Source organism: Melanerpes formicivorus, unplaced genomic scaffold (assembly GCF_026170545.1).
Source record: "Melanerpes formicivorus ecotype bairdi unplaced genomic scaffold, bMelFor1.0.p_v2 SCAF_45, whole genome shotgun sequence".
NCBI lineage: Eukaryota > Metazoa > Chordata > Aves > Piciformes > Picidae > Melanerpes > Melanerpes formicivorus.
The window spans coordinates 315,903-445,450 of NW_027142397.1; the positions used below are offsets into that span (position 1 = coordinate 315,903).

At 58.6% G+C, this 129,548-nt stretch overlaps 12 protein-coding genes and 4 non-coding genes across 37 annotated transcripts in view; 14 read left to right on the plus strand and 2 right to left on the minus strand.

Moving 5' to 3' along the window:
• The first annotated feature begins 6,267 nt into the window (after positions 1–6,267).
• On the plus strand, positions 6,268–29,903 carry TRNAU1AP (tRNA selenocysteine 1 associated protein 1). Of its 9 annotated transcripts, none has more exons than XM_068158984.1 (15): positions 6,270–6,437; positions 9,462–9,544; positions 9,650–9,747; positions 10,576–10,675; positions 13,452–13,504; positions 14,698–14,829; positions 17,857–17,976; positions 19,269–19,431; positions 19,884–19,917; positions 20,347–21,830; positions 23,151–27,455; positions 27,871–27,930; positions 28,497–28,555; positions 28,895–29,028; positions 29,574–29,903. In XM_068158984.1, exons 3-10 carry the CDS (start codon positions 9,662–9,664, stop codon positions 20,481–20,483), a joined length of 825 nt encoding a protein of 274 aa, XP_068015085.1. In that variant the 5' UTR covers positions 6,270–6,437; positions 9,462–9,544; positions 9,650–9,661; the 3' UTR covers positions 20,484–21,830; positions 23,151–27,455; positions 27,871–27,930; positions 28,497–28,555; positions 28,895–29,028; positions 29,574–29,903. The 9 variants fall into 9 exon arrangements, with proteins under 9 accessions (XP_068015087.1, XP_068015086.1, XP_068015085.1 ...); XM_068158980.1 differs by lacking the exon at positions 9,462–9,544 and having other exon boundaries at positions 23,151–27,279; positions 27,359–27,455; XM_068158983.1 differs by having other exon boundaries at positions 6,271–6,437; positions 9,462–9,538.
• LOC137451704 (small nucleolar RNA SNORA16B/SNORA16A family) lies at positions 27,537–27,681 on the plus strand. Its single transcript, XR_010989877.1, has one exon. It is a non-coding gene; the product is annotated as a small nucleolar RNA SNORA16B/SNORA16A family (small nucleolar RNA).
• LOC137451705 (small nucleolar RNA SNORA44) lies at positions 28,254–28,387 on the plus strand. The gene has a single exon (XR_010989878.1). It is a non-coding gene; the product is annotated as a small nucleolar RNA SNORA44 (small nucleolar RNA).
• On the plus strand, positions 29,387–29,458 carry LOC137451703 (small nucleolar RNA SNORD99). The gene has a single exon (XR_010989876.1). It is a non-coding gene; the product is annotated as a small nucleolar RNA SNORD99 (small nucleolar RNA).
• Positions 29,904–30,735: 832 nt separating the features above from the next.
• LOC137451461 (ras-related protein Rab-42-like) lies at positions 30,736–32,571 on the plus strand. Its single transcript, XM_068158919.1, has 2 exons — positions 30,736–31,276; positions 31,976–32,571. The coding sequence occupies exons 1-2, from the start codon at positions 31,017–31,019 to the stop codon at positions 32,391–32,393; spliced, it is 678 nt and encodes a 225-aa protein (XP_068015020.1). The 5' UTR covers positions 30,736–31,016; the 3' UTR covers positions 32,394–32,571.
• A 362-nt stretch (positions 32,572–32,933) lies between these two features.
• On the plus strand, positions 32,934–34,560 carry LOC137451462 (ras-related protein Rab-39B-like). Its single transcript, XM_068158920.1, has 2 exons — positions 32,934–33,190; positions 34,033–34,560. The coding sequence occupies exons 1-2, from the start codon at positions 32,976–32,978 to the stop codon at positions 34,463–34,465; spliced, it is 648 nt and encodes a 215-aa protein (XP_068015021.1). The 5' UTR covers positions 32,934–32,975; the 3' UTR covers positions 34,466–34,560.
• Positions 34,561–35,405: 845 nt separating this feature from the next.
• Positions 35,406–41,210, minus strand: TAF12 (TATA-box binding protein associated factor 12). Of its 2 annotated transcripts, none has more exons than XM_068158987.1 (7): positions 41,167–41,210; positions 39,657–39,801; positions 38,031–38,282; positions 37,607–37,684; positions 37,194–37,332; positions 36,483–36,571; positions 35,406–35,856 (listed from the first exon to the last, which is right to left on the minus strand). In XM_068158987.1, the coding sequence occupies exons 1-7, from the start codon at positions 41,172–41,174 to the stop codon at positions 35,821–35,823; spliced, it is 747 nt and encodes a 248-aa protein (XP_068015088.1). In that variant the 5' UTR covers positions 41,175–41,210; the 3' UTR covers positions 35,406–35,820. The 2 variants fall into 2 exon arrangements, with proteins under 2 accessions (XP_068015088.1, XP_068015090.1); XM_068158989.1 differs by having other exon boundaries at positions 37,194–37,308; positions 41,167–41,203.
• A 387-nt stretch (positions 41,211–41,597) lies between these two features.
• LOC137451702 (U11 spliceosomal RNA) lies at positions 41,598–41,727 on the plus strand. Its single transcript, XR_010989875.1, has one exon. It is a non-coding gene; the product is annotated as a U11 spliceosomal RNA (small nuclear RNA).
• A 282-nt stretch (positions 41,728–42,009) lies between these two features.
• LOC137451487 (discoidin, CUB and LCCL domain-containing protein 1-like) lies at positions 42,010–51,267 on the minus strand. 3 transcript variants are annotated; one of them, XM_068158992.1, is made up of 15 exons: positions 51,134–51,267; positions 48,177–48,398; positions 46,509–46,646; positions 46,135–46,186; positions 45,837–45,909; positions 45,529–45,662; positions 45,354–45,391; positions 45,036–45,230; positions 44,214–44,332; positions 43,955–44,123; positions 43,765–43,857; positions 43,478–43,568; positions 43,256–43,293; positions 42,968–43,090; positions 42,046–42,528 (listed from the first exon to the last, which is right to left on the minus strand). In XM_068158992.1, exons 1-15 carry the CDS (start codon positions 51,237–51,239, stop codon positions 42,137–42,139), a joined length of 1,983 nt encoding a protein of 660 aa, XP_068015093.1. In that variant the 5' UTR covers positions 51,240–51,267; the 3' UTR covers positions 42,046–42,136. The 3 variants fall into 3 exon arrangements, with proteins under 3 accessions (XP_068015091.1, XP_068015093.1, XP_068015092.1); XM_068158990.1 differs by lacking the exon at positions 51,134–51,267 and having other exon boundaries at positions 42,010–42,528; positions 48,177–49,803; XM_068158991.1 differs by lacking the exons at positions 43,256–43,293; positions 51,134–51,267 and having other exon boundaries at positions 42,400–42,528; positions 43,765–43,876; positions 48,177–49,808.
• A 992-nt stretch (positions 51,268–52,259) lies between these two features.
• Positions 52,260–64,652, plus strand: GMEB1 (glucocorticoid modulatory element binding protein 1). 4 transcript variants are annotated; one of them, XM_068158995.1, is made up of 10 exons: positions 52,260–52,324; positions 53,824–53,988; positions 55,584–55,666; positions 56,586–56,710; positions 57,615–57,718; positions 58,096–58,250; positions 59,740–59,868; positions 60,019–60,156; positions 61,332–61,454; positions 62,643–64,652. In XM_068158995.1, the coding sequence occupies exons 2-10, from the start codon at positions 53,861–53,863 to the stop codon at positions 63,347–63,349; spliced, it is 1,692 nt and encodes a 563-aa protein (XP_068015096.1). In that variant the 5' UTR covers positions 52,260–52,324; positions 53,824–53,860; the 3' UTR covers positions 63,350–64,652. The 4 variants fall into 4 exon arrangements, with proteins under 4 accessions (XP_068015096.1, XP_068015095.1, XP_068015097.1 ...); XM_068158994.1 differs by having other exon boundaries at positions 52,282–52,324; positions 53,775–53,988; XM_068158996.1 differs by lacking the exon at positions 52,260–52,324 and adding an exon at positions 52,858–53,032.
• Positions 64,653–65,542: 890 nt separating this feature from the next.
• YTHDF2 (YTH N6-methyladenosine RNA binding protein F2) lies at positions 65,543–79,251 on the plus strand. Of its 2 annotated transcripts, XM_068158997.1 has the most exons (5): positions 65,684–65,782; positions 66,105–66,129; positions 66,507–66,586; positions 70,501–72,072; positions 78,333–79,251. In XM_068158997.1, exons 1-5 carry the CDS (start codon positions 65,756–65,758, stop codon positions 78,354–78,356), a joined length of 1,728 nt encoding a protein of 575 aa, XP_068015098.1. In that variant the 5' UTR covers positions 65,684–65,755; the 3' UTR covers positions 78,357–79,251. The 2 variants fall into 2 exon arrangements, with proteins under 2 accessions (XP_068015100.1, XP_068015098.1); XM_068158999.1 differs by lacking the exon at positions 66,105–66,129 and having other exon boundaries at positions 65,543–65,782.
• Positions 79,252–80,705: 1,454 nt separating this feature from the next.
• On the plus strand, positions 80,706–82,817 carry LOC137451463 (peptide methionine sulfoxide reductase MsrA-like). 2 transcript variants are annotated; one of them, XM_068158922.1, is made up of 6 exons: positions 80,706–80,848; positions 81,192–81,260; positions 81,351–81,470; positions 81,916–82,020; positions 82,304–82,410; positions 82,525–82,817. In XM_068158922.1, the coding sequence occupies exons 1-6, from the start codon at positions 80,776–80,778 to the stop codon at positions 82,681–82,683; spliced, it is 633 nt and encodes a 210-aa protein (XP_068015023.1). In that variant the 5' UTR covers positions 80,706–80,775; the 3' UTR covers positions 82,684–82,817. The 2 variants fall into 2 exon arrangements, with proteins under 2 accessions (XP_068015023.1, XP_068015022.1); XM_068158921.1 differs by lacking the exon at positions 81,192–81,260.
• An 8,294-nt stretch (positions 82,818–91,111) lies between these two features.
• Positions 91,112–92,755, plus strand: ID3 (inhibitor of DNA binding 3). Its single transcript, XM_068159000.1, has 3 exons — positions 91,112–91,595; positions 91,797–91,868; positions 92,217–92,755. The coding sequence occupies exons 1-2, from the start codon at positions 91,272–91,274 to the stop codon at positions 91,851–91,853; spliced, it is 381 nt and encodes a 126-aa protein (XP_068015101.1). The 5' UTR covers positions 91,112–91,271; the 3' UTR covers positions 91,854–91,868; positions 92,217–92,755.
• Positions 92,756–98,087: 5,332 nt separating this feature from the next.
• LOC137451491 (transcription factor E2F2-like) lies at positions 98,088–106,901 on the plus strand. The gene is given in 7 exon segments (XM_068159001.1): positions 98,088–98,709; positions 104,200–104,287; positions 104,719–104,938; positions 105,038–105,196; positions 105,389–105,503; positions 105,793–106,134; positions 106,136–106,901. Coding segments are annotated over 7 exon segments (1,350 nt in total). The 5' UTR covers positions 98,088–98,424; the 3' UTR covers positions 106,277–106,901.
• Positions 106,902–108,478: 1,577 nt separating this feature from the next.
• Positions 108,479–126,299, plus strand: ASAP3 (ArfGAP with SH3 domain, ankyrin repeat and PH domain 3). 4 transcript variants are annotated; one of them, XM_068159025.1, is made up of 26 exons: positions 108,479–108,736; positions 112,291–112,363; positions 112,738–112,883; positions 114,484–114,558; positions 114,924–114,973; positions 115,207–115,318; positions 116,779–116,864; positions 117,625–117,700; positions 117,783–117,885; positions 118,171–118,285; positions 119,058–119,127; positions 120,107–120,194; positions 120,553–120,601; positions 120,686–120,855; positions 121,307–121,440; positions 121,856–121,950; positions 122,237–122,417; positions 122,613–122,698; positions 122,790–122,905; positions 122,991–123,058; positions 123,193–123,300; positions 123,388–123,631; positions 124,034–124,307; positions 124,737–124,878; positions 125,076–125,198; positions 125,398–126,299. In XM_068159025.1, exons 1-26 carry the CDS (start codon positions 108,614–108,616, stop codon positions 125,470–125,472), a joined length of 2,982 nt encoding a protein of 993 aa, XP_068015126.1. In that variant the 5' UTR covers positions 108,479–108,613; the 3' UTR covers positions 125,473–126,299. The 4 variants fall into 4 exon arrangements, with proteins under 4 accessions (XP_068015126.1, XP_068015127.1, XP_068015128.1 ...); XM_068159026.1 differs by having other exon boundaries at positions 124,740–124,878; XM_068159027.1 differs by having other exon boundaries at positions 117,799–117,885; positions 118,176–118,285; positions 125,398–126,298.
• Positions 126,300–127,162: 863 nt separating this feature from the next.
• The window catches only part of TCEA3 (transcription elongation factor A3), a 7,361-nt gene continuing 4,975 nt past the window's right edge, over positions 127,163–129,548 (plus strand). For all 3 annotated transcript variants that reach the window (XM_068159003.1, XM_068159004.1, XM_068159002.1), the window contains exons 1-4: positions 127,163–127,417; positions 128,958–129,020; positions 129,141–129,246; positions 129,546–129,548. The exon at positions 129,546–129,548 is cut by the window's right edge and continues 154 nt beyond it. In XM_068159003.1, the coding sequence (XP_068015104.1) occupies positions 127,349–127,417; positions 128,958–129,020; positions 129,141–129,246; positions 129,546–129,548 (241 nt within the window). In that variant the 5' untranslated portion in view covers positions 127,163–127,348. The remainder of the gene's footprint in view (positions 127,418–128,957; positions 129,021–129,140; positions 129,247–129,545) is intronic.

Below are 129,548 nucleotides of genomic sequence, written 5' to 3' on the forward strand. Positions count from 1 at the left end.
AACTGAGGCCTCACCAGAGCAGAGGGGCAGAATCTCCTCTCCTCAGCAGACAAACTTCTGAAGCTCAGCCCCTTTTCAATTAGATGGCCACACCTGGACTCAGGAATCTGGGCAATTGGGTGTGGGAAGAAGCAGGTTTGAAGCACATGCTGGTAAAAGTCCATCCTCAAGCAGCAAAGCCCTTCAGGTGTTGTGGAAGTGTTCTTTAATTACTGCAGGCAGTTTGTGAGGCTGAATTATTTCCTCAGCCCCATTTTATAGCTGGGAAAAGCCTAGGTCCAAATGAGGCAGCACATTTCCCAAGGCTACATAGTGTGCTAGTGCCCGAGCCAGAAAGAAACCCTACTGCTTCTGACTCCCAGATTCCTCCTCTAATTACCAGAAAATTCCTCTCCTTTATGGTACAACCAACTGATTCCAATAATAAATCCAAGCTGTTGCAAAGATCAAGTCCCCTTTTTTATTTTTTTTTTTCCCAGTACTTAACCCAAAAAAACATTTCATTTTCAGAACACAGGTTTGGCTTTTCACCAGAGGAAAGGATTTGGTTTTCATTATTCTTCTGGGTTTGGATGGGGGTTTTTTCCTCTCTCTTTTGAGAAGCCAAACATTAAATAACCCTGTTCAATACTGCAGTCCTAGGCTGGGAGCACTGCAGCTCTGGGTACTCCTGAATCTCCATCACCCTTGCTATAAATACACTTCTGTATTCAGTTTGTTGTTTTGATGACTGAACATGGCACCTTGAGCAAACCTCAGAATGCTTTCCAAACTAAAGAACTCTGAATCAAATCCTGTTGTCCTTACTGCAGAAAAGCAACACTCCTCAAAAATCCTAACATTCCTTGGTATGCATCACAAGCACTGATGTTAACCTGTGGCTTTTCAGCACCACTTTAATTATGCCAGGCTATGGTGGTAAAGAGAATCCTGCTCTACTCAGGTGCAGTCTGGGTGCTACAGCAGGACTTTGTGTTACCTATTCCTCTGTGGGAACAAGCCAAAACAGGATTAAATAGATATAGTTTTAAACTCTGCCCATTCTAGGTGGGGCAGAGCAAAGGCTTCTGCAACACAGGAGCATTTGCATCATTGGCTGAACTGCTTTTGGAGTTACACAGGTGCTGCTGTATGGCTCAGGCTGTGATCACAGCAATGAAGAGAAAATGCAAGCAGAGTATAGAGGGAGAGCCCAGACCAGGAGACCAAGACCAAGAGACCAAAGACTCCCCTCAAGCAACTCAGGTTCTGGACCAAAAGGCAGTATCTCCACTGCTCTCAGCTACACTGGGCTCCATCCCAGTGGCTCACCTGCCTCACCCAGGCAGGTGTCAAAGTTCTGGACCAAAGCTACACTGGGCTCACCTCACTTCCTGGATCACACCGGGGTCACCCTTTGTTGCTGTATGGTTCATGGTGCAACCACAGCAACAAAGATAAAATGCAAGCAGAGTATAGAGGAAGAGGCCAGACCAGGAGACCAAAGGCTCCCCTCGGGCAACTCGTATTTGTATCTCTGCTCTTAGTGTGGCTGCATGGGACTGGTTAACGAGGCTTTCCTTAAGACTCTTACTGGCTAGTGATACTCATTAAGCTAGTACAGCTGACTCCTATCTCATCTACTACTCATTAAACTAGCACAGGTGGTTCCTATCTTGTCTCACAGTATCTCACCCTTAAACATCCAGCCCAGGGGGCTTCCCAGATTCTCATGGGAACAGAGATTCATCACAGACCCCCCCACATAGGTACCCATTTATTTATTTCACCTTAAAACATCATTGGCATAACATGCCACAGCTGGCTTTGTGTGGACCAGAGCCACCCTGGCAGACACCCCCAAAGCTACTCTCAATCAAATCTGCAAGCCCAGGATTAAGCCTGTCCTGTGGGATCCTTGTGGAGGATGTAAGCAAAGGAGCCCTGCCAGCCGGTGAATGATTGCTGAGAACATCTGGAACCCTCTGGGGTGACCTACTCATATTTTCCTCAGTTCTCTGAGGGTGAATTCCTTGGAGTATGAAGGAAAAAAATACGAAACAGGCTGCTTCTTTTTTGACCCCATCCCTGGAAAATGACATCCACAAGCCGAGATGGCCCTTGGTGAATCCTGGCTTGGTGAGTCACAGCAGTCTGTTATTATTTGATCTCTGTGAGGATAGCTGAGGCCTCTAAAGAAATTCCCTCAGAGAGGTGAGTAAGGACATCCTTCAATGAAGATATGAAAGTGGATAAAAACTGCAGAGAAACAGGGACCAGTAGATGGTGTGGGAATAGGAGAGCAAAGCCAGCACAGGGAGCATGTGTGTTCACAGACAGGAAAGCTGACAAGCACTGGGAACAAATCCCTGCAGTCCTGCCGGCTCAGTGATGTGCGTGGGTATCCTCCACGCTGAACTCTGGATGTTATTCCTCACAGTCATTCAGCTCAGAAGCCACTCAAGCTTGAAAGATAGTCCTTTGAAGGAACGGGAGTGGAATGTCCTTGACCTGTTGGATCCTGGCATTGTCAAGGAATCTTACAAACCCCACAGTACCAAAGAAATACCAACTTGGGACTGAGCACTGTTGCCTCTTCGTCAATACAAGGCATCAGGGCTCTCCCACTGTTCTGTGCTGATTTACAGCAAACTAGGTCTGGATAAGAAAGCAGTGGGCACAGACTACTGATAACAGACTGTTATCGCCACTGCCTTAAAAAATATCACAGATTAGAAACTGATTTCACTTGCTGCAAGACCAAGATCAGAATGGCAAACCTCAATAAATAAATGGGAATGTCAAGCTTAGAATCATTTGTAAACATGACATGGAAAAAGATCCCAGATCTCTACATCACTTTAAGCTGTGTTATCTCCATCACACAAGAAATGGTTCTGATTGCATTTTAAGATGCCCTCTTGTTCAGTAGTAGAAAGCAGATTCCAGCATCTGTTTCCCCCTGGATTATTTCAATTGCTTTCAGAATCTCAGAAGTAATTCCAAGTTCAAAATTTTGCTTTTTATATATATATCCTTATTTTATTTGTTATTTCAATTATCCCTGGCCAAATTCAGCCCTGATCTCAGTCCATTGGCTACAGTTGGCTAAGACAGAGGATGGGCTGACACCAAAAATGGGGAAGGCTCCAGCCCAGCAACACACAGTACTGAAGGCAGAAAATCTCTTGGACTCAGTTTTAAGCTCAAGTTAAAAATAGCAAATTCCAATTAAATTCTCCCAGGCCAGATTTTCATGCTCAAACCCATTAATTTTCAAAGCTAAGACCACTCAGGGCCCCCTCCTGGGAGGTATTGAGTGACCTTTAGCTCTAGTGAAAGTTCCTACGAGTTGCAAGAGCTCATGGGATCAGGCTGAGCTCCTAGCAACCAGCTAAGGGACAGCCTGCCAGCACCACCCAGTCCTGCAAGGGGCTTGGGGCTCAGGGATCACCCCTCCAGTAGCTTCAGGTAAATGCCAAATGGAATTTACTCAGCAGTTTTCAGGATCAAGATCCCAAACCAAGAAATCACTCCTGCCTCAGCAGAGGTGACAAGATGTTCTGGCTACAGACGCAGACACCCAGGACAGAGAAATCCCCACATCTTCCTGCTGCCTCTTTGCCAGCTCACAAATGTTTAAGGGGGAATAATCAGTTTTTCAGGTACTAATGTTCCTCTGGCAGTGTTTTTGCTCTGTCATAAGGTTAGGTGCATAAACAGCAGTCACCTCAGATACAGCACTGAGTATAGCACTTAGAGTCTCCTGGCCCAGCACAGCCACATAATCTTGGCTTCCTTTTGCATTGTCAGTGCCCAACATCCATCTCTATGGATTATCCCAGGAAAAGCAAGTTCTTCATAGCTCAGCTGGAAGGAAGAGTAGAAGAGAGTTATGAAAGATGGTGGGACTCACTTTATTCAGATGACAAAGAACAAAGTGCTGGCTTTGGGTAGTTGCAAGGTAGCAACAGAATGAGGGACATCTTTGAGGGCTCAGCAAACAGATCTCAGTGCTGTTAGTGGAGGAGCTACCATGCTACAAAATAAACCCCCTGCCTGAAAGCTGCCATCTGCAAGGAGTCTCAGCAGAGACTTCAAAGAGGGTGAATTTGCAAAAGACCAGGTTGCCAGTGAAAGTGAGGCAATGCCATCCAACATGACCCTGTGTACTCTGCCCTGGTGAGGCCATATCTGGAATACTGCGTATAGTTCTGGGCTCCCTGGTTCAAGAAGGGGAGGGACTTGCTGAAGAGGATAAAGCAAAGGGCTACGAAGATGCTGAGGGGATTGGAACATCTCTGTGATGAGGAAAGGCTGAGAGAATTGGGTTGTTTAGTCTGGAGAAGAGCAACCTGCGGGGGAATCTGATCAGTGCTGATCAATACTTAAAGGGTGGATGTCAGGAGGATGGGACCAGGTTTTTTTCAGTAGTACCGAGCAACAGGACAAGGGGTGATAGACACAAACTGAAACACCAGAAGTTCCATCTAAACATGAGGAGGAACTTCTTTAATTTAAGGGTGCTGAAGCACTGAAGCAGGCCGCCCAGAGAAGTGGTGGAGTCTCCATCTCTGGAGACTTTCCAAACCCACCAAGCCATGTGATCCTGTGTGACCTTCTGTAGGTGACTCTGCCTTGGCAGGGGGGTTGGACTCAATGATCTCCAGAGGTCCCTTCCAACCCCTGCTGTTCTGCGAGTCTGTGAAAAGCGCTGCTTGACAAGGGAATGTCTTTATTGAAGAGTTACCAGCCTTGGGTCGTGCTGGCTGTATGGATTTCACGAGAGATTTTGCCATGTTGTAACAGCAAATGGCTTGAAGGTACCCTAGGGACTCAGAGACAAGAAAACAAATAAACTGTAAACATGTTATTACTCTTGGGATTCTTGCACGTCCATGGTTGCGGAGAATGAGAGTGACAGACACGGAGCCTGTCCAGGATGAATAGGAAGGATGCCCAGGATGAAGAGGAGCATTCCCAGTCCTCTGCAGAAAGGGTCCACGTTCATTACACTTTTCAACGGCAGGGAAAAGCAGAGTAAGCAACTTCCCCTTGTCCTGCTCGGTTTCGCACTATAGTCGCTGCAGTAAGGGTGCTCCGGAGCAAGACTCGGGTGAGCATTCACCAGCTGCTGCAGGAGGATCGGCTCCGTCCCTGGCGCTGCTCCCAGCGCCCTCTCCCCCTGCCCCATTTCAGCACCCGAACCACACAGCCCAGTGCTGCCCTCTCGCGGGCTGCGATCGGCAGAGCAGCAGCGCCTCTGCTCACCCAGCCCCAGCAGCCAGTGCGGAAGGTTTGGAGCGTCCCTGTTCTCATCGGCGGGATTTATGGCGTGCTGTAGCAACTGCACAACCACAGCCAGGCGCTGCTACGTGCCTGTGTTTCCACAAGTGGACAAAGGGCTCCTGCCCCCAAATCCCATCCCCTCATGCCTTCACCCAGGCTTGACTTGCCTTTCTCACCTGGCTAATCATAGCGTCATAGATCGGTTTGGGTGGGAAGGGACACTTAAAAGCTCACCCAGTCCAACCCACTGCAGTCAGCAGGAGCATCCCCAGCTAGAGCAGGTTTCTCAGAGCCCCAAACAACCTGATCTGGAATGGTTCCAGGCATGGAGTATCTCCTGCCTCTCTAGGCAACCTGGGACAGGCTCTCCCCACCTTCAGTGTCAAATATTTCTCCCTTCTCTCCAGTCTAAATCTTCCTCTTCCAGTTCAAACCATCCCCCCCTAGTCCTGTCATAACAGGCCCTGCTCCGAACTCTGTCCTCAGCTTTCTGATCGGTCCCTTGATGTCCTGACAGGCCACCAGGTCTCCCTGGAGCCTTCTCCAGACTGGACAACCCCAACTCTCTCTAATGGAGAGCTGAGAAGCAGAGATTTCCATGTGAAATTTCAGCATCCCCATCCAGCTTCTCACAACTGCAAGATCAACTGGACGCTTATTCTTGCCCCATCCATCCATCCATCCATCCACCCATCCACTCCTTCATCCCTTCATCTCCCTGGATCACTCAACTTATTGACCTCTACTCACACTTTCCCCTCCTCCCTCGGCCACACCCGCCACCCTCCCACCTCTCTCTGCTGCCCAAACCATCTCCTAGCATTCCAAAAACCTCCTCAAGAAGCCCTCGAAGCCCTCTTCCCCCCGCTTACACCCGCCTCCATCGCTGCGCGCCCCCGAGCCGCTGGTGCTCCTCCCGCCGGTAGGGGGCGCTGCCGCGGCGATGGGTGCCGGTGGCGGTGGCGTTCTGTCCGCCCGCCGGGCGCCGCGGAGGAGGCGGTGGCGGCGCAGCGCGGAGCGGGCCGCGGGCTCGGCGTGAGGCGGCGCCGGCCGCGGCGGCGGGGCCGAGCGCAGCCCAGCCGAGCCCGGGAGGTGAAAGTCTTGGTCCCGGCTGAACTCGCTCCGGGGCCTGCGGGAGCAGTATGGCCGCCAGCCTGTGGATGGGGGACGTGAGTGTCCGGCCGGGACTCGCGCGGGGCTTTGTGAGGCGGGCGGCGGGGCGGCCGCGCCGGAGGGAGGGTAGGGGGCAGCGGTGGGGCGCCCGGCCCCGGGGCCACCGCGGGCTGGCGAGTGTTGACTGACTGACTGACACCCTTGTACTGACGGCCTGACTGGCACCCCCGCTCCGACACACTACCACCCTCACACCAGCTGCTGCCTGACACCCTCCCCCCCGGGCACTGTCACGGCCTCAGGGCCCCTCGCGTGCTCTGACACCGAGAGGAGCTCCCGCTCGGGTGGGCGCACTCCTGCACGCTCCTGTGCACGCTGGCAGGCTCACCCTGTGTGTCTGATACACCCTGCACAGGCTGACACACAAACACATGCTCAGATGCTAACCCCAGCCCCTCAGGCACGTGTGTGAGGAGCTACACGCTCACTGACAGACACGCCCCCCCAGGGTCACCCTCACTGCCTGCCCAGTGTTCACGCACACACACTGGTGGCACTTAAAGCAGTGTCCTGAGCTGCCCACGCTCTTGCACGCTTGCAGGCACTGGCACTTCCATGCTCGTGCTGTTAGGCACTTACACACTCACATGCTCACAAGCCTGCACACTCCCAGGGTTTATTTGCTGGGTGATGTGCCCACATGCTCAGAGCTGTATTCTCTAAGGGACTTATGCTGCTGCTGCTAGGCTCACACTTGTGCTCACTTGCAGGCACTCATGCTTGTATGCCCCTTACCCCTCTCTCCCCTGCCCACACAAACCCACTACTCCTACCGGGATTTGCAGTCTCCTACATGCACACACACACACACTCCTAAGCACTTACACACTCCAGTGTTTCCCTCATTCCTGCATATGCAACCGGCAGCACACTCACAGCTGCTTCTTCACCCTCAGGTGTCTCTCACTGCTGTGGGCACACTCACAGTGACACACATCCCTTGCCTACCTTTCATACACCCCTCCCACTCATGCACCTCAGTCCCTCACTGCTTGCCCCTGTACACACACTCACTCACGTGGGTACTCACACCCAGTGTGGTGTATTGCTCTGCCACCCCCATGCCTGTGGCTCTGCTCGCATGGTGCTGTGGTGCTTCACTGCCTGCCAGTTGGACACCACCACAGATGCAGTCCCACTGCTCTGTCGCAGTGTCCTTGCCTCCACCACACACTCACACACATCTGCACCTACAGAGTGGGGCCTCTCACTACATGGACATTGAGGGCTGGGGCAGGCCCAGAGAAGCCAACAAAGCTGGGGAAGAGTCTGGAGAACAGGGCTGGGAAGGAGCAGCTGAGGGACCTGGGGATGTTCAGCCTGTAGTAAAGGAGGCTGAGAGGTGACCTCATTGCTCTCTATAGCTCCTTGAGAGGAGGCTGGAGCCAGGTAGGGGTTGGGCTCTTCTCCCAAGGAACAAGTGACTGGATGAGAGGAAATAGCCTCAAGTTTCCCCAGTGGAGGTTTAGGTTGGACATTAGGAACAATTTCTGTCCTGCAAGAGTGGCCAGGCATTGGAACAGGCTGCCCAGGGAGGTGGTGCAGTCACCATCCCTGGAGATGTTCAAGAAACTTGGGCACGTGGTTTAATGGCCACGGTAGCATTGGGTTGATGGTTGGACTTGAGTGCTCATGGAGGCTTTTCTCCCTTAGTCTCTCAGGTGTGTGTGTGCCAATGGTCCCACTGGGTGCCCCTCACTCACACACATGAGTTTGCTGTTCCATTGCATATATCCAGACACATCAGGGTGCCTGACACTTGTTCAGGCAGACCCCACAGACCCTGCTGTGGTTTTCGTTTACCCGCACAAAGGGTTATCTACCACCTCTCCACCATAAAACCGTCTTCTTTTTCAAACACCTCTCTCACAAGCAGGCCACACACCCACACACACCCGAGCAGCAGCCACCTGTTGCCTCCAGGAGCTTGGCTTCCCTCTGCACCCCCTGGCTCACCTTCTATGTGCTGCCAGTTCAGGGCAGTGCTGCCTCCTGCTTCTGGCAGCCTAACAGAGATTGTTTCTGCTCTGCATCATGCCTCCACGAGGCATCTGTCACCTTTTGCACATGGAAGTGCAATACGGTCAGCCACTGCAGGAGTCTGCACCTTCTGTCACACACACGAGTGGCAGAGCTGACTGGTACCTGACACACCAACGCACGGGAGGGTGACACTCAGCTCAGGCCACCTGGCTCACTCACACAGGTGTGTGTATACAGGGAGCTATTTATGCTTCCCCCACACCTTAGAACCATGCTAATTGCTACACAGAATCATAGAACACCAGAGGTTGGACTGGACCTCTGGAGCTCGCCCAGTCCAACCCCCTGCTCCAGCAGGGCACCCACAGCAGCTTGCCCAGGATCACGATGGCCAGGAGCGGTTGGAAGCTCTCCACAGCATCTCTGGCCAGCCTGTTCCAGGGCACCAGCACCCTCCCACAAAAAAAGTTTCTCCCCCTGTTGAGCTGGAACTTGCTGTGTTGCAGTCTCCAGGTGCAGCCCTCCCCAGCACTGTGCACTGCACGAAGCCTTCACTTCAGCGAGTGCCCTCCTGCGCTCTGCATACACAGACATCAGATACCTGCCTGCAGCTTCAGCCCCGTCTGATGCTTTTCACTCCCTCACACGGCACAGCAGCGTCCACCCAGACGGCGCCCAGCACCCCCTGACTCACCCAGGACATGGACGCAGTCGGTGCCCCGTGTGCGGTGCCGGTCCCAGCCCTCCCGTGGGGCGCGCTCAGGGCTGCCCCCTCCCGCGGCGGCTGGAGGTGGGGGCGGCACCGCAGTCCCCGGGCGTGGCTGGCCGGGGGCCGTCTTGCCTGGCGCGAGTTCGCCGCGGAGCCCCCCGTGCCTCTGTGCCCCGTGGCGTGCAGAGCAGGGTTCTGCCCCTGCTCCTCCCCTGCTCCCCGTAGCGAGCGCTGCCGTTTGTTGCTGTATGTTTCTGAGTGGCTTTTGTCCTTCTGTGAAGCTCCCTGTTCTCTCAATTCATGCTGTCTCTTGGGTTCCACTTTGCAGACTGTTGAGCCTGGTTCATGCATGCCTGCTGGTTTTGAGTGGCATCGACCCTCTTAAATGAGTCTTCTTTTTGAAGTGTAAGGGTAAAATACTTCTCAATAATGTTTTAACTGCTTAGGGTGACATTGACACTTATATGCTCCTTTTTGTAAATGCCCTGATCTAACGTTTTTGTTTTGCTTTTGTAGCTGGAGCCATATATGGACGAAAACTTTGTTTCAAGAGCCTTTGCCACCATGGGAGAGCTTGTTCTGAGCGTAAAAATCATTCGAAACAGGTTGACAGGGTAACTGTTTCTGCTTGTTCTCAGTTTGTGCTACCAGCACCCTAGGATTGACCCCTTTGCCCTCTGCATGGCCTTGCTCTGCTCCTGCCGACCTCCGGGGGAGCTTACCCTTCGGCCTTTCCCCCTTGCTGCCAACAGCAGGAGCGTACTGATGGCAGCAGTGGAGAGGACAGTTGCTGCCTCTTTGAGCTCCCATCAACAGCCCAAGGGCCGGCCCTCACCCTGCAGTGCTTCAGCGCGCGCCCAGAGTGGCACAGGGGTGCCGTGCAGCCCCAAACGTGTCTCACACCGCAGCGTATGGGTGGTGTACAGATGCCACAGAGTCCCTCTGGGAATGGCATTCTCTGGTCTCTGGGCTTTGGTGACTAGTCTGTGTTACTTGTTGCACTGCCGGCAGGGGTGGGCAGCCTGACTTAGAGCAGTATGAGAGCCTCTGGAGTTGAGAGGAGTGGGAGGGACTGTAGGCAGCTGCAGAGCAGTTTGGTGTTCCCGTAAATGTTTCATTTCAGTTTGTAATTGTTTAAACTTGGGTGGGAATGTTTCTGGTCCATGAGAGTAGGAAGTAAACTAATAACTAACTGTGAGCAAAGCTGTTCTCTGTGTGCTCATGTTGACTTACTGGTAAGTAGGGGCTATCACTTTGCTAGAGATCCGAGGTTCCTTTGTGGCTTCTTTGTGCTAACTCACGTTTGTACTTTGAAAAACAAATTGTTCTGAGTCTTGCAACTCTAGCAGATTTCCTACCAGTTGTCTGAAAGTGTAATATCCCCTCCTCCAACGTGTTTTAAACCTGGAATCTTTCTCTCCTCTCCTGTGTCGTGTGTTCAGAATTCCAGCAGGCTATTGCTTTGTAGAATTTGCAGATCTAGCTACTGCAGAGAAATGTTTACACAAAATCAATGGGAAACCACTTCCTGGTGCGACACCGGTGAGTAAATGAAAACAACCAGCTGGGGACCAGAACTGGGAAGGAAAAGATGGTGTAGAATCTATACTTTCAGTGCTTACAGACCAATTCTGCAGTTAGCAAAGTGAGGTTTATCTCTCTTTAAAGGCATGAGCATAAGACTGTTAATGTTGTTGCTCAGAAAATTGTTGGGAACCCCCTGATGTCTCTGCGAGTATCTGGATAAAGTCCAGGTGCAGAAATGCTGTGGAGTGAGTTTTATTCCTGAGCCTATTTCCAAAGTTGGACTATTGAGAAAGCAGAGAACAGCACGGAGAAAGTGACCATGTTTTCTCCTGCGCTCCTGTCCCTCTCCATATCTGCTCTGTATTAATTCATTACAAGGTGTGTGTTGTTACAGATGTACAGGGTGACCCTGCAGGTTCACACCGAGCTCTGGGTAACTTGAATTTGCAAGAGAAACAGAGTTGGAAGCCTTGCATATGCTGGCCCTTAGCACACAGAAGTCACTCGAAGCTATTTACAGTGGAGAAGGAGCTAACAACTGTGTAGTTGCAATACACAGCAAACACCTCGGGTATCTCAAGGTGAGGTAGGTAGGAAGAAGAGGAGGAGTAGTCCTGGAGGCTAATTTTAGGCTGTTAACTCGAGTGTGTAGTGGATTAAAAGCGAGTCGGCTAACAGCTGTCGGTGTACCCCAGAAGCTGGCTGCAGCAGCTGTGGTGACCTGGTTCACAAAGCAGCTCCAGAATCACCTCTGTTGCAGTCAGATGAATCAATGCCTGTTTTAGTGTCCTTAATGCCCCGAGGAGGAAGCTGGGAAATTTCGGCTGAACTGCTGGAGTCCAGAGGAGGCCACTAAGATGCTTTGAGGGCTGGAGACCCTCCCTTATGGGGCCAGGATGAGAGTTGGGGCTGTTCAGCCTGGAGAAGAGAAGGCTTCAGGGAGGCCTTAGAGCAGCCTTCCAGTACCTGAAAGGGGCTACAAGAAAGCTCAGGAGGGTCTTTTGACAAGGACAGGATGAGAGGGAGTGGATTGAAACCTGAGGGGAAATTGAAAGTGGAGATTAGGAACAAATTATTGACAGTGAGGGTGGGGAGACACTGGAGCAGGTTGCCCAGGGAGGCTGTGGATGCCCCCTCCCTGGAGGTGCTCAATGCCAGGTTGGATGAGGCCTTGAGCAACCTGGGCTGGTGGGAGGTATCCCTGTCCATGGCAGGGGGTTGGAACTGGATGATCTTTAAGGTCCCTTCCAACCCAACCCATTCTATGAATCTATGAACTCTTTGGTCAATCTTATTAAAAGGGTCATGTCCCCCGTCAAAAGGGATAGGTGAGAGGCCTGGAGGTGCCTGTTTCACCTGTCCTCTTTAATATGCAAATCAGAACCCGTGGTTAAGAGAAGCTCATCTTCTTAGATGCTTTCTACAGTCACTAAAGAGACAAGAGCAGCTCCTGCAAGGAGGGATGGAATGATTTGAGTTTGGTTTGGGGATCACCCATCCTTACAGCTCAGCTCAGAAGAGGGTGTTGTGCTGAGGGGATATTTACAGAGCACATGGAGAGAATTACACGTCAAACAGCTCCAGCATAGGCAGCCTAAATCAGTGCACTCAGAAGGCAACTGTTCAGCTCTTCTCTTGCATTTAGAGACTTTTTCTCTTGTTTACAGCAAAGTGAGTGTGGCTCACCCTTCTCTTTATTTTTAAATGCTGAATCAGCCACAGGGACAGCAGCCACAGTGCTGTGCTGTCTCTGTTACAGAACCAGTGTCCCCAGCTCCCATCTGAGTGGAAGCCCTTGCAGGTCTCATTGCCTTTAAATCCAAGTTAGTGCAATGAAGAGCAAATGATAAAAGTCTTCAAAGTGGAATCTAAATGTTTGGTTAACTTGTAAGTAGTCCACAGAGAGATTTGTTTCCCCTGTGCACCTGTGAGTGCAAGTGTGCAAGCAACAAGACCATAGCCTGGAGTGAAGCCTTTGCTCTGTTTCCCAGTGAAACACCTCAGCAGGTACAGGAGCACACTGGGCTCTCCACTACACTGCCAGATGTCCTGATCTGTAGGTTAGGAGCTCAGCATAGGCTGCTAGTTTTGCCCAAATTCCCCTTGGATTCTCTCTGCCCCTGTGGAGTGCAGAGTGAGATCTGCTGTGGAAGCCTGTTGGGAGATTATTTTTCATCCCCTCTGGCTGAGAAGGGGACCTCCAGCATTGTCTGGAGCATTGTCTGGAGCTGGGTGAGTTAGGACACTAGTGTTCTGGTGAAGGAGTGCAACCCTGTGCTTGCTCCTCTGACAGACATGTTTCAGAAAGAAACAGCACTGCAGCAAGCCTGCTTGGGTCATTCCGTGCCAGGCATTGTGTAGGAATGCCTCTGGGATCGAGACCCTTGGGGCTGGGAGGCAGAAGGTCAGCTGCCACTTACATCTTGGCCTGGACTTAGGTGTGAGTTGGGCACAAGTCACTGAATGCTGATAGGATGGACGTGAAGGGAGGGAGAGGAGGAAGGCTGTGCTTGGCTGAGGTAGTCTGAAAGAGATAAAACCTGAAGTTGTTTGTGCAGTCAAAAACCTTTCCATGAAATTGGCAGCAGCAGCCACTCGCCTTGGGCCAGCTTCTCCCTGCAAGAGTAAGGGAAGGAAACAGAAATTTGTTGACTGCTTGTTGAAGGTGATTATCCAGTTTCCAAAACAGCACTGGGTGTCTGTCAGTATTGAGAAGCTTGTGTGAAATCAGCTTATTGTCTTTTCTTCACAAAAACATTTGATATTTGGATTCATTTTTGCCTCGTTTCAGGCAAAGCGATTTAAGTTGAATTATGCAACGTACGGGAAGCAGCCAGACAACAGGTAAATGCTCCTGAGCCACAGAGCAGCTTTGCTGCTTCAGCTCCTGATCAACTGCCCTGCAAAGAGCGTTCAAAACACATAAAGCCACAAGCTGAGCAGTGCCCGTTGTTAGCAGAGAGGAGGATAACTGTCAGCTTTGTGCTTTGCCTTTTGTGGGACAGAGTGGGTTTGTCAGGAGTGGCTTCGTAAGGGATTTAAACTTCACGGCTTCCCAGCACCTCATCTTGCAGTGTAAGTTAAGTTCAAAGCACTGAAAATGCCAAATCTATAAATAAGGCATCAACATTTTCTTGCCATGTTAGAAATCTGGAGATATCCTACAAGATCTGAGGGGATCTTAGAGCTGCATTTCAGTGCCTGAAGGGGGCTACAGGAAAGCTGGGGAGGGGCTGTTCAGAAGGACCTGTGGGGATAGGATGAGGGGCAGTCGTTTGAAACTGGAGCAGGGCAGATTTAGGCTGGACATCAGGAGGAGGTTCTGCACAGTGAGGGTGGAGAGACACTAGAACAGGCTGCCCCTGAGCGGAGGTGGTTGAGGCCCTGACCCTGAGACATTTCAAGACCAGACTTGATGTAGCCCTGGGTGGTCTGCTCTAGATGGAGATGTCCCTGCCACCTGCAGGGAGGTTGGACAAGATGACCTTGGAGGATCCTTTCCAACCCAATGCAGTCTGTGAATCTGTGAACTAAGCAATGAAATGATCTTGAATAAAATGTTTAATTCAAGAGTAGTGTCAAGCAAGTTGTGCTGCTGGACTAACTTGGAGGAGAGTGTCACTGAAAATTTGTCATCTACACAACTGGTGACATTTTAAAGTATCCATGAAATGCTCTTTTAAAGTCACTCCTCTGAAACCAAACATCACAGTCTCAAGCTGCGCCAGGGGAGGTTTAGACTCGAGGTGAGGAGAAAGTTCTTCACCGAGAGAGTCGTTCATCATTGGAATGAGCTGCCCAGGGAGGTGGTGGAGTCACCATCCCTGGAGGCGTTCAAGAGGGGATTGGATGTGGCACTTGGTGCCATGGTCTAGTCATGGGGTCTGTGTTGATAGGTTGGACTCGATGATCCTCGAGGTCTCTTCCAACCGTGGTTATACTGTGATACTGTGATTTAGGCTGAATGTTACCTGTCACTCAGCATGCCTCTTGGGTTGTGTGTTTGTGCTTAAAGAGTTTTCTTCTGATTTCTTCAGCCCAGAATATTCTCTCTTCGTGGGAGACCTGACCCCTGATGTGGATGATGGCATGTTGTACGAATTCTTTGTCAAAGTTTATCCATCCTGCAGAGGTGGAAAAGTTGTTTTGGACCAGGCAGGAGTATCCAAGTAAGTCATCTCTTTCACATTCTTTTCTTTCCCTTCAAGTGTTAGTGTACTTCTGAAATGCTGAAAAAGCTCTAAGGAATCTATAAACTGCATTTTGCAAGACTCTCAGGTGAGTTTGGGCTCTTGCACTCGTGAGGATGCTGAGTCTATTTTCCTGTGTTTTGTTTCGGATAGGGTAGGGCAAACAATACAGTGAGTCACTGGCAGGTGCTTAGTAGCCACCTTCTTCATCTTTACTGCAGAAGTTTTGTCAAAAAAGATGTCCAAAAGTTGAATTTGTTGATGTTATTGAAACATCTTCTGGGCAGAAAATGAAACTCTTTGCCTAGAAGAGGGACCCCCTGGTGAGCATCTTTGTGTTCTAAACAGAGCATGGCTTCAGCGAGAGGCAGTATTCTGATGGAACACCTATGAGAATGTTGGGATAAGACTTTAAAGGTGGCTGTAGATCTCCCCTCTTTCTCACATAAGATTTCTCAGCCTTAGACTTGCTGTTTTGAAGGAACCTCTGGAAGTCTTCAAGTCCAGCTTCCCTCTGAGCAGGACTACTGCTGCACTAGGTCCAGTCAGCCATGAGTTGTGTAGCCTGGAAAAGCTCCCCAGGATGGAGATGATTCAACCTGTCTAGGTAGCCTGTTCCCGAGCTGCACTACCTCCCTGGTGATGAAGTTCTTCATGTGCCACCTCAGCCTCTTGCAGAGCTGCTCAGTGAGCCTCTGGCTGTTAAGGACTCACGCTGTAGCTGCCACCTCACCTGGGACTGGCACTGCTGAGGTGGGCTCTGGGTGCAGTGCCAGGCTGTTGCTGCCAGGGATTTTGTTGTGACTTGTGCAGTTACTCAAAAGCTGAGGCAACTGCAAGTGTTGGTGTGAAGTGAGAGAGGAACCTGGGGCTTGTGGATGTGCCTGGTGAAGGCTTGGCCCTTCCAGCTAGGGCTGGCAGATCAGGAAAGCTTCCTCCTCCCACCACCTCTTGTTCAGGCTAGAGAGGAGCTGGAACTCTGATGCCATAGTGCTATGCCTGCTGCTTTCCTTTCTGCTAAGGGTGCAGGCTTGGGGGCTTATGGCTGCAGCGCCAGGACAGAATTCTGCTGGGGAGGTGCTGACCATGGAAAAATGATTTCTTGGTTTGAAACAACGAAGCACCTTGAAAAGTCAGGAGCACTCCTGTCTGCATCTCTTCCTGTACATCTCATCCAAATCTTAGCTGTCCACCTCTGGTTTGGAGCCACCAATATTCCTGAAAGGCTGCTCCCATTTGGAAGGCTGCAAACACCTAAAACTGAATTAAACCCACTTAAAATTTGACTTAGAACCATAGAATCATTTTGGTTGGAAGAGGCCTTTAAGATCATCAAGTCCAAGATCATCAGGTCAGGACTGGGAATGGTTTCATTTGCCGTGGTCTTTTCACAAACCTCATTGTGTCCCCATACAGAGTTTTGGGTTTGATTGCTTATAAATAAGGCCCAGCTTTGATTTTACCTTTGGTGTGAAGCAGATGTTTGGGTTTGGATGCAAAGCTCCTTGTGCCAGGCGCTGGGTCTTATGGGGCAGCACTGCTCTGGAACAGGCTCCAGTGTGGCCCTATTACAAGAACTAAGTGATGCCACTTTCCAGCATGTGTGTGACTTGGCGCTTAGAAGTTCCCACAGAGCAGCTGATGTGCTGTGAATTGACACCCCTTGCTTAGGGCTGGTTCTTGTCCCCAGGTGGACAAGCTGTTACCCTACCAGATCCTTTCCTCCACCCTGATGGGTTCTTCCTTAACCTTCCACACCGAAGTCTTTGATCTTTCTGTTGCATGAGGCAGCCTGTCCCATCATGGGCTCTTGGCACTGGCCTCCTGGATGTTGTTGCATGGCTTCACTACAGCATCAGAATCCCACGCAGAGGACTGCTGGGGCTGGAGGGGAGTCCATGGTTGCTGTCTGGCTGTTGTCCAGTGCTGCCAGCAGCACAGCAGAGGATTGCTGCAGAGCCCAGGGGGGGCTGCTTCGTGCTTGCCCTCTTCCAGTTGTGCTGTCAGGGCAAGTTTTAGCACCTTGAAGTTAAGAGCTTGATTTCAGGCCCACTGTTGAGGATGCTGCTGGGCTGGTCCCTTTTTAGGAGTGGCAGAAAGCCTGGCTGAATATTTTCCTCTCAAGAATAGGACTCGATGGGAAGGTGCACCCCAGGCACTCCTACAGCAGAGCGATGCTGTCCTTCAGAGGGGGGCAGTGCCCACAGCCTGCCAGTCCTGTGCTGACTCACAACTGATTGGATTATCTGCAGTGCACCCTCAGCAAGTTTGCAGATGGCATCAAGCTGAGTGGGGTGGTTGGCGTGCCTGAGGCACAGGATCTTCCAGAGGGACCTGGACAAGCACAAGAAATGGGCTCATGTGGACCTCATGAGGTTCAACAAGGACGAGGACAAGGTGGTGGACATGGGTTGGGGCAACCCCCAGTACACTCCAGTCTGGGGGATGAAGGGCTGGAAAGCGGCCCTCTGGAGAAGGAGTTGGGGTGCTGGTGGGTGAAAAATCGGACATGAGCTGTCACCGAGCGCTGCCAGCCCAGCCCCAGCCTATCCTGGGCTGATCCCCAGCAGTGTGGGCAGCAGGGGCAGGGAGGAGATTCTGCCCCTCTGCTGTGCTCTGCTGAGACCCCCCCCTGCCGTGCTGGGGCAGCTCTGGAGTCCTCAGTGCAGACAGGGACTTGTTGGATCAGGGCCAGAGGAAGCCACAGCAATGCTGGCAGGGCTGGAAGCCCTCTGCTGTGAGGCCAGGCTGAGAGAGTTGGGGTTGTTCAGCCTGGAGAAGAGAAGGTTCCAGGGACACCTTCTGGTGGCCTTGCAGTGCTTCAAGGATGAGCAGAAAGCTGGGGACAGAATTTGCTGTCACTAGATCTCTGCTCAGAGCAGGGCCAGCCCCAGCCAAAGTATTGGCGGGGGTCAGAACAAGTTCTGCCTTCACCATAGATATTTGAACAGTGGAGTGGAGGTGCTCTTCTGTGTGTTTGATGTGAGCTCTTCTGTATCTCCACAGAGGTTACGGGTTTGTGAAATTCACAGATGAACTGGAACAGAAAAGAGCCCTGACAGAGTGCCAGGGAGCTGTGGGCTTGGGCTCCAAGCCTGTGCGCTTGAGTGTGGCTATACCCAAAGCGTGAGTATGAGAGCAGCCAGGTGGGAGATCAGCTCTGCTTTCAGATGTCTCTTAGTGCTTTGGTACATCTGGATGTTTCCATCACAAATTGGAGGAATGTAGTACGTAGATGGAGTAGCAGAATGCAAAGGGAATCCAAAGGGTTCTAAGACTGGATCAAGAGAGAGCGTTGAATTGTTGTCGACAGCCAGAGGCCCCACGCTGGCTTTAGACAGAATTCTTTTTGATGTCTGTGTTTGTTGCATTGAAATGAAATGGTCTGAATCTGCTTATTGATTTCTGGATGGCAAAGCACAATTACCTTGCTAATTCTGTTGTGATGTCTACTAAATCTGAGTCTTTTGGGGCAGGGATTAACTTTTTTTTCTGTGTTTGTTCAGAACCTGATACAGTGAGATCCTGGTCTGACTTGGGGCTCGTAGCACTAGGGTAATATGAATCATAGTAATTGCTCCCTGTTTGAATACTATTGAGATTTTCAGTGACCTCAAAAGTCTTGGGGGGATAAGGAAGAGAAAAGCAGCCCAAGGGGGGAGTGCCATGGTGAGAAGACTGACGTTTCCCTCTCCCCCCTATTTCCATCACTGGCCGCAGCTTTATGTGTGACATTTTCATTGTCAAACAATATTTGTCATCTCATTAATTCAAACCTCAGTGAGCAGGTGGGGTTCCTAGTTCCTTGGCAAAGGGAGCTGTAGTCAGCTTACAGGGTACTGAACTTTATTTTTGTATTGCTTGTTGTCCTCATTAGTCCACAGGCTCTTCCAGCTCTGCGCGGCTCAGCGGGCGCGGGGGCAGCAAGCTCAGGCTTTGTGACAGTGACGGAAGGGAGAGGGGTTTGTCAGTCTTAGCGATAAAACCCCAGTTTCTTTACAAGGCTTCAAGTCTTGAACTCCTCATGTAAAGCACAACTCAGTATCTTGTCTCAGGAAGCTTCCCATTTTTCAGAAGGAAAAAGACACCTGAGAATCTGGATCATGGTTCAGGATTGTTTTAAACTTGAGGGTCATAGTCCTGAACTTTTCCCCTCCCAAAGCCAGGAGGTGAGACTGAATTAACCCCGGAATGACAGCAATGTTAATTAGTGAAGATCACTATGAGTGCAGGAGAGGCTGTTTCATTTCGACCACTTCTTTCTCTCTGTGAGTGTATGCAAATGATAAACCCTGCTGCAGGAAACAGCCTGGTTTGAAAGACTGCAGTTTGCATGCTGCACCTTAAGCTGTCTCAGTGCTTGCTTTCCCACTTGTTCTGCACTGTTTCAGACTTACTCCTGCTCTGTTCTTTTCAAGCAATCGTGTGAAGTCACTGGAGTACAGCCAGCTGTACAGCTACAGCTACAACCAGTACTACCAGCAGTACCACAGCTACTACGCGCAGTGGGGATACGACCAGAACACCGGCAGCTACAGCTACAGCTACCCGCAGTACGGCTACACGCAGAGCACCATGCAGGTAGGCAGCAGCGTGGAGACTGTGGCCTGCTGACAGGCATGGGGGGCTGCCAGCTCTGGAGCCCCTGGCCCAGGTGGTCCAGAGAGGTGGGAAATGCCCCATCCCGGGAACTTTTCCAGGTCAGGTTGTTTGGGGCTCTGAGCAGCCTGCTCTAGTTGCAGATGTCCCTGCTGACTGCAGAGGGTTCAGACTGGAAAGGCCCCTTCCCACCCAAACTATTCCATGATTCTATGGAGACATTGCCTCCTGCGATCAGCACAGCCACCCAGCTTCACCACAGGAGATTCAGAAGCTTAGTGTGGGATCTCTCCTGTGGAGTCTGCTGGGCGTGGAACACAGGGCTCACGTGTGTAGAGTTCTGTAGTCTGTCTGGGACAGCAGGAGTCCAAGGTGTTGCTTGTAAAAGGCCAGATCAATATCTGCTGTCCTAAGGGCTTTGTTTTTCCTTGCAGACATATGAAGAGGTTGGTGAGGATGCACTGGAAGGTAGGTTTCTCATGCTCTGCTGAAGCTGTCTGTTATGCACTGATTAGAGAGTGTCTCTCAAGCTGGCCCTTCATTTCCATGTGTGACACCCCCTTTATCTGTCAGTATATGAGTTCTGAGAGGAGCTATTGGTCACTGTCACCTAACACAGCTGCAGCCCTATTTTACCATTGCTGTTTCTGCTCTGAACCTTGTCAAGACTGAAACTGACTCTAGCAGCAGTGAGATTTTCATCTTCTTTTAAGACCAGGCTGGATGAGGCTCTGAGCAACCTGAGCTAGTGGGAGGTGACCCTGCCCGTGGCAGGAGGTTGGAAGTGGATGATATTCAAGGTTCCTTCTAACCCAAACCATTCTGTGATTTATGGGCTGTGGGGTTTTTCCTAACACCTTTGGTGTGCAACCTCTTTGTCTGTCTTTCCCCCTGTAGATCCCACACCTCAGTTAGACGTCCACGAAGCAAATAAGCAGTTTATGGAGCAGAGTGAAGAGCTCTATGATGCCTTGATGGACTGTCATTGGCAGCCTTTGGACACTGTCTCCTCAGAGATCCCAGCCGTGCTATAGCCTCGTGGCTGAGGCGCTGTGTCTGTCTGAGGAGCCTGCAGCACGCTCCGGACTCTGCCGCTGCACCCAGATCCTGCAGTGGTCAGGGGTGGCCCTTTCTCCACCCAGATCTGGTACTCGAGGTACAGGAGGGCTGTGGCCTTCCCTGTACGGAATGAGTATCATAGGAGCATCATGGTAACCTTTATTCATGGTGAAAAACTAGAACTGCAACAGTTTTAGTCCCTTTGTCTTGAAATGAACTCTTACTACTTGTTGGGAATTGTAATTTATAAACTTCCAACCAGCTGGCACAGGGCAAAGACTCTGCTCCAACATACAATAAAGAAGTTGGTCTTTTCAGTAAAATGACCCTTGGCATTCTGGTTCCTGCCCAGTTTTCTGCTTTGCTGCCCATTCACTGTCTTCAGTCCTTCAATCCAACTCTCATGAACCTCAGCTTCTAAGAAAATCACTGTTGGATGCCACTAAAGCGTCTCAAAAGCTTTCTAGTGACTGTGTGAGGTTGACCTGAGCCTGGGGAAGAGCTATGTAGATGGAAGCTGATGTTCTCTTTAAGATAAGCTGTGATCATGATCTAGCAAGCTGATAGCTCTGTGTTCTTCAGCAGTCTATCTAAAGAGCATTTTGGAGAGTAAAGACAAAAAGGAGCATTGTAAAACTGCTGCAGACTGATGCCTTCTGCCTGGTGATCTCCACCTGTGAGGAAATAATTCCCCATCAGTTCAGATTATCATTATCATGCCTTTCTTCTCATCATGGACACACACTGCTGCTTTTAACATCTCATTGGGATGTTAAGATTTCATAGCATCTTCCACTGTCCTGTCAGTGACTGTAGTGGAGCTGAAGATGTGGCAGCAGAACCAGGACAGAGTGATCTAGTTGAGATAATGGTGCAACAAATCGCTGCTGCCCTGGCAGTTTCCTGTGGATGGACAAGCAATACAATTAAGCTGATATTATGTTGTGTTAGAGGTGAAAGCAAAAATAATAGCACTTCTGTACCTGTTCTGAGCCCTTCTCAGGCTTTTGTGCCTTAAACTCTTGGAGAAAGAGCAGATAAAAACTACCTGTTACAAATGTCTATCCAAGGAGTAGTTTGGGAACTGAAGCTGCTGCTGCTAAGCATTTCCTTGCCTCCCTGCCCATGCAGATGCGGACATTCGCCACAAGATTGAAATACTTTCATAAAGCCTTCTGTTACACCTCTGTGTCCCTAATTACAGCCTCTGACAGTCTGTGGTGTTCCACCAACTGCAACAGGAAGCGCTCCATCGGCCTGAGGGGAGTGGTGGCATATCCTGGACTTAGTGTTGGCTCTGTGTGGTCTAGAGCACAGCTCTGGTGAGGAGGGGCTGAGGAAACTGGGCTTTTTCCAGCCTGGAGAAGAGGAGGCTGAGGAGAGATCTTCTGTCTCTCTACAACTCCCTGAAAAGAGGCTGGAGCCAGGTTGGAGTGAGGTCTCTTCTCCCAAGGAACAAATGATAGGACAAGAAGAAACAGCCCCAAGTTGCCCCAAGGGAGGTTTAGGTTGAGCACAAAGAACAATTTCTTTCTCCAAAGGGTTGTCAAGCCCTAGTCCAGGCTGCCCAGGGCAGTGGTGGAATCCCCATTCCCTACTGGGGTTTCAAAGCCATGGAGAGGTGGTGCTGAGGGCCATTCTTTGGTGGTGCCCTGGCAGTGCTGGGTTAAATGTTGAACTTGGTGGTCTTGGAGGTCTTTTCCAACCCTAAGGATTCTGTGAGACTGTTCTCTGGTTCTGTGATTTCTGAATGAGTGGATCTAGGGGACTGCTGGGCCTCTGCATTCCTGTCTGTGATTTTCTCCCTCCTGCTGTGCACCTGTCTGTGCTGTGGGCTGGTAGCAGTCTCCTAACCCTCAGTTACTCTGAATTTAAGGAAATGAGAGCCTTGGGCCCTTAGTGGGGAGGAATTTGAGGGCATGAAGGCCAGCAAAGTTTCCCCACCAAACTCAGTTCATGGGTGCCAAGCCTGTTTCCTGGGGCCAAACTTCAGGAAGGTAAAGCTGAGAGGTAAAGTCCTAGGGGATAGCTGGTATGTTGTTACCCTCATAAGGAGGGGAGAAGTCCAGGAGCTGCTTTGAAAGTACAAACTGTGGTTTCTTGAGTGATGTGAGAGATTGTTTAACTTCAGCCTAGACCGGTGAGGTATCCTGCAAGGAGGTTGGAGTGAGGTGGGGTGGTCTCTTCTCCCTAGTATCAGGTGATAGGAGGAGAGGAAGTGGCCTGAAATTGTGACGGGGGGGCTAGGTTGAAGATTAGGGAAGATGTCTTTGCTGGAGGAGTGGTCAGGGATTGGAACAGGCTGCCCAGGGAGTCCCCATTCCTGGAGGTGTTCAAGAAACCTGTGGCCATGGCACTTGGGTCCATGGTTTAGTGGCCATGGTGGTGTTGGGCTGATGGTTGGACTCAGTGGTGTTGGAGGGCTTGTCCAGCCAAACAGTTCCCTGAATTCTTTACTGGTGCTGCAGGGCTCAAAATGCCCACACGTTGCCTTTTAGGAGAGAGGTAGGTGTGAGGCTTTGGGCCACGTCCCCTCAATGTGTGAGCCACTGTTCTGGGGTTGTCTGTGAGAATCTGAACCAATGTTCTTTGGAGCTGTTAGTCCCTGTCTGTCACTTACTCATCTTCGTGTTTGTTTTCAGCTCCTGGCCAGTATTGCAGCACCTGAAGCAGAGAGGAGACTTTCATGTGGAGCTACAAAACAGCTGTCCCCTGGATTGTACAGGGCTTGTGTTTTGGAATCCAAGTTAAACAAAGTGTGGGATCCTTTTTCTCATGGACAGCTACAGGAATAACCCTGCTTAATTACCATGTAAGAGAAGATGAAAGCTGAGGACTCCACCTGGCAAGGTTAAATCTGCTTTTCTCTTCAGGTGCTGAAGGCAAGAGGCCCAAGACAGGCGGTACCGCAGCTCGCCAGCCTGGCCTAAGCCTGGAAAATTGCAGCCAGCTCCACAGCTTCCTGGTTCTGAGTCTACTGTGTTTGTGGTACCTGCAGAAATTATTCCAGCGTCCTTCCTGTGAGGGTGAAGATGTGGTGATGGTCCAGCTTGGGTTACTCTGAACTGCAGGGACTCTGGGATTGTTGTTTGTGTCACAGAGACTGAAAAAGCTTTGCCAGCTGGAGAGCTGGAAGGACATGGGTGCTGGGCATGAATTGGTGGTTTCCACAGCCTAAGCTGGTGGCCCCTTGCCATTAATGGGTGGTTAATTAAAAGCTTGACAGTAAGCATGGGGGTGGCCAAGGAGAAACTCCAGCTGGCTCCCAGCAGGATGGAGAGGCCAAAACCTTTCCTCTAGCAGATGTGGGGCAATAGCAGAGTCAAGGGACATGACAATGATGTTTTCTGTGTGTTAAATTCCTGTTACTTGGGCTGATTTCAGCAGACAGGTTTCTGTGCTGCACACCAAGAGGTACCAAAACCCCTGAGGTATTTCCCTGAATCCCTTTGAGGAACAGAGATGTTTGCCTCTGATCTTGCATCTCTGGTTACCTGCTTCCTAATCCCCAGCTTATGCTGAACAAGATCTGAGAGGAGTTTTTACTCTCCAGCTTTGCTATCTCCCAGCACATCTTCCGAAGCTTTCTGGATACACCAGTTCCTGGGTTTCACTTGGGATTTGCTTAGCCATGAAGTGAATTCGGTGGCAGGAGAGGGTTTGAATGCTGAGTGTGACAGCTCTAGGTAGAGATGGGCAGAGCCAGCTCAGGACATGGCACTTGACACAGCTTGCTTTCACTTTGGGCTTGGCTGGAGTATTTCCTCAGGAAATCCCTTTTGCTTTTCCAGTTATTCTGCTCTTCTTCCTTCCCAGTTACTCCCAGGCACAGTGCTTTTGCTGAATGCAGTGAGAAGGGTTTGGGGGTGCTGCTTGAAACACGCTCCTGTTTCCTCAGCCAATAGAAGAGGAGACTGGGGAAGGATCTCATTAATTCTTTAATTACATTAATTACTATTAATGCTTAAAGGGCAGGTGTCAGGAGGATGGAGACAGACTCCTCTCAGTAGTATCCAGTAACAGGACAAGGGGCAATGGACACAAACTGGAGCCCAGTAGTTTCCATCTGAATAGAAGAAACTTCTTTGGTGTGAGGGTGCTGGAGCCCTGGAGTAGGCTGCCTGGAGAGGCTGTGGAGTCTCCTTCTCTGGAGGCATTCCAAACCCACCTGAACATGTTTTTGTGTGACTCTAGGTGATACTGCTCTAGCAGAGGGGTTGGACTCAATGATCCTCAGAGGTTCCTTCCAACCCTCACCATGCTGGGATTCTGCTGCTCCTACTGGAGAATTTCCAGGACTAAAACCATGGTAGACAGCTCAGTTAGGTGGTGGAGAGCTGTATGTGGCCCAGGCTGCTTGTGTCCCCTCAGCAGACAGGGTCCCTGAGGAGCCACTGGCACAGCAACTTGTCTGGATCCCCGGTCCCTGCCTGCTTTCCCTCACTGGTAGTGAGCTTTTCCCTGGGCACTTCCCTGTGGATTGTCTGCTCCTGCCTGTCTGGTGGTGACAACTGCAGCCTCTTCCAGCACTAGCTCCTATTCCCTCTGCTGGCTCCCCACCCTGTGCTACAGAGGAGGTTATGTGAGGCCCCCAGCTGTGCCAGGAAGTTTCCTCAGAGCTTCAGGGACCTTGTGGTCAAGTACCACAGACATGCAGTGGGATTTTCCCTGCTTCTCTGTGGATCTCCATCCATCTTCTTGTCTCCTGAGCATCCGTTGTTTTGCTGTCTGGGATTCTTCCCTTTTAGCAGTTGGAAGATTCTCATCCCAAAAACTTGGTCTTTACAAAGGGTTGAATTTTTGGGGTGTTGTTTGTTTTGGGGGGGCTTGCTACAGTGAGCTGCTAGTTTCTGTCCTGCCCTCAGAGCAGGCAGGGAGGTCTCTAGGTTCGCTCTGCATACATGGCTGTGCCAGGGAGCACTCCGGCTGCCCAGGGAATGCCTTGTGACTCAGCAGAGCAGCTACAAGAGACGTGGAGGAGGTAGAGGACAGGTCCAGCCTCCTGTAAACTGTCCCCGCCAGCTTTGACAGGAGCTGTTTTTAGAAGAGCTTTGGTCACACAAGGTTTGGGGCTCACTTCCAGACTTTCTTCTGCTTGTAATGGGGTATCAGGCTTGTTTTGTTGGTCATCTGGCATGTTTGTGATGAGGCTACCAGCTTGAAAGGATGAGTCAGAGCATCACAGAATCATCTAGGTTGGGAAAGATCTTTGAGATCATCGAGCCTAAACACTAACACAGCACTGTGGTTTTTTTATCTGTGAGGAGAGGAGAGGAGAGGAACACAGCAGAGACAGGAACAGAAATGCATAAGGGGAATATCCAGATATCTTGGGGGGCAGTCGTGGCTCAGTTGGTAGCACATCAGACCCTTAATGGGAAGGTCGTGAGTTCAAGCCTGCAGTGGGCAGTAGTGTCCTCCCTACTCTAATCGTGAGGTCTGTGGTGACAGGTTGGACTTGATGATCTTTGAGGTCTCTTCCAACCTTAGTGATACTGAATACTGAGTTTTGCTCAGAACAGATTGTAAAGTCACTACTGTTCTCCCTCATCCTTTTGCACTTTCACCAGGGCAGGAAGCAGTCTCATGCTTTTCAACCTGATGTCTCATGGTGACTTCACCATCAGTACCCCCAGAACTGTCAGTAATCCCTCCTGCTGCTTCTGGGTGACAGAGCCTGACAGAGGAGTAGTTTTGGCAGAGTGACTTCTGTTTCCAAGAAACTTCCCTTCCATTCCCTGAGGGTGGGGTGTTCCCTCCTCTGCCTTCCAAATGGCAGAACAGAGGGGGAGCACTGTGGTTGGAAGAGCAACCCTGATTTTGTGGGGAGGAAGAGAGAGAAATTGTCTTTATGCCACCAGACTGGAGAGTGGTGGAGGCAGGGCTGGGAGCGCAGCTCACCCGCAGTGCAAGTCAGGGGGTTGTTGATGGTGGTCTTGCTGCTTGAGGGGTCAGATTGCCCTGGCCTCCCCCATGGCTGACAAAGGAGCAGGGTGTGTTTATCTTGTGGGCAGTGCAAGGCGTGGAATGCAGTGGCATGAGAAGGTATGGTGTCGACTGGGGTGGCACAGCACAGATGTGGCACAGCGTGGGGTGGGGGTGGCACAACCCAACAAGGCCATGGCATTGAGGACTGGTTGTTGATCAGCAGCAGCTGAATATGAGCCAGCAGTGTGCCCAGGTGGACAGGAAGGCCAGTGGTATCCTGGCTTGGATCAGGAATAGTGTGACAATCAGGGCCAGGGCAAGGATTGTTTCCCTGTACTGGGCACTGGTGAAGCCACACCTTGAATACTGGGTTCAGTTTTGGGGCCCTGACTCCAAGAAGGGCATTGAAGGCTGGAGCAGGTCCAGAGAAGGGCAACAAAGCTGGGGAAGGGTCTGGAGAATGGGGCTGGGGAAAAGCAGCTGAGGGAGCTGGGGGTGTTGAGGCTGTAGAAAAGGAAGCTCTCTACAAGGAACAAGCAACAGGACAAAAGGAAATGGCCTCAAGCCTTGGTAGAGTTAGATAATGGTTGGACTGGAGCATCCTAAAGTGCTTTTCCAACCAAAAGGATTCAGTGGTTCCTTGAAGTGGGCTGGCGGGGCCGTGGGGATTCGCGGGCGTTGCGGGCTGGGCGGGGCTGGGCGCACTACACCTCCCAGGAGGCTCCGCGGCAGGGCCCGGCCCCACAGCCAATCAACACCCGCGCTGTCCTGTATAAAGGGCGAACGCGGGCGGTGCTCCTCCTTTTTCCGTGATGGCGGCTGTGGTGGTAGTGGTCTTGCGGGGTAAGGACAATCCGCTGCCATCCTCCCTGCCTGGGGCTCTGCCGCCGCTCGGCCCCACTGCATCGTTCTTTTTGTCCAGGCTCTGCTCTGCGGGCCGCTCCCATGAGCCGAAAAGGGCTGCGCGGCTGCGGCAGCGCCTTCCTCCCTCTGTCCCTCCGTAACCGGGCCTGGCACGGGTGAGTGACGGTCTCCGCCGTGGGCTGAGCCAAAACCCACCCAGGAAAGGCGGCTGTCGGGCTGGGGAGCCCCGCAAGTCTGCCCGGCCCTATCGAAGCTGCGTCTGCCTCGGTGCTGTGGCTGATGCAGTCAAACAGGAGCCGAGAGCGAAGAGATTTTCCTCGACGGTCGCCGCTCAGTTTGAACTTTCGTAACTGTCCGGCAACATCTCGGGAAAATACAAAACTCGGGGAGCGAGAGGCTGGGGGGGGGGACCCTGGCTGGGGGTCGAGGTGGTGTCTGGGGAGGGAAGCACTACCCCAAGTCCCCAAGTTCCTGCTTCTGGGGTCCGGACTGGTGTGGGGAGAGGCGGGAGGATTGTTCAAGATACTTTGTCATGTCCCCGAGGCTCAAGACTCTCTTCTTCCCCAGCAGCATCGCAGCATGGAGGCAACCCCGGGGTGTGGTGGCAGCCACGTCGGCAGCGTTGGGCAGGTGAGACCTGTGGTCCGGGCTGTGCAATCTCCCTGCCCGCTGGGGATTTGGTTGCCTTCGTGGCTGGAGCAGCAGATCCTGGTTCTCTGCTCGCAGATCCTTTCAGTGTGGTGTTTATCCAGGGCGCTGTGGCTCCTCTGTGGATTAGAGGAACTTTAAAAGCCCTCTACGGGCTCCCCCTTATGTCTTGTTCTGTCGAGGTCATGTATGGGTGGGACAGGTGGACTTCCACTGCTGGCCAATGGCAGAGCTGGGAATCTGATCTGATCCAGAGCTGCCCAAGCACCATCCGAAGCTGTAAGAGCCACTGCTGGGCGAGCTCCAGGCACGTTAATCCAAGAGCTGCAGCTCCGTGCAGTAGCTCCAGCTCTCCAATGACGTGCAAGAGCAACGGGAAGGTCTTTGACTGCTGCTGGGCCTCTTCTGCCCGCCGCTGTCACTCACCCCTCCGACACCTCAGGAATTGGGGTGTGCTGTCCTGCAGGGAGTTGGTGGTTTCTGAGTGGGGGAGTCCATAACGTGCTTGCTGATGATGAAGTTCTGGGGGATGTTTTGGTGTCTTCCAGGCTTTCTTGGTGCCGAGGAGCTAGCTGAGATGATGGTGAGCCTGCAGGATAGACCCAGGGTGAGAACATGGTGCCCTGTCCCGAGCTCTGCAGCCTGTCCCTCCAGATCCCTTTCCCATCAGATCTGAATACCGATCTTATGGTCAAAAAAGGAGGAAAAACAAAGTTCAGACTGGTCTTGGGCTCTGTGCTGGTGGTGTCCAGCTCTGAGAGGGGCCAGTGGGAAGACATTTTGTGTTGATGTTGCTCTTGTGGGAGGGCTGGGGTGGGACTGAACCCCTTGGTCAAGGAGAAGGATGAGTGTTGAGCTGGGTGGAGAGTGGCTTGCTGTTGAGTTACCAGGCTGGGGCTGGATCTGATGTCTCCATTCCCTGAGCACGGTGATCTGTTGGCTGCAGGTCCTCATGTCTGGCGCTGCTTTCAGGAATGGCTACATGGAAAAGGCCAGGAGCATGTGATGCCCTGTCCCAGGGAAGGGACTGGGCTTGCTTTCCCAAGGGCCTAAGTTGGGACAGCTGTGATGTGGAGCCATGTGAGTGTCCTTCGTGGGCTATAACCAGGTGCTGGGGTTTGGAGTGGGATCCTGCTGGTCCTGGAGGACAAAGAACAGATCTAGCCAGCTGCACCCATGCTGGAAAGCAGCCAGTCTTTAGTCTGGGCTGTGCTGGTGGAGACGATGGACTTACATTTATCCCTGGAACCATTCCAGGTCAGGCTGGTTTGGGCTCTGAGCAACCTGCTCTAGTTGCAGATGTCCTTGCTGACTGCAGAGGGGATGGGCTAGAGGAGCCTTAAAAGTCCCCAGTGAAACCACTCCATGATGACCAGTTTTTAACTGGGCAGCCTGCTCCCTGCAGGGCAGTGCCCACGAGATGGTCACACCACAGCAGCCTGGTCAGTGATGATTCCCTTCCTTTGGAGACTGCTGGATGAGTCCTGCGGATATGGGGCTGAGGCCAGGCAAAATCTAACCGAACCCTCCTCATGGTGTGGGAGAAGAGAGGGAGTGGCAGGGAGGTTCAGGTGGGCTCAGCTGCTCTTACTCGCTCTGCATTATTTCTTTATGCCCCCCTCCAGGTCTCTGCAGCATGTGGACCTTAGGTAAGCTGGTCCCAAAGAGCTTCAGTGCTGCAGAACAGGACTTGGTTTTTCTCCATCTCTCCTCCAGAAGTGGGACCTTGGTGTAGCCAGATCCAGCCCCTTCCCAAGCCATGAACTTCCTGGGTGGTAGAACAGCTGACCCTGGGCTCTGTTCACCTGCCTCACGGGGAGACGGAACTGGTTTGGCTCCAGGTGCTGCTCGAGGTCCCATTTGAATGCTGAGTCCCTGTGGAGGTTTCTCTGAAGAGTTTAGGGAAGGGTCCAGATGTGAAATATCTTGAATAAACTCTACCTGTGGAATTCTCACTGTGTCTGCTGCAGGTGTTGGGGTGGGATGGCACCTGACTGCTGAGCCAGGGCTGGGACCGCTGGGTGGGGGGTGGTGGGGAGTCCTAGCTGGTGTCCTGAGTGCTGGGGAGGAGACAACTGAAATCTGAGCAGCTACCGCTTCTGCCAGAGGTCATGGATCCTGCCAGGTGGGTTCTGTCAGTTCTGCCGTAGCTGTACCACGGGCTGGGGCTCCAGGTAGCTGGTGCATGCTCAGATGTGGTTTTGTCTCACTGCTCTGCAAAGGTCGTGCTCCCCATAGCGTCGAGCTGCCACCCGAGGGAGCTGAAGAGGATCCCTTCGCACTCCAGAGCTGGGCTGACCTTGAACTGCTCTTTCATTTCAGATACGGGAGCTGGGGCAGCATCCACTACTGGTGGTTCTTCCTAGGGCCCCTGGGTGGTGGGTCCCTGTGTGTGCAGGAGGGTCTCAGAGGTGCATGGAGCTCCCCAGCTCCTGCCCAGGGGCAGTCATGTTGCCCTGGTGAGTCGTTGCCCATTTTCTCACGTAGGGACCGAGTGCGGTGGAAGCTGCTCTGGAGCCGCTGCAGCTTTTGTGTTGTTTCTGTCTGCACAGCTATCGTGGGGGGCAGGGCCGGCCGGTGGCAAAGTCCCCATGCCCCTGCGGCTGCCCCGGGCTGTTTGCAGAGAGCACCTTTGTCCTGGGTCCTCCGAGCCAGTGCCTCTGACCCCTCTTTCTGTCTCCTCGTGGGGACTTGGGAGCCCCTTTCCCGCAGAGCTCAGCCCTCTCGGCTCCCCCAAGGATTCTGGCTTCCTTGATGGCTCTGGCACCTTTTTGGGGACAACACAGCCTGGCTGTCCCTGCCTCCAAAGCCGGGCAGTGGAACAGTGGCAAACATCCTGGGGACGGCAGAATGAGGACGGAGCCAGCGGTTTCTTTCTCGTCCCTGGGACACTTTGTTTGTCTGCCTGGGTGCCTGTGAGGCCAGCACTGTCCCCAGGGAAGGCGCTGCAGGGTGGGGCAGGGGTGGAGACCTGTCGCCAGTACCATCAGCACAGCACAACCTCGCTGGGCCGGGACCTGGCCAGCCTGGAGCTGGTGAATCGAACTACCCCGGGCATAGCGACCAAGATGGGGACAATGAGAGGTCGCCCCCAGGATCCTGACCCTGAGGGACACTACCAGTTCCGTGTCATCGTGCTGGGGGATGCAGCAGTGGGGAAGTCGTCGCTGCTGCGCTGCTTTGCCGAGGGTCCAGGAGAGAGGACCGTGGGGAGGGCATCCCCCGGCCCCACCATCGGCGTTGAGTTCTACAGCCGCACGGTGTCGCTGCTGCCCGCCGGCAAGGCCAAGCTGCAGCTATGGGACACTGCTGGCCAGGAGCGGTTCAGGTGAGATGGGGATGGGGACACAGCCCCCACGTGGGACCCCAGCACTCAGCTGACCCTTTTCCCCCGCGCTGGGATGGGCGTGTGGGGACCGACAGCGACAGCCGCTGACGCTTTCGGGCCTAATGAAGCTTTGCGCTGAGCTTGGAGCGAAGCTGGAGCTGATTTTGGGGGGGTGGCCAAGAGGGCAGAGCTCCCTGCAAGTCCTGGGGGCTTGGAGGGCTGGATTTCCTTCCTGATTGGATCAGACTGGAGCCAGGAGCTCCTGAGAGCATGAACGAGGTTCAAATGGGGTGTGAAGGGCTGAAGATATGAAGGCTGTGGCTGGAGGGGTCCAGCACTGCCTCCATACCTGGGAGTCTTTTGGGAGCCCTGGGACTGATCTGGGCGTGCTCCATTTCTGCCTAGTGCTGAGGCCCATCGACCCCACCCATGGGTGTTGACCCTGCCCACTGTGGCTTGGGTTGACATGGAGGGGGTGGAGGGATCCTGCAAAGACCCCAAGCCTCCTTTAGACTTTCCCTCCAGTCGGGTTGGGGGGATGCTGAGCGGAAAAGGGAGGGTGCAAATTGCCCAGGCAAGTCTCCCCTTCCTAATCCCGAGGTCCCATCTGGGACCCAGCAATCCCCCCGTGCCCTGTCCTATGGATTTAGATATGGGGGGCACCAAGGTTCCCCCCCAAACTCCCCACGGTGTGCCCAGGTCCATCACCAGGTCCTTCTACCGGAGTGCAGCAGGGGTGCTGCTGGTCTTTGACCTCACCAACCGTGCGTCCTTCGAGCACATCCCTGACTGGTACTGGGAAGCGGCCGGGGACAGGCCCCCCCACTTCGTCCTGGTGGGGCACAAGAGTGACCTGGTGGCCAAGCGCGCAGTGTCGGCGGAGGAAGCCCAGCACCTGGCTGCTACCCTGGGCATGACCTTCGTGGAGACCTCAGCCCACACCAACCTCAATGTGGAGCTGGCCTTCCAGATGCTGGCAGGAGGCATCCAGCAAGCTCTGGGGGAGCAGGAGGGGCTCACCCCGCACAGTGGCTGTGGTGGTATTAGGCTCATCTCCAACCAGAGACACCACCAGACCCTGGCACAGGGTGGGCCCCAGGAGCGCTGCCAGTGCTGATGGGGGCCCTCCACCCATGGGGCTGCTTCTCTCCTGCCCCAGCACCCTGCAGTCTCCCCCCTCTGGGTGATGTGCAGGGCTGCAGCTCCCATCCTGGGTTATTTCAAGCCTTAATTTGGGGGCTCTGAAAACCTGACACTCCCCTGCAGGGGTGGTTTGAATAAATCTGAGGCATTTCCACACCAAGTTAATGCTGAGCCGAGCACTGGGCCCTGGGGAGGGAGGTTTGGAGGGAGCCCTGGGGCTGTGGTGCTGAAGGTGTTGGGTTCATGGTTGGACTGGATGATCTTCAAGGTCTTCTTCAACCCAAACGGTTCTGTGACACATTTGCAGAGTCGTCGGTGGTGTGGCCACATCACTTGATGGTCCTGTTTCAGGGCCACCCCCTGGGAAAATGGGACCAGGCCTGTCCTGGGTGCTTCCACTTGGACAGAACCAAGATAAAGGGAGCGAGGAGGCTGCGCAGGAGCTACCCAGCACCCATGGCGTTGGGAACGCCTCCTGGGTGGAGGAGCAGAGGCCCCGGTGCTGCCTGCCTGGGCACGCTCCTGGCACAGGGGCCAGCGGAGCGCAGCAGTGCCAATGGAGCCGCGGTGGCAGTACCAGTTCAGGGTCATCATGCTGGGGGACTCCACAGTGGGCAAGTCCTCCCTGCTGCGGCGCTACACCGAGGGCGTCTTCCTGGATGCCATCAACCAGACCGTGGGGGTGGACTTCCACGTGCAGTTCGTGGAGCTGGAGCCAGGGCTGAGGGTGAAGCTGCAGTTCTGGGACACGGCCGGGCAGGAGCGGTTCAGGTGGGTGTTCCCCTGGGTTTGGACTGCTGGTGGGATATTGATCCCAATCCAGGGGAGGGCCTGGATACAGCCATGTCCCCCTTGCTGGGGGAGCCCTGTGGGTGAGGAACCACAATGCCCAGCACCAGGCAGGCTGCAGGGGCCCTGCTGAACCAAAGGCAAGGGTGGCCCAGAGAAAGGAGCCCTTGGGATTGTCTTGCAAGCCCTGGTTCCAGCTCCAGAGCAGGTACAGGGCACCCCACACACACACTCCAAGCACACCTCTGCCCCACCAGCTGCACAGTGATGGGGAAGAGGCTGGGAGCCCCCAGGGAGCTAGATGAAGTGGTTTGCCCAGCTCAGCTACTAGAAGCCTCCAGAGCTCACTGCTGGGGCTGCCTTCCACCAGCTGGGCTGGCTGCTGGCAACAGGGGAGCTCAAGACATGTGGCAGCAGAGGACAGGACAATGGCAGGCCTGTGGCTAGAGAGGATGGGCCAGTTTGAAGGACATGGCTGCAGGGGACAGGAGAGCTTGAGGGGCACAGCTATAGGAGATGAGGGAGCTCCAAGATGTGTCTTCAGGAGATGTGGGAGCTCCAGGACATGACTGCAGGGCACTGGATAGCTCCAGGGATGTGGCTGCAGGGGGTGGGGGAGCTTGGATCGCTGTGCAGGGCCACAGCTGCCTGGAGCCCTTGCTGGTAGAGCAGAAGTGGCCAGGGCTCCTCACTCTTGTAGGGTCTTGGGAGCAAGAGGGCAGGACATGGCTGAGGCTGCCCTTCGGGCAGGGAAGATGCTCCCTGAGGTGAGCCTGGGCAGCCCCGGGGCTGCTGACGCCGTCCCTGTCCCTCTCTGCACCCAGGTCTGTGACTCGCTCCTACTACCGGAGCTCGGCCGGGGGGATGCTGCTCTTCGACCTCACCAACCGCGCGTCCTTCGAGAGCGTGCGGCGCTGGCACCGCGAGGTGACGGACACCCTGCAGCCCTCCCGCATCGTCCTCCTGCTGGTGGGGCACAAGAGTGACCTGGCCGGGCAGCGGCAGGTGGGCAGGAAGGAGGCAGAGAAGCTGGCAGCCTCACTGGGGGTGCAGTACGTGGAGACCTCGGCCAAGGATGCCAGCAACGTGGCACAGGCCTTCCAGATGCTGACCCTAGGCATCTACCAGGCACTGCAGGCAGGGCGGCTGGTGCCCGGCGAGGCATGGGAGGGGGTGAGGAGCAGCGTCCCACTGCCGGCACTGCACAGGGCACAGGTGCCTGAGAAGGAAGAAAAGAGGAAGAGATGCTCCTGCTAGAGCTGGGGACACTGGGACTTGCTGGGCTCTGCCCACTGCAATGCACAGGAGGTGAGGTGGGGATGGAGCAGCTGAGGTGCAGCAGGAGCAGTGGGCAAGGGCACATTAAACACCCTTTGCTCACTGCAATGCCTGCCTGTGTTTTCCTGGGGAAGGGGAAGCAGCTGGTGCCAAGGCTGCTCATGGGAAGGGTAGTCCTAGGCAGGATGGGGCAGTGGTCTGCAGGGGTGGGTGTCATCCCCCACTCCCCCCACTTCTCTTTGCACATCACTTTCTACAAGGCTGTCCCTAGCCTCTGACGTAGCAGCACAGCCGCTCCCAGTGCCACAGGTCCACGATGATCTGAACTCCCCTCTATAACCCAACCTTCTCATCCAGAGCTGCTCTCCTCCACGCTCAGGAGGGGTTGAAGAGCAGTCAGGGAACTCCACATCCCTGTGAGTTGTGCAGGAGCAGCTCTGCCCGAGCAGCCACCAGCCTGCTGTTGTCCCCACTGCCAGGGCTCCTCAGCAGCAGAGGGAAGCCTGCCCTGGTGCTGATTGATTTCAGCCTGGGCAGCTTCTCCTCCCTACAGACACTGGGAGGCCCAGGGCCCAGCAGCAAAGCAGGCAGGAGGCCGTACAGGCCCTCCCTGGTGTGCAGGAGTTCAGAGCTGCCACCTACCTCCTCACCACCAAACACACCTGGGGCTTCTCTGGTGAAGGCTGTGCAGAGCAGGCAGGGATGGGCACATGGCATGGCCTCTCTCCTGTGCCAGGCAAGCAGCATCACCTCGATGCCCTGGCCTCAGTCACCACCTGCCCAGCCCCGCCAGCACAGCAGAGCCTGGAGAAAGCCTCCCACTGCCTCCAAAGCCCAGGGCAGAGGCCTTCCCAGGACGCCACCCAGAGAGAGTAGCAGTGTGGGGGCTGCCTGAAGAGCACGAGGCTGTGCCATGGCCTTAAAGCAATAACTTCTTTATTCATGTAAAACAAAGGCAAGTATTTGTATAAACACTGACATTACAAAGTACTGGAGCAGGTAGGGGCAGGAGGGAGGAAACAAAAACCTCTACAGACACTTCTAATACTGTCCCACACAAAGGCTCTGTCCCTTGGGTAACCACTGATACGAGAAACCACTTTCAAGTCACAAAGGAAAGGTCTCTGGGCTGAGACACACTGCACCCCTGCTGGGGAGGAGGAAATGGGTGGAGAATGTATTTGGCAGATCTCCTCATAAAGTCAAGATATTGCTGCACCATTCATAAAAAATATATGCTTCTCTGTAAAGCATTAAAAAAGCATCCCACGGATGGTGGTGGAGGCTGCAGCTGCCCCAGACGTGCTGGGTCCGCTCCCGGCTCCTCCCAGCGGCTATTTCTTGGTAGTTTTGCGGATCAGAGCCATCCTCTGCGGGAGGAAAGAGAACACAGGAGGCTGAGCAGCTCAGAGAAAGTTAGAGCAGAACAAACCTGTCACTGTGCAGCTACAAAGTGTCTTGTGTTCTCCAGGACACGACTGACTTGTTCCCACACAGGACTTTCAGGTCTGTTTGAATCTTAATGGGGTCTCAAGCTGAAGGCAGAGGGAAAGCAAGGGCCTGGTCTCTTCCCCCCGAGGGGTGGAACCCCAAAGACAGTGCACAGATCTAGCTCTAACCACCCACTCCAAAGGCCACTGCTGGTGACAGCGACAGCTGCAACCAAGAGCAGGCTGCTCAGAGCCCCAAACAACCTGACCTGCAATGGTGCCAGGCATGGGGCAACTCCCACTCCCTGGTCAACCTGAGACAGGATCTCACCACTCTCAGCATCAAAAGTTTTTCCTTCTCTCCAGTCTGACCCTCCCTCTCTCAGTCCAAACCATCCCCCCTTATCCTGTCACAACAGGCCCTGCTCACAAGCCTGTCCCCAACTAAGTCCTCTCTGCACAAACCAGTGTGGAGACTCTGAAGTTATTTCAAGTTCAAACCACGTGGAAGAGGCAACAAATTCACAGTGCCAGGAGTCAAAGACCATCCCCTTAGGGCTCCTTACCTGTTTGTGAGCTTCTGTAGTGCAGGCTTTTTTGTAGGGCCTGATCTCTTCAGAACCAAAGCCTGGGATCCACATGTTCCACTGACGCTCTGGAAGGGAGCACAGGTCAGCAGCCCTGCCCCAGCCACCCCTCACAGCAGCGTCCTTGTCACCACTGGCAGCAGCCTGTCTGGAGCTGGATCCACACACCAGCTAGAAAAGCTTCCCACAAGCAGAGCAGTGGAGGGCTGCACAGCAGGAAAAATGGGGAAGACGTAGCCCCTGTGCTGGGGAGCTTCCAAGACAGGCTACAAACTGCACAGATGAAGGGTGGGTGTCAGGAAGGTGCCAACCTCTTGTCTGTGCTGCCCAGCTACAGCACAAGGGGCAATGGACACAAACTGGTGCTGGAGGCCTGGAGCAGGCTGCCCAGAGAGGTTGTGGAGCCTCCTTCTCCAGAGACTTTCAAGCCACATCTGGATGTGCTCCTGTGTGACCTGCCCTGGGTGACCCTGCTCTGGCAAGGGGTTGGACTGGCTGATCTCTGGAGGTCACTTCCAACCCCTCCCACCTGTGATTCTGTGATCTGAAGAGGGGATGGTTAGAGGCAGAAACCTACATCATCCCCTTGCTGTTATTAAGTGGCAACAAGGCTGCAGCTACTCACAGGTTTCCACCCTGACACCAGGGCCACGTCTTGACTCAAGCTGAGGGGAAGAGGGAAGCACTCACCAAGGTGCAGCTGCACATCTTTGACCTCCAGGGTGTTGGACTTGCGGTGCCGTGCGAGCTGGCAGGCTGCGGTCACCACACTCTCGATGAAATCATCGGCGATCTGCAGCAGCATCTGGGGCAGGGCAAGGACAACCACCTGGCTCATCAGCACCAGGCAGCTCACATTATGTGGTAAGTATGAAAAAAGCCCACAGGAGCTGGTGTTTCAAAGCTGCTCATTGCTGTTTAAAACCCTATCAGACACCAAGATGCAGCAGCAGACACAGATGGCTGAAGGCTGCAGGGAGCAGGAGACTCCAGAGGAGCAAAATGAACCAACCCAGCCTCCCTCCCTCACACACAGGGCCACTGGTCCCTAAAAAACCCTAGATGAGCTCTTTTTGCAGCCCCTGACATGGGTTGGTACCTACTTCTTCCACATCTTCATCCAGCTGCTCATTTGGATCCACCTCACGCACCAGGTCCTGCAACTTCTTCTTGGTTAAAACCTGAGCATGGAGGAGAAAGAGAAGGGGAAGGGGAAGGATTTACTTCTCCAGCTTTGGCAGCTGCCTATGCAACACAGGCACAACAGACCTCCTCCCCACCACCCCCCACGGGAAACTCATAAAATCATAGAATGGTTTGGAAGGAACCTTTACAGTTCATCTGAGTCCAGCTCCAGGCACTCAGCAGGGACATCTGCAACTGAAGCAGGTTGCTCAGAGTCCAAAACAACCTGGCCTGGAATCTGCTCCCCATCTCTGGGCAACCTGAGGCAGGCTAAGCAGGGAATTAAGCCCCAGGCAGGTCTGAAGGCCTCCCTCATTGTCCTGAGGTTAGAGAGGGAGGTACCTGGTTGCTCTCAGGGCTGAGCCGACCTCCTCCACCGGGCGTCCCGGGCACCTTCGCCACCGCAGTGCTGTTGGCCATGGAGCTCTGCGGGGGAGTGCTGGCTGGCTCTGGTTTTATGGAGGAGAAGTTGGAGAGGTTGATCAAGGTAGAAGGGCCAAACTGGTTCATAATCTGTTGGGCTTTAGCTCTGAGATCATAAAGCTTATCCAGGTCCTGTTTCTTCTTGGGGTTGTGGGAACCCAAACCAATCAACTGCCAAAAGAAAAGAAAGGCAGAGTTAGCAAATAGAATCCTACAGGCTGGTCCTGCCTGTTCCCAGGGTAAACAGGAGGGTCCTGAGGAGTCCCAGAGCTTTACAGAGGATCCCAGAGCTTTACAGAAGATCTGGTCTCTCTGGGTGCAGCAAGGAGAGAAGCAAAGGTCAGAAGAGGATAAAACGTTCCCTGGTGCATGGAATATGAAGCTCTCCATGAGGAGCAACGAGCTGACAAAGAGGCAGCAGCTCTGCAGTGGTGCTGACCTGCTTGCTCTGGGGGTGAATCCCACCTTGGGGACCACCCCTCAGACCCCAGCCAAGGCCTTCTGAATCCACTGCACCTGGATCACAAACAGCTTTGAGGACGAGATCATGCAAAGAGCTAACTAAAGGACAGAGCTCACTCCCGCAGCAGCACAGCAGGGCAGCAACAGACAGTGTCTGAATCCTCATCTCCTGAGAAGGGGCTGGGGTTCAGGCTGGGAGTATGCAGGTGGAAGTTTCCTTCTCAGCAACACCCCACTGCAAGCCCAGCCTGCAGCAATCCCTCAGTGCAGGCTCAGCAACACAGGGTTTGTTTCCACTGCTGGGTGCTCAGAGGTAATGCCAGAGCTACAGCCAAGGTGCAAGATCTTCTGAGCTATTAGTGCTAGACCAGAGGTGGTTTGTGGCAGCTCAGTGGTTACTCAGGCCTTCAATGCCTGAAATTACCCAGGTTACTGGCCACTGGCTGCCACACAGACTGACTGGCAGCTACTCTGTCATGGCTGGAAGTTTGCTCTGTCCTTACTGCTCTAGAAGAGGAGTCTGGAATCTGCTCCCCGAGCTACAGAGGCTGCCCCTTATCAGGGCACACCTGGTTAGCTTGGATTAATTCACACCAAACACAAAGGAGGCATCACCGAGGAGCACTTGCAAGTGGCTGCTTTAGGACTCCACAGCACACTCATGCACTGCCACACCCACCCACACAGAGCCCTTTCAGGACTATTCAGACCCAGGACACTTCTGCAGAGCCCTCAGCAAGTTTCTAGCTCCATTTGAACTGAATTAATGATGGAAAACTGTTACACTCACACCCACAAACTCCTCAGATGGTAACTCCAGACCAGAAGCTCAGCACAAGATCAAGAGGGACTTTACAGTCTTGATTTTAGCTCTCAGGCTGTTCACAAACCCAGAAAGCAGGAATTCTTATCCACCATGCAAGGGAGAGAGCCCTGAAATCCTTGGGCAGGAAGCACTTGAGCAGCACAAAGTCATTTGACTGACTTGGGGATCTTATTGCACTCTTCAAGTGCTGTTAAGATCCCCACACAGGAATCCAGGGGCCGTGAGGATCCCACATGCCAGCGCCGTGCTTTACTTACAGCTATCTGAGTGTCTAGCTCGTTAATCACAGCAGTGACCGCTGTGGGGCCAGCGAACGCCGCGGCCATGGCCTCCAAACCTTCCCAGGGCAGCAGGCAGCAGAGCCCTGCTCTCGCTTCCGCCTCTTCCACACAACTCTCACTCCTACAGGAACACCAGACAGGTCTCACCCACCCACTCCAGCACAGCAGCACCAGAGGGTTCACTTATCAGAAGGTAGCACAGAATCACTGCTGCAGGGGATGAGGACTCACAGAATGCATTGGGTTGGAAGGGACCTTAAAGCTCATCCAATTCCAACCCCCTGCCGTGGGCAGGGACAGCTCCACCAGCCCAGGCTGCTCAAGGCCTCATCCAGCCTGGCCTTGGACATCTCCAGGGAGGAGGCAGCCACAGCCTCCCTGGGCAACCTACCAGAGTCTCTCACCACCTTCACTATAAAGAATTTTTTCCCAATGTCTAGAACTGAAATGGGAGCAGAAATTTGGCCAAATTCCACTCTTCTGTCAGAAAACAAAGTATCTTGGGATCTGCTGTCAGCAGTGATGTGCAGATGAGCCTGGACCTTTCCCTCAGCTTCCCTCTGTGGCAGTGTCAGGAGTGCCCGCTGCAATCAGCACTGCTGTACCTCACGAAGCACTGGCACCACTGCACAGGGTCACCAATGGAATTAAAACCTGTGTCACGGCCAGCCAAACCTTCGGCGTATTCTCTGGAGGGCTGCAAGACTCCAAGGCTCCCTCTTCCCTCAAGGCATAACAATTTTTGCCGTTATTTAGATGCACAGTCTGGGTGTCCCTTTATTTTTAGAGAAAATGGGGGAAGTTGTTGTTTTATGCTTTAGTTATTAAAACTGTGAGGTAAAGCATTCCCTTACGCTGCCCAGTGAAGGGTCTGTCCCCAGCACTTATCCATGAGCTCCCCAGCTAAAAGGGAACAAATCAAGAAGTTCTTTTTGTCCCCCGGGGCTGCTGTCAGATGTTGATGGATAACTCAAACCTCCTCACTCATTTTACCCCTAAAACACTGACACCTGGCACCTGGGGAGGCCACGGCTCTGCACTTGCTGAGGTTTTGATCCAGCATCTTCCCAGACACCAGTTTAGAGAGGTCACCAGCCCCACGCCTGCCCACGGGGAACGCATTATAGGACTGAACGAAGCATTCCCCGTGCAAAGTCTCCGCCGGCTGCCGGGGTCGAAGCCGTCGGGAACAATCAAAGTCACCGAACTCGCCTCGCATCCGACCACACCCCGCCTGTCAAGGCTGCGGGGTCACCCCTCCGACCCCAGGACCTCGCTCCCGATCTCGTGACGTCCACACAGGAGGTTTGAATACCGGCGCCAGGCCCGGCTCGTTCCGGTGAGCGGCGGGACACGGCCTGCCGCACCCACCCCCGCGCTCCCTCCCTGTTTCAGGCTGTAGAAACTGCTGTAAAGGATCTGGAGCCTTCCACCATCGGGGAAAGGACTCCCTCGATCCCCACCCTGCCCCTCCACCGTCCCGTACCTCCCCATGACCCGCAGGCGGACCGAAGCTGCGCACCCTGCGCGGCGCAGCTCCCGAGCCCTTCCGGGGCACCACCTGCCGCCACCCGGAAGCGGCCCGCGGCGCCAGCCAGTCACAAGGGGAGTCTGGCTGCGCGTGCGCACCGCCCCGCCCACCGCAGGCACCTCCCCTCCTCACCCTCCATGGTGCGGTAGTGATGACCCAGCATGCTCTGCGCGATTTGCATATACGTGGGGACAGCGAGGTCGAGAAATAGCGTCTGGGGTGGGGAGGAATGGCGAAGATGTGTAAGAATGGATGAAACGGCGGTTAAACCGGAGAGGAACAGGACTGCGTGCCACTGGGGGGGGAAACAAACGGAAGGACAGATCGCCGTACTCTAAATAGAGCTCTGTCGGTTTCCCCTGCTGACGGGGGAGTAGTGCCGTTTTAAAAAGGGTTTCTGCCGTGCGTGGCACGGGGGCGGTCGCGCGGCCGCCTCCGCGGAATCGACATCAAGAGATTTCGGAAGCACAATTTTTGTATGGGGGGGCGCCGGTAATCGCCTGTTCCGGCGCCCCGAGCGCAGGCGGTTAACGGTAGTGAGGTGGGGCTGGCGCCTGGCCGTGGCCCGGAGCCCATAGGGCGGCGGGGCAGGGCCTGAGGCCGCACAGAGCGGGGCTGGGGCAGCGGCTGGGGCGGCACAGAGCGGGGCTGGGGCGGCACAGAGCGGGGCTGGGGCAGCAGCTGGGGCGGCACAGAGCGGGGCTGGGGCAGCAGCTGGGGCAGCAGCTGGGGCGGCACAGAGCGGGGCTGGGGCAGCAGCTGGGGCGGCGGCTGGGGCGGCACAGAGCGGGGCACGGCTGTGTTAAAGATCTGTATTTAAATAGAACTGTTCTTAAAAAACCTCCCCAGGGCCCCGCACCCTGAGCGCGGCACCTCCCGGGCCACCGTCGCCGGGCTCCCCCGCGCCGCTCAGTTCCTCCGGCCCTCACAAGGCTTCGTGGTAAACGTGCGAGAGGGGACAGTGCCCCGGCGAGCCTTCCGCTGAGCGAGTTTCGACGCCGCCGGGACCGGCGGTCCGGCCGCCACCGGGCAGCTCGGCAGGCCGCAGGGTGGGCGCATCGTAGCGCAGCGCGGGGCAGCCGGGCAGCCCGGCCGGGCAGGGGCTGCGGTGGGTACCGGCGGCCTCGGGCTCGCAGAACGGCGTGGCGTACTCGGGCTCGGGCGGCAGCGGCTCGGCGTACTCGTGGCGTTTCCCCGGTACATCGTAATGGCTCACGACCAGTGGCAGCGTGTAGCCCTCGTCTGGGAAGGGCTTGAAGGTGGATGGCCCTGGCTGGCTGCTGGGGCTCACCTGCAGCAGGTCTGGCTCGGCATACTCTGGAATGGGAACACCGAGCTGTGAGCTGGAGGGACAGCAGGGCGGCAGCCGCGGTGCCATTCCACGTGTAGGTGGGTTGGGGGCACCCGTGGGTGCAAAACCCGAGCACGTCTGGATGCTCTGGGCTGGGAAACAGTGGGCAGGTGCGTGCCAAAGTCATCCAGGGCAGGACAACCACCCACGGGGATGGACACATCCCTCTGCTCCAGCACGGAGCGGGGCTCTTGCTGCCCTCCAGCAACCTTCCGATGCCCAACCCTGGGCTTAAGGTGGAATAACAAAATAATGATTATAATAATCAAATATTATTACTGGCCATGCCAGGGGCTCCCTTTTGCACAGGACCATGGTGCAGGACAGGGGTTGGACCAGACTGGTGCTGGAGATGGGGGCAATGGGCAGCAACATGGTGCAGTGTTCACACCCCCATGGCCTTACCTGGTGAATGGGTCTGGCCAAGGTCCCCCAGCATGGGTGGGGTGGGGAAGGAGGTGAGCATGGAGCCAGGGGGCTGCAGGCTCTGCAGGGAGCACACCTGGCTCGACTCCACTTTGGGGTACCCTGAGTGAGAACAGAATCCCCCCATTGTCACAGGAGGTCCCTTGAGGACAGACTGGTGTCCCTGGGGGTGGGACAGCTCAGGGCTCAGCAGCAGCACCCTCTGAACCATCTGCACCCCTCCTGAAGGCCAGCAGCACCCCCAGGGAGGGGTTGGGGACCCTTTACCTTTCATGACCCCACAGTTCAGCTCTGCCGCCAGCTTCCTGCCATGGGGAGAGCAAGATGGGGGTGAAGGGTCCCAGCCACTCTGTTCCCACCACCCCCCACCTTCTTGCACCCACTGCAAAGGGGTTTGCACCCCTCAGTACCCAGGGAGCAGCCAAACAGAGCTGCCAGGCTTTGGGGAGATGGTGCTAGGGGTGAAGCAGGGTGCAGGATGGGACCCACCTCTTCCTGTGGCAGAGGAAAGCCAGCAGCAGGAGGCTGGAGCAGAGGAGGACAAAGCCACCAATGAGCAGCATCACCAGCAGCATGGAGCCTGGGGAGTGATGGCAGCATCAGCCCCGCTGTGTGCCCTGTCCCACCCCTCTGCACCCATGGGTGCCAGGAGCCCACTCAGGCCACCAAAGAAGGAAAATTAAAGTGGACTCTTAAAGTCCGAGTGGGTCTACTGGTGCCTGTAGCACCCACAAGACAATGCTGCACCCCTGGAACAGCCCCCTCATGGCACCCACCGGCCTGCTGTGGGTCCAGGGCAACGCCAGGGATGGGTGTACGGCTGGCCGGGTGGCTGGTGGGGACAGGGACCTCCTCGGGGACGCTGGGCACTGTGGGATGGAACATGGACTGTGAGACAACCACAGGTAAGTGGAGGTCCTCAGGGGACATTTGGGACATCAGTGGGTGTGGGGTGAGAGGCCTCACCGTAGGGCCGGGGTGCACGGACCCGTGCCAGCTGGCAGCCCACCAGGGCCAGCTTCAAGGCCACACGCTGGTGCCAGCTTTGGGGCGTGACACGGACGTAGCGGGCGGCCATGGAGGGGATGAAGGCATTGAAAACCTCCCCGTGGCTGTCAGAGTTTCCTTCAAAGACCTGCCCGAGAGGGTGAGGAGGGAGCTGATGGCTGAATGCCCGTGGGCGGGGGGTCTGCAGCCCCTCCCATGGTCCCCTCCCCATGCCCACCTTGTCCTCCTGGCCACTGCTGCCTCTGTAGGGTTTCCAGTTCTTCCCGTCGCGGCTGGAGGACACCCGGTAGGACCTCACGTAGTAGTTGTGCTCAGAGGAGCCCTTGGTGATGATGCCTGGGGGAGCAGGAGCAAGCCCGGGGTGGAAGCGGGGGGGGCCTTGCTGTCAGTTGGGGGGGTGTGGGTCTGGGAAAGGGCTTGAGGTGCGCCCTGGGCCCCGGCATGCCTCCTAGAGCTTTACCAGCTGGAATAACCTACAACTCTGGGATACCCAGAGCCCTGCTGGGAGGTGATCGGGCACAGGACTTGTCACCCCGCTGGGAACCTCGCAGCCCTGGGAGGAGGTTGGGGTGGCAGATTCAAGTGCTGGACCCCCCACTCTCCCCCCAGGAGCCGATAAGCTCTGGCCCCAGATGCCAGCCTCACATTCCTCCCTCCTCCAGCCTCCCTCTGCACAATGTCTCCATTTTCCTGGCCGCGGTCGCCAGCCGCTGCCGCACAAAGCCTCTGCTTTGGGCAGGCTCTGGCCGAACAAAAGCTGCTGGCTGGCACCAGAGGCAGGAGCGCGACATGAACTTATCCGGCCCAGGAACGGCAGCGGGTGAGGCAGGGGGAAGGGACAGCCATGGGGGTTGGTGCTGTCTGCATGCCAGCTTGCACCAGTAAAACCGTGGCCCAAGTTGCTCTGAGGAGCCTGCCCTGGACAGTTGTTTTAGGGGTCAGTGAGGCTGGCACGCATCACCGTACGGAGGAGGACAGCAGTCAGAGTGGCACTGGGCCAAGGGCAGCTGTTGTTCCCCCTTGAACGACCAACACTCACCTGTGATGTTCCTGCGGGTGCCCAGGTCCAGCTCCAGCCAGGCGGCTTCAGAGCTAGGGTCAGCTGCCCAGGAGTGGCCAGCGCTGCCCAGCGCTGCCCGCTCAGCCACCCAGGCTCGGTCCTGGCCCAGCGCATCCACTTCATGCCACCACGATGAGGCATTGAAGGCAGCCACCTCCAGTGTGTCGCCACAGGCTGGCAATGGGAGATGGCAGGCTGGAAGCCCACAGCCTCCAGCCAGGCATGGCATGGGGGACGGCACCAGGTCTGGCAGCCAGAATCAGGGCTTACTTTCAGGGGACCCAAGACAAAAAGTACCTCTGTGGAATAAAAGCCGCTTCTCAGAGAGGGATCCCCTGAGAGGAGGAAAGAAGGGAGAGCATCAGGTGGGGTCCCTGCAACGGAAGGGTGGCAGGTCCCCAGTGTCAGCCTGGAGCGGTTGCACAGCCGGGTGGGGGGTGCACGCGGGGTCCCCAGTGCCCCCCTCACCTACCTTTTGGAGTGCAGCCCATTGGCAAAGGCTGACTCGTAGAGCGTGATGCCCTTCTCCCGGGACAGGCTGACCTGCCCCCCCAGCTCGTCTGCGACCACCCCGGCATGCACGGCCGCCTTGCACAGCACCGAGGTCTGCAGGCAGCAGGGCAGGGCTGAGAGCAGGCCCCTGCGGGGGCTTGCACCCCACGGGGCACCGCGTGGCTAGACCCAGCCCCTGCACTCAACTGGGAAGGGACAAGCAGCAGCCGCTGCTGGGGAGCGTTCCCAGGGGGCGCTCCCATGGGGTGAGCTGTGCTCTGCACTTACGTCGCGGTAGCCCTGGCTTGGGTTGCCCCAGATGTCCCCCTCGATGTCCTTGCAACCCGCGGGACAGTACACACTGAAACACGCAGCAGGGGGCTCGGGGCTTGCTCCTGCCCCAGTCCCCTCTGTGTACCTCCTTTGCTCCCCACCACAGCACAGCTGCACCCCAAGAGGCCCAGGGCAAGCACATAGGGAGGATCCAGGAGTGGGATGAGGAGAAAGCAGGGCTGACAGGGACCAGCAGCAATGCCAGGGTAGGGGACACCAAAGCAGGGACCACTCACATCCCCTGACCACTCACCTGATGTGCTCCTGGGTGTAGTGGGTGCCTCGAACCAGGCAAGAGACCAGGTCTGCAAGGCAGGAACACCCCAGAGTGAGGAATCCTCACCAGCCCCAAGCACCCACGTCTTCCCAGGACGCCCCAGGGATGGCCCCTTGGTCCCTGCTGCCATCGGTCCCATGCCACCAGCACTGCCCCAAGGTGCTGGGAGGGGTTCCAGGTAACCTGGAGGTCTCCCACATTGTTCCCCCAACCCAGGGAAAACTTGGGTCTTTAGAGAGCTTTGGGCAACAGAAGCCCACCCTGGGGTCAGCAAGGAGCTTCCCCCACCCCCAGCCACGCCCCCCCCCACCTGAGGCACAGGGGTGTCCCTAGGGGATGGTCCCCACTACCTGGATGCTGCGAGGTGGCGTAGGACAGGAGGAGGCCTCGTCCCGAGCGGTGGCTGCTGCTGTTGAACAGGACGGTGACGGAGCTGGAGTTTGTCACCAGGAGTGGGGTGGCAGGGACAGCGTTCTTGCAGTAGGGCCCTGATGGCAGGGATGGGCTCATGGATACAACTGGGGGTCCCAAGGGACAGAGGCACCCCAACCCTGCAATGTCACCTGCCTTGGCTTAGCCCTTGACAGGACCAGAGAGGCTCAGGCATTTGTACTGTACTTAGGGTGGTACTAGCCCCAGAATGGTCTCATGCCAAGGTGGTCCCAACCTCAGGGTGGTCTAACCCCAGGGTAACCTCATCTCAGGATAGCCCCATGTCAGAGTGGCTGCAAGCCCAGGATGGTCTCAGCCCCAGGATGGCTCCATGCCCAGGATGGCTCCATTCCCAGAGCAGTTACATCATGACCAGGGGCACAGTTGCCTGCAGTTCACCCTGTCCCCAGTCCCCCACCTCTGCCCTCCACAGTCATGAGCAGCACCAGGGGAGATGCAGCCCCCAGGCACAGGAAGAGGACCTGAACCAGGCTCCCAGAGGGCACCCTGAGATGTCCTCACCTCCCCAGGTGGAGACAGGCAGGGTGCTGGTTGGGCAGGGAACCCCCCCACCACTTCCCAGAAACCCTTCGATCCAGGGCCTCTTCATTCCACACCAGCTGGGATGATGCCAGTGGCCACCAGCCCCGATTGGGCATGTGCCACCATGTCTCCTGCTGCCAGGACAGTCACACATGGCACGGCCCCACAGGACCCCAAAACAGAGGCTTCCCTCAGCTCCCCTTTCACAGCACTGCTGAGGCTGCCTCTTAAATCCTCCCTCTTGAATCTAAACTAATTTGCAGTCTCCATCTTTGTGACTAAAACCAGCTTAGCAGGCAGGCAGGTTCCCTGGGGACATCTCTAGTCCCAAACGGGAACAAGAGGTGGCCCCAGTCCCTGGGCTGCCATCACCGACAGACCCCTGCCCCATCTCTCTGCTCTGCTTCACGGCCACCACTGGGGTGTCAGGGTGCCCAGAGATGCTTTGAGCAGAGGCATCACTGCCCGGGGACAAGGAGCTGCCTCTGTGTCCCCATAGCAAAAGCCCCCAAGGGGTCAGGCTGTGCCTCTCTCCCCATCCAGGGCACCTGTGCCTTGCCTGGGCAAGTGAGGGGCCGAGTGTGTTGTGCCGGGATGTCACAGGATCGGCAGAGCGATGGGATAGGAGCTCTGCACGGTGCACAACGCCACGCAGACAAGCTGCAGGCGACACCCGGCAGACGCTGCCATGCCTGACACTGTGCCCACCCAGCTGGGGGCTCTGGAACGCCCCTGGATGTCGGAGACCCCTTGGCCAAGCCAGGAGCCGGAGGCTGCCACCCCTGCAGGGACCCCAGGCAGGATGAGGCTGGATGCCAGAGCCCGGGGCTGAGTCAGCAGGACAGAGCCCACAACCTCCGCCTGCTCCGGCCGCTTCCCGACAAACATCTGGGACTGCTCAAGGGCCGGCGTCAGCCGCGGGACCCCGGCTGGGCCACGGCCACCTCCCGCCCGCCAGCACGCACGGCCCTTTTGGGTGTCCAGCCACCTCCCGAAGCCCCCCACCACGTCCAACAGCTTCCCTTCAGGACCCCCGCACTTACCATAGGCAGTGCCAGCCTGGGGGTCAGCAAGCAGAAGGGAGCTGCGGGCACAGTGCTCCGAGGGCTCCAGATCCACGTCCCCAAAGGCCAGGAGCAGGGAGGTGCCGGGGGGGGCCCGCAGCCACCAGCGGCAGGCGGTGTGGTTGGGATACGTGCCCGGGTAGTTCTTGGAGCTGAGGGTGCCACTGTGGGGTGTCAGCAGCGTGTGGCCACAGCCGTCCCCTGCAGAGAGACCAGGGAGCGGGGGGGCATCAGCCAGGCTGCTCCCTGCTTCAGATTCCTCACTTGACATAGCCCCGGGGGACACTCCTAAGGCACCTTCAACCCCTTCAAACGTTTCCTTCATCTGAAACATCGTTATTGGGGAGGGGGGGGAGCTTTGGCCACTCCCCACATCGAGGACAGTCCCGAGGAGGATGAAGGGATGAAGGTGCCTCAGTTTCCCCTGACCCTGCACAGACTGTCACCTCCAGCTCCTCTCCATTCTCCAGGCCAGGAGCACTCCAATTTTGGATGATACAAAAGGATGCAAGGAGAAAACGCCCCGGGAGCCAGCTACACCCCCATCTCCTCATGCCAGCACCCACCTCAGAAGGGGCTTTTCTCCAGGCTCATCACCCCTGGGAACAAGGGAATATCCTGGAAATTGGAGTGTCAGGGATCAAACAGGATCTCTGGGCAGGATTGGGGTGCAAGGGCTGGCAGGGATTTGGGGGGAAGCACTGCTCAGCCCCTCCACACGGGCTGGGGAGATGTGGGGCTCTGTCATTACAACAACCCCATCCCCAGAAAGCTGCTGCAGCCAAGCATCATCCCACACAAGTGATGGCAGGCACGGCCTCGCCCCTGCCTTGGCTCCCCTCGCTGTCGCCGGGAGACAGCACAAAGCGCCGGCCAGGAAAAATCCTGCAGGGATGAAAAAAAAGGAAGGGGAGCCGGAGGTGGAAGATGCCAACCCCCCCCAGAGGACTGCAGGAAGGGCTGGTGGCCAAACGAAGGGGGTTCATCCTGTGAACATCCCCTGGGCAGGGATGCAGGACTGGGGGAAACCCTGGCTGGGCAGTGTCTTCCATTATGGAAGGATCTGGGGCAGTGGGGGTCACCAGGGGCAGGCTGGATAGGGATAACAGCACGAGGGACCCTGGGGTGTCAGGAAAGCAGCTCCCGGAGGTGGGGAGATAAATTTGGGGTATTTGGAGGGAGTTTCTGGCAAGGAAAGTTGGAGTCATTGGGATGTACATGGAAAACTCTCTTGGCCAGGACAGCCTGGTGCCTGTGCCCAAGCTGGGGGTCTTGGGTAGACCCTGCCCGCTCCAACCCCACACCAGGGGGCAGAGGGGCTGTGGACACCCATCCCAGGAAAGGAAACTCTTGGGAAAAGCATCCCAAGCGTGGCGAGCACATGGCAGAGATAAGGGAATAGCTGCAGGCATATGCAGGGATCTGACTCTGAGGAAGATACTGAGAAGGCTGGGAATGGCAAAAGCAGATCCCACGGTGGGGGCAGGAGGCAGCTGTGGCTATGCCACACCCCTCCCCCCAAGGGAAAAAAATAAAGATCAATTAAAAAAAAAAAGACAGAAAAAAAGAAAGAAAGAAAAAATAAAGAATAAAAAGGAAAAACTGGGGACAGCTGGGGGCAGGTGGGGGCAAGTGGGGGAAACTGGGGGCAAGTGGCATTTCCGAGGGTGAGGTGATGGCCGCGTCATCCCTGCCAGGGATTTGTTTGTTTTCTCACAGGATGCGGGGAAGACACAACAGGGCGATGCTCCGGGAAGAGCCCGGCACGCTGCCGGCCCCGGGAGAGCTCCCTGCGTCCCCAGGCTGGTTTGGGATCCGCTGAAACTCTCTGTGGGAAGTTTTCCCAAATTCCGCGTGGGGAAGACAGAGGGGGTTGCTCCCGGTGATCCCACGCTGGGGGCGATGCTCAGGACGTCCTCGTTCTTGTCTCTTCACTTCTCGTTCTTGCGCCCGGTGCCTTCGCAATGAGGTTGGGCTCAACGTCCCCGAGGGGCTTTCCCGGCCCCCGGCAGATACAAATGTCTCCAGAGCAACGCTACCGGGGACTGCGACACCCCCCGGGACGGAGCCCGCTGCACGGCTCTCCCGGTCGTTACTGTCAGATACTCTTAAACTGGGGCAGAACCGGGGACGTCGGGATTAGCGGTTCCCGAAGAAACCCCTGCAGGAAGGATGGAGCCCATCCAGGGCTGCCGGGGCAGGCTGCACCTCGGCGTCGGGAGCAGAGCGGGACAGAGGCAGCGGGGGCGGGAGCTGCGAGGAGACCAGGCGGATGCGGCACTGAGGAGATGTGGGAGTGGTGGAGGTAGCGGGCGGCTCGTCCCGTCCGGTACCGGAGCAGAGAGATGCCTAAGACTGCGTCCCGGATCGATACCGGGATAGGCGGACCGCCAGGTCCCCCTTGTGGTGTGGTCCCGATCTCGGGACGGCGGGAGCCCCGTCCTGCATCAGTACTAGGACAGACGGATCGCGAGAGCTCCGTCCCGGTGTGGCGTCTGCGGGGACCGGTCCCGTCTGGCTACCGGAAAGCCAATCCTGGTCTAATCCCAGGCCAGGCACAGTGAGGAGTCCGTCCCGGCTCGGAACCGGGATGCCCATCCCAGATCGGTAGCGGGACAGGGAGAATCCTCTCTGATCCTTCTCCCTGTCCCGGTCCCCATCTGGGACCCAGTCCTGCTCTCGGTCCCTGTTCGGTCCCCAACTCGTACTCAGTCGCAGTCCCTGAACCTGTCACGGTCCCCATCCCAGACACAGTCCCAGTCCCGGCCCCAGTCTCGGAACCGGTGTCGGTCTCCATCCCGGTCCTAGACCCAGTCTCGGTCTGAGTTCCGTGCGCGGCTCACGGCCCATTCCAGCAAAGGAAGTGGAGCCCCTGGGGTGTCGGTGGGAGCGGAGATCCTGGTGTCGTCTCCCGGTGCCCCGCAACACACACTCACCGTCCTGTCCGCCGGCCGGGCGCAGCCCCAGCGAGGCCATCAGAAAGCAGCGGCGGAGTAGCGCCAATACCAGCGCCCACCGCGCCGCCCCGCCGCCTGTCCGCATCCCGCCGCCGCCGCCGCCGCCGTCGCCGTCACCGGCCCCGCCGCGGCCCCCGCCGCTCCCACCGCCCCGCGCCCGCCCCCGTGCCACCCCGCCGCGCCCATTTGCTACCGCTGCCCGGCCTCGCGTCGCCATTGGGCCACCTTGCTGTCAGTTAGACGGCACAGCAGGCAGCGGCGGGCTCGGGGGGTACGTGTGAGCTTCAGGCCACCGCTAGGGGTCGTCCGCGCTCTGGGCTGCGGGGCAAGGATCCCCAGGGCCGGGCTGCGGACGCCCCAGATACTCCATGGGGATGGGGGTGTGAGGGCAACCCCCACCATGACCAAGGCAGGGATTGTCCCCCGTGCTGGGCACTGCTGAAGCCACACCTCGAATCCCGGGGTCAGATTTGGGCTCCTCAATGCAAGAAGCACATTGAGGGCTGCAGTAGGGCCAGAGAAGGGCCAGGTGACAGGTCTGGAGAGCAGGGCTGGGGAGGAGCAGATGAGGGGGCTGGGGGTATTCAGCCTGGAGCAGAGGAGGCTGAGGGAGAGCTCATTGCTCTCTGCAGCTCCCTGAGAGGAGGCTGGAGCCAGGCGGGGGTTGGGCTCTGCTCCCTAGGAACAAGGGACAGAGGAAATGGCCTCAAGTTGCCCCAGGACAGGTTTAGGTTGGAATTCAGAAGAAACTTCTTGACTGAAAGGGCTCTCAAAGCCTGAATCCATATCCCTGGAGGTGTTTCAAAGAAGCAGAGATGTGGTGCTGAGGGCCATGATTTAGCGCCAGCCTTGGCAGAGTTAGAGAATGTTCGGACTCAACGATCTTGCAGTTCTTTTCCAACCAAACCGATTCCACCACTCTGCACCCTCCCCGCCGCCGCCGCCGTCATTCGTGAGCTGGCCTGACGGGGCTGTGCCCCCGGGCGCCGCCAGGAGGCAGCAGAGCGCCACCGGCCCCTCAAAGCAGGCGGCGGCCGGAAGTGCTGGCGGCAGAGGCCGCGGCGGTTACTGCGCATGCTCATTGCTGCCCGGCCCGCTTCCCCTCCCCCCCCTCCTCCCCTCCTCCTCCTCCCCCTTCTCCCAACCCGCGGACTCTGCCGCTCGGCGACGGTAAGTGCCGGCGGGCGCCGCGCTACGGGAGCCGGGAGGGGCCAGGCGGCGGCGGCGCGGCGCGGCGGGGCGGGGCGGGGCGGGAGGGGGCCCAGCCCGGCCTGGCCCGGCCCGCCGGGAAGGGAAGGGGAGGGGAGGGGGCGCCCCAGCGCGCGTCGCCGTACGTGCCGCCGCCGCGAGGGCGGACGTCGCGCGCCGCGGGGGGGGAAGGGGGGAGCGGGGGGGCCACACCCCTCCCCCTGGCAGCCCCGCCCCGCCGCCGCGCGCCGCCTGGGGGGCCCCGCCGCCGTCCCCCCGCCCTTGACCCCCGACCCCCGAGGGGGGCGGCGGTGGCCTCTGACCCTTCGGCTTCGCGTGTCCCCCGAGCCGCGCTCGGCGCTGCCTGCCGCGGGGATCGCTCTCTCCCGGAGGCCTCGCGAGGGGCCGCGGCTCCCTCCGGGTCCCCGGGGTTCCTGGGGTGGAGGGGAGACCCTCCGGGGGTCCCGCCGGCCCCTCACCCTGCTCCGCTCAGCAGCCTGGGCTCCGCTGCGCCCGGAGCCGGTCCTGTTGGGGTTCCTCCATCCACCCCTGCCGGAAATCCTGAGGAAGCCGCGGTCCTGCCACCCCGCGGCCGGGTCCTGGGGGAGCGGCACCGGGGAGCGCTGCCCCCGGCCGGGTCTGGCCTGCCCGGGGTGTCAGAAGCCCTGAGCCGTGCAGAACACGGCCGAGGTGAGAGGTGACTCCCGGGGGTGCGTGGCCTGGCCCCCCGTGTGCCACTGCCTCTCCTCATTTGTGCCACTGCGTCCTAGCCCTGGGCCGCTGCCCCTGCTGTCACCTGCCCTGGGGTCTTCCTGACACGAGAGCTTTCCCAGAAGATTTCATCCCCGTGGAGGGGATCCTGGCCCACAGCAGTAACAGAGCCACCTGGGTGCCTCCCTGCACAGCAGCAGGCACAGCCCCCTGACCCCTGCTCAGGTCAGCTCTGGCACAGCTGCTCTGCCACCACAAGTGCCAGCTGCTCTGCACCCCTGCGTGGTGGGAAGGGTCAGTCCCAGGCATGAGCCTGGTAGCAAGGGATTAGAGCATCCCCAGGGCAGCTGGAGGTGCTGCCAGCCCTGGGCAGAAGCTCTCTGGGAAATGCTCTGGACAAAACCCGCCGTGAGGCTTTGTGGGGCTCGAGAGCTGTGGATCCAGGGAAGTTAGGAGTGGGATGGCACTGGGGGGCTCTGCCTCTGTTGGGTTTGTGTCATCAGATAAGATTTTCCTAGCTCTTGTGATCAGCAGTGGAGGAGAAGCCCCCGTGTGTGTTGGTAGGCTCTTGCCGTCTCCGGGGGTGAATTTGAAAGGCTTGCTCCCCGCTTCGGGGCTGGGGCTTTGCTCTGCCGGCCCCGCGGCGCTGGCTGGCCCGGCCTGTGCTGCGGCGGCTCCGGGCGATGCCGCTCAGCCTGCCGCTGTCCCTCTGCCCGCACAGGCAGCGGTGCAGCCGCGGCACAGACCTGCCTCCTCGTTGCCCTCTGCAGCACCGCGGCACGGCCGGCGCCGGGCCTCATGTGAGAGATGGCGAACGCCGAGGTGAGCGTCCCTGTGGGCGATGTGGTGGTTGTACCAAGTGACGGCAATGAAGGGGAGAACCCGGAGGATACCAAAACCCAAGTGATCTTGCAGCTCCAGCCGGTGCAGCAGGGGTGAGTTGGATGGTGCTGGGGGTGTGGGGGATGTGGGGTGGGACTGGGGGCTGTGGGGGTGTCCCCGTGGGTTTCTGTGGTGCGGGGGCTGAGCGCCGCTGCACGTTCCAGGTGTGCATCCATTCTGTGCCACACACGGTGGGGAGAAAAACACAAGGCAAAAAGGCTTTTGTGTGTGCCTGTCGTGGGGCCTCCGAGGACTGAAACTGCCCTGTGGGGACGTGTCCACGCGGTGCTGTCTCTGGACCACAAGGGCTGTGTCAGTGGGGAAGCAGCAAGGTGGTTGTGGTGCTGCCCCAACCACGCATCCTCCCACTCTCCCTCTTCCCTCCATGGGCCGGGGTGGGATTTTGTCACACTGCAGCTGCTGTGGGTGGTGGTCTGTGCCTGTGTGCCAGTATTCCCCTAAAATAACCCTGCTGTAAAGCAAAATGAAGCTGGGATTTCAGAGGCAATTTTGTGGCAGCACTGGCAGCCGCTGCACATAACTGGCTGCCACCAGGCACTTCATCTCCACTCTGGATCAGGTGCTCTGCTGGCTCCAGTTTGATCATATTCACAGAGCAGGGTGGCTGCAGGCCTGTCAGCAACTCTTCCCTGAGCACTGCAGTGTCACACAGGGCTGGAAGGGAAATCCTGGGACACTGAGCTCTGCTTCCTGTGGTGGTCAGTAACTGTCAGAAACCAGAGGAGAAGGCCTAGGGAAGCACACTGCAGAGCAGCTTCCTTGGAACTGCCCACGTGGGGGGCAGAGTGACAGGACTGGGAATGCCTCTGCCCCTTGGGAGTTGTAATCTCTTTGGTCAACAGCAGTTGAATGTGAGCCAGCCTGTGCCCAGGTGGCCAAGAAGGCCAACAGCATCTTGGCTTGGATCAGCAAGAGTGTGGCCAGTGGGACCAGGGCAGGGATTGTGCCCCTCCATTCAGCAGTGTTGAGGCCACACCTCAAACACTGGGTTCAGTTTTGGGCCTCTCACTCCAAGAAGGACATTGATGGGCTGGAGCAGGGCCAGAGAAGGGCAAGGAAGCTGGGGAGGGGTCTGGAGAACAGGGCTGGGGAGGAGCAGCTGAAGGAGCTGGGGATGTTCAACCTGGAGCAGAGGAGGCTGAGGGAGACCTCATTGCTCTCTGCAGCTCCCTGAGAGGAGGCTGGGGCCAGGTGGGGGTTGGTCTCTTCTCCCTAGTAACAAGCAACAGGACAAGAGGAAATGGCCTGAAGTTTCCCCAGGGAAGGTTAAGGTTGGACATGAGGAACAATTTCTTCCTCTTGAGGGTTGTCAAGGCCTGGCCCAGGCTGCTCAGAGCAGTGGTGGAATCCCCATCCCTGGAGGGGTTTCAGAGCTGTGGAGATGTGGTGATGAGCACTGTGGGTTGATGGTGCCCCGGCAGTGCTGGCTTCGTGGATGGATTCAATCTTTAAAGTCTTTTCCAACCTGAATGATTCTCTATGCCATGTGCCAAAAAAAAAAAAGCCTTTGATTGAGGCTCTCAGAGAAGCCCCAGGCTGCTGGGGGCCAGCGAGAGAAACAGCCCAAAGCTGTACCCCCGTGCGGTGATCCCTGTGGTTCGCTCATGGGTGGCCACTTTCCCAACAGGATTTACCAGGAGGGCTCGGAGGCCGGGGCTGCTGTGGTGGCTGTTGAGGCCCACACCCTGCACAAGCTGGAGGAAGGGCTGGGTGAGTTCCTGCTGGCATGGGCAGGGTCCCCTCTGCAGGGCTGGGCACTGCTGCGCTGGGCTCTCCCCTTCGCTGGGCTTCCTTCTGGCTCTGCCCCTGCAGATGCTGTTTCCCAGGCATGGATGTGGGTGCAGGGTCTGGGCATACTCTGGAATAAGAGTCTGCTGGTACTGCTTGGGCCCAAAGTGCTGGAACTGAGATCCTGGCTCTCCTGCAGTCACTGGTAAGGGCTCCCCCGGGGTGCAGGGGAGCCAAGGCTTCACCCTGGTCATGCTGTGCGATGCCAGCAGGCAGGAGTGAGGGTGATGAGGATGTGGTTGTGTCTCTGCTGGCTGAGGCATCTGACTCTGAGTCTGTTGAACAAACAGCCAGGCAGTTGGGGTTGGATGTTCAGGAGAACCCAGCAGAGCTCTGTGTGCTTCCTGCCATCCTGAGGAGTGTGTGGGAACAGGCTCCTGTCCTTGGGTGCTGTCATTAGGTGGTCACTGGCGTTCTTCCTCCCGAGTGGGTGTGGGTCTTCTGGCAGTACCAGAGAAACTCTGATACCCTTCTTATCAGAGGTTATCAGTAAATATCTGATAGTGCTGCTAAAGAGCTGCCAGAGCTCCAAGGAATCTGAGAGCTCTCCGTGCTTTCCACAGAGGTTGTTCTCACTGCCCCCCTGCGTCTCTGGTGGGTTTCTGATCCCATTTCTCATAGATGAGCTTGCTCTTGAGTGTTGCTCTATGAAAAAGCAAATGCCACTTGCTGTCAGAGCTAGCAATTGCAGAAGATCAAGAGAAGACTGATCCTGAGCCGGGAATGGCCCTTCTTTTGGTTTCCTGAATGTAGGTCTCACAACCTGTGAGCTTCCAGCTCCCACCTTGTGGGATCTGAGCTTCCTGGGTGAAAGTTTCATTTTCAGCCATTCCTCCCTCAGACCCCAGCACCATTGAAACGAGCGAGGAGATCGAGATCGCCTATCCCATCACCTGTGGGGAGAGCAAAGCCATCCTGCTCTGGAAGAAGTTTGTCTGTCCAGGAATTAATGTCAAGTGTGTAAAGGTGAGGGGATTTTCACAGCTGATTCCTCCTCTGCTCTCAAGGTCTGGTGCTTGACCTTCACGGGACTTTCTTTTTGCTTTTCATCTGAGCCTTGTCCTGGAGCTGAGTGACTTTGCCTTTGCAGTGTGCTGGATTGTTGATGCTGCAGCTGATTTTGGCATGGGGAGGAGCAGGGGAGGAGTGGGTTAGGACTGAAGTTCTATCACCCCTTTTAGATTTCAGCACTGCTCTTTATTACTGCTCAGAGTCAAGTTTGGCATGTGGAGCTGAGGGCAGGCAGGGGATGTGGACTGAGATCTGCTAGAGTTTTTCTTCCTTGTCTCTTTACCGTGATATCCTGATGCTCTGCTGCTGTCACCTCCTCAGTGAGCAGGCTGCACTGAGAAGAGAAATCTTGCTGTCATGTTTTCCACTTGGCAGTGTTCATGAACCAGTGGATGTGCTGAGGCTGAGCCACTTGTGCTGCTGCATTCCTGCTGCCCCTCAGCAGGAGCTGCCTTGATCACTGGAGCAGGGCAGATGCCCAAGTGAATGCCTGTGTCAGCTAGCTGTTTGGTGGCTGTTTGGTGGCACAGGAGTATGGCCTAGGGTCTCCAAGATGACTGTTGGTGTTCAGAGAGGGAGCTAATTTGGGTCATGCATTGTACAAAAGCCTTCAGGGCTGCTCCTGGCTGGAGCTGTGTGCTTTGGGTGCTGGTGGCTGTCAGGTCATCCCTGTAGGCAGATCCACCCTGGAGTGAGAAGCCTTGCTGAGGGATTCAAAGCTGTTCAGGATTTGGGAAGCAGCTCCCCTCTCTGGGTAGAAGTAGGGGCTTAGCTGAGCTGTGGACAGGCTGTGTTGCATGCCCCTGACAGCCTGGATGTTAGCCTGTGTTTGCTGAGCCCTTCTTCATCTCCTTGTCAGTTCAATGACCAACTGATCAGCCCCAAGCATTTTGTTCACCTGGCTGGGAAGTCTACCCTGAAGGACTGGAAGAGAGCCATTCGCCTGGGAGGAATCATGCTGAGGTACTCGTCTTGCCTCCTGCTGTGTCCGGCTTCGGGGCTGCAGGGTCCCCAGCTTCCTCTGCTTTGTGGTCCCCAGGGGACCTCCTGGGAGTTCAAGTCACCTGGCCAGCAGCCTGCAGAGATCTGAGGGGCAAAATTCCTCATTCTGGCCTTGCATGGGGGACCTGCTGCTGGGTGTGGGTGGAACAGGGCTGTGTGTGAGGCTGGGGGCGTATTTACCATTTGGAAGCCCTGCAGGAGATGTTTTGTGTGCAGAGCAGTGCTGGTTCTCCCTTTCTCCACCCCTCCCATGGCTGTAGCAGCCCCATCTGGAACACTGCCTTTTGTCTCCAGGCTGATTTGAGCTGAGCCTGGTTCTCTCCCCACTCCCTGCACAGGAAGATGATGGACTCAGGGCAAATCGACTTCTACCAGCACGACAAGGTCTGCACCAACACCTGCAGAAGCACCAAGTTTGATCTCCTCATCAGCAGTGCCAGGGCACCGGTGCCAGGCCAGCAGAGCGTGGTGCAGACTCCTACATCTGCTGATGGTAGGAACCCAGGGTGGCAATGCCAAGGGAGCTTCCCTCTGGCACTGACCTCCCCTCCCTGGGCTGACCAGACGTGAGCAGCTCCACACACACCTTGCACCTCCTGCCAGGGGCAGTGAGGGGATCACAGGATAGTTTGGGTGGGAAGGGACCTCCAAATCTCATCCAGCCTAACGCCCTGCAGGCAGCAGGGACAGCCCCAACCAGAGCAGAGTGCTCAGAGTCCCAAACAACCTGACCTGCGATGGTGCCAGCCATGGGGCAGCTCCCACCTCTCTGGGCAGCCTGGACCAGGCTCTCCCCACCCTCAGTGTCAAACATTTCTCCCTTCTTTCCAGTCTCAATCTCCCTCTTTCAGTTCAGACCATTCCCCTTTGTCCTGTCAGAACAGGCCCTGCTCAGAAGTCTCTCCTCAACTTTCTGATCAGCCCTTGAAGCACTGGGAGGCCACCAGATGGTGTCCCTGGAGCCTTCTCTTCTCCAGGCTGAACAGCCCCAACTCTCTCAACCAGGCCTCACAGCAGAGGGCTTCCAGCCTGCAGTGCCACTGTTGGAGGCCACTCTGGCTTCTGGAAAGGAAAATGCTAAAATGCTTCTCGCTCAGAGGGGTCTCAGCAGCTCTGGTCAGGGAGCTCTGCTCCACAGTAACATGAAAGCTGGAAAGCAGCCATGATTGAGAACAGCTCCTAGGAGCTGGGGCAGGCTCACCTTGAAGGGATCCCTGTGCTGGGGTCATCGTGGGAGAAAACACCTGAGAGAACTCATCTCTCTTCTATTGGAGGGTCGATTCCAAAGGCAGGAGATGGGCTGATGCTCAGGAATGGATTTAGGGATGCCAGCCTCCTCTGGAGCAGCCTGCTCAATGTCAGCTGGGCAGCCATGAGCAGGGTAGGGTGGCTGGAGACAGTCTGATTGCCACTCCAGCTGCAAATTCTCAGGGAATGTTGTGCAGAAAGTGACCTCTCTGCTGAAGTCCAGTGGCAAGACTTCTCCCAGCCAAACTGCATTTTTCCCCTGGGCAGGTACATTGCCCTGAGGCCCAGGTGGCTGAGGTGCCAGGGCTGTCCACAGCTTGAGGAGACTCCAGGAAAGCATATGAGCAAACCTTACAGTGCCTGCAGCTTGGCTTCATCCCAGATCTGACCCAGAAACTTAGGATCAAGTCAGATCCACTTCCCCTCTACAAACCAGCTGGGACCTTGGCCCTGTCATTTCCTGAGAGATTTGGGCATCTCTGGGGTGTAGAGCTCCCTGCTGCTGCTGCCTTTTGTGCCAAGACCCCAGGCTGCTTGCTGAAGGTTTTCCATCCAGAAGCCCCAGAGCTTCCCATAGTCACAGCTCTGGTGAGGAGCAGCAATGTTTGCCGTGAGAAGCCAGACACAACCTGACCACAAGAGGGTTAAAAAGAGCCTGGGAAGGAAAGCACAACAGGGATACTGGGCTGGCACTCTGAGTGCCACAGAGGGAGCTGAGGTTGCCTCTCTGGCAGGGAGCATCACCCAGATCGCGCTGTCAGAGGAGAGCATGGAGGAGGGCATCGAGTGGAACTCGGCCCTGACGGCTGCGGTCACCATGGCCACTGAGGAGGGCATGAAGAAGGACACAGAGGAGATCTCAGGTGAGCTTAGGCTGCTTCCTGGCTGTTTTCTTCCCCTCTCCTTTGCATCTTGCACAGCATCTCCTTCCTGAAAGGCTGAAGATAGCCTTGTGGGGAAGATGCCAAATGCTTGTGTGTGGTGGTGACTTCTCCTTCCCTCTCTGGTGCCAGAGGACACACTGATGTTCTGGAAAGGAATAGCTGATGTGGGGCTGATGGAAGAGGTGGTGTGCAACATCCAGAAGGAGATTGAAGAGGTCCTAAGAGGTGTCCAGCAGAGGCTGGGTCAGTCTCCTTTCCAGATGACAGGTAGGTGGTGAGCCACAGCCTCTGGCTTTGTGGTGGGAAGGATGCTCAGAAGAGTAGCTGCAGGCAGAAGTGACAAGGATCCATCCCAGCCTTTAAAGCTGGTGAGTCAGGATGGTGAGCGAGTTGCTGCTCATTAGCTGAGGCTGGGTGTGACTCACCCTGCCCAGCTGTGAAGTGCTTTTGCTTCAAGACACAAGGACTCAACATGCCACCCTGTGCCCTGAACAAAGGGACCCTGGCAGCTTGCTGAGACCATTGGGTGACTCTCCTCAGCTCCCAGCCCGTGTGGAGGCCTGCCCAGTTTCACTCCTCAGACCAGACTTAGCCAAACACTTTCCTCTGTGATAGTGCAGGCTCCCAAAGGTTCTGCCCCCCTCACATCTCCTGTCTTCACTAGTGCCAGAAAACCTGTTTTGGGGGCTGGACCATCTGGGGGAACTAATCTGGGTTAAAAATAACTCTTCAGGGCTATTTTTAACTTGGATCAGTTCCTTAATCCAGTTTAGCACATGCCCTGGTGAGCACAGGGTTTGAGAGCACCTCTTGCAGCGAGAGCATCCTTGCAGCCAAAGCCTCCATTTTCCCCAGGATCTCTATGTTGGATTCTTTTCCAGTTTGCCTTGGGGCTGATGAATCTTTCTCTCTGGTAGGTGGCAGCTTTTGGAAGCTGTGACTGAAGTCAGTGCATTAGAACAGGCATTCTGCACAGCTCTCAGTGGAGCTGGCAGGTTAATGCCACTGTCAGCAGCAGGAGGAGATGATTTGTAGGTGGAGAGCTTGTTGCTATCTCTGACTGCAGATGATGCTCTCATCTGCAGCAGTTTGACACAGCTCTCTTTTCCTTTCTCTTGTGAATGGGATCATTTTATCCTTGGATGTCAGAAGGGTGCAGGAGCTGGGTCTGCCCTTGTCAGCCAGCCCTTGTGAAAGAGCTGAGAAAGAATCACAGAACCATTTAAGATGCAACCATTCTCTAACTCCACCAAGGGTGGGGCTAACCCATGGCCCTCAGCACCACAGCTCTGCCCCTTTTAAACCCCTCCAGGGATGGGGATTCAGCCATGGGCAGCCTGCAGGCAGTTTTACCGAAAGCCACAGAAATGTTTGGTGTCACAGGAGCACCTGAGCTCCCACCCGAGGGACAAGGCCCTCAGCCCCGTGTGCTTTCCTTGCAGATGCTGCAGTCTTGAACAACGTTGCCCACACTTTTGGCCTGATGGATACAGTCAAGAAGGTTCTGGACAACAGGAAAAACCAGACAGAGCAAGGAGAGGAGCAGTTTCTTTACACACTGGCAGGTACAGTCAGCCCCTGGTAAGGCTTCTCATGCTGCTGCTGCTGCCCTTGGGAGCTGATGTGACTTTCCTTCAACACACAAACCAGACTGGAGTTAGTGTTCAATACACCTGCCCCAAAACAAAGCCATCCTGGTCCCTTTCCATCCCAGGTCTTCTGTGGAATTTCTCCCCTCCCTTGCCTCACAGTGACCAGTTGCTTGAAGCGTTCAGCAGCTCAAAGGCAACACTTGGCTTCAGCCAGGGTGCTGGGGGTGCATCAGGAAATAAGTGCTGCTAGCTCAGAGCTGTGCTGCAGTCAGCCAAGCTGCAGGTAGTGCCCTTCTGTGCCCGAGCTGAGCAGCTGCTCCGTGTGTGGGGTGCTGAGTTCTTTCCTTGCCTTGCTGTGGAGCTTTCTGGTGTCTTGAACGGCTCCTCCTGTGCTGAGGCCAAGAACCTGACCTGGATTCCCCAGAGCCTCTGGCTGGATGTGTCTCCCTCCTCACTGTGTCCTGTAGGACCTGTTGTTATCTGGGGTGTCCTAGTCCCCTACTGCCCTGGATAACAGAGACTACTGTGCTGCGCCTGGCTGCTGGCATGTTCCACTGACCTGGGCAAGTCCTGCACCCTGTCCCCCCTGGGAAGGGGACCCATCCAAGCTCAGGAAGCAGTTCCTACTGCCCAGGGAGGGCTGTCCACTCTCCCTTGTAGGTGGGTCTAGCTTGGGGAGCAGAAATACCTTGCCTGTTGTTGATGCTTGCATTGACAACCAGACAAAGCAGGCAGAGTGGGTGTAGAATATGGATCAGGTCTGTGGGGGTGGCAGGAGAGGAGAAACTTCTTTGGTGTGAGGGTGCTGGAGCCCTGGAGCTGGCTGCCCAGAGAGGTTGTGGAGTCTGCTTCTCTGGAGAGCTTCCAACCCCCCCGGCCATTGTGATCCTGGGCAGGCTGCTGTGGGTGCCCTGCTGGAGCAGGGGGCATTGGACTGGGTGAGCTCCAGAGGTCCCTTCCAGCCCCACCCTGCTGGGGTGGGCTCTGTAAGAATCCAGCCTTTTCATTCAGTGCAGTTTGACCTTGAGTGAAATGTTAAGGTGATGCTCAAGGGAGTGGTGAGAAGCCCTCCTGTTGCAAACCTGGGGTTGAATGGAGTCCTCGTGAGCTCCTGCCCCGTGCTGGCCCCAGCCCAACATGCTGCTGCACTTCTCTTTGCAGACCTGGAGCGGCAGCTGGAAGAGCAGAAGAAACTGGCCAAGGACCAGAAGGCAAAGTCCCAAACCATCCAGAATGTGGTGCTGATGCCAGTCAGCGCCCCCAAGCCCCCCAAGCGCCCCCGCCTGCAGCGCCCGGCCTCCGCCACCGTCCTCAGCCCCTCCACCCCCATCCAGCAGCCGCAGTTCACTGTCATCTCCCCCATCGCCATCGCCCCTGTCGGGCAGCAGTTCTCCGTGGGCAACATCCCCGTGGCAACCATTAGCCAGGGCTCCAGCCCAGTGACTGTTCACACCCTGCCCTCTGGCTCCCAGCTCTTCCGGTATGCCACGGTGGTGTCCTCCTCCAAGACCAGCTCCTCCGACACCGTCACCCTGCACCCGTCCTCCAGCCTGGCGCTGCTGAGCTCGGCAGCCATGCAGGACAGCGGTGCCCTGGCGAATGTGGCCACCGTGGTCAACCCTGTGGAACTGGTGGCCATGGAGTCTGGCCTGACTTCCACCATCCAGGCTGTGGAGGGCACCTCAGAGGACGGGCAGACCATCATCGAGATCGACCCTGCACCGGACCCCGAAGTGGACACGGACGAGGCAGAGGGCAAAGCTGTGATCCTGGAGACAGAGCTGAGGACTGAGGAGAAAGTGGTGGGGGATGTGGAGGACCATCAGCACCAGGTCCATAACGTGGAGATTGTGGTCTTGGAGGACTAGTGGAGAAGGCAAGCAGCGGTTTGGGGAAGAGTTGGGAAGTTACTTTATTTTGGGCTCTTTTGTTCAGCATCTTTTCCAGCCCTCCCTTTGTGCCCTGGGATATTCTCATTGGACTGCACAGAACAGAGAGAGAATTTTGGGGTTTGAACAAAGCAAGCTGGAGGAACGTGGGAGACCTGGAAAAGGCTCCAGCTCTGTGGAGCGTTGAACAATACCACCTGTTGGCAGGGGCATGGAGATTGGATCTCTGCTAACAGCCCAGCTGGGAGGAACTGGAGGAGGGCTCCTAGCGTGAGTCCTCGCGGTGCTTCTGCCTTCCCTGGCCCCCCAAGGCTGATTTCAGAGGGACTGTCAGCAGCGGCTGGAGCCTTGGTGTCACTGTGGGAGGGTGATGGCTTGGGGTGGAACAGGTACCTCACTTGTGTTGTTTTCCCCCAGGGAGGGGCTTCTGTCAGACTCTCCGCTGTCAGCTCAACCAGGATTTTTTAATGCTGATTATTCTAGTTTTGGGGAAGGCAGCAGTGACCCTGTCCTCGCTGTGTCTGTTCTCCCACACAGATTTGGTTTATATCTATTTTTTTTATTATTATTATTTGTTTGCTCTCACCCTTCCCAGATTTCCCAGCTGCAAAGCCCTGGAACTCCTCTGCCCAGTCTCAGGGTCGTGCTACCCCAATCCCATCTCTGCCCGTGGCACTTTTCCCCCATCCCTTTCCCCGCCCAGCCGGGCTCGGTGCTGCAGCCTGGGCTTGGAGCCTCCAAGATCACGCCCAAGCCTTTTGCTTAAAGGCAAAACCTCTCCTGGAGCTGCAGCTCCAGCAGCTGCCCCGGGGCTGGGCACCGTGGGCCTGCACAGAGCATGTTGTGCTGCTGCTGTCCGGGAGAGCTGTGCTCCGGATCGGGGCAGCTCCTGTTTACACGGTGTGCTGGGGCTGCTCCCTGCTTGTTGCTACTTGCTTGGTGGTTTAAGTTTTGCAGTTTTGGTTTATTTCTTCTTTCTTCCTGTAATCTCTTGGCAGGATTAGAATTGGCAAGTTGACGAAATGCCTGCCCCGTTGTTTGCTGCCTTTCCCTCTTTTTGGTTTGGTGTGGTTTGCACCCTGTGGCTGGGGGTGCCTTGGGTTTGGCCACGGTGGGAAGATAGCAGGGGGGAAGCAGCAGGGGCCGTTAGAGGTTGGGGAGGGCTGCTTGGCTGGAAATATTGAGCAAAACAACGGCAAAGGAAACACACCTGGGGAGGATGGATGGGGAGGGGGACAGAGGATGTGTTTGGCTATTTTTTTGCATTAAAAGTTAAAATCCATCTACACTTGAATGGTTTATTTGTGAGGTGAAAGGAGGTGGCAGAGGCAGCTTGGACCAGGCAGGCACCCCTCTGTCCACAGCTGTGAAGGGTTGGATCCCCTGCCTTGCCAGGGAAGTGTTCTGATGGTGTCCCACTGGCAGTCTGATCGTGTTGGAGCTGTGGAGCAGAGCTGGCCCATGGCAGCAGCTTGTAGCAAGTTGGACTCACCTCGTGCAGATGTTGGCAAGTAGCCATGGAAGCCAGACTGCATGGATTTTGGGTCAGGGAACCATCACTCCATGCCCAGCAGACATCTTTCTGTTCCTCTTTGGCCTGCCCCATGCAAGCAGCCCCTAGACTCGGAAGGGCCAGGGTCCTTTTGGAGACCCTCCCCAGCCTGGGCTTACTACAGGCCCTTCTCTGCACCATCCCTGCCTGAGCTGAGCACTTCTTGACCGGGAAAAGGGCAGGAGCTGGACAGGCTCTGCTTTCCCCTCGGGTTTCGGGGTTGGTGTTCAGGGAGCCCTTTGTCTGGGGGGGGTCTCGGAGGGCTGTGATGGCCCTTGGTCCTCCTCTGCCTTGGGATTGAGGCTGTGCCCAGGGGAGGGGAGGAGCCCAAGTATCGGTATGCGACACAGCAGAGATCTGGGAGCTGCAGCCTTGTTTGCCGTGTTTTGGCTATAAAAGCGAGGCCGGGCAATGGGGGCGCCTGGCCCTTTAAGAGCAGGCTCTCCACCACCAGCCTCAACCCTGCCTGCGCTGCCGCGCCCGGCCGAGCGGGGATGCCGATCCCTCGCGGTCCTCCACCGGCCCGGCATGCACCGCGCCTCCTCTCCCATTTCCCCGCCATTGTGCCTGGAGCGCGGGGCGCGCGCGCGGTGCCGCGTGACGCCCGGGGAGCGCGGATGTGTGTGTGGGCGCGAGGCGGCGGGCCTGGGCCATAGACGCTGGGCCGGAAGGAGAGGCGAGAGGGGCTGGGCTAGAGCGTCGCCCCGGCAGCCGCGGGCGAGTCCGAGTCCGCCAGGCAGCCGCACCCGCGCCCGGACAAAGCCGCCGCCGCCTCCCGCTGCCCCGCCCTGCCCTGCCCCGCCCCGCCCCGCCAGCAGCCCCGCCGCGGAGCCATGTCGGCCAGCAGCCTTCTGGAGCAGGTAGGAAACTCGCCGGCAGCGCTCGGCCTGTTCTCCCCAGCCGCGCCGAGCGCGGCCCGCTAAGCGAGGCCGAGGCTCAGGGCCTAGCGGCGCGCGCGCGGGCCGGGCCGGGCGGCGACCGGGGCCTTCCCCTACCGCCACCCCGGTGTCCCTCTTCCAGGGCCGCGCCTCCATTGTGCTGCGGCGCGGCCGGGTAGAGCCTTCCCCGGCTGGGCCGGGCCTTCCCGCTCCGGGCCGCGCCTCGCCGGGCTCTCCGCCTGCGCCGGGGCCGCTTCGCCCCCCTGACTCACCGCTTTCCCTCTCTCTTTCCATGCTGCGCCAGAGACCCAAAGGCCAAGGCAACAAAGGTGAGAGCTGGGAGGAGGAGGAGAGCTGGGAAATGGGGGATCCCGTGGAGAAGCGACTGGGGAACGGGGATGCTGCGGGGAGGGACGGGAAGAGTCTCCTCCGAAATCTGCTGGGCACGTCCTGGGGGTCTCTGCGCCTTTACACTGCAGAGTGGCTGGGAGAAAAACAAACCCTGGGCTGTGGCTGGTAGGGCTGGGGAAAGTTTGCAGTTCCAGGGTGTTAGTATGGTGGTAAAGTGTCTTTCTGTTGGGTTAAGTGTGGTATAATGCAACCAGCAAGTAGTTATGTTCTAAGGTTTGTCCTGAAGTACTTTAAGGCAGCAAATGTTCGAATTTATCAGCAGAGTTTGTTCTAACGCTCTGCATCCCTTCCTCAGTGCAAAACGGATCTGTGCACCAGAAGGATGGGTTAAATGATGATGACTTTGAACCCTACTTGAGTCCTCAGGCCCGGCCGGTGAGTAACAACCTGCAAAGAGCCCCAGGGGCTTCCTGCTGCTCTCTAGCAAAGGCAAATTTGTCGTCTTGGTGTTTCCCCATCCCCACAGATTGCGTTTTGATATTTGGCTTCCTTGCCATGTTGCTCTGTTTTATGTGTGTGTTTCTCCAGGCAGAAAGCAGTGAGTGCCATTAGGTTGTGGTAGGCCAAGGTATCAAGGTTTTAGTAACTTTTTCAGGGTGTAAGGGTTTCCTGCAGTTGGTGTTGAGCTCATTTTTAATATAGAACTGCCTGAAGTTACGAGTTCTGCTCTTTCAGTTTTACTGCTCTGATTTCTCTCTGCCCCTTCACAGCATCTGAGGGGCTGTGCTGCCTTGCCTCCTGAAATCGCTTCACAGCTATGCTCTGGGGGCTTCTGGAGGGTCCCCACATTGTGCTCTCTCCCCTATGTATACTGAAAATGCCCCTTGTGGGGCTTTCTCTGCATTTCACTCACCCCCCACAGAACACAGACATGATGAAGGCTCCTGAGACCTGTTGAGGACTTGAGGTAGAAGTGGAGCTGCTGGTCAGCTCCTGGAAGTGAAGACTTCCCCAATACTTTTCTTCTTGGCTCTCTCTTTAAGATTAGCTCTGCTGCTAACTGGGTTTTGTTTGTTTTTCCTAATGAGTGGTAGGAGAGTGACACAGAACAGATGGAGTTCAGCTGATTAGATGGGTCGAGCAAGCCTTGCAGATAAACATCTGCAGTAGCACTGTAGCAGTTAGTTCACTCTCCTGCCTTCTCCTTCCCTTCCAGTTGTGATCAGTAACAATTAGCTGGGGCTGCTTCCCCCCTTGTATTTTTGTGACCATTTGTACCGGTTGTCTCTTCATCTGTGCAGTGCTGGTGCATGTTGGATTGGATCACAGGGATAGGTTTCTGCCTCAGCTACATTTTCAACAAGTATGTTCCTAACTTGAGCTAAATGAGGCTAAATACCACCTCAGGTCCTGGCAGCTGTTCTTACTCCTCAGCATTTAGCCTGTTACGGTCACTGCTCAGCTGCCTTAGAAGTTGCAGCCTAAGCTGAGCCTGCACAGGTGAGTGTGATGCTCCCTGAAGTCTTGAGTCGAAGCAGCTGCTTCCATTTGATGGTGCTTACTGTTCTAGAAATCACCATCAGTGGTTTCCAGCTTCCTTCTGAGTGTGGAGCCCTGCAAAGTGTAGTTGTGTTTAAGGCTCTTAAAGGTACTGAAGGGGCCACCAGCATCATGGCAGAAGCACCATAAGATTTTACCCTGTTTTGCATCTTTTCTGAGCTGAATGCTTTAGCTTCTCTTTGTATGCGGTGAAGATATGCTTTAAAAACAAGGAAGTGATGGGAGCATGTCCCAGGAGGTGGAGCAGAGCTGCTGCTCTAGCAATGCAGCAGCAGTGAGGTAAAGCCACCTTGGGATCTCTGGGCAGAGTTGGTCTTTGTTTCTCACCACTTTGTGTTGCTCACCATCTCTCCTCTGTTGTGACGCTTGGTAGCGTAGAGGGCAGCCCCCTGGAGCCCAGCCTGGGGAGGGCCATGGCTCTGCTGACCCAGCCAGCCTCAAGATGCAGAAGTGTCAGAGTGGGCAACTTTTTTTGAAGGTGGGAAGGGGACTTGTGGGTGTGGCTCTGAAAAATTACCTGAACACAGCCTGCTGCCAGAGGGGAACACCAGTGGCTCCCACAGTCACCTTCTGACTGCTCTACACAAGTGTGAGGGAACCAGGCTGTGAAGTTTCGTGGCTCTTCATCCAGGAGCTGCTATTTCAGTGTGGCTGCCTGGCTTGTCCTCCTGATGGAGGAGGGTCCTGGCTGTTCAAAGCTCTCAGTGGTTCTTCCTTAAGAGCCGAAAGCTCAACAGCAGCAATAAGTCACCTTCAGCCCCGCTGAGCTTTGGTGAGGAGGGATGGTGGATTTGAGGAGCTAACTGTGCAAGAGGCCTGAGTCATCAGGGAATTAAGAGCTGGTGGAGTTTTATTTGCATGCTAATGAGGAACTGTGTCGGTTGTACAAGTGCAGGGCAGCAGAGCAAGGTGGGGTGCTGGGGAGCAAGGAGTAGCCAGGGATGTTCTGGTAGTGAACAGGGATGAGCCTGGCTTAAATCTGCTCTGAACCAATAGTGCTCCACTGCTGCTGGACTCCTGTGCTGCCTCCTTGCTGTCTGAGTGTGGCTGGTAAGGGCTTCATACAGATCTCAAGTTTAACATAAGTAAGGAAATGTTTTGAGGGGATAAGGGGAGAGGTTTCATCTGGCAGTGATGTGCTTCATGGACTCTGAGGAAGAGGCCTGCAGAGAGGGAAGGGCTGCTCTGCCTGCTGGGCTCGGGTTTTAAATGTTTGTGTTGCATTAAGGCTGATTTCCAGGAGAGCTACTTGTCACTCCTAGAGCTGAGGGGATTAGCTCTTGAAGAGCCTTGGCTGGTTCAAAATGATGTCTTTTAAAAGTTCATTTGCTCACCAATTGTCACTGTTGGTGCTTCTGGATGGTTCAAGCCCTCAAGACTCTTCCTCGGTTTGGGTTTAGCAGCACTGAGCTGCTCCATTAGTAAAACTTCTCTGGACAGGAGTTAGCTGTGTGAACCACTTGCTTTTGGGATCCTTCTCTGGCGACACCAAGGCTGGAGGGTGTTTGTGCATCAGGGCTGTCCTGTGTCCACACCATGAAGTACCACAGAAGGCTTCTTGGTGGTACACAGCAAACCAAACCTCCAGCACCTGGTGTTAAATAATTGCTCTTGATCTTTGTGAAGTTTGGGCTGGCTCAACCCCAAACCTGTTGCTTTCTTTTAACTCAGCAGAAGGTGGAGAGGCAAACCAGGTATTTCTGGAGGGTGCCAGAACCATTTTGAGAACCCTCATAGATTGCACCATGGCCTGGAGTCCTCTGGGAGCTCTGCTTGGCACATGAAGAACACGATTCCATGAAAAATGGAGTGGAGCCTGCTGCAAGCCAAGCTTTTAAAGGGGAGCTGAGCCTGGCTTTCCTCTGGTGTGTGCCAGGCTGGCATGTGAGCAGCTCTCCAGCTTCCAGTTCCTGGGTGGTGGTGTCTGTTCGCCAGGCTTCAGCTGCTCCCTGCAGTGCAGGGGTGCTGGGAGCGCTCAGGGAGAGATGTTTGTCAGCAAACCCTGGTGATGTCCCAGGCTGTGAAACGAGGCCGTTGTTACTGGAACCTGAAGGCTGCCTCGGTGACAAGGGAGACCAAGGCATGGAGCTGCTGCCCTTGGCTTTCCTCCCTGCATTTGAAGGCTGCTGTCTCATTCTGAGCTGTCACCGTGTTGTAGAAGGCTTCTCCTTCAAACCTGTTGATGACTCCCCAGTTTCAGGTAGTTCCAGGTAGCACTGGAGCACTTGCATGGGCGAGGCTTTAAATCCCCTTTGTGGGCCGGTTCTTGGACTATTACAAGCCCTGGGACTGTGGAGGGTGAGCGTGAAGCTGTGTTCCTGGGTGATAAGGCTAAGGAAGGGTAGTTAGGGACATGGATTTTTATTTCTTTTGCCAGTGTGCTTCCACTGAACCTCTTCCTCTTCCTCCATGTTCCACTTCTCTCTGCGTCCTTCCTCCAGCCCCTCCCTCAGATGCCAGAATAAGGGCTGAGAAAGGCAAGAGAAGCCTTGGTAGTATCCACAAAAAGTGGCTGTTTGGCTGCTTAGGTAAGGCCCTGTGCCCAGGGCCACGTCAGGAGCTCAGCAGGCTCCCACCTGAGCGTGGGGAACTCGCTGGGCATTTGTGCTTCCTCTTCCTGGCACCCAAGCGTTTCCCAGAGCAGCTGTAACAAAGGAGGTGTTTGAAGGCCTCTTTATCTGCCCAGCCCTAAGGTAGGGAGGGTGTGTCCTGGGCAGCCCCAGCGGCTCACTCTTCCTGCTCCGCTGGCCCAGCTGCCGGCTGCTCACGCTGTGGTTTGTGTCTTGCAGAACAATGCCTACACTGCCATGTCCGACTCCTACCTGCCCAACTACTACAGCCCCTCCATCGGCTTCTCCTACTCCCTGGGGGAAGCTGCCTGGTCTACAGGGGGGGACCCCCCCATGCCCTACCTAACCTCCTACGGACAGCTGAGCAACGGGGAGCCGCACTTCCTCCCTGACGCCATGTTTGGGCAGCCAGGGGCCCTTGGCAGCACTCCCTTCCTCGGGCAGCACGGCTTCAACTTCTTTCCCAGTGGGATCGACTTCTCGGCCTGGGGCAGCAGCAGCTCTCAGGGACAGTCCACCCAAAGCTCAGGCTACAGCAGCAGCTACGCCTACGCCCCCAGCTCGCTGGGGGGCGCCATGATCGATGGGCAGTCTGCCTTCGCCAACGAGACTCTGAACAAGGCTCCTGGCATGAACGCCATCGACCAGGGCATGGCGGCCCTCAAGCTGGGCAGCACGGACGTGGCCAGCAGCGTGCCGAAGGTGGTGGGGTCGGCCGTGGGGAGCAGCTCCATCGCCAGTAACATGGTGGCCTCCAGCAGCTTGCCCCCAGCCACCATCGCTCCTCCGAAGCCGACCTCCTGGGCGGACATCGCCAGCAAGCCCGCCAAGCAGCAGCCCAAGCTGAAGACCAAGAACGGCCTGGCTGGCTCGGCGCTGCCGCCGCCCCCCATCAAGCACAACATGGACATCGGCACCTGGGACAACAAGGGGCCCGCGGCCAAGGCCCCGGCGCCAGCCCTGGTCCCGGGCATGGGGCAGCAGCCGGCGCAGGCGTCCCCCCAGCCCGTGGGGCAGCAGATCAACAGCAGCCCGCCGGCACCGCAGGCCCCGAGCGGGCAGCAGCCCCAGGCGCCGCCGCCGCAGCCCGGCCAGCTGCCGGCGCCGCCGGCACAGCCCTCGCGCTGGGTCGCTCCCCGCAACCGCGGCGGCGGCTTCGGCCCGGGCGCGGCGGACGGCGGCGCTGCGGGGCAGGCCCAGGCCGCGCCCGGGGCCGCGCCCGCGGAGCCCCACCCGGTGCTGGAGAAGCTGAGGTCCATCAACAACTACAACCCCAAGGATTTCGACTGGAACCCCAAGCACGGCCGCGTCTTCATCATCAAGAGCTACTCGGAGGACGACATCCACCGCTCCATCAAGTACAACATCTGGTGCAGCACCGAGCACGGCAACAAGAGACTGGATGCCGCCTACCGCTCGCTGGGCGCCAAGGGCCCGCTCTACCTGCTCTTCAGCGTCAACGGCAGCGGCCACTTCTGCGGCGTGGCAGAGATGAGGTCTGCCGTGGACTACGCCACGTGCGCGGGGGTCTGGTCCCAGGACAAGTGGAAGGGGAGGTTTGATGTCAGGTGGATTTTTGTGAAGGACGTTCCCAACAGCCAGCTGCGGCACATCCGCCTGGAGAACAACGAGAACAAACCAGTGACCAACTCCAGGGACACTCAGGAGGTGCCTCTGGAAAAGGCTAAGCAGGTGTTGAAAATCATTGCCACCTACAAGCACACCACCTCCATCTTCGACGACTTCTCACACTATGAGAAACGCCAGGAGGAGGAGGAGAATGTCAAAAAGGTAAAACTGGCTTGGCTGAGCTCCTGGGGGCAGGGGAGGAGGGGAGGGGTAGAAAAGTCACTGTCAGAAGCTGTTCAGGGTTACTGGGGAATAAATCATGAGGAGGAAGATCTGTGCCAGGAGAACAGGGAGGCACTGGGACAGGTTGCCCAGGGAGGTCTCGGACGCCTCCTCCATGGAGCTGCTGAGGGCCAGGCTGGGTGAGGCCTTCCCCGAGGGCTGTGTTCTAAGTGAGATCCATGGTCGGCTCCTGGGGGTCAAGGAGCCAGGCTTTTGAATGGCCACCCTCTGCCCAGAGCAGGGTCAGTGACAGATGTTAGCCACTGCCTGTAAAACCTGGAGGAGCAGCAGCAGCTCCTGTCCCTCCCCAGGCAATCCTTTCCTGCTCTTAATTATCCTTCCTGTTAGGCTTTGTCTGATGCCCAACCTAAATCTCCCTCGCAGCGGCTGGTGACTCCTTGTGCGCTCCCAGCTGGCCAGGCAGCAGCTCATTGCCTCCCTCTTTGCTGGGTGTGAAGCTGGTGGGTGGGCAGTGCCCAGCAGCCTGGCACCTGAGCTCCCTGCCTGCTGGCTCACTGCTCAGAGCTGTGTTGGTGCAGGAGCATTGCTAATTGGCAGATCTGCCCAAAGGCCTGCCACACCTCGAATCCTGGGGTCAGTCTGGGGGCTGGAGCAGGTCCTGAGAAGGGCAGCAAAGCTGGGGGAGGGTCTGGAGAACAGGGCTGGTGAGGAGCAGCTGAGGGAGCTGGGGGTGTTCAGCCTGGAGAAGAGGAGGCTGAGGGAGACATCATTGCTTTCTGCGGCTCCCTGAGAGGAGGCTGGGGCCAGCTGGGGGCTGGGCTCTGCTCCCAAGGGACAGGAGGAGAGGGAATGGCCTCAGGCTGCCCCAAGGGAGGTTTAGTTTGGACATCAGAAACTCCTTGACTGAAGGGATTCTCAAAGCCTGGCACAGGCTGGAGGTGTTTCCCAGAGGCAGAGCTGTGATGCTGAGGGCCATGGTTCAGCCCCAGCCTTGGCAGAGTTAGAGAATGGTTGGACCTGGTGCTCTTAAAGGGCTTTTCCAACCAAAATGATTCCCTGGTTCTTTGGAACTTCGGTGACCAGTGGCCTTGACTCACTCTTGGCTCCATCTGGGCTTGTCACCTGGGGCTGACCTTCCCCACAGCAGGGCTCTGGCTTCTCTCTGATCCAAGCAGTAATTACAAGCAAGCATTAGCACCAGCTTCAGGGGGGGTGCCAAGTCTTCTGCTGATCTCTTTAGTTTCAGCCATGGGGAATTTTCCATCTAGCAGCTGAGGAACAGGACCAGGAGCTGCAGCTGCTCAGCATGGCAGTGGGCACAGCCTGCTTTTACCTTGGAGCATTGTCTGCCAATGGCATCACCTGCACTCAGGGCTGGGCACTCAGCACTTGGGGTGCTGGAGGGAAACCTCTCAGGAGGGAGATGCTCTGCAGGCTGTGGGGCTGTGAACTTGGCTTGTGTGAGAGCCTGGAGAGTTCCTGTGACTTCACATCCCAGCACCTTTCTGCCTGGTGCCCAGCCTGTGCTGAAGTGCTGATCGGCTGTGCTCTGCTGGCCAAGGTTTGAATGCCACCAAGGCTGTGCAGGGCATCTTAGGAAGTGGGAGTTCTCCTGAGCTGACTGCAGGGAGCAGCAGGTAGTGGTGTGGGAGGCACAGGCCCTGGCAGAGTGGGGAAAGGTGTGTCGGGGAGGATGTTGCTGGAAGGCAGGTGGGAGATGGATGGGAGGAGTTGGTGCTGGGTGGGTGTAGGCAGGGAGTGAGCAGAAGGAAGAGCAGCAGAGTGGGGAAGGCTGGCAGAGAAGTGGCATCCAGGGATACCCCATCCTGGAACCATTCCAGGTCAGGCTGGGGCTCTGAGCAACCTGCTCTAGCTGCAGATGTCCCTGCTGACTGCAGGGGGGCTTTAGAAGTCCCTTCCCACCCAGAGCACTTGATGACTCTGTGGGCAGACTCTCCCTTGCTTTCCAGTCTCTGCCCTACTAATCCAGTTCTTCAAAAGCTCAGAATGTTCTCCTGACCCAGAAGGATGAAGCTGACTCCCAGTGTGATCCTAGCTGAAGCAGTGTGGGGCCTTCTGGAAGCCCCTAGCAGCTGCTGTTGTGCCTGAGCAGGTCACCAACTTCTTCCCTGTGAGGATTTTGACCAGAACAACAAAACAAACCTCTGAGCCCTGCTGGAGTGACTTCAGGACAGCAATCTGCCTCCACAGAACCCAGCAGCGGGGGTTGGAAGGGACCTCTGGAGCTCGCCCAGCCCAGCCCCCTGCTCCAGCAGGGCTCCCCCAGCAGCCTGCCCAGGGGCACAGTGCCCAGGGGGGGTTGGAAGCTCTGCAGAGGAGACTCCACAGCCTCTCTGGGCAGCCTGCTCCAGGCCTCCAGCAGCCTCACACCAAAGAAGCTTCTCCTGTTCAGATGGAGCCTCCTGGGTTCCAGTTTGTGCCCCTTGGCCCTTGTGGTGTCTCTGGGCACCACTGAGCAGAGCATTGCTCAGCTCTCCTCTGGGGCTGCTCTTCTCCAGGCTCTCAGGCCCAGGGCTCTCAGCCTTTGCTCCTCCCAGAGCTGCTCCAGGCCTCTCAGCATTCTGCATAGCCTCTGCTGGACTCTATCCAGTGGTTCATTCCCTCTCTTGAACTGGGGAGCCCAGAACTGGACCCAGCACTCCAGCTGTGACCTCCCTGGGGCAGGGTGAGAGGTTTCTTTTCTAGGAAGGCAGCAAATGGCAGCCCTACAGGAAGCTGCTTCTGGTTCCCTCTCCCAGTGCCCTGCCCAGGGTCCCAATTTGGCTGCTGCAGGCTCCAGCATTTTAGGGAAGCAAACAAGCTCTGTGCTGTGCCCTGCAGGACCAGAGTGCTCAGCTGCCAGGTTTGTGGGTGCCAGCCAGGGTGAAGTGGGGTTCTGTGGGTCTGAGAGGTGCCAGGTTGGAGCTGCTCCCTCTGCAAACCTGCCACCAGTTACCTTGGTGGCACAGGCTGCTGCTTCAGGGGTTATTGATGGTGGCAGTGTCACTGCCCCCTGCAGAAGGTGTGACTGAAGGGCAGAGAAGCTCTGTGCTGTGAGGCTGTTGGAGCCCTGCAGGCAGTTTCATGCTCCTGTGACAGCCATGCTGCATTGCTCTGGGGTGCAGCCTGCAAACCTTTTTTTCTCCTCAGTTGCAGGCTCAGAAGGGAGGAGGCAGAGGCTGCTTCCCACACTTTCTTCTGTTGGAGTCATCCTGGCTGGTGCTGTGTCTGCTCTGGCTCTGCTGCATCCACCAGAACACTCCTGGCTGTGGCCTGCCCAGGCACAGCCAGCTGCTCCCAGTGACAGCCAGGGGACCCAGCTCCTTCCCAGGCTCTTCCCCTCCCTGGCCTGGCTTTAGGCAGCTGTTGAGGTGCACCTGAACTGATCACTTCTATCAGCGTGCTGATTGCCTTCATGATGAACATCCTGATGACTCCATTCAGCAGGCAGAGTTCTTCCTTTAGCAGCAGAGTTGCAGTGTGTGGCAGGCAGGTTCCCTGGGAGCAGCACCAGGGTTTGGAGTGTGAGGTAACCACAGCCTGCAAAGGTTGTCTTGTCCAAGCCCCCTGCAGTGAGCTGAGGCACCTCCAGGTGAGGTGTGCAAGGTGTCAGCAGTGAGGGCTTCTTGCTTTCCAGCTGCTCTGGTGACAGAGGCTGGCAGCTCTTGACACAGATGTTGTTTCAGGTGACTTTAATGGCAGCCACCCCTCCCCAGTGGGCAGGTGAGTGTCTGGCAGCCCCTTGTTCAAGGGAAGCACAAGGGCATGGCTGTGTCCAGGTCTGGCTTTCTCCCTGGTGCAGAAGGGCAGTGTGTCAGGAGATCAGGACCCCAGGAAAGCTGCTGAAGTGCTGCAGTGTGAGCCTGGTCTGTGTGCAGTGCATGCAGAGCTCCCTGTGCCCCTCTGGGGGTTCTGCAGAGGGCTTTGTCTGCTGTGAGGTAGGATGTGACAGGTCTGCACTCCCCTGTTCTGTGCTCTGATCACTTTCACCACAGCTCCTGAGTCCTCTCATTTCCCTGGGTGCTCCTGGTTGTACCTGGCAGGAGTTGCTCTGTCCTAGGGCCTTGGGAGTTAATAAAGTAGATCCTTAGTGGTGCAGAACTGGACTCTTGCCAGGCAGAGCAGTGCCACCCTGCTTGCACTGCAGCAGAGTTCACCCAGCAAAGCAGCAAGGACTGGCCCTGTCCAGGCTGCAGGCTGGGATGGGGCAGGGGTTGCTGCTCCTTCAGGGGCTGTCTGCCTGGGCTGAGGCTTCTGCTGGGGACTGGCAGTGGTGCAGCAGTGACTGTGAGCAGCTGGCAGGGAAGGGTCTCCATTTTGTGAGCTTTCCTCTGCAGGAGCCTGGAAATGAAGATTTTCTGCCTCCATCTCATTAGAGCTTGGTTGAAGCAAGGATACTGAGCTGCCTTTTTTCTGTGGCTAACTCAGCCTTTTCTTGTAGGACCAGTTCAGGAGGCCCAGATAAACTCTCTTGTTTAACCTGGGGGTGGGGGGAAGAAACCACCCATGTTTCCTTGTGTGCATCTGCACAGGAGGGGAAGGCTCTGCCTTCTCAGCTCTGCTCTTTGTGAGGTGATCATCTCCTGGAAAATGCCTCCTGAGGCTTTCCCATCCTCAGCTGCAGGCTCGTAGGAAACCCTGGAGCCCTGGTGGTCACCTGCAAGCCAGCCCAGGTTAGGGTTCAGATGAAGCAGCTGCTCTGAGCTTGGTCCATTTAAAGGGGGGGTGGGAAGAGCTGAAATGGAAACCTGTGCCCCAGTGAATGCTGCTTTGTGCTGCCTTGCACATGGCAGTAGGCTGAGGGTGCACACAGCAGCTCCAGGGAGTGCTGCCTCTTTCTCTTGAGCCTCTGAATTCAGCTCTTCATGGCTGGCAGAAGGAGGTAAATGGATCTCTTGTCCCCTTGGAACACAGAATGTTGTCTGCTTAGCAGGGAGCATTTCTTCTGCCTTACTTGGGGTGGAGATGGTACTTCAGCCTCAGACACAACTGCACTGAGGTTCTTCTCCGGGCCCTGCCTTTGGTGATGGCCCTGTGCTTCCCCCTCTGCAGTGTGGCAGCAGCAGCCCTGCCTCTGCAGAGCTGAGCCTTGGCTGTTCCTGGGCTGGCCCCATCGTGCCCCTGGGGCAGGAGGCTGCAGGGCCTTGCCTGTGCTGGGAGGAGCATCAGCCCAGAGCCCTTGAGCTGGGGAAGGGTTTTGGTTTGGATCTGGAAATGGTGCTTTGAGCCTGGGCTGGGCAGTAACCCTTAGGGACAGTCCAGAGCTGCCTGTGTGCAGAGCTGCTGGGCCTTGGGCTTACAGGGAACCTGGCACGGGATGCTTGGCACAGGAGAAGATGTTGTAGCCCTCAGTGCCTGGCTGTGCCTGGTGCTGTGCTGCCTCTTCAGCTTGCTGCAGATGTTTGCCTGACAAGGTTGTGCCCTCGGTGCTGGAGGGCAGCTGTGGGGGAACACCCAAGGGCTGGTGGCAGTGGCTGCTGGGAAGCCCCTGTGAACCTGTTGGCTCTTGAGGTTTCAGAGCTGGCAGGGAGGGGTTTTGCTGGTAGCTGTGGGCTGTGCCAGTCCCTGCAGGCCAAGGCAGACATCAAGGTGTGAGCTGCAGGCTCCTTGGATGCCCACAGGGACCTCAGGTGAGGCCACAGGTCTGCAGTGCCTGGGCTGGCAGAACTGTGCCATGGCCATGCTCTCCTTCCTTGCCTCCTCTTCTCCCTGATGCAGGAACTGCCTGACCCCTGCAGCACTGCTCCCAGATCCCCCCCAGACTTCTGCAGCCCAGAGCTCTGCCTGGAGGGACAAGGGACAGGACAAGGGTCAGTGAGCACAGACTGGAGCCCAGGAGGCTCTATCTGAGCAGGAGGAGAAAGTTCTTTGTTGTGAGGCTGCTGGAGGCCTGGAGCAGGCTGCCCAGAGAGGCTGTGGAGTCTCCTCTGGAGAGCTTCCAACCTCCCCTGGGCACTGTGCCCCTGGGAAGGCTGCTGGGGAAGGCTGCTGGGGGAGCCCTGCTGGAGCAGGGGGCTGGACTGGGTGATCCTCAGGGGTCCCTTCCAGCCCCCCCCTGCTGGGGCTCTGGGAGATGAGCCGGTGCACCAGGTGGTGTAACACCATGATGCCATGCAGCACTGCAGGGCCTCCTGTGCCAGGAGCCATTGCTCAGGTGGCACAAGCCCCCACCAGAGCCCCAGGGGTGCCCACGGCGCGTGGGGCTGCTCTGGCCTGACCTCCTCTTCTCTCTCTTGCAGGAGCGCCAGGGCCGTGTCAAGTAGGAGCCTCTCCTGCCCCAGAGACTGCAGCAGTGGTTGCATCCCAGCTGCCCTTCAGAGCAAGGAAGAGCAAAGCATCCCAGAGAGAATTAGGACTTTGTTTTCCTTTAATTTCATTGACTTCAGAAAGACTCTGGCAAACCTGCAGTTAAACAAAGGAAAGTTAAAAGCAGAACCAGCCAAGCATTGGAATGTCACAAGGCACAGGACTGAGCCCAGAAGCAGAAACCCCTTCTAGGTAGAGTAGAGGCGAAGCTGTCCCCTGCCTTGGGCTGTGGTTTCAGAGCAGAGCTTTGGTTTCTTTGTCTCTTTACTAAGTTCTTTGGATTTCCAGGTCCATATGTGGCAGATGCCTTCATTTTTTAAGTTTTTTTTCCTCTCTAATTTTCAAACCCTGCTGCTCCTCCTCCTGCCCCCTGCTCCCCCCCTGCCCCCTGCTCCCCCCCGGCTCTGACACTTGCACTTGGGAGACACCGAGTCCTAACCTCCCCACGCAGCGGGGGGCATCTGCTGGATTTTCTTTCCCTCCCTGCTTCCCACCCACCCCTGGCCTGGAAGAGGAAAGTGGGGGGTTGGCCTAAGGAGGATTGGAGAGAAGTCCTCCCCCAGGCTGTGTCTGAAGGTGGTCTCCTCTCTCTGGCCCTTCTGTCACACAGCCTGGGCTCCGCGCGGCGCAGGGGAGCTCCGGGCTCAGTGCCTCGGGAGGCTGAGAGCAGAGGTTGAACCTTGCTTTGTTTACAGGAAAATGAATTTTGGGCAGGAGGGAAAGAAAGAGCTCTTGTAAGCTGTGTAGTGAATCTGTTCTTCAGTTCCTTGTTCAGCCAGTGAGGACTGGGCCTTGCCTTTCTTTTCACCATTAATCACTCTCGGTAATAAACGTGAGATCCTGTTGAGCATCGCTGGTCTCTGCCGCTGCCTCCTGGGCTGCTTCTCCTGGCCCCCTGCTCTGCCCTGGGGGGACAGCTCTCATCTGAGGAAAGGCTTAGAGACCTGGGGGCTCTTTAGTCTCCAGAAGGCTGAGGGGGGAATTTAGCAAGGTCTGTAAATGAGGGGCCAGGCTCTTTTAGGTGGTGCCCAGTGAGAGCACAAAGCCTGACAAGTGCCAGCCAGGAGATGGGAGGTGCCACCTCAACCTGAGGAGAAACTTCTTTGGTGTGAGGCTGCTGGAGCCCTGCAGCAGCTGCCCAGAGAGGTTGTGGAGCCTCCTCTGGAGGCCTTCAGGATCCACCTGCATGTGTTCCTGGGTGACCTGCCCCTGTCCTCCAGAGGATGGTCTGGGGATAGGGCCACCAGCATCCCCCCAACACCCTGGATGGTCACCAGAGGTCCCTTGAGCCACCCATCATTGTTTCTTCTCTGCAGCAGCTCTGGGCTTCGCTGCCCTGTTAACACCTGGCCGAGTGAGGTTCTCCCTGGGCCGGGAGCAGGCTCCCATGGGCTGTCTGCAGCATCCCCAGCTCAGCTCTTTCAGTGCCAGATTTGTTCCCATCCTGTTGGGATTGGGCTTACTCCTCGTTGCTTTGTGTCCTGTGCTGATCCCCAGCAACATGGGCAGCAGGGGGGAAGAGGGGATTCTGCCCCTCTGCTCTGCTGAGGCCCCCTGCAGGGCTGGGGCAGCCAGCTCACCTCCCATGTAAGTTGGGGATTATAGAGCCCCTGCCAGGTGCGTGGGGAATGCCACCCCCCCCACATCCCATGTGTCTCCCTGGGACCTCTGCTCCAGCTCAAGGAATAAGAAATTAAGGGCTTCCTGTTCTGGCAGTTCAGGGGAAGGGGAGAGCCAGGGGGGCTCACTGGCAGAAGCAGTGGTGCTGCCAGCTGCTGTCACTCAGCCCTGAGCAGGTCCTGCCAGGGAGAACTGGGCTGGGTGAAATACCCCAGCTGGGAAACCTGGAACCAGCCAGCTGCTGGCTCTGCTCTTTCCACCTTGGCTGGAGGAGCAGCCTGGGGAGTCACTGCCAACCTGCCCTGTGCCCACAGCTCCCTCAGCCTGGGGAGCAGTGCAGCAGGGGGATCCAGAACCCTGTTCCTGGGGGAGGGTAGGTGGGACTCAGCCATGGGAATGCTGGATGGGTCCTGGAGTGACCTTGGGCCCGGTGCCCATTAATGATTGACAGGGAGGTGACACACCAGGACTTTGCCTGTGCCATGGGTTCGCCTCTTGTCACTCTGGTTGAGGTTCATCAGCCTGGCCTCGTCCTGCCCCCAGGGGTCCCATGGTTGGGCGATTCACCCCCTGGGGCTGAGTGTACTGTCTGCATGTCACCCTGCATAGGTGCTGTCCCCTCCTGTGCCACTCCCAGTGACCCCACTCGGGCCAGGCTCTGCCTCTCTCGTGTCCTCCTCCCTCCCAGCACTTGCGGTTCTCTCCTCCCAGTCCAGAGGGGCACTGGGGCTCGCTGCATTTCCTGTCTGCAGGGCCATGCCGGGTGCCAGGAGGCTGCCTAGCCGCACCGAGGCTCTGCCGGGCAGGGCCCAGAGGCTGACAGTTGCAGGTACTGGCACTGGGCTTCAGGCTGGGGGCAGCCGGGGGGGCCCTGCTGACCCCCACTCAGCACCTTTAGGTGGTTTGAGGCAGCTGCTCCAGGGTGTTGGGAGGATGTTGAGAGCGAGGTGACAGGGAAAGTTCTGGGGCAGAGTGCTCCAGGCGCCGGAGCAGCCCTGGGGAAGGTGACCACGCTGGGGCCAGGTTAGGATCAGGGTGACCAAGAGAGCACAGGCCAGAAGCCAGGTGGACAAAGGAGCTGGAGGGGATGTGGATAGGGTCGTGACTGCTTCAGGTGGGGGGAGATAGGGCAGAGATGCCATGAGGGGTCCTCACCTTGTGTCCCCACACAGCTACCCACGCTGTCAGTGGGAGCCCCACGGTCCCACCGTTCCCAGCGGAGATGCAGGCAGCGATCTTCGGTGAGTGGTGCCAGGAGGTCCCAGCAGCCTGGCTCACCCCTGCCTGGGGCAAGGGTAGCCCCCAGCTCCCTCCCCTCCTGTGCCCCCCAGGTATGGGCTGTTTCTGGGGAGCGGAGCGACTCTTCTGGGAGCTGCCAGGGGTCTTCTCCACCCAGGTGGGCTACGCAGGAGGCTTCACCCCCAACCCCACCTATGAAGAAGTGCGCACAGGTAACGTGGGGCTGTGCCCCCTGCACCCCTCCAGCTCGTGCTCCCATAGGCTCTTCTTTGTCATACACTTGGAATCTGAACCCTCCCAAACTCCCTGAACCAACCCCCCCAGCCCAGACAGACTCTGCCCAGCTTAGCTGGGAGCCTGTTTGTGGAGGATTATCCTGTCTGCAGGAAAGCCCCCGGCTGCTGTCTCCAGAGAGGGATTTATCCCAGAGCAGGGGGAGCAGGAGCATCCCATCCCCTCCAGGCACTGGGGGAAGGGGCTTGGGGGGTCCTGGGGGATCCAGCTCCCTCCCTCTAGCTCTGCCAATGCTTCCACTTTGCACAAGTGTCACAAATCTGCTGCATCTCAGCTCTTTGTGCATCTGTCAATGGTTGTCCCCCCACCCCAGTGTGGTGGGGGGCTGCCCCGGGCAGTGCTGCCAGGTTTGGTCTCATGCAGGGCTGACAGGGCATGCTGAGGTGGTGAGGGTCATCTTCGACCCCCAGAAGATCAGCTACGAGAAGCTGCTCAAGGTCTTCTGGGAGAACCATGACCCCACACAAGGTAGGGATGGGCTACAGTGGCTGTGGTCCTGCTACAGCTGTGGGGCAGCACCAGTCTGGGACATTAACCCCAAAATGACCCTGTCAGATGTCCTTGGCATCTCTGTCCCTTGCTGCAGGGTGGGGGCTCATAGTCTTCCTTCAGGGACCCCTTTACTAGGACCTGACTCCCCCCGACCAGGTCTGTAGCCAGGCTGTGCCCCTGCCCCCTCCCTGGGTGCAGGCAGTGCCTGGTGGGACCTGGGGTATCCCATAACCCCTGTCTGGGTGCTGTCCTGCCCCAGGCATGCAGCAGCAGGAGGACATCGGCACCCAGTACCGCTCCGTCATCTACACGCTGGGGCCCCAGCAGCAGGCAGCTGCCCTCCGCAGCAGGGACACCTACCAGCAGGTAGCTGGGGACAGCAGGACTGTGGGACAAACCCCTGCTCTGGCTAGGCCAAGCTAAGGGGCAGTGGGATGCAGGTGGCCATCCAGGCTGCCCTTCACCATGGGACTGTCCTAGGAGCTAAGGGAGCAGCGGCGTGGGGACATCACCACTGTCATCGAGCCAGCTGCTGACTTCTACTATGCTGAGGACTACCATCAGCAGTACCTGCACAAGGTGCCTGGGGGCTACTGTGCCCTCAAGGGAACCGGTGTCACCTGCCCCCTCCCCCCCTGAGAGGCCACCTCGTGTCCCTGGGCTTGTCCCCATGTCCCTAGAATTGCAGGAGGGGTGGGCACAGCAGCCAGTCCCACACGCTGCAGCTCCCCCCTTCCCATAGCCTCTCAGGATTAAAGTCTTGTGCCCCCTCACCTGTCTTGTCCCTACCTGTCTCTGAGCTCACTGGGATGGAGAGGGACACCACCACCACCACACCACACCACACCCCCCCGCCATGGGTCCTGCCTAGGGGTGGCTCTGCCCCAGGGTGGAGGGTCAGGGGGCAGCAGCATGGCCGGAGGTGGGCTGCAGGGTCCACGGGGCTGCTGGACAAAGAGCTTGAGGGTGCGAGGCGGAGAGGGCGTTCAGGGACTGTAGGGTTTGGTAGTCTGTGGGGTCGTGCCCGTGGGGCTGTGCAGCCTCCGTGGCTCCGTGTCCTTGGGTCTGCCGTCCAGTGAGGGCTGCAGTCCTGCGCTCTCCCGCCAGGGGGCAATGCCGGGCTGTAGTCGCTCCCGTCCGCCAGAGGGCAGCAGCGACGCAGGCAGGTGGGCCCCGGTGCGGCGCTAGCGCCAGGTGCGGCGCCTCCCCGCGGTGTCGCGGGGCTGGGCCACGGGATGGGCAACGTCCAGAGCAGGATGATGTGACCCCCCTGCCCTCTTCTGCTGCCAGGACGCCCTGCCCAGGAGGCAGGAGGTGACAGCCACATCTCCCCAGGGTTTATCACTTACACTGTGGTAGGGTTGGAGCGTCCCAGGGGACAAATCCTGCCCACCTTTCCCCAGGGCCACTGATGGAGGGTGGGTACAAAGCTAGGATGGTACCCACCAGCTGCTGCTTCAGAACACCCCTGGGCTCTGCCACACCACCCTGGGATTTATCTCCCCTCCTCAGCCCTGGGGGAACAAGCCCTGGGGCAGGACTAGGGTGAGGAGATTTGGGGGAGGCACTCCTCATCCCCCCCCCCAGCTGCCCCTCACCTGGCACCTGCTCTGGGTGGGTGGAAACTGTGTCAGAGGAAGTGGGCAGGGGATATGCTCTCATCTGTCCCCACCAACACTGCCTGTGCCACAGGGCTGAGCTGCCCTGACCCTTCCCCACCCCCTGCAACCCCAGTACAGCTGTGATGAGCTGGGCACGTCTCAGGCCATCCCCATGGGGGGTTCTCAGCAGGTGGATGCAAACCTTACTCCTCACTCTGTCCCCCAGCTTTGCTACCTGAACACCTCACCTCCTGCTTAGACCCAGCCTGGCCACTGAAGTTAAGGACCCCCAGGGGGGCTCAAGCTTCGGCTCCCCATCCCCAAACCCCAACATTGGAACCATTCCTGACTCAGTTTCTCCATCCAGTGTCTGAAAAACAGCTGCTTCCCATTGCTGGGGCTGGAAAGCTGGGATCCAGGGATGTAAAGAGATGGAAAAGGGCTGGAAAAGGATGGACCAGAGCTGGAAAGAGTTGGAATAGAGTTAGACAAAGATGGACCAGCGCTGGGAAGAGGTGGAATAGGGCTGGAAAATGTGGTCCAGCCCCAAACCTTCAGCAGCATCCACATCCTGCAGGGCTGCTCAGATCCCTTTTGGAGAAAGCAGGGTTCTGGGGGAGGGGGCAGTTGAGCAGGGAGGCTGAGCAGGGGATGCTCCAGCGTCATTTATACCTGGGGGGGCCGAAGCGTCTGCAGGGCCCTTCACCGAGCCAACAAAACAACAAATTCTGCCAGGGCTGAGAAGCACCAAAACCGCCACAGGAAACCCAAATTGTGCAAACGCAGATGCGAGTGGAAAAAGCTCCTGAGCTGCCTGCTCTGGCTTTCACCTGCGCTAAAAATAAAGCTGCCTCATTAAGGCACGATGGGGCCGAGATAAAGCAACCCCCCCTCGCCCCCCCCGCGTTTTTCCGGGGCGGGGTGTGGGGGGTGTTGCTCTGCACGGTACCCTGGGATGTGGATTTCTGGCTGTGTGGGGGGTGATGGGGATGGATGTCTGGGCTGGGGGTTTGTGGTGCTTGTGGGGGGAGGATCTGGGGGGAATTAGGCTGCTGCGGGGGCTGCTGTCAGGTTTTCTAGTAGGGGGTGGCCGGGGATGGTGTGATTTGGGCTGGGCAGTGCAGGGTGGGGGCTGTGATGAGTTGTAACGATCTCTCTGGGTGTAACGAGGCAGCCTGGCAAAGCCACATCCTGCAGCGAGGCAGGAGCTGGGGGGAGGAATGTGGGGGGCCTGAGAAAAGGAAGGGTTTGGGGGAGGCTGAAGCAGAGCAGCAAAACCCCCCCGCGACCTACCCAATCCCACAAAACCTGGTCTGGGCTCCACTTCCCCATGCCTCAGTTTCCCTTCTCCAGACCATTCCAGAGCTGGAGTACCCCAACTTTAGGGGGTGTGGTGAAGGTGGTGCCACTTTTGGGTGCCTTTCACCCCCCCCTGCCACCGCACCCTGGCCCTGGGAGGACATCGTGGGAGGTGAGAGCCTCTTTGCTTGCCACCAGGGTGATGGTGGCAGCAGGGCCCAGGCTCCCCTGAGTCACCAGTGTGCCCACACCTGCAGGGCCTGGGGGCTGTGGGGAGGGATGCTCACACCTGCGGCCTTTGGGCCCCCCCTGCTCCATCCCTCTTTTCCTCCTTCCTAAGGGATGAGGATTCAGTGTAGGGGAAGTCAAAGGGGTGGAGGAAGACTGAGGAAAAACTAGGCAGGGGCTGAGTGCCAAATTGTGGCAGCCCCCACAGCAGTGACACAACACCTTGGCACCCACCCTGCTGAGGGCATCCACATGGGCTCAAGCATTGCCCCCCCCCCAGCCTGTGAAGGTGGGGGGGGGGGGGGAGTGTGTCACATGGCACATGCCAGCCTTACCCCATGGCTCGCCTCGCCTTGGCCCTGCTGGGGTGAGGTGGAGGTGTGGCGCTCCAACCCCACCCTAGAACTGGGGGTGCCCCAAAATCATTGAGGGTGGGGGACTAAGGACCTCCCTGGGTGCAGATGGGACGTGGTGACTGCTGTGGAGTCAGGCTTAGGGTGGACATTGTGGTTGGGGGCTCCAGCTGGCCCTGGAGGGAGGTCATGAGAACAGTGGCTGGGGGGATGTGGGACAGTGCAGGAAGTGCTGGGGGGGGCCACTCCTAGCTCCCCCAGATGTGCCTGTGAGATAGGGCAGCAGGAAGCAGCTGCAGGGAATCCCGGTGCTGGGAACAGCTGCTGCCTGCCTGCCGCCCCTCAGGCCTGTGGGACCCCCAGCTCCGCTGCCTCCCCGCATGGCTGGGGTCCAGCCAGGGATGCTCTGAGTCTCTCAGCCTGTTCCCTCCAGGGGGCTGAGGGTGCCCAGGATTTGCCCTCGAGAAGGGGCTCTGCTTCCCAGTGGGAATCCTTGGCTCTTTGTGACAGTGCTGGTGCTGCAGGCTTTGGAAGTGGAGCCACAGCCCTGCTCCCAGGTGGGGTTTGGAGGGTAGGAGGGGGGTCTGGGGAAACTGAGGCACAGCTGCTGGCTACTGACCAGCCTAGGCAGCTGGCCAAGCCTGGGGTCATGGACCCCTCTGGGGAGATGTGTTTGCTCCTCTTCCTCCCTCAGGTGCTGTGGAACAAGCTAATGCCTCCCAGTGCTCACTCTGGCCCCTAATGACGGCAGCAGGGGGTGCCCGTGCTGGGCACTGCCTGCAGGCTCAGGCCAGGCTCCCCCCAGGTGGCTGCGGGGCAGGAGGCTCAGTCCCTGCTAGGGGGCTGAGGGGAGTCCCTGGGGATAATCCCCTGCACAAACAGCTGCACATTCCCCAGGGCTGGATCCAGTCTCCTAGTGACAGGCCCAGGGCTGGGGCTTGCTGCCCCTTTTTGGGTGCCTGGCCCCAGCAGTGTTGCTCCTTCAACCCCTTTCCCCCTCCGGCTTTCCCTTTTCCCTGCCCCTCCAGCCCCACACAGGGCCCAGCCCGGAGCCTCCAGCGCTGCCAGGCTCTGCCAGCAGGTCCCTGCGGTGGCTGAAGTGTAAAACTGAGGCACGGGCAAGGCAGGGGCCAGGGCCAGACTCCTTCCCATGTGGGCTCTTGTCACCCTCATGTCACTGTACATCCATCCCAGCTATGCAGCTCCAATTTATAATCCCCATTTATCCCCAAACACCCCCAAATCTGGGATACCATGGCTGCCACCAGGCCCCAAGGGAGGCTGGGTGTGCCAACGCGTGCTGGGGGCTTTTGGCACATCCTTGGTGAAACAACAGCTGGAGTGGGGCCGTGGTGCCCACCCCTGCCCATCCTAGACCTGCTGCCCATCTGGGAGCACTCAGCCCTAGCACAAATTGGGGCACTGGGAGGGCTGGCACCCCGGGGAGAAGCACAGTCACCAAACCTCACCGCATGGCACAGCCCAGCATGGCACTGAGCTGCCACATGGCACTGGGTATAGCCCTGGGGACCAGGCGGGAAGAGATTTCAGAGCTGGTATGAGAAGTCAGAATCCATTTTCCCCTTGGGCAGACATCTGGATTTCTTCTCCAGAACTGAAACTCCCTTGGAGTGCTGCCATGCCGTGATGTGCCATGCTGTGCCATGCCAGGTGGGTGCTCAGACTTGGTGGTGGGTTTGACGCATCTCCAAAAATCAATCAAGTGCTCTGAGCACTCACACTTGTGATGAGCAGGAGTGGGCTGTGTCCCCCAGCTTCCCTGCCTCCCAAAGGATCCCGAGGGTCTCTGAAGAGCCCCAGGTGATGGGATTTGTACCCCGGCCCCATCCCAAAAGCGAAGCCAGCTGACCCCGGGGAGAGCCTGCCCTTTGTAGCTGCCCTGGGCACTCTGCCACGGCTCCATCCCTCCTCTCTCCCATCCAAATCCCTTCTCTGCAGCCAGCACTTCCAGGCAGCCTCTCACTTCCAAAAGACAAGAAATTTCCCCCAAAACACCAATGCTGTGTTCTTCTCCTGTCCCCACCCCCCCCCCAGGGAACACCGGGACCCCCACGCTCGCCCTGGCTGCCCCGCGGCAGCCAGGGCTGAATCCAGCCCTTTCCACCCCGCGTTCCGTCCTTCACATCCTGCCACCTGTACCGACTTATTTAAGGAAAAAAAATAAATATATCCAGCCAAGCCCAGGCCCGAGGGGGTGTTGATTAGGGGGGGCTGTCAGCTGCTTGTGACACCACCACCACCACCCTGGAGCAAGACCTCTACAGACATCTGCAGTGTGAACAAATCGCTCGGGATCAGCGATTCACCCCCGGGAAGGTTCTGGGGAGCAATGCTGAGCTGTACCACGGGGACACAATGACACCCCACCCCCCCGGCGACATGGGGAGCTTCGTGTGCTCTTGGGGAGCTTGCTGAGCTGGGTACCCCACCCCCCCCCCCCGCTCTGGCTCCTTCTCCTCCCTTTTGTCTTTTTTCTTCTAACAAACCCCCAGCGTGGGCCCTTTTCCCCATGAACTCATCACACTCCGCAGCATTCCCGCTCCCCTCCTCCCCCCCTTCTTCCCTCTCCACGCCAACAAATCCACTCCCCCGTCTCCGAGGACACCCCAAATCCAGAGCTGTCCGCGGGACAGCACCCTAACAACACTCACTCCCCCCTCAACCTGAAACCCCTGAGAAGCGACGGGGTGACAGCCGGATAGGGACACCGCCACACTCCCCCTTTACTCACACACTCAGGAACCCCCAAAACCTCTAACGATTCCCCCCCCAAAATCCCAACTGTCCTCCCCCAATCCCAGGGGAAATGGCTCAACACCCTAAAAGCTCTCAGCCCCCCCCAGGATGGGGTGACTCGCCGGACAGGGCTCCCTCTTTGCTCACATTCAGGAGCCCCCCAACCCCCAACTTTCCTCACCCCGCGAAATGCCGCAGCGGCCGGTGCGGGGCGGTGCGCGCAGGGCCGGGGGGCTGCCGGGGGGGCCGCCGGGGGGGCCGGGGCGGGGGGGTTGCCGTGGCCACGCCGCACTGTGTGAATGCAGTGACGTGCGCGGCGCTGGCGCCGAGCTGTCTGGGGCCGGCAGTTAGATCAACACAGCTGGAGGGCCCGCGCCACAGCTGGGCAAAGGCAGCGGGACCCGCCGCCCAGGCAGCGCCTGTGGGAACCAGCAACCCCCCCTGCGAACAAAAGCTTCACCCCCCCTTCTCCTCCTCCTCCCCGCCCCTGCGCTACACCCCCCTGAGCCAGGCTTTCAGCCCCCCCAGATCCCATCCCCCTCCTTGGGAAAAGAGGGTGACCGGGAGGGGGATGGGAGGGGGGGAGAGGGTGGAAAGGGGGAGATTGGGGGGGGCTCAATTTGGGAGAAAAGGCGGGTTGGGGGGAAGGAGGTTTCGTGGCTTGTTGGAATTTTTTGTTAGAGGTTTTTAGTTTTTCGGGCTTTCAAATGCTTTTTTCTTGGGCTCTTAACTCCTTTTAGGTTTTAAATGTTTGGGGTTCGGTTTCTTAATATTTCTTTGTAGCTTAACTTTTAGTTTTGTAAGGTTTTTTTTTTTTCGGTAGTTTTAACATTTATTTTACGGTTGAATTTTTTTGTTGTTGTTTTTTAACTCTTCGAAGTTTGAGAACTGGTTTAACTTTTTACTGTTAAATTGTTTAATTTACGGCTTTTAAAATATTTTCATTTTTTTCCCCCATATTTTTCTCGGGCATTTATTACTTTATGCTTTTAACTTTTTTTTCTCCTTGTTTTTACTTAAACCTTTTTCTTCTCATTTAAAAATGACTAATTTATTTTTTCCTTTTTTTTTTTTTTCTTCTTGTGTTTTATTATTTTACTTTTCACGTTTTTTTCTCCCCTTAAAAATATTTTATTATTTTACTTTGAACTTTTTTTCTTCCTTTTCTTACTTTTCTCTTTTTTTTTTTAATCGTTATTTTCTTATTCTTCCCTTTTTCCTACTAATTTTTTTAGGGGGGGTGTTCCTTCTTATCACCCCCAGAGCAGGTTACCGAGGGTCATGACACCTCCCCTCACAGGGAGACGACTTCCCGGGAAACGGTGGGGGGAGTGTGAAAAAAAGGACAAAAAAATAATCCACCCCCCAACGGCTGGATGCCGCTCTAAGGGGGCTGGGGGGCATGAAACAGCTCCCGGGCTGGGGGAGAAAATGGGCTGCCCCCCGTCCTACGGCCCCCAGACCCCCGGGCTGGGGGGGGACAGGAGGGGCTAAAGGGCGAGAACCAAACCCCAGAGTCACCGGACTGGGATTTGGGCAGCTCTGGAATAAATCCTGCTCTGGGCAGCAGTAATTCGGTCCAGGTGCCTCTGCACCCCGCCCCCGCCTTGCACCCCACATTAACTGCGACCCTCAGGCCTGAGTGGAGTCCTGGGGTGCCCCCCGCCCTCTCGGCTGTCTTACCCCTTCCTGCCCTTAACCCCCGTAACCAAAATCTATGGGAATTCCCCTAAAACGAGATGGGGCAGGGGGTGTGTGGTGTGGTATTTTAACAGGGGAATGGGGGGCGTTATCCCTGGATTTTAAGAGAGGATACGGGGGGGGGGGCATTAACCCTGGATTTTAACCGGGGGAAAGGCCCTACCCCTGGAATTTCACGGGGAATATGGGGTGACATTACCCCTGGATTGAACAAGGAGTCACCATGTGGGTGTGTTGCGGGACTGTCACACACACCACCCCCACGACCCCCCCTAGGACTCCTCCACGTGCGGGTGACACTCGTGGACCCATATTCCTCCAGCTTTGGGCTCTTCCAGGCAGCGATGGTTTGGGGAGGCACGGGGGGAGCTGTGTTGCCTTCACACACCCCACCCCACCCCACTTCATAGCAATACCCTTTTTTTGTCTATAAATCTCCTTGCCCCTCTCTCCCCAAAACCCACACCCCCCTCCTTACACGCCCCCCCCCCCCCCCCCCCCCCCCAGCCTCTCGCAGGCGCTGACCTAAATCTGGTTTCTCCATCGTAACCTCAGTTTTACCGCAATTAATTTTTTTCTGCTGGTCACAAGATAATTCCTGACGCCAGGAAGTCTGGAGGTCAGCTGGGGAGGGACTGGGGAGCGGGCGGCACTGGTTCCGTACAGGATCACCCGGTAAGACCCGAGGGGGGCGAGAAAACACCCCCCAGTCCCCTGCTAAAAATAGGGGGGGGGGGGCGATCCCACTGGGATGGAGGAAACCCACTGGGATGGGGGGAGGGGAGGGGCAGCTTGGGGGTAGACCGGCGATTGGGGTGTTTGGAGGGTTTAGGAGGGAATCCCCCCACAAAGGGGTGCGTTGAAGGGGAGGTCTGTTTCTGCGGTGGGCAACGGCGTGATGTTATGTGGGTCCCCCCGCCCTACTCCTTGCTATGAGGCCATCAAGGGTCATTTTTTGGGGGTGTGAGGGGGTGGGGTGGGGTGTCTGGCGCTATACTGAAATGCAGGGGTGGGGTTTAGCGATGAATTTACATTAAAAGGGGTGGGGGCAGGAGCTCGTTAGCATTCAGGGGGTGGGGTCGCTGCTCTGCCGATATAAGGGGTGGTGCGGCGCGGTTTCCCCCCCAGCGCACCAGCGAGCTGCCAAGGTTTGGGCTGCCTAGGGAGGGGTGGTGACAATCCCGGCGGTAGAGGACACCCAGGCTCTGGTGGTCGCGGTGCCCGGAGGTGCCAGCAGAGAGTCAACCGTCACTGCACCCACTGAGACCCCCAGGCTCCCACCACCACAATGAAAGCCATCAGCCCAGTGCGGTCCGTCCGTAGCTGTTACGAGGCCGTTTGCTGTCTCTCTGAGCAGAGTTTGGCCATCGCTCGGGGGGGCAACAACAAGAGTCCCACCCTGGAGGAGCCCATGAACTTGCTGTACGATATGAACGATTGTTACTCCAAGCTTCGGGAGCTGGTGCCGGGCATCCCGCAGGGCACCAAGGTGAGCCAAGTGGAGATCCTCCAGCATGTTATCGACTACATCTTCGACCTCCAGATCGTGCTGGAGGAGGGGGGGGGCAAGGGTCGCGACCCTTCCTCGGAGGCCACCCTGTTGTCCCTCAAGGTAAGGGCTGTTCTGAATTGTGTGTGTGTATAATGGAGATGCTGGTTTGGGCGGGGGGGGGGGGGGCCTGGAAAGGGGGCATGTCTGGGTCGGGATGGCTGGGGGATTGCCCTGGTGCGGTGGGGAAGGGGGAGACGGGGACACCCCACCCCCCCAACCCCATTGCCGGGGTGACCCTGAGCCTTGTCCCTCTGTCCGCAGGCGGCCGGGCTGGCATCGGAACTCTGCTCCAAAGAGGAGAGAAGTTTGTGTCACTGATGGCTGCTCCTGCAGGTGAGTGTCCCCCCCAGCCCCCACCTCCTCGGAACTCTTAATCCCTGCGAGGATCCGCACCCCAATCCCCCACCACTCACCTCCAGCGGTCCCGAAGGGATCGATACCGCCCCGATGCAACCCGATCAGCTCCCCCGTCCCCCGAGTTACCCCAGCACTAATTGTTGTCTCTTCTTTCTTCCCTTCATTGTTTACTCCTCCTTTTTTTTTTCTTTCCACGTCTTTCTCCTTCTTTCCTCTTTATCTCTCCCCGCTTTCCCTCGTAATTCTTTCACGTCTCCTTTCTTACCCTCTCCCCCTTTTTCCCCCTCTCTCTCCCCCCACCCTCTGCCCTCCCGTGCCAATTAGCAAACAGCAGCGAGCGGCGGTTCCTGGTTCGTTATCAGCCGGAGGTAAATAGCAGCTTCCTCCGCGGCGCCGGGCTGTCTGCGACCTACCGGCCCCGGCATCGCCTCCCCCGGGCGCGGGGAGCGGCTGGTCCCGACCCCCCCCGCATCCTTCCACCGCCAGCATGTCCTCCTCCTCCCCTCCACGGAGAGCAGCGTCCCCGATTGAGCCGGGCTTTGGACCCGAAGCTGCAGGAGCTCTCTCTCGACAGACTGATGAAGAGGAAGCTGTCTGTATATGTTTGGATTATAGAAGGTGTTTGAAGGGCATCTGGGAGGGGTGGGTGGATTTTAGGGGGGGGTGGGGAGGGGGGGTGTCCATCCTCGAGTATGAACCAAACTGGGGCCACGGCCTCGTTGTATTGTGGAGCTCTATACTAGAGTATGAATTTTGTACCTTTATGCAGGAAGGTGAATTTCTGCGACCATGTCTTGTACTTGCTTATAAACTTTTTATAAAAGTTACCATTTTTACAGAAGAAGAATAAAATCTGACTCGTTTGGATTGTTTGTCCTTGGGGTGGAAGGAGAGGGGAGCTGGATCCATGGGTTGGGAGAACAGCACCCTAAGGGGGTTAGTGGGAGCCCCCCAAAAGCTCCTGTGGGTGGCAACTTCTAGGGTTATGGTAGGAATCTCATTAATTGCTTAATGGCTTTGAAATGTCAGCTCAGGTATGGGAGGAATTGACTCTGGCCGCCGGCTCCTGGCCTAGCTGTCTGCCAGCTGCTTTGGGTGCTGCTCTTCACTCCTTCCATATCAGATAAGGGGAGAAGGTGGAAAGATGGTGCTGAGCTCTGGGGATCAGCTGGAGATGAAGCTGCAGTGCTGGGGTGGGAGGGAAAGCATGCCTCTTCTTTTCAGTGGCTTTCACTCTGACAAACAAAAAACACCAACGACCACCAAAACGTATTTACATACATTAAAAGGCTGCCTGCTGCTGTGGGGCTGAATTGGAGCTTCTCTTGGGCCGGCAGGGGAGATGCTGCTTGCCCCAGGGATCCCTCCTGCCAAGAGAAGTGGAGTTTCTGAGCTGCAGCTGCCCTGAGTTTGCAATCCCACAGGTGCTATCCACACACACCCCTCCCCTGCCTGGCCTGGATTCCTCCCTGGGGGAAGGGGGAGCAGCACCCCAGGGAAGGGGTGCTGGGAGCAGAAATGCCTTTCCCTTCCCTTGGATGAATGCTGTGGTTTCCCTTTGGCCCTGCAGCAGATGGGACCTGTGGCTGCAGTGCAGCTGGGCTGGATCCTGCTCCCTTGGGAGGGTGTTGGCCTCTGTTTCTGAGCAGGGTCAGGCCTGGCTGCTCTCCTCGAGGTTGAAATCCCTCACCTGCAGAATCATCCTAGTGCCACGGGCTTGGCCAGGCACTGTGGGTACTCACTATGTGGCATCAGGGTGTCCTCAGGGTGCTGCACTCAGGTGAGTTCAGGGGTTTCATGATGTGAAGAGAAGGAGCAGGAGGAAGGCAGTAAGGGTTTTGGAGCACAAGGCCATGCTAGCCTTGCCCCATGTGCAATGACTTTAGCCTCAATCTCTGTGATGGCCAATGTGTGCTTGGGGCACAGCTGGCACCTCCCAGGCACCCCTTATCCTTGGGCACTTCCATGGGGAAAAGCAGCATGTAGGGCATCCAGAAAGCTTCCAGATGGTCCAATGGGATCATGAACCCCTGGGAACATCCCTCTCTGCCTTCTCCCAACCTCCAGTCCCTGTGCTCCCTGAGGGTAGATTACCCTCTGGTAGCCTGGGATGGGTGACATGGGTTGGGACAGGGTAAGGTGGGGGTGTCCCAGCGTGGTGGGAGGTAGGTGAGGGTGTCGGGCTGGAAACCACTGCTGCTGGGAATGGAGTTGCTGTTATTTTAATGGCTAAAAATAGGCTTTTGCCATCTCTGCTGCTTTTAGCTGGGGAGGAAAAGCTGAGGGGGGTGTCCAGGGTGAGCGTCCCCACGCTCACCCTGCTGTTGTGGGCCTCCAGATGTGTGCTGCTGAAGTGCCAAAGGGATTTCATTGGCATGGGTGGGAAAAGCATCCCGGGAATGAGACAGGGGACAGGGATGGAGTTTGATAGCTAAAAAATGGTCTTCCTGGGGCGTGAGCACCCCAATTCGTGATGGGTCCCTCAGCTGGGCTGATGGTGCTGCAGATCACGGCCCTGTGGGAGCAGTTACTGAGTGTAGTTTGGGGCTGGGGTGGCAGGGAGCAGCGAGAACAGGCACGGGGGGTGGGGTGGAGAAACCAGTCCTGGAGGGGCTTTGGGAATAGAAGCAGTGCTGGGAAGCTGGATGGGGACTCCCAGCCTGTGGGAGAAGAGGTGGCTCCTGTCCTGTCCCTCGCAGGGAGTCAGGGTAGGGGACTCCCTCAGCCAAGACACAGCTCTGCTGTGGTGGTCACAGCTCTGCTGGGGGCTAGCCTGGGTTTGGCAGGGTGAGGGCTTGGCGCCGGCTCACGGGAAGCCTCCCAAGGGCCATCACCTCCTCCCGGGTGGTGGCCGGATCCCGACGCCTTTCCTGGAACAGCCTTTCCCAGGCCCTGGAGATGGTTGGAGGATTGGGAGGGGGGAGTACAAACCGTGCCTGCAACTCCCCTCAGCCTGAGCTATGTCGTGATGCTGAGGCTTTCCTTGGAAAAACAAAGAAATTGGGGGGGGGGGGGGAGGGGGGAAGAAAGAAAAAAAAAAAGGGGGGGGGGGGATTACTACAAATATTCCCAGTTGTCCTGCTGGGATTTCCCTGGGGGTTGGCTCAAGTGCAAGAAATAACCCCGGCCCCCACCCTGTGCCGAGCATCCCAGGGCTTTGCTGTTCTCCTCCTGGTTTACGGGTGCAAAAACCAGAGGAGGAGGAGAGCAAAATCAAACTCCAGGGAGGTGAAGGCCAAGCAGGGGCCCAGGCCGGTGGCCAGCTGGGCCGGTGGCCAGCGAGGCCGGTTCGTTGGCCAAGATTTTGGCAAGCGCTGGGCTGATGCAATCGCTGCGCTGCCGGCGGCCGATCCCCACCTGTATTTGCCATTGTGTGCCCGGAGCTGTTTGCAGGTGTTTGCTGGCGCCGCGCTGTCTGAGCCGCACTTCCCTCCTCCTCCTCCTCCTCCTGCTGCTGCTGCCCCGGCCAAGGCCTGCCCCCTCCCCGGCCCCCGCGCGCTCACACGCCTGGCCTTGGACGGCCGTGCTCGTATGCGGCAGCAAGGGCACGCGTGTGTGAGAAGGGACACGCGTGTGCGGGAGCAGGGGCACGCGTGTGCGAGCAGGGACACGCGTGTGTGCTTGGGGGATGTGGGGTGGTAGCTCAGCCTGGGTGCATATGCACTGTGTGTCCGTGTGCACACGTGTCTGTGCGTGCTTACACACCCGTGTGTGCTCACACTCGTGTCTGTGGTCAGTGACCTCTGTGCCCTTACTCGTGCCTGTGTGCACTTACATAGCTGTGTGCCCTTGCACACGAGCTTACACACGCAGGTCTGTGTGCCCTTCCCTGCCTGCAGAGACACACACGTGCCTATGCACACACACACTCTCACGCACACATGCACGTGTGTCAATGACACTTACACACAGAGTTATCCACCCCTCCATCCCACCCTCCCTCAGCGACTCCGGCTGCCGCAGCCGGGGGACGCCGGTCCCGGGGGGTCCCGGGGTCGTGCGGGCCACGCTCTACGGCTCGCTGCTGCCATCTCCAGGACAGAGGAGGGAGAGCCCCGGGAGGGACCGGGCCCTCCTTCCGTGTCCCCCTCACGCGCTTAGACTGCCGTGCTAAGCCTTCCAGCTGGACAGTGGTGAAGCCAACAGGGACTCTCAGCTCAACCCGGAGGTGGTGAGGAGTGGGGGTCTCCACATACATCTCCCAGGACTTCTTCACATACAGCAAGTTGGGCGAGAGGACGGAGACCTTGCATGGAGTCCAACACCTCTTGGAAGGCAAGAAGAACATCAGGGAGTACAAACAGATCCATGAGCTTGGCGTGTAAGACCTATTGTAAATCTTCTCCCTCTTTGCTGCCTCGGTTGTTGGGTGTATGGAGTGGGATCAGCCAAGGCAAAACCTCTCCGGAGCAAGCTGTCCCTTTTGGGTTGTGGGGTGGACGCTGGTGCCTGTCACCCATCCAGAGACACTGGCGGCACAGGGAGATACCATCCTGTGGCAGGGAGAGAACACTGCTGGTGGAGATCCATGGCTGGAAAACCTGTAGAAGTCCTATTGAAGAAGGATTAGATGGTGGGTGGTGAAGGATGCTCCTAACTCCTCCCTTGGCTGTGCGGGAGCATAAGCTGACTCAGAAGGTTTTCTACACCACCTTCTTGAGCAGCCTCAGCAAGGGCACATTGGTGACGTGTGGAGACATCGTCTCCATTGTGTCCAAACTGCAGGAGGTGGGGTACCTGCCAGCCCAAGCTCCCAGAGCGTGGGTAGCTTCCCTCCTCCAATGTCCCTGTCCCTGTCCAATGTCACCCAGATGAAGGCAGCCCAAGGCAGACAGGTGACAGGGGAGTCTGCACCCTGCCACACTCAGCATTGGCTTTGTGAGCTGAAATCCAGACAGCAGTTGCCTTCTCCTTCTAGGGGGGAAGACTGTCTGGGTGGGTTGAGCTGCCAAGCTCAGCCGTGCTCCTGGCAGAAGGAAATGGTGCCCATCTGTGTGGTGGCTTTACTGCTGCCAGGGTTTCTGTTCTGCCTCAAAGCCCTCACAGGGCAAGAGGTAAATGTCTAGAGGCTCCCGGCAAATGTCTGTGTGTCCTCCCCAAGCTGAGTTGGAATTTGGTGTCCAGGCGCATCTGCAGCGGAGGGCATGGTGCTGGGTGTGCCCATGTTTGTTAGCCTTCAAAGGAGGCTTCTTTACAGGGAAGTCCATCTGAACATCCCCAGCCCTGGGCATGAAGTTGCCTCAAGCTGGAGTGGAGAACGATGGAGAGGAGAATAGTGGAGAGGAAGGAACAGATGGAGAGGAGAGAATGGATGGAGGGCAACCAGGTGCTGGAGAGGAACCAACTACAGTGGCTTTCTGGGCTCCTTTGCCAGCACACCTGATGCACCCCCAGGACGTGTGGTGGGTGGCCAATGGCTGCACTGGGGACAGTGGGTGACAGGTTGGGTGAACTGCTGTGAGCGAACCTGGGGGTCACATCTGCTCCCGCTGAGTCCCTCTGGGTTTCCTGCTCCTCAAAACAGTGCTGACCCCTGCCCATTGTGCAGGATTGCTGCCAGATGGCTTCTGGCTGGAGGACCCCCAAATGTTTTGTTTCTCAGATGCAAACCACCCTGTACCCTGGGTGGCTCGGGATGGGAGCCCGTGAGGACAGGGAGTCAAGGGGGATGAGGGTCAGTGGGGATGGGGGAGTGATGGGGAGAGTGTGACAATGACGATGGCAGTGAAGTGGGACCAAGGAGGCACCAAGAATAGGAAGATGATGGAGACAAGGAGAGCAACAAGAAGGTGGGGGAGCAATAAGGATGTGGGGGTGTGATGGTGACAGGGGGGCGGTGGGTACAGGACAGGAGGGATCACTTCCTTCCAGGCCGAAACCCGCCACAGCCGGGCTTGGGTTCGTGCTTTAATTAATAATTAATAACGCCCACGCTCAGCCCCTCCCCAACCACGCCCACAGAGGTGGTCCCATCAAGAACACGCCCCATTTATTTGCATATGGCCATCCCCCCCTCTCGCTTAATCGCCAAGGCCCCTCCCGGGGCGGTGCCGCTAGCTGAGGCGGGAGGGGGAGGGGGTCCTGGCCTTGACGGCAGCCGCAGCCAATCAGAGCGCGGCATTTTCCGCGGGAAATCCGAATTTCGCGGGAGGGCGGTTGGTGCTTAAAAAAAAACCACAAAAAAAGAGGGGAAGCGAAAGGGAAAGGAGGGAGCGGGGCCGGGCGGCGGCGCAGCCGGCGTGGGGAGGGGGCTCTGGGTAACCCCGGCCCCGCCAGGGGTCATTCTGGGGGTGCTGTTTTCATTTCCCCGCCCGGCCCGTGCTGGCGCAGCCTCCGTGCTGCTTCTCTGCGCTTTTTTTTTTGCATGGGGGGTGTGTGGTGGTTCGGAGCCCGGCAGGCCCCCCCCAACCCCGTCCCCTGCTGCCCCAAAATGCCACACCTGAGATTGTGACCCCCCCTCCCCACCTCTTGCTGTAAAATCGCGGGGTGCTCCTGCCCCTCCTTCCCCCGGCTTCTCGGAAAGGACTTTGCAATGCTGCGGCTCCCCAGGGGAGTGTCCCCCGCCCAGGGGAGACGGGGCACCGCCCTCCCGCACCCCTCTCCTCCCCATCACCCGAAGAAGATCATGTCGGTGATGGGCTCTGTGGAGCAGGGGACTTCCAGCCTCGGTAGCCCCCCGTTATCCACCGGCTGTTTCACCCAGACCTGTGCACCGGCGGCTGTCAGCGTTCCCCCTCTCAGGGGTGGGGGTCTTTATGCCACCCCCCAAGGACCCCAGCTCAGGACTCTCCGCTCGGCCTCGGCGGGACGGCTGCCGGTAAGGTGTCTGCACCCCCTCCCTGCTTTGGGAATCGCTTCGGTCGAGCCTGGGGGGAACAGGGGGTGAGTGACCCCCGGAGGCACAGCATACATCCCCACCTTCCAAGCTGCGCAGCTGCTCTTGGGGTGTGCTGCCCCCAGGATGCCCCTTCGGGGCGGGGGGTGGCAGTCGAGGGCCCTGCAGTGGCTCTGCCCTTGCTCAATTTCCCCCGGCTCCCCCTTCCGCTTCTCGCCGGCGTTCGGCATTTTCCTTGTCGCCTACGGACACGGTTCGGGTATTGGTGCCGAGCCCGGGGGCAGCCACGGTGTGACAGCAGGAGTGGGGCAGGGACTGTCCCTCCCTGCTGGCCACTGCTGAGGCCACAGCTTGAGTCCTGGGGTAAGTTTTGGGGCCCTCACTCCAAGGACATAGAGAAGCTGGAACAGGTCCAGAGAAGGGCAAGGAAGCTGGGGAAGGGTCTGGAGAGCAGGGCTGGGGAGGAGCAGCTGAGGGAGCTGGGGGTATTCAGCCTGGAGCAGAGGAGGCTGAGGGAGAGCTCATTGCTCTCTGCAGCTCCCTGAGAGGAGGCTGGAGCCAGGTGGGGGTTGGGCTCTGCTCCCTAGGAACAAGGGACAGGACAGGAGGAAAGGCCCTACGGTTGCCCCAGGGGAGGTTTCTGTCCCTTGAAGTTTGTCAAGCCCAGCCCTGGAGGGCTTTCAGAGCCGTGGAGATGTGCAGAGGGCCATGGTTTGGCAGCGTCTGGCAGTGCTGGGTTCATGCTTGGTTGGACTCAATGCTCCTGAGCTTCTTTTCCAACCAAAACGGTTCTGTGACTCTATGAAACCTTTCTTTCATGTGAAGAAGTGAGGGCTGGGTGCTGCTGTGTGTTCTGGGGGCACTCAACCTGCCCAGTGTCTCTCCCTGCTGTGGGGCCAGGACCCCCGAGGTGATGCAGTGACTTGTCACCCAGGGAGGTGTGGGCACATGGGGCTGGGGTGGCTCAGCAGCACTGCCTAGCCTGGTTCCTGCCTGTGGCCACAGCAGGGTTTGCAATGTGGTTTTTTGGGTGTGTGTGAATTTGAGGCAATCTCCACGCTCTGTGGGGCACCCCAAAGCTCTGAAGCAGGGACCCTGATGGGGGTTACCACGGGGAGGGGGTTTCTGGCCCTGCCTGTGCCTCTGTCACCTAGCCTGGGGACAGGGCTTGCAAAGCTCAGCACCCACTGCCCTAAACAGGAACTTAAGCCCCAGGTTGGGTGCTGGTCCCATGCCCACCATTGGGGTGCATGGGCAGCTCTGCCCAGCCCAGCTCTCCTGCAGGATGGCCCCCAGTGAGCCCCTGGCCACTCAGCCCTGCTGGCAGCTGGCATTTAATTCCTGCCCACCCTAGCCTGGGCGCCTGTCCAGCCCTCACTGTGAGCCTCTGTTCTCCCCCAGATCCTGGGAGGGATCCCAGACCCTGCTAACTTCCATTCAATTTTTTTAAGCCTTGATTGATTTATTTATTCCTCCCCATTCCCTGATGCTTGGTGCCAGCTGGGGGTATTGCCATGGCTGGAGGAGACAGGGGGTGTCTTAGCTTCCTGCTTCAGGCCACGGTTGTGCTGCTGGCTGGCACCATTGCAAACACTGTCCCTGGGGGCTCTGGGGCCACCTGTCTCCTCCTTGGCCTCTTTGTCTTCCAACCATGTGAGATGCTGCATCCTCTGCTGCCAGGGGCTGTTCTTTAAGAACCCCTTTGCCGCCCCCTCCCCTAGCAACACCCCAGAAATTCACAGTCCCATTTCCATGCATCACTGTGGGCTGGGTTCAGGCTAACAGCCTCTTTGGCATCACCACCACCACCACCACCCATGCCAGGAGATGCTCAGGGCACTCCTGCCCTGGCTGAGGTGTGGGGAGGCTCATGGTACCCTTGCTTGTCCCCAGGTGCTTGGGGTGAGAGGATTTTGGCTAATGACCTCTGTGTCATCGCTGCCATCATCGTCATCATTCACTCCAGGGGATGCTCAGGGTGCTGCCAGCCATGACTGTCCCCTAAACAGGATCTGGGGGGGCTCATGTGACACCTGGGAACACGAAGTGCTCTGTCTGTTCTCTGAGCAGGATCTGGGAGGGGTTCCTGTGGCACTTGGGGATGTGGAGTGCCCCTGTGTCCCCCCTGGTAGCTTGCAGGTGGCATTGCCCTCTGCCCCCACCCTGTTCCCTGATGCTGTGACCCCATTCCCACCCCAGTACGAGGCTGGCAGCCACAGCAGCTGGGGTGCCCCACACCCCGTGTCTGGACACAGCCTCTGCGTGCAGATCCGGGCTGATGGGCGAGGAGCACTTCCCAGCGGGGCGACTGTGGCCGCTCCCAGCTGCTTTATGGCTTTGTGACCTGTGAATGATCTGGAATCACCTGGGCCAGCTGGAGGGAGTGGGAGAGCAGGAAGGGTTGTTTCTCATGGTCCACACCAGACTCAGAGTTCCTTTAGCCTCTCCTTTGAGGGTTCTGCAGCTGGGAAATTGTGCTTGCCCCCGTGAAAAACTTCATATTTTGGAGCAATACCAATCCCACCCTCAGCAGACCCCTACAGAGTCTCCATAGGGCGACCAGGACCCCTGCTGCTGGCCCTGGGGCGTCTCTGTAGGGGCCGTGGGATGTCCATAGGGACTCCCTGCGGGCTCCAGGCTGTCCCTGCCTCCTGCGTGCCAGGATGAGGCGTCCAGAGTCCGCTGTGCTTTCGGTTCCAGCTGGCAGGGCTGAGCCGCCCGTGCAAAGAGCACCCAGGGTGGCAGCCCCTGTGGGTGCTGGGCTGGAGCCCAGCCCTGGGGTGGGGAACTGCTTGGCAGTGCCCCAAATTCTGCTGGGGTGACCCAGGGTGATCCTGTTCCCCCTTGATCCCGTTGGTTTTTTTTCTGCATGGGTAGGAGGAGGGCATTGGAGGGGTGCAGGGAGCTGGGGAGGGTCCCTTTACCCTTGGAGGAGCTTCCAGCTCCTCTGACCTGGGCAATACCTCCAGCCAAGCCTTCCCCCTCCATCTGTGCTGGGACTGCTGGGATGAGACTCTTGGACGGGGGGGGGGGGGCGGGGCACAGCTTTCCTCCCTGCTGCAAGGTGGTCTTCCCATCCTGGGGCCTGAGCTGGGGTCAGCCTCCCTCCTCTGCCCATGGCGGGCAGAAAGCTCCATGACCACCCCAAATCTGGGCATCCTGTATGCCCCTGTCTCCCCCCTCCTTGTGCCACTAGTCCTCAGCCATTCCAAAGGCTGGGGGGGCCTGATCCAGCAGCCCTTTGGCATGAGCAGTGTCCCTGGCATGGGGTCATGATCCTGGGGTGCCCCACAGCCCCCCTGCCAGCTCGTCCCTTGGCACTGCGTTCTCATGCCTGGGGCAGGCAGCAGGGCTGTGGCACAGGGTAGGGGGAAGGGGGGGCCTGGGCAAGCCTGAAGAAGGCAGTGGGTGCTCTTGAAAGGCAGTGCTGGCAGGAGGAGCCTGCCATGGACCCCCGGGGAAGAGGGGTGCTCTGATGCTTGGGCTGGGCAGGGTGTAGCTGCTTGGCAGGCAGAGCTGGCAGTGGGCCCAGCCTGCCCCCCCTAGTGCCTTACCCCCTCCCCACCCAGCTTCTGCCCTTGCCCAGGGCATGGTCAAGAATCCTTTCCCACCTCCAGCATCATACTGGGGTGTAACTGCTGTGCCCCCATCCTGGGAAGCAGTGGCTGGGGAGTGGAGTTGGGGTTCTTGAGGTTTGGTCCCTGACCTCCTCCCTCATCTGCTCTGGTTCCTTCCCCCCCCCCCCACCCCCCGAGCCCTGGCAGGGTGCTGGGAGCCCCTTGCTGTGCCCCACTCAGCTGTTGTGTGCCTAATCCTGCCTGGCTGGGGGGTGGGCAGCAGCTGGGACACAGGAGGGACCCCCTTGTCCATTGTCCTTCTGGTGCGTCCCAGTAGTGCCTGGGCCCACCAAAGTGTACCCCCAACCCCAAATTGCATGTGGGGGAGCAGAGGGTCCTCTTTAACCCCCTGCTGCATGTGGGGAGGGGGGAGACCACTTTAGTGACTGTGGTCCTGGGGGGTCAGAGCTGGCTGGAGACACCACATTGCTTCTGCGCCTCAGTTTCCCCATTGCTTGGGCAGGTGGGGTGCAGCTGACACCCCCTCCCCCCTCAAATCTACAGCGGGAACACAGGGGTGGGCATGGCCATGGGTGTCTGGAGAAGCAAAGGTTTTGGTGCCAGCAGAATGGGGGGGCTCAGGCTGATGCTCTTCCCCCCCGCCCCGTCCCAAATGGTGCTGGCAGATGTGTGGGGTCTGATCCGGGGCAGGTGGTTCCCATGGGCTCGGCGGGAGCCGTCGGGGTGTCGGCAGCTCGGGGGCAGATCCGGGGGCGCGGGGGCCGGGACTGGGGGGAGCGTTCGCCGGGGAAAACCTGTTCAGGGAAGGGAGGGAGGCAGCAGATTCCCACAGGAGCTTGGGATCGAGCCGGCTCCCTGGGGGGGAGGAAAACAGCCCCCGGCACCTCTCCCGACGGCCCCCTCGGGTGGGAACAATACCGAGGTGCCCAACCCTTCCTTTCCCCAAAAAGTGGGGGTGTGCCCAACCCTTCCCCAAAACGTGGGGTGCGCCCCACGGAGCCGCTGTGGGAGCCGGCGCCGGGACCTGAGCACCATGCGGGACGCGCTGGGGGGGGCTCTGTGGGACAGCCCAGCCTGGGAGCAGGTACTGGGGGAATGGGGCTGGGGGGTGTCCCCCCCGAACTCCTCCTGCTTGCTTTTGGGGATGTGGGGGGGGGGATCCTGGGGCATGTGCATGTGGGGGATGGGGTGGTTCTGTGACCCCCCCGGCTCCTCTTTGCACCCACTTTGCTGCACTCCTTTCTTTGGCTTTCTTCTCCCCAGGGATGCTGGGGTGTCACTTGGGGGGGTCACTGGGGGGGCTGCTTGCCCTGGTGAGGGGCAGCTTCTGCGGGGAGCTGTCTCTGCACCCAGAGCCCGGCACCCTCCCCCCTACCCTGCCTCGCCCTACTTTCCCTCCAGCTGGGTGCAGGTGTCCAGGGCACCCAAGGGGCCCTGGGGAGGGCTGAGCCTCGCTGGTCCCAGGTGTGCCAGTGGCAGTTGAGTGTCCTTGGCTGCCTCCAGCCGTGTGTGGGGTGGGGGCTGTTGGGTGAAACTCTGCACCCCAAAGAGCCAGCTGGCAGGGTGGGATCCAGTCTTGGAGCTGCCACCGTTCCAGGGGCTCAGCCCCGTGGAGCTGTGCCGGGAGCTGGGGATGAGCCCCACAGCTGCTGGGGGGACTGGGGTGCTATAGAGGAAGCAGGCAGGAAGCCATGGGGAGGGTGCTTGCTGGGACCCCCCCCATCTCCTCCTCACCCTGCTCTCAGTGGGTGCTGCAGGAGCCCATTCCAGAAGGGATTTTGCAAATTAAGAGTCTCTTGCAAGATCCTCCCCACCCAGGGCTCAGCTGATGGCTCGGGGAGGGGCTCGGGGGTCTCTGGTTGGCCCTGACATGAAGCTTTCTCTCCTGCTCCAGGCCAAGAGGAAACTGGACCTGGAGGGTCCTGAATTTCGCACACCCAAGGGGAAGGGCAGGACACTGGTGCAAGTTCCCAGCCCCAGGAGTAAGTGGTGCTGGGTGAGACTGGGAGGGGGGACAGATCCTGTTTCCCCTCTCAGAACTGCTGCGATGTCCCCTCTGACCTCACCCAGGGTGACCCGAGGTGGCAGCGTGGGAGCAGCACTCAGCCCTCAGCCCCCAGCCCCTTCTTGCTGGGAGCCGATTCAGCTCCCTGGGCTGGCAGAGACCCCCGGGGCCCTTTCTGGGTTATTCTCCTGCCGGGTTGGGGTTGTGCAGGGTTCAACGTCCCCAGCGTGTCCAGCACCCTGCCACCTCTGTCCCAGGCTAAGGAGGGGACAGGGGCCTCTCGTGTTCAGTACTGTCACCTCCGCCCCACGTCCCACACCAGAGGGGATGGAGCAGTGTCCTGCGTGCAGCACTGTCGCCTCCACCCCACGCTAAGGAGAGGGTGGCCGGGGGGTCGTTTCCTTGCAGCCCCCAGGTCTCCCGGGGAGAGGAGTCGCTACGACACGTCCTTGGGGCTGCTCACCAAGAAGTTCCTGCGGCTGCTGAGCGACTCCCCCGAGGGCGTGGTGGACCTGAACGGCGCGGCCGAGGCGCTGGGGGTGCAGAAGCGCCGCATCTACGACATCACCAACGTGCTGGAGGGCATCCAGCTGATCCGCAAGAAGTCCAAGAACCACATCCAGTGGATGTGAGCCGCGCTGGGGTCGGGCACCTGGGGCAGGCTGGGCACGGCTGGCGGGGGGGGGTGCCGGCTGGGCTGTGGCTCAGGTGCCCTCTCCCCCCGCAGGGGCACAGGCATGTTCCAGGACACGGCGGTGGTGGCCAAGCAGCAGGCACTGCGGGGAGAGCTGGCACAGCTGGGCAGGGGCGAGAGGAGCCTGGACCAGCTCCTGCAGGATGCCAGCTGGCACCTCCGGCAGCTGATGGATGACGAAGCCAACCAGAGATATCCTTCCTGGGGGAGATGGGGGGGAATGGGGCTTTGGGGACAGGAAACACAGCTTTGGGGGAACCCTTCTGAGGCCTCTCCTCGGCTTGTCCTCCTCCGGCTGGGGGGGGGACGCCCAGAGGCTGGTGCTGGGGGGCTGAGCCATCCCAGTTGCAGCCCCTCCTTTTCCTATACCCTGCCCTTGCCCACGCTGGCCTACGTCACCTACCAGGACCTCTGTGCCCTGAGCCACTTCCAGGAGCAGACGCTGATCGCTGTCAAGGCTCCTCCAGAGACACGACTGGAGGTGCCAGATTTCAGCCAGGTGTGTGGGGGTGGGCACCAGGGCCAGGGTCACTGCCCTCCTTGCAGCAGGGTCATGGTGTGGGGGCTGCTGCATCTGCACCCTCCTTGGGTTCATCTGGAGCCTCCCAAGGGTGCAGCCCAGTGTGGCCCTGGGTAGTTTTGGGGTGTCTCCAAGGGGCTGTTTGACCCTGAGCTGGTTCTTTTGGGCTTAAAATGCCCTACTTGGGCCCCACATGTTCTGGGGACAGTGGGGTGCGATATGTGTGCCCTCCTTGGTGCCCTCACTGAGCCTTGCTTTCCCCACCCAGGACAACTTCCAGCTCTACCTGAAGAGCACCAACGGTCCCATTGAGGTGTACCTCTGCCCGCAGGAGATCACAGAGAGCCCCACCAAGAATCATGGTGTCCCCTCCACTGCCACCCTGCCACAGGACCATGCCTCTCCCCATTCCCCACCAAATAGCCTTGGTCCAGCCCCACAGACACCCCACAGCATCCCCCCGAGTTGGGGGGGCTCAGAAACCCCCTGCTCACCCTCCTCTCTGCCTCTCACCATCCCGGGGGTGTCCAGCTCACTGCTGGAGGTGGAAGCTGGGCTGCTGGGCTCCCCCCAGCCCCTCCTGCAGCAGACAGAGGACCAGCTGCCCTGCCCCCCCCCCCCACCTAGACTCAGGCTCCTTTGTCAACTTCTCGCCCCCCCTGGAGCAGGATGACTTTCTCTGGGGGCTGGAGGGGGAGGGCATCAGTGACCTCTTTGAGGCATACGACCTGGGGGACCTGCTGGCTGCCTGAGCCCCCACCAGTGCCTTTGTCCCCTCCAGTCATTTGTGTCCTGAGTGTGTGGGGACTCTGCAGGGCAGCTGGAGAGTGGGAGGTGGGTTGGGGAGTGTTGAATTGTCAGAGGGGGGTGGTGGTGGCTTTTGTTAGCCACCCTGGATGGCTTCTCCTCACTCTCCTGGGTCGGTTGTCACCTGAGGGCTGTGTTTGTCCCCTCGCTGGGCTCTGGCAGTGCTCCAGGGAGGTGTAAGCCTGTGGGAAGGATCCAGTCCAGTCCCAGCACTGCCACAAAACCATGGGGTGCTCCCCACTATTGCCCTCCCCGCACCCCACAGCTGCAGGATGGACTGGGGGTGCCTTTGGGTGCACAGGATGGGTTAGGGGCACCTTGGGGTGGCAGAAAAGCCCCTGCCTAGCATGGGCTCTGCTGGGGGTGTGTCATGTTTTGGGAGCACTGCAGTTGCTCCCCAGCAGGGTTTGGTTCTTTGGGGTCACACTGGGTTGCTGTGAGTGGCAAATTTTGCCATTGATGTCACCTTTGGGTGATGAGTTCCAAGCTCAGGTGTGGACGGACACTGCACCTGCAGCCTGTGAAATCCACGGCTCCAGCAAATCCCTGGTTGGGACATGGAGCCATATTTCCGGGGGGGGGAGGGGAGGGGAAGGGAGGGGAGGCTGTTGATGCTTCTTCCCCAGTCCCTACCAGCTCCTTCCAGCCTCTTGAAGCTATTGGTGCTGGAGGGACCAAAACTGGAGCATAGTGGGGGGTGGAGGGATGCTATCAGCTGGTGGCTGTAGCAGAGAGGGGCACGGGAAGTGGTGTGGGATGAGCCCTTGGACACGGGTGGGGGGCTAGAGTTATTCAATATGTGTTTATTGCACTGTATTTATAGAGGACCCCTCCCTCAGCATGGCACTGGCAGGCGTGGGGAGGTGGGAAGTTGGTGTGAGTCTATTTAAGTTGTCCTGCCTTGGGGTGGTTCTCCTCGGGGGTGGCCTAGGCCAGAGTGGGGTTTGGTTTGTTTTGGTTTTGGCATGGCAAAACTTGTGGCGTTTGATGTTTTCTGCCCGGGAGAGGGTGGAATTAAATAAAAGTTGGCGTTGTGAGGGGCTGGTTTTCTGTGAGCAGAGAAATGGGGGGGGGGCGGTGTCGAACCTCCGCCTCCCGCAGTCCCGCGGCTGGCCAGCAGGTGGCAGAGCAGCCCCAGCAAAGGGGCCCCGGAGCCCCGCTGCGGCCTCGGGAACGGGGTCGGGCTGTGACACCCCCCCCACCCCCCCCGCCCCGCATCGGCCGTGGGTGAAGGGTTCTTGGTGTGGGGGGACTGGAGCGAGGGGCGTGGGCACTCATGGCGTCCTCTCGTGGCAAGCCAGTCCCGCAGAGCACGGCTGAGGCTTTTTGTCCCTTTTTGGCTCCCAGCCCCATGGAGGGACGAACCCAGTGGGGGACTCTGAGCGACCTGGCTGCTGGAAGATGTCCCTGCCCATGGCAGGGGGGATGGAACTTGATGGTGTTGTCCTTTCCAACACAAAGCAGTCTGTGACTGTGCGTGCCCAGACACAGTGCCTGCTGTGGGGCATCCAGGCTCCTTCATCCTCTGGGAAGAGCAAATAACTGGGAGCCAGGGAATGGGATGCCAGAGTCAAGCTCCTCGGACCCGTGGTGCCTGAGGAGAGGTGCAGGGATGTGTGACCTCAGAGGTCCCCTCCAAAGGGACAAAGAGCACCCCGGGAGGAGGGCTGCAGGAATCACTTTGCCCAAAAAGGGAGTGGAGCAGGGTGAAGGTGGCCTCCAGTTCAACCACTGCTAGGGGTGGGCTGGGCTTAACCCCAAGATATCCCTGTGAGGTGGGTGCTGGGGTGCCAGGGTAAAGGGGGGTACTGAGGTGCTGGGGTGCAGTGAGTGGCAAGGTGCTGGGGCAAAGTGGGTGTTGGGGTGGGGTACAGGCAGGGGTAAGGTGGGTGCTGAGGTGCCTGGGTGGGATGTGTGCCAGGGAAAGGCTGGGGGGTGCCAGTCCAGCAACACCCCGGGGCTTTTCCCTTCCTCTACACGCCTCAAGCCGGGACCGCGCACCCCTCAGCTGTCGGTGGCGGCGCCAGGGGTCACCGGGGGGGGGCCCGGGGGCCGCTTTGCCTTTAACGGGCGGGCGGCACCACCCACGTGACGACGGGGGGGGGGGAGGGGGAGGGGGAGCGGGCGGAGCCGGGGAGAAACCGCCCGGTGCCGAGCGGAGCTCCGGGGCTGGACATGGGGCGCTGAGCCGGGCCTCTCCGGCACCCCGGTGCGCTCCAAGTGCGGTCCCGGTGCCTCTCCCCGGTGCCACCCTCGGTGCCACCCGCAGTGCCACCCGCACCATGCCCGAGCAGCTCAGCGTGGCCGAGTTCTTGGCCGTGACCGGTGAAGACCTCAGCTCCCCGGCCCCCGCCTTCGCCTCCAAGATGCAGAAGTGCCGGGGGGCGGTGGGGACTCTGGAGGAGGTAAGAGGGGCTGGAGTGCGGGGGCTCGCGTTGGGCTCCCCACCTCGGACCACCCCGAACCCCGGGGCAGTAGCTCCTGGAACCCTATAGGTGCTGGCCCATCACCCCCCCACCCTCCCCCGGGGGGGGGGCACCTCCCTTCCTTGGGTTCCTATTTGTTGAGGTCCCCCCTTCATCCCGAGACCACTGGGGAGGGGGCTTGTGCCGATGGTCACCCTAACGTGGGTGCTCTGGGCCCCTCGGGCTGGCTGCCTGTATCTCAGTGGCCTCTGTGAGCTTTTGGGGGACATGGCTGCAGGAAGGGCAAAACTCCCTGTTAAAGATTCTTCGGCTCCAGGTGCCAGCTGGAGCCGTTAGGGGTTAGGGCATCTCCCTGTGGCTGGCCGTGGAATGCCAGCTGGTGCCCGGACATCCCAGGTGGTGTCAGAGCACCCCTCCCAGGACCGAAGCACCCCCCTGGGGCCAAGCATCAGCCCCTTGAGTGATGAGTTCCTAGGCTGGACCCAGCCCTGATACGATGTAGAGACCCTGGTGGGGGTAGAGCCCCAGGATGGGGGGGTGTCGCACCGCGGGGGTCCCCCCCCGAGCCAGGGCAGTGGGTTTTAGCAGTATTTTTCAGCCTCCCTTCAAGATCCCCAGCACCATGGGTAGGAAGGGCAGAGGTGGGGGGGGGTTCTCCTGCCTGGAATGAAGGCAGTTCCCAGCTGGTCCCGCGGCGCTGCCGGCTCCTCCTGGGGCAGGAATGGCTTTGGAGGGCAGCCAGGGCTGGTGGGGGGCGCGGGGCCACAGGTGCCAGGAGCCCCCGGCTGGGTGTCGCCGGGCTGGAAATTGGGGCCACCCCGCGGAGCATCCTGCTCCCCCCCAGCATCTGCTGAGCACTGCCGTGGCTGTGCTGCTCGGCTGGGCAGAGGGAGGCAGCTCCAGCCGGCAGGCAGCAGCAGCAGTTTTGTTTGGCTGCTCGGAGAGGCTGCGGTTAAGGAGGATGGGGGGAGAGGCATCCCCCAGGAACCTCTCTCTGTGAGGTTTGCCTAGTGAAGCTGCAGAGTGTGGCTGCAAGCTGGCAGTTGTGACCACTGTCGTGTGCCTTGGGGGGCACGGAGATGACCCCTCCCATCCCACCAGAGGCTGCAGGGGACCCTCAGTGTGGGCCAAACTGCTGCCAGGCCTTTGGTACCCACTGCACGAGGGGAAGAGGGAAAAGCACTGTAAGAAGCCCCAGCCCCACACCTCCCCAGTGATGGGGGTAGGACTGACGTGGGGGAGTGGGCTGAGGGCCAGAGGCTGGTGCTTGTGTGCTGCTGTTTGCTGGAGCTGCTCTGTGACTCAGTTTGCCTCCTGGGATTCATAGAATCATGGAATTTTGGGGTTGGGAAAGCCCCCTAAGATTGAGTCCAACCTTCAGCCCAACACCACCATGGCCATGTCCCAAAGTGCTGTGGCCACACATCTTGATCACCTCCAGAGCAGGGGACACCCCAGCTCCCTGGGCAGAGGGCTGTCCCCTGTCCCCTCCTGGGGTTCCCGGGGCTGTTGGCAGGACCTGATGTCCGTGGAGTGAGTTGGAAGGTTGGATCCAGCCCTTGGGGGTTGGGGCTGGGTGTTGTGTGCGTGTCACAGGGCTGGGCACCTGGACCTGATAGAGCCCCTGGCACATTTGGTGGCAGAGTTGGCAGCCAGGCTCCCAGATCACACTGTCACCAACCCAGTAACCATGGGTCCCTGCCACATGCTGCCCTTTGTACCCAGGGCAGTGCCACATGGTGATCCCAGCCTGGCATCGCTGCCAGTCTGGCCCCTGGCACCCGTGGTGGATCCTTCCCCAGGCGGCACCAGCTGGCGGCAGGGGAAGGCAGAAAAATGACCTCCATTGAGCATCCTGCTGGGGTGGTGCTCAGGGTCCCCAGGCTGTAAGCCCGGGTGGCAGCTGTGCAGGTGCAGATCTGCCTCTTCCTCCATGCCCACAGGGTACCCCTTATGCTCCTGTCACCGCTGTGCCAGTGTGCTCAGCTCCCCCTGAGCTGGGCTGGGGGTGATGGGTGCTGTGGGGGCTCCAGACATCCCCATCCTCTGCTCTTCAGGGCTGTCCCCATGCCCCCCCCGGGCAGCCTGTGCCAATCCCTGACCACTCTTGCAGCACAGAAATTGTTCCTCATGTCCAGCCTAACCCTCCCAGCTCTCTTCCAGGCCATTTCCTCTCTTCCTATCACCTGAGAGTAGACAGAAAAGCCCAACCCCCCGTGGCTCCAGGGAGCTGTAGAGAGCAAGGAGGTCTCCCCTCAGCCTCCTCTTCTCCAGGCTGAACGACCCCAGGTCCCTCAGCCCCTCCTCACTAGCCCTGTTCTCCATACCCTTCCCCAGCTTCGGTGCATCGCAAGACCCCTCGGGGGGGGGGGGGCGGGGCGAGGGGGTTGGCTCCTTCCTTGACCCTGGTGCCCTCCCAGCCGGTTCATCCTGGCCAAAACTGGTCCCCAGCCTCCCGTCCGACGAGGAGGGCTTTGGAGAGCGGCACCGAAGCCAGGCTGACCCCGCAGCCAGGAAATCAGCCCCCGAGCCTTCGGGGAGAGCCTGATAGAGCCGCAGAGCCTCTCCAGTGTAGCTGCCGGGCGGGCTGGTCCCTGCCGCGCTGCCGCTCACGCCCTCTGAATATTTGCAGCCTGCTCTCATGCCTCTGGTACCTGCAGCCAAGCCTCCCTTAACCCTTTCCTGATGCCTGCGGCCGGTGTGTCTTTGGCTCTGATGCCCTGCGGGCAGTGCCCCAGGCGGCTTGATGTTGGAATAGTCTTGGGTTGGCCTTGGATTGGCGCTGGATTAGTCTTGGGTTGAGTTTGTCCTGGTCCTTGGTGTGGGCGAGTAGGAGCTGCCTGAGCAGGGAGGGATGGAGGGACCAGGCTGGGGATGGGAGGTGATTTGAGCCCCTGCAGGATGCAGCTGCTGGGGGCTGTGGGGAGCTCCGCCGTGCTGGGGGCCACCACCAAGGCCCCGTGTGAACTGGCAGCGGACAGGGGGTGTTTGTGGACTGCTGGTTGTGGGGTTTCTGTGATTTAGGTCCCTGTTGGATGTCGGTGGGAGGTGGATCCTCTTTCTGGCTCTGCTCTGGACCCCTGCATGGAGCTGGGCAGGTCCCTCCCAGCACGCCTGGCCTCTAGCCATGGGGATGTGTGCTGGGGTGCTGGGGACAGACTGCTGTGTCGTGCTCATGGTGCTTCATCAAACAGCATTTTCGGTGGCTGCTGGGATCTGAAGTGGCACTGGGAGTGCTGGCCAAGCCCCTCGCCTCCTGCTGCCCCTGGGACCCAGGCTCCGTGAGCAGCCACAGCCCTGCCTGGCAGCCAGAGCTGTGGGCACCATGAGCCTGGCAGGGGCCTGTCTGGACACTGAGCTTCTGGTGTCTCCGGGATGCCTCCAGCGCCTTTCCCAGCCCTGGGAGCTTGGCTGCTGCCCAGCACATCTGCAGGGCAGAGCAGCCTCCCCCTGGGGCAGCTGGGCTGGGGGAGCCGCGGCCGCGCTTGGCACCGCCCCTGAGTGCCGCTTGTGTTCTGTCCCTGCCTTCGCAGAGCCTGGACGGGGACCAAGCCGTGCTCCAGAGGATCAGGAAATATGTGAAAGCCATTCACAGCTCCGGGCTCAGTGAGTTCTGCTCCCAGAGTCTGTCACCGGGGTCTGTGGTGGCCCTGTCCACCACCAGTGCTGGTCCTCAGCAGCGAGGTGGCCGTGGGGGGTCGTGGGTGCTGGCCACCCTGAGGGGATGTGGGTGGTTGCTTGCTGCCGGCCAGCCTGGCAACGTGGTAGGGTGCCCAAAACTGTCTTAAAAAGATGTAAAAAAGGAAAGTGAGAACTTCAGGGAGATTGTTTGAGGCACACTGCTGCCCCAGCAGCAGGATCAGCCCAGCTCTGCCGTGGGGGGTGAGGAGGGTGCTGGTGAGACCTCATGATGCAGCCTCCTCCAGGGACAAGGTGCTGCAGGGTCACCCTGTGTGCCTCACTGGTGTCTCCCTGCACAGCCCACGTGGAGAATGAGGAGCAGTACAGCGAGGCCCTGGAGACCTTTGGCAGCAGCCACCTGTGCCAGAACAACCACGAGCTCTCCACAGGCTTCCTCAACCTGGCCGTCTTCACCCGCGAGGTCACCGCGCTCTTCAAGAACCTGGTGAGCCCCAACCCCCTGGGCTGGGGTCCTGGGGCTCGTGGTGCCTCCAGAGCAGCCTCAGCTCTTCTCTGCATCTGGCTGTTGCCAAGCCAGGAAAAATCTCTGTGATCTGTCAGGATTTGGAGAAACCACCGAGGGTGCCCCCTCCCCCCCCCCCCCCCCGCCCCCCAGCAGCAATCCTCAGCCCCCAGCCTGGGCTCAGGGACATGCTCCCAGTGCTCCCAGTCGATGCAGACTCCTGGCTGCTGGAACTGCAGCCCCTTCCCCTCTCTGCTGGGACTCGATGGGAGGCTGGGGCTGCTCTTTGCTTTCCCTTTCTTTCTTCCTGCCTTTCCTCTCACATAGTTCCCTCTCTGATCTCGCTTGCCAAGAAGTAAATCAAAGCCACTCGGAGCTGCACGGTGGGGCCTTGGGGAGCCCTGGGGTGGGCAGAGGTGGCTGCCAGCCCGGCCAGCAGTGCCTTCCCCACCCTGGGAATGGCTCTGGAGGAGGGATCACTTCCCAGGGGGAGCTGGGTCTACGCACACCTAGTGGTGAAGCTCTCTGGGGGGGCTCCTGTGCTGCTGGCCCCCTCTCCAGTCCCTTTCAGATCTCTCCCCACCCCCAACAAGGGATTTTTTTGACTGCCTTTTTTTAGGCTGCTTAAGAGATTTGTTTCTGCTGCCCCTCCCCCAGCAAGAATTCCAGATTTTGGCATCTTCCTCGCCCAGTTACCCCAGTCTGGGCCTCCCTGCTCCTCCCCTTCCCCGTGTCCCAGCCTGGCTGGACCCCTGTGCTCTGGGGGGAGTCAGGCTGGTTCCCTGCCTCCCACCCTGCATGGTGCTGTTGTGGGAGCAGCCACCACTGCTGCCATGTTCAGAGCAGGGGGAGGTGCAAGAACCTTTGGCTGGATCCAAAAAGCCAGGGTCCTGCTCCCCACAGCTGTCAGAGTTGGGGTGCCCTGTCCCTGCTGTGGCTGTTGGAAGGGGGGTGCCCTGTCCCCTCCCATTCAGGGCTGGTTCTGTGCCCCAGAGCTGTGTTCCTCCCCGGAAGCAAAACCCCCAGGAGCTTCTGGAAGGAATGTGGGTGCACAGAGGGGTCCCACCTGGGTGCTGGAGCTGTTCTCACATCACTGTGTGGGCTGCAGCCCCGTGGGTGCATGGAGGGACACTGGGACTGTCCCCCCAGCAGTCCCCTGTATGGCACTGGTGGGGATGATGGTTGCCGTGCCCAGAGCCCAGGGAAGGGGAACATTTTGGGAAGCCCCTTTGACACTGGGGGACTCTTTGCCATGGAGGGTCTGGTGGCATCACCAGGTGCTGTGCCATGGTGGGATGGGGGTGGGGGCGGCGATGGAGGGGAACAGCTTTGTTTTGGCAGCCGTGGTGCTAGTGTGGTTTGTGGGAAGGGCCCCACGTCAGACATCTTGCAGCCAGCTCCAACAAGCCCTAGCCTGCCCTGAGCCTGCATCCAGCCCTGCTTCCAGCCTCCTTAACCCTTCCTGGGGCAGCAAGGAAGCTGGGGGAAGAAGCTGGCGCTGGGAAGGAGCTGTGTCTCCAGCTCCTCGACCTGCCTATGGTGGGGGTCCCCTTGGGATGACCCCCACTTGTACCCTGTGCAGGTGCAGAACCTCAACAACATCATCTCCTTCCCCCTGGACAGCCTGCTGAAGGGGCAGCTGAAGGACAGCCGCCTGGTGAGTGCCCTCCAGCTGTGTCCCCAGCTGCAGGTCACCTGTTTGGGGTTACCCCTGTAACAAGCTCTGCTCATGCCTGTGGCCAGAAGTGGGGCAGTTTCCCCTAATTTAATGTTGGGGGGAATTTTCAACCCACCACCAGAAGGAAGGGACTGGAGCAAGGCTGCCCAGGGATGTGCTTGCAGCCCCATCCCTGGACACATCCAAGATCAGGCTCGGTGTGGCCCTGATCCAGCTGGAGGTGCCCCTGCTGGACAAGATGCTCTTGGAGGGTCCCTTCCTTCAGCTGTGGGATGCTCCTTTGGTGCCCCCAGGCCTTTCACTTTCCCTTACTGCTGCCATCCCCTCTCTGCTTTTTGCCACAGGAATCCAAGAAGCAGCTTGAAAGGGCCTGGAAGGATTACGAGACCAAAGTGTAAGGAGCCTGCTGCCTCCAGCAATGCCCCAGTCCCAGTGCGCGCTCAGCTGCTTTGCCCTGGGCTGCGGCCGGGCACCTGTCACTGCCACTTTGCCATCAGGATGGCTCCAGCCCTGCCCAGCTGCAGGGGCTGGAGACATTGTTCCTGATGCCATCCCCACCACAGGCTGCCCCCTGGGACATCTCCTGGGGTAGGGTTGTCCCCAGTCTGCCACCATCCCATCCCACAGGGGGAAGATGGAGAAGGAGCGAGGCCGCGGGACTGGGGTCAGCCAGGCAGAGGCAGAGGCGGCTGAGGACGTGCAGAGGGAGAGGAGACTGCTGCAGCTCCACATGTGTGAGGTGGGGGCTGTGCTGGGGATGGGGGGACACAGGGGACCACTCTGCTCAGAGCTGCATGAGGACAGCAGACCTATCTCCATCCCCAGCACCAGGGCAGCCCTGCATGGGTGCAACGTGGGACCCTTGGCTGTCCCCATCTCACTCAGTCCCTCATGGTCCTGACTCAGGGACCTTCACGTGGGGAGACCTTGTGGTCCCTGTGAGTGGCACCTGTGGGTCACCCCGCAGTGAGGCACCCACATCCTCCCAGCTCCACTCCTGCCCCTCCTCTGCCAAGCCAGAGGCTGGCACCTGGGGCTAAAAGGGAGCATTTTGGTTAACAGCCCCGAGGCTGACCCTGGCTAAGGGCAGGAGGAGGCTGGGGCCATGGAGCTGGGCACGGGGCCGTGGCGCTGGGCTGTGGCCAGATGAGTCACTGCCTTGGACAGCAGCTCTGTGGAGCACGGAGCAGTACTGGGGGTGGCTGCGAGCTCCTGGGCCCAGCGTGCACCGGAGCTGCTGCTGCTTTCCCAGGGAGCCTGCCTGCAGCTGGGAGTGGGGGCAGCTCTCCCCTGGGGTTGGCTGGGGCTGGGGTGGGTGTGTTGTGTGTGGGTTCATCAGTGGATGCTGTTTGCTTCTTTCTGGGGTGGGTGCATCTTCTATCATGGGCCAGTTCGCATACCCAGCAGCCATGGGGTGTGTGGTTGTAGGTGGATCTGGACCAGGTGCTGCTGGGGACATCCTGGGCTCAGCCACTGCTGGTCAAGACCTTCCCCAGCCCAAAAGTACCCTCCCTCGGCAGGGGGCTCCACGCTGGAGGCTCTGTCCCACCAAGGTCCTTCTCCACCATGGAAAGCCCCTGGAGCTCAGGGCTGCCTTCCCCTCCCCTCCAGCTCCAAACCACTCCCCAGCTGCAGAGGAGCTCACAGGGGACAAATCTCTTCCCCCTCCTCGTTTTTCTGGGATGTCTGTTGCCTGCAGCTGATGGATGTGTTTGATGCATCAAGCCGAAGTTCCCTGTCACAAGGGACCCCTCCCCGCAGAGCTCCAGGGCCGGTGCACCGCTGGCCGCCTCGGAGCCGGTCCTGGCCGCGCTGGGGTCAGGGCTCTGCCGGCGCCGCGGCTGCTTGCTCTCATTTCTCTTCCCTCGTGAGCTGGTTTGGCTTTTGGTTGTTTATTAACTCCAGAAGTAATGAGCAGCAGGAGAAGCCTGCTCAGCTGGAAACCCCGGGGGCCTGCCTTGGTCCTTGAACTTCTCAGGGCTTGGAGGACTTCCAGGGCCAGGTTTTCAGAGGGTGGTCTCCAGCGAGCTGCCTTCAAATCACAGCGTGGTGACTCGACTTCCTGAAACCCAGCCAGGCTTAACCCTCCCCCCTGTGCTGGGAAGGGAGACCAGGGCTGGGCAAGCTCCTGCTTTTCCCTCCAGGATGTCTTCAGCTGGTCCTCATCTCTGTCACCTAGCTGAGTGTCTTCTCTTCCAGTACCTGCTGAAAGCCAGCGAGTCTCAGATGAAGCAGGGCCCAGATTTCCTCCAGAGCCTCATCAAGTTTTTCCATGCTCAGCACAAGTAGGTTGCCACCTGGGTCAGGGAGCTTCATACCTGGGGTCTGTCAGCACCCCATGGACTCCCCACAAGGGTCTGGGGACGCTTCTCCCATCCCAGCCCCATGAAGCTGTTGATGAAGATGCTGGGCAGAGCCTTTGCTTGCAGGCAGGAGCTGGAACCTGCTCTGTTGGCTGCAGGAGCTGCAGACGTGGCCGTGAGGGCTGGGGGGAGGGCGCTGGCTCGGGACGGGTCCCGTGGTTGGGTTCTGGGTGGATTTCCAGGGATGAGTTCAGCTGAGTGGCTGCACCACGAGCCCATGGGGCTTGTGAGGAGGGTGTTTGGAGCAAGGGTTCACAGCCCCTTGCCTTTCCCTTGCTCCATGGGGTGGGACGAGCAGCCTGTGGGGGTCATGTGGTTGCCTCCAGCTCCTGAGTGGGGAAACTGAGGCGGGGGTGGGGCAGTTGTGTTGGCTGAGAGCATGTCCTCAGCTGGGACTGTGAGCCAGAGGCCCCCAGGATCTGGCCTCCAGCAGGGCTGGTCCCCAGTGAGCTTGGATTGAACAAGAGGCCAATCTAAACCCACCCCACATGTTGGGGGCATCAGACCCCATGGCCTGGGCTTGTCCTCTGGTGGGGTCCCTCCAGCTTCCAGTAGCAGGGAAACCATGAAGCAAGAGCAGTTTCCCAGGGGGGTTGCTATGTTCTTCCTTGCTCTAAACCCCCCTCTTTTTTCCCCTCCATCCTCCCCATCTGCATCTCAATCACATGGAATAAATGCTCAGTTTCTTCCAAGACGGCTGGAAGGCTGCCCAGAACCTCTCCCCCTTCATCGAGAAGCTGGCCGTGTCCCTCCATGCAGTAAGTCCCACATCTGCCAGCCACCACCACCCCAGAACCTCCCCTGAGATGCCACCCCCCGAGAATGCAGCACTGAGGGCAGCTCCCTCCCTTTCCAGCTCCACCAAGCCCAAGAGGAGGAGGTGAAGCAGCTCGCCCAGACCCGGGATTCCCTGCGCAGCATCCTCCAGCTGGAGAACAAGGAGGTGAGAGCCTGGAATGGTCACGGGAGAGCTGGGAGGGTGCTAAGGAAGGGATGAGTGCCCCAGAGTTAGCCTGGGGATGGGGAGCAGCAGGGTAAAAGGGAGCTGGGGACCAAAGGGGACACCTGTGGGAGCAGAGCCGGTGACCTGGGAGATGCTGGAGGGAAGGAGGGTCTCTTGGCATCCTGCTGGACACTGTCACCCGTGTAAGGATGAGGTCATCTGGGGGCAGCAGCCAGCCCTGCACCTCTCACCTGGCTTTTCAATGCTTCTTTTACCCATGATGAGCTCAGGAAAACCTGAGCAGGAAGAACTCTGGCAGTGGCTACAGCATCCACCAGCACCAGGGGAACAAGCAGCATGGCACTGAGAAGTCTGGGTTCCTATACAAGAAGAGCGATGGGTGAGGACGGACCCTGCCCAGGGAGCTGCCAGCCCCAGCCCTGCTGCTGTGGGCTGAGGGCACCATGCTCCTGGGTTCCTGAGCTGGAACTGTTTGGGTGAGGGTTTGGGTTGGACTGGTCTTCAGGTGCAGTTGGTTCTGTTTGGTGCTAAGCATCCATCAGAGCTTGGAGAAAGGGATTTTTTTCCACAAGCCAGAGGAGAACTGGGAGCTGGTGGTCAGGGAGAGGTTGGGAGGTGGTACAGGGGACCTTGCCCTCTGATGGTTTGGTGTCATCAGCCCATTTCTTATGTGAAGGCCCTCAGCAGGCTCTGATGCCCAGGATGCTTCCCTGCTGGCTGGGCACAGTGGCTGCTGCTGTGTGGCTGTGGTGTCCTTGGATGAGGGTCTCCGGGGGCAGCTGCCCAGTGTCAAGTTCACCCTGAAGAGCTGTGAGCTGTGGCAGAGGGGAGAAGAAATTCCTTGTTGTTTGGGTTTGGAGGGAGAAAGGCTCCTGATGGAATCACCTGGGGTGATAAATAAAGTCTTCAGAGGCCTGAAGAGGTCCTCACCTTCTCAGTGGACCTCTGGGTGACGGGCACCATGTTCTGAGCGAGTGGTTATGTGCTGGCAAATCTGTGCTGCTGCTGCCCAGCATGACCAGTGGGCAGCCTGCTCTGCGGGACATTTCAGGCTCTGCTGAGGGCTGCTGGGGTGGTTGGGAGGTGGATGGATGTGGGTGGTCAGCACTGGACAACATTCCCTGATGCCTCCTCTTCCCTCTGCTCCTCAGGCTACGCAAAGTCTGGCAGAAGAGGAAGTGTGGGGTGAAGTATGGCTGCCTGACCATCTCCCACAGCACGGTGAGGAGCAGCCCAGGGCTGCAGCCCTGACCCTTCACTGCACCCCTGGGGATTCTGAGTTTAGTTTGACCAAAGTGGTCACAAATCTGCCTGGCTTAGAATGCCATGGAATCATTTGGGTTGGAAGAGATCTTTGAGGTCATCCAATTCAACCAACCATGGAGCCAGCTCTTGCCAGGGCACCACCAACCCATGGTCCTCACTCTTCCAGGGATGGAGACTCCACCACTGCCCTGGGCAGCCTGGGTCAGGTCTTGTCAACCCTTAAGGGGCAGAAATTGTTCCTCATGTCCCACCTGAACCTGCCCTGGGGCAACCTGAAGTCATTTCCTCCTGTCCTATTGCTTGTTCCTTGGGAGAAGAGACCAACCCCCACCTGGCTCTAGCCTCCTCTCAGGGAGCTGCAGAGAGCAGTAAGGTCTCCCCTCAGCCTACTTTTCTCCAGGCTAACATCCTCACTCCCACTGGGAAGTTTCCAGCCTTTCTGCCCCCAGCCTGGAGCATTCTTGGGCTTCTCGTGCCCCAAAGGCAGGACCCAGCTCTTGGCCTCGTTGAACCTCAGCCCATTGACCTCGGCCACGGATCCAGGCTGGCCTGATCTGGCCTCCATCCGCTGGTCCCGATGATGGATGTGCTGAGCGGGGGTCCCCTGTGTCTGGGTGTCAGAGGGAGGGGGCTGGGGCAGCCAGATGACCCTGGAGGGCCCGGACAGGACCCAAGGGGCGCGGGTCTGTGCTGGGGGTGTGTGCTGCCACCTGGTGGTAGAAGGTGCGAGCTGCACCGGGGACAGAGGCCCCCGCTCGGGGCGATCCCTGAGCTCCGTTCCGCTGCCAAGGGTCAGGGAAGGTCCCACTCGCCCGCTTGTCCCAGGAGGGACCACCTGGGGGGTGGCTGCTGCCCCACTGGCTGCTGCTGGGGGTGAGGCACGTCCCACCCCTGCCCCATCCCTTGACCAGCCTCCTGCCCTCATGCCCTGCAGATCAACCGTCCCCCTGTCAAGCTGAACCTCCTCACCTGCCAGGTGCGGCCCCACGCCGAGGAGAAGAAGTGCTTTGACTTGGTGACCCGTGAGTGCCCGCAGCAGGGTACTGGGGCTGGGGCGGTTCTTTGACCTAGGGGTGTCAGAGCTGTGGGTAGGAGCTCCCTGCTTGGAGGAGAACATCCCAGCCCATGGCACCTGGACACCGTTTGCCCTTTTATTCTGGCCCTGAGTGTCCTATAAGGAGGAGTGGAATAACCTCTGCATGGAGATCTGGCAAGCTGAAGACAAAAAGAGTCTGCAGCAGGGCTCTGGTGATGGAGAAGTGACATGCAGTGATTTAATTGTAGTTTAAGAGGACCCCTTTGGACTAGTGTCAGCTCCTCCCACCTGTCCTGGACATCCCCAAATCCTTCTCTTCACTCTCCCCTCTCCCACCCCTGCAGACAACAGGACCTATCACTTCCAGGCGGAGGACGAGCAGGAGTGTCTTGTGTAAGTGCCGCCACCCATCCCCATTCCTGCTCGACTTTCCCCACCCTCCTCCTCCTCGTCCTGATGGGACTCCCCCGTGCCCAGGTGGGTCTCGGTGCTGCAGAACAGCAAGGACGAAGCCCTGAGCAACGCCTTCAAGGGGGACCCCAGCGGCGGGGCGGCGGCGTGCGGCGCGCAGGAGCTGACCAAGGTGGTGATCAGCGAGGTGAAGAACATGCCGGGAAACAAGCAGTGCTGCGACTGTGGGGCTCCAGGTAGGTTGGGGCCTGGGGGGGGGTTAGAGTCACAGAATGGTTTGGGCTGGAAGAGACCTTTCAGATCATCCACTCCAAGCCTTAACCCAGCACTGCCAGGGCACCACCAACCTGTGGCCCTCAGCACCGCATCGTGGACGTTCTGTCACACTGCTGATCCAGGCCAGGATGCTGGAGGCCTTCTTGGCCACCTGGGCACTGCTGGCTCACAGTCCACTGCTGTCTTCCAACCCCCCCAGGTCCTTTTCTGCTGGGCAGTTTCCAGCCACTCTGCCCCTGGCCTGGAGCCTTCATGGGGTTGCTGTGACCCAAAGTCAGGACCCAGCCCTTGGCCTTGCTGAACCTCAGCCAACTGATGCCTCTGTAGAGTCTCAGGACCCCTCTGCAGAGCCTTTAGAACTGCAGCATCCCAGGGGTGGTGGTGCTGAGCCCCAGGTCACTCCTCACGCAGATCCCACGTGGCTCTCCACCAACCTGGGCATCCTGACCTGCATTGAGTGCTCTGGGATCCACCGAGAGCTGGGTGTGCACTACTCCCGCATCCAGTCCCTCACACTGGATGTCCTCAGCACCTCTGAGCTGCTGGTAAGCTGCTCCCCAAGCCTGGAGATCTCATAGCCACCAGGAATCACCCTCTGCAGCTTCCAAGCCTCCTGGGACATGGAATTCATCCCACCTCCTGCAATCCGTCTGTGCCCACTTTGCTCCACTGCTTGCAGCCTTGCCTCAGTTTCCCCAGCAGCAGTTTGCAGCTCCCAGTGTGGTCAGCTGGGGGAGTGGGAGGGAGCCTGGCACGGCTCCCCTGGGTGGGGGAAGACTCTGTTGGCTCCCCAGGGTTTGCTCCCGTTCCAAACAGACTCCCCCTGCCCTGAAAGAGCAACGTCCCTGTGGGAGAGGCTGCTGTGGGAAGGTCCTAGGTGAATCCAGTGGATTGCTTCCCTCCAGGGTGGGGCTCTGGCTGGGGCAGGGGGGTGTCTGCCAGCACCATCTCTCGCTGCAGCTGGCGGTCAGCGTCGGGAACAGTCGCTTCAATGAGATCATGGAGGCCACGCTGCCCACGCAGGACTGCCCCAAGCCCTCGGCCAGCAGCGACATGTGAGTCAGGCACTGCCCAGGGGTGGGCTGGCAGGAGCAGGACGAGTGCCTGGTGCCTGTTCTGTCCCTGTGTTGCTGCCCATCAGCTCTGAGACAGCCCGGGGATGGGGGCAGGGGGATCCTGGTGTCACTGCCTGGGTTTTGTGGCGATCTGCACCTTTTTGGGAGGTTACCCCCTGGTCCCGAGGCCTCAGGAGGAGGCAGGAGCCCAGGCTGGCTCTGGCGGGACAGGGTGGGTCTGGTCTCCATGCCCACCTGAGCTGACGCCGTGGCACCCTTCCCGCAGGGCTGCCCGCAAGGAGTTCATCGTGGCCAAGTACATGGAGCGGCGCTACGTGCAGAGGGGGTCCCACGAGGACCCTCACCGCCTCTGGGAGGCCATTCATGCCCGCGACCTCCTGGGCCTGCTCCAGGCCTTTGCTGAGGGCCACGACCTGGCCAAGCCGTTGTCCAGCCCTGAGGGGCAGGTGAGCCTCATGCCACCACCCAGCTTCCTCCGCCGGACTTTCCCTCTGGGTGTCCCTGCTCAGAGCTTCCCTGGCCTTTGGGTGGAGATGTGCCCTTGGGGTAGATGAAGCACCCTTGGGTCCATCTCTTTGCCCCTGTGCTGGAGGTGAGCACCCTGAGGCTCAGCTCTCCTCTGCCCTCCCATGTGCTGGCAGGACCCTGGCGAGCTGGCGCTGCACATGGCTGTGCGCCACGCGGACAGATCCTCCCTTCCTCTGGTGGACTTCATCATCCAGAATGGGTGCGTGCCCGGGTGCCTGGGGTGTGCCCTGCCTGGGGGGCTGGTGCCTGTGTGCTCCTGAACCTTGAACCTCTTGTGGTGGCCCTGGCAGGGGGACGCTGGACCGGGCGGCGCAGGATGGGAACACAGCCCTGCACTATGGCGCGCTCTACAACCAGCCCAACTGCCTCAAGCTGCTCCTGAAGGGCAAAGCTGCCTTTACCACGGGTATGGTGCTGAGAGGGGCATTGGGGTGGGAGCAGGGTGGTTTGAGGGTGTCCCCTGCATCTGGCCCCTTGTGTCCCTTGAGCAGTGAATGCAGCGGGCGAGACGGCTTTGGACGTGGCGCGGAGGCTCAAGCACAGCGAGTGTGAAGAGCTGGTAGGAGGGGTGCAGGAGGTGCTGGGGTGGGGACGGGGGACCAAAGCTCTGTGAGAGGACTGGCATGGGGGTAGGGGGCTCCTGAGACCTATCCTTACCATGCTGAGTCCTCTCTGCCCTGCCCCATCCTGCAGCTGGAGCAGGCACAGGCGGGGAAGCTCTCCCTGCAGATCCACATCGACTACGACTGGGAGCCCCCCGCAGAGTTCCCCTATGACAGCGAGGATGAGCTGGAGGAGAAGGTACTTAGGGGTGATGATACCCCCAGGATGGTGCTGGGGGTGCAGCCCCTGGAGGGGGCAGGCCTGAAGCTGGGTGTCTGTCCCCAGGTGAGCCCCCTCCAGCGCTCCTTCAAGGGCATGTCCCCCCTGGCCACCAGCCCCCCGCCCTCCTGCCCCCAGACCCGCTGGAGCTGCATGGGGATGGACATCACCAACAAGACCTACGAGAGCATCCTGGTGCCCTCCCACCCCGCACCTCGCCGGGCCCACAGCGAGGAGATCCCCCCCCCACTGCCCCTCAAGAACCCCACACGGGGCAACTCTCGCCCCAGAGCCAGCCACAGCCCCACTGGTGAGCTGGGGTTAGGGGTGCTCACCCATGGTGGAGCTGTCTGGACAGTGGGTGATGGGGACAGACTTCAGAGCAAGGCCTGTTGTGCCAGGGCAAGGGGGGACGGTCTGAACTGAGAGAGGAGGAGTCAGAGTGGAGAGAAGGGAGAAAAGTTTGACACTGAGTGTGGGGAGAGCCTGGCCCAGGGTGCCCAGAGAGGTGGGAGATGCCCCATGGCTGGCACTGTTACAGGTCAGGTTGGTTGTGGCTCTGAGCAGCCTGCTGTAGCTGGGGACGTCCGTGCTGGGTGCAGGGGGTCTGCCTGGATGGGTTCTGAAGGTCGCTTCCCACCCAAGCCAGTCTGTGACTGTGATTCGATGCCACCGGGTTGGGTTTATTGTCCCTGGCATGTGTCCTCCCCAGAGCGCCAAGAGCTCCCCCGGCAGGCATCAGAGCCTCAGTTCTCCAGTCCGGTGGAGGCTCCAGTACCCCGCAGCCTTCCCTCCACCCTGGACGCCCAGCTCGGCCCCCCAGCCGCTGGCGCCCGCAGCCCCCCAGAGAGCCGTCGGGCAGCGTACTGGGAGACTCGCTCCGAGGCGGAGAGCGGCGGCGGCCGGCGCGGGGCGGAGCTGAGCCCCCCGCCGGGGCAGCCCCCGCCCGGCAGCACCGCCCCCGACATCCCCCCTGTCAAATTCGGGTAGGACCTCGCTGGAGCCTGGGGGTGCGGGGTGTTAGGGGGGTGTCACTGCATGGTGCTGGTGGCTTGAACCTGTGCTGGGTCCCCTCCAGCCGTGGGGAACCCCAAATTGTCCGTGGAGGTTGTAAAGCAAAGGAGTCCCTGGCTTGATCTGGAGACCCCGAGGGGCTGGAGGACCCTGGGACACAGGAGGGCACAAGGGCAGTGTGTGTGGGGTGGGTTGTCCCTGGGGAAGGTGACACACAGTACTGGAGGGTGACACCAAGGCTTCCTCTCCAGAGCCTGTGGTGGGAGGGACTCGTTTGGGGCACGATTGGGCTCTTCTCCAGCTACGGGTGGGATCCTGGGCCCTTGGGTGGTCCCAGGGGGGAGCCCTGACCCCACTGAGACCTTGCAGAGAGGGGGTGACGCTGTCCCCGATGTCCCCAGCAGCTCGGAGAGCACTCGCTCCTACCGGCGCATCAGCGGCGCGCTGGGCAAGGCAGGGCTGGCCCCACAGAGCCCTGCGGGCCCCGAGGACCCCGCCCTGAGCAAGGTGCCCCCCGTGCCCATGCCCAGGAGATTTGCTCCGGTAGGTGCCACCCTCAGGGGGGGTCTCAGATGGGCTGTGATGACAGGGCAGGGGGCAGGGCCCACCCTCTGCGCACACACGCACTCTGGTTTCTCTTCCTGGGGTGGGTGGAGGGGTCCGGGCTGTCACATCCCTGCGCGTACCTTAGGGGTGGCCGGGGGGGGGTGTCTATCACCCTTCTGTACACCCCTGTGCAGGCCAAGGGGAAGCAGAAGCGAGTGAAGGCAGTGGCTGACTGCAAGGGGGACAAGGCTCGGGAGCTGACCTTCTGCAAGGGGGAGGTGATCGTGGTGACGCGGGAGGAGGACGAGCAGAGCTGGGTGAGTGGCAGCCTGGCAGCGGCGCCTGCTGCGGCCCCAGCGCTGCTCCCTCCCCCCTGCCCAGTCCTCCTCTGGGTGTTCACGAGGGGCAGGGATGCGTGCCCCATCCGGGGGTGCTCCTGCCGGTGTAACTATGGCTTTGCCTCTGAACTCCCCTGGGAATGGGGCTCCCCTGACCTGCCTCTCTCTGCACCCCCAGGTTGGCTTCATCGAGGGGGACGGCTCCCGCACCGGGGTCTTCCCAGCCAGCTGTGTCCACCTCTTGCAGGACTGACTGGGTGGCAGTGGCCTTCCTGTCCCTGTCCCCTGGGCCAGGACAGAGGCTGCTCCCCGCTGGCCAGAGAGGGCTCAGCAGAGCCAGACCAGGAGGGACATGCCCAGGAACACGTTTGGGACCACTCAGCTGGGCTGGACACTGCCCTCCGGGGGGCTCAGAGACAACACTGCCCCGCTGGGCTGAGCTTTCTGTGTCCCCTGGTGCTGCTGCTCCCCTATCCCTCCCGAGGGCTCTGCCCATCCACAGGGCTTGTGCCCTGTCTGCAAGGACTTGGGGAGGGGTCAGTTGCACTCGGTGCCCCCCTTGCCCTCCTCCCTGTCCTGGGGAGAGCAGAGATGAGGAACAGCCAGGGACCCCCCACTTTCTTCTCAACCCCAACTGTGAAGCCTTTGGGATGGGCAGGGAAGAGGGAAGGGCTTTTAGGGACCTTGCTGTGGGGGCTGGAGGGTCTCTAGGACCCCCACGCTCTGGTTGCTGCCGGGGTTTGGGGTTGCTCTGAAGCCCCCCTCGCGTGGCAGTGAAATGCCTTTGCCATTCCCCGATCTGGGGGGGTTCAGGTGGCCCCACACAGCCCCTGCCACACGTCCCTGGCTGGGGTGGGTGCTGGATCACTGCCCCAGCCCTGGGGGTCTCCCCAGGGGCATTTTGCAGTTTTCTGTGGGACCAATGTCCCCATCCCATGCTGATGTCCCTCAGGAGCCACCTGCCTTTCCCCCCCCAGCTGTCCCTCCCCCTTTCTCCTTTTTGTGTCAAATGTTTCATCTCAAAAATGATCTTTTGGGTTTTTTAAAAGTTTTTCTGTCTCATTTCTCATAAAGCCACCAGGGTTGGAAGTGCCTGGGTGGGGTGGGGGCACAGCCTCTGCCCCAGGGGCTCCCACTCCCCAGCCTGGGTGATGCTGGTGATATTCCCTGGGGGCAGTGGGGTCTCTGTCACTTGCTGGTGCTCTTCAGGGACGTGACCCTAGGCTTCGGGGGGGTGCTGTGTGTGGGGCCGGGTGCACCAGGCTGGGTTTTGGGCAACCACGGGGGGCAAAGCTGGGGCATAGACATCCTCCCTGCGTGCCCAGATGAATCCAGCTCCAAGTGGAGTGCTCACCTTCCAACCACCCCTTGGTGGAGCAGGGACAAGCCAGGGTGGCACTCTGGCTGTCACCCACCCATCCCAACCACCTGTGCCACTCAAGCCTAGGGACAGCATCCCCACCACGGTGCCCCAAACTGCTGCCCCGTTCTGGGGGGCTGTCGGCACCCACCATAGGCTGGCACGTCATGTACTGACTGCTCCCCGTTGGCAAATACTGGCATAGCCTTGGCATCTGCCTGGCGTGACAGGCTGTGGGGGGAGGCTGAGCTTGGTTTGGAAAGGGCAGCCCTCTGCCCACAGGGCTCACACCAGGCTGTGCTGCATCCCTCGGGACTGAGCCGTTCCCGTGCCAAAGCCACATTCCCGCCGAGCCATGCCTGTGGCAAAGCCACGTCCTGAGCTCTCTCCATGCCACCCCCCGGCAGGCAGCTCCCGCAGCCCACGGGCACGCTGGCACCGCCGGGCTGCCCTGGGCCTGGCACGGGGGTGTCCCGGTGCCCTCCGGCAGGCGCCTCCCCCGGCTCCCGCCGCCGGTCCCGTCCCGTCCCGGTGCTCTGGGCTATATTTAGCCCTGCCCTGCCTGGCACAGTTTGTAACTGGCCAGCACAGCTCCACCTCCTCTCTGCTTTCCCTTCCCTTCCTTCTCTTTCCCAGCCCGGACACCGCTTCACACCCAGCCGCCCCCCAGCCCCTGCCCAAGCCCCCCTGATGCCAACAGGTCCCAGCTGTGCCCTCTGCCGCCCTGGTCCTGGTCCTGCTCCAGCCCTCGGAGCCGGCAGCCGCCAGCATGGGCCCCGCTGAGGAGCTGGTCCGGATCGCCAAGAAGCTGGAGAAGATGGTGGCCAGGAAGAGCACGGTGAGGCCGAGCGCCGCGGGGGGGTGACACGCGTGTGCGGGGCACACGAGTGCGTGCGGGGCACACGAGTGCGTGCGGGGCACACGAGTGCGTGTTTAGGTGCTGCAGGGCTCAGGACGGGGCAGGGAGGCGACTGGGGTTTGTTCTTCAGCTCCCCTCTGCTCGCTCGTGGTCTGAGCAGCTCCAAGGGGTGCTCAGCACCCACAGGTGCCACCAGCTCCCTAGGGTGCTGCCTGCACCACCCCAGCCCAGCCTTGTGCTGCCATCTCCCAGGGCTGCTGCCAATTTGGGGCTCTCCCGCCCCCCATTTCTCCTGGCTGTTGGGATCTGGGGACAAGGGGGGGAGGTGTCTGTGCCAGGGGTGGTGGCCGCAGGCCCATGGGCAGCTGTGGGCGACAGGTGCTTGGCCACCAGCCCGCTGCCAGCACCCGATCGGGGCCAGAGCTGATGCCAGGGCTGGTGCCAGGGGCTCAGCCGCGTGCACGGCAAAACCCCGCGGGGGGACATAGCCTCCCCCTCCCCTCCGGACGAACGCGTGCAAGCGTCCAAGGGGAGGGGGCTCCTGGGGGGCTTCGGCAATGGGGTGCCAGGGGGCAGGCAAGGTCCGTCCCTGCCAGCCTTCGTGTCTGGTGAGGATCCGTGCGGGGATCCGGTTTCGCGTGGGCAGCGCAGGGCCCGGCCCCTCCCGGTTAATGTTTGACTGTTCCCGAGGCCTTTGACCTGCCACGGTGCCGGCCCCGAGGAGGGGGTGGGGGCAGCACTGCCGCCCCCGCGGATCTGGTGGCTGGTTTAGGTGTCAAGGCTTGGGACCAAATCCAACCCCCGCGGAAGCCAGACAGATCCCGTGGGAATTGTCCCGCGGTCAAGGGACTGATCCTGCCCAGCGGGCAGGGGACTGGAAAGGGTCCGGGCTGGCTGCAGCGTGGGGACTTCCCCTGCGCCCATCGCAGGGGAGGGCCTGGCTCAGCCCTCATGGTGCATGGGGTCCAGCCCAGGGTGAAGCTGTGCCCCCTGCCAGGAGGACACCTGCAAGCTGCTGCCGGCTGCTGGGGCTCCAAAAATACCGCAGGAGAGCAGGAGGAGGGCTCCAGGCCGAGGCTATCTTTAGCCCTGCAGCCGCTGTGCGCCTGGGCTCAGGCTGAAAGCCTGGGGCTGTGCCCCCCACGGACCCTCACACCCCGGTGTGGGGACACTCGGGTGCCCCTCAGCCGTGCCCAGCTCCTGGCAGGCAGCCCTGGCTTTCCTCACCGCGGGGTTTTCCCAGGCTTGATGGGGAGCTGCTGCTTCCCAGCCCCAAGAGCTGACCCCAGACCAGGATGGATCCAGCAGGATTTGGAGGTGTTCCTATGGATGTGTAGCGGGTCTGGAGTTCCCTGGGAACTGGCCCAGGGCTGCTTTGTGTCTCCTTGGAGTGCCCTCCCCTGCGCTGCCTGGTGCCAACGAGAGGAAGGGGGACACAGGAGCCACCTCTACGTCCTACATCCCCCGTGCCAGTTCTCCCTGGCTCCTCAAAGGTCCCCACGACCTCTCCCCACTCTAGGAAGGGGCCCTGGATCTGCTCAAGTCCCTCACAGGCTACACCATGACCATCCAGCTGCTCCAGGTGAGGGGGCCTGGGTGGGTGCCAGCAGCTGCTGGCAGGGTGGCACCCCATGGGGCAGCTTGTGCTGTCCCAGCTGTGGCAGCAGCACTTCCCTGAGGACTCTCCCTGCCTGCGCCCCAGGCCACGCGCATCGGGGTGGCTGTGAACTCGGTGCGGAAGCACTGCGAGGATGAGGAGGTGGTGGCCTCGGCCAAAATCCTCATCAGGAACTGGAAGCGGCTGCTGGGTGAGCAACACTGGGAAGCCCCCCGAGTCCCAACCCTCCCTGACCACCCTGGCACCCCAAATGCCTGATGGGCTCCAAGGGGGGCGGGGGGGGCGGTCCCGAGCTGGGACTCGCCGCAGCACAGCCACCGCAGCAGTGCTGGCGGGAGGGGGCAGGGCCCTAGTGGCTTTTCTGGGATGATGTAAACCAGTGTGGCCCCCCCCGAGGGCCGAGCATCTCCCCAGCCACCTCCACCTTGGGACACAGCTCCGCAGGTGCTGGCTTGGGCCACACCCGTGACGCCCAGCTCCGTCCCCTAGAGC

Excerpts from the sequence above, each read along its gene's own strand:
- TRNAU1AP (XM_068158979.1), top strand. The coding sequence starts at position 6,411 with ATGGCCGCCAGCCTGTGGATGGGGGAC. Across the intron at positions 9,748-10,575 it reads ATTCGAAACAGGTTGACAGG|AATTCCAGCAGGCTATTGCT; the intron begins GTAACTGTTTCT and ends TCGTGTGTTCAG. Across the intron at positions 14,830-17,856 it reads GACCAGGCAGGAGTATCCAA|AGGTTACGGGTTTGTGAAAT; the intron begins GTAAGTCATCTC and ends GTATCTCCACAG.
- LOC137451461 (XM_068158919.1), top strand. The coding sequence starts at position 31,017 with ATGGGGACAATGAGAGGTCGCCCCCAGGATCCTGACCCTGAGGGACAC. Across the intron at positions 31,277-31,975 it reads GCTGGCCAGGAGCGGTTCAG|GTCCATCACCAGGTCCTTCT; the intron begins GTGAGATGGGGA and ends CGGTGTGCCCAG.
- LOC137451462 (XM_068158920.1), top strand. The coding sequence starts at position 32,976 with ATGGAGCCGCGGTGGCAGTACCAGTTCAGGGTCATCATGCTGGGGGAC. Across the intron at positions 33,191-34,032 it reads GCCGGGCAGGAGCGGTTCAG|GTCTGTGACTCGCTCCTACT; the intron begins GTGGGTGTTCCC and ends CTCTGCACCCAG.
- TAF12 (XM_068158987.1), bottom strand. Across the intron at positions 37,333-37,606 it reads TGGATGAAGATGTGGAAGAA|GTGGTTGTCCTTGCCCTGCC; the intron begins GTAGGTACCAAC and ends CTGATGAGCCAG. Across the intron at positions 36,572-37,193 it reads AGATGTGCAGCTGCACCTTG|AGCGTCAGTGGAACATGTGG; the intron begins GTGAGTGCTTCC and ends GCTCCCTTCCAG.
- LOC137451487 (XM_068158990.1), bottom strand. The coding sequence starts at position 48,531 with ATGTTTCAGATGAAGGAAACGTTTGAAGGGGTTGAAGGTGCCTTAGGA. Across the intron at positions 44,333-45,035 it reads CACCCGCAGGAACATCACAG|GCATCATCACCAAGGGCTCC; the intron begins GTGAGTGTTGGT and ends CTGCTCCCCCAG. Across the intron at positions 43,091-43,255 it reads GAACTGTGGGGTCATGAAAG|GGTACCCCAAAGTGGAGTCG; the intron begins GTAAAGGGTCCC and ends GTTCTCACTCAG.
- GMEB1 (XM_068158995.1), top strand. The coding sequence starts at position 53,861 with ATGGCGAACGCCGAGGTGAGCGTCCCTGTGGGCGATGTGGTGGTTGTA. Across the intron at positions 57,719-58,095 it reads CTGGGAGGAATCATGCTGAG|GAAGATGATGGACTCAGGGC; the intron begins GTACTCGTCTTG and ends CTCCCTGCACAG. Across the intron at positions 61,455-62,642 it reads GTTTCTTTACACACTGGCAG|ACCTGGAGCGGCAGCTGGAA; the intron begins GTACAGTCAGCC and ends TTCTCTTTGCAG.
- YTHDF2 (XM_068158997.1), top strand. The coding sequence starts at position 65,756 with ATGTCGGCCAGCAGCCTTCTGGAGCAG. Across the intron at positions 66,587-70,500 it reads TGAGTCCTCAGGCCCGGCCG|AACAATGCCTACACTGCCAT; the intron begins GTGAGTAACAAC and ends TGTGTCTTGCAG. Across the intron at positions 72,073-78,332 it reads AGGAGGAGAATGTCAAAAAG|GAGCGCCAGGGCCGTGTCAA; the intron begins GTAAAACTGGCT and ends TCTCTCTTGCAG.
- LOC137451463 (XM_068158922.1), top strand. The coding sequence starts at position 80,776 with ATGCCGGGTGCCAGGAGGCTGCCTAGCCGCACCGAGGCTCTGCCGGGC. Across the intron at positions 80,849-81,191 it reads CCAGAGGCTGACAGTTGCAG|CTACCCACGCTGTCAGTGGG; the intron begins GTACTGGCACTG and ends GTCCCCACACAG. Across the intron at positions 81,261-81,350 it reads GATGCAGGCAGCGATCTTCG|GTATGGGCTGTTTCTGGGGA; the intron begins GTGAGTGGTGCC and ends TGTGCCCCCCAG.
- ID3 (XM_068159000.1), top strand. The coding sequence starts at position 91,272 with ATGAAAGCCATCAGCCCAGTGCGGTCCGTCCGTAGCTGTTACGAGGCC. Across the intron at positions 91,596-91,796 it reads CCACCCTGTTGTCCCTCAAG|GCGGCCGGGCTGGCATCGGA; the intron begins GTAAGGGCTGTT and ends CTCTGTCCGCAG.
- ASAP3 (XM_068159025.1), top strand. The coding sequence starts at position 108,614 with ATGCCCGAGCAGCTCAGCGTGGCCGAGTTCTTGGCCGTGACCGGTGAA. Across the intron at positions 114,559-114,923 it reads AGCTGAAGGACAGCCGCCTG|GAATCCAAGAAGCAGCTTGA; the intron begins GTGAGTGCCCTC and ends TTTTTGCCACAG. Across the intron at positions 124,308-124,736 it reads ATCCCCCCTGTCAAATTCGG|CAGCTCGGAGAGCACTCGCT; the intron begins GTAGGACCTCGC and ends CGATGTCCCCAG.